Source organism: Callithrix jacchus, chromosome 3 (genome assembly GCF_049354715.1).
Source record: "Callithrix jacchus isolate 240 chromosome 3, calJac240_pri, whole genome shotgun sequence".
Classification (NCBI taxonomy): domain Eukaryota; kingdom Metazoa; phylum Chordata; class Mammalia; order Primates; family Cebidae; genus Callithrix; species Callithrix jacchus.
This window is the reverse complement of record NC_133504.1, coordinates 82,538,353-82,682,531: the sequence shown is the minus strand read 5'-3', so window position 1 is coordinate 82,682,531 and position 144,179 is coordinate 82,538,353. Positions and strand designations below refer to the sequence as shown.

General features: G+C 35.8%; 1 protein-coding gene and 1 long non-coding RNA gene across 5 annotated transcripts; one reads left to right on the top strand and one right to left on the bottom strand.

Annotated features, from left to right (window-relative positions):
* Positions 1-40,003: 40,003 nt before the first annotated feature.
* UGT8 (UDP glycosyltransferase 8) lies at positions 40,004-123,431 on the top strand. Of its 4 annotated transcripts, XM_008992778.5 has the most exons (8): positions 40,345-40,552; positions 66,287-66,408; positions 66,506-66,539; positions 68,382-69,205; positions 109,558-109,700; positions 111,212-111,288; positions 113,502-113,721; positions 121,162-123,431. In XM_008992778.5, exons 2-8 carry the CDS (start codon positions 66,388-66,390, stop codon positions 121,523-121,525), a joined length of 1,683 nt encoding a protein of 560 aa, XP_008991026.1. In that variant the 5' UTR covers positions 40,345-40,552; positions 66,287-66,387; the 3' UTR covers positions 121,526-123,431. The 4 variants fall into 4 exon arrangements, with proteins under 4 accessions (XP_002745500.1, XP_078224005.1, XP_008991026.1 ...); XM_035293061.3 differs by lacking the exon at positions 66,287-66,408; XM_002745454.6 differs by lacking the exons at positions 66,287-66,408; positions 66,506-66,539 and having other exon boundaries at positions 40,004-40,552.
* An 8,330-nt stretch (positions 123,432-131,761) lies between these two features.
* LOC118152218 (uncharacterized) lies at positions 131,762-139,432 on the bottom strand. The gene is made up of 3 exons (XR_004740718.3): positions 139,004-139,432; positions 136,531-136,620; positions 131,762-132,134 (listed from the first exon to the last, which is right to left on the bottom strand). It is a non-coding gene; the product is annotated as an uncharacterized LOC118152218 (long non-coding RNA).
* Positions 139,433-144,179: the final 4,747 nt, after the last annotated feature.

The following is a 144,179-nucleotide window of genomic DNA, read 5'->3' as shown; positions in this document are numbered from 1 at the left end:
CTACATAAATTCAGAATCCACCATACTACAGAAATATTGATGACTGAAATTCTGAACCACGATCTCTTACTCTTTCAAGTCTCCCAGTAAATACAACCCTCATCACTTTTAGGACCAAACAAACGACTTTCAACCTTTTTTCTTTGCCCAAGCCTGTTTTTCTTTTCTATTCCTATGAACCCTAAACCACATAGGTCAACATTTCAACTGTACATTCAGTGACACCTCAGATTCCTTTTTCCCCTAACCTAAGTCTAACCTTTCTGCCAATTCTTAGTTCAATGTACACTCAATCAAATGTACCAGTCCCTTGGTTCTAAATAATCTTTATAGGAAGCATACAACTAGACTGGTTGTCTTTATAATAAGGCCTCAGTTTATCTTTCAATCCTTTTATTCACCTATATTTATCTCCCCTTCTCTGTGTGTTCTAATTCTCTATCCCTGGAAATTATAAACATTTCCCAGGAGGTTGGTTAAAAGTTTTACAACCCAATCTGGAAGTAGATCGATAGAATCTCCAAGGTAAGAATCTCCATAAAAATGCATATTTTTAAATAATGTTATAGTAGATTTTCATAATCTGGTAAATTTAGGAAACAATGACTACATAATTCCCATAGGGCAACTCTTCTGAGTTTAAAGCCTTGAAACCCTGGCTCAACTCTTTTTCCTTATTTGCCTAGATCTAACACCAAAAGAGTAAAACTATTTCATTATTCCTCATTCTCTCGCAACTTTGCCTATTCCTTTCCCTTCCTGTCCCTCCTCCTCTCAAAGCCTAATCAATCTGTTATAGACCAAATGTTGGTAACCACTCCTCATTCATATGTCAAAGTCCTAACCATCCATGTGGCAATATTTGGAGATGTGTACTTTCTGGAAGTAATTAATGTTTAATGAGGTCACAATACTGGAGCCCTGATCCATAGGATTACTCTCCCTGCAAGAAGAGACATGAGAGTTCACTCTCTCTCCAAGCAATGGAAGGCTATGTGAGGACACAGTGAGGTGATGGCCACCTGCAAGCCAGAAAGTGTGCCCTCACACCAAACTGACCATGCTGGCACCCTGATCTCCGGCTTCCAAATCTCCAGAATTATAAGAAAGTAAAAACAACTTCTTTATCCATTTAATTCCTCATCTGTTTATAATTCATTTAAAACCATCTCTTTACAAAACATCCCTCATTATCCAAGTGAAAAATGATTCTTTGGTTGTCCCATATAACATTTCACTAGTGTGTTTAGCATTAAGTTCATTGTGTTTCTGTTCTTTTATTTGCAAACCCATCTCTAATAGGGTTCTCTTGCTAAAGAAAATGAGGATTGTTCATAAAAACAAGTATAACCATTGGTTTAGACTTAAACTTGTTTCTTAAACCAGATAAGTGAATATACTTAAGCATATTCTGCTTGTTTTAAATGGTTTTTCTTTTACTATCTGTTATATAAAAATATACTAAGATAAACCAAATATAAAAAGTTTACATGTTAATTATAAACATACAACCCAAAAAATAAATGATTAGAAGCATTTCTGATATGACAAATGATGCTGTTTTACTGAAACCAAATGACCAGTGCTGAGTTTAATGACAAAATAATATAAAATCAGATTTAAAATGTTCCTATTTTTACAAATTTATACTACTAACACTTTTTTTGAGCATTTACCCTGCATGAGGTACTTTTCTAAGTGTTTTTTATACATCACTAATTTAATATTCAAAACAATGCTATGAAATAGAAATTGTTATTATCACCATTTTACAAATCAGGAAATGAAACATGTTCAGTGACTTGTCTGGTAAAGTGATGTAGATCTAGAGAACTGTGATTCAGATCTAGGCATCCTGATGCCAGAGCTTGAGCTTTACATGGGGAAGCTACATTCCCTTACTATATTTGCTTAAATTTGTATAGTCAAATCTCAGACTTGCCCTCAGGCAATCTAGAAATGACGATTGAATGAGGTGTCACTTGATAACAGAACAAGACTGTTTTAGTCACTTAAAGAAAAGTATCCTGAGAATTATAAAATCCATTGGAATAGAGTATGTTATTAATGATTGCTGGAATGGAAAAAAAAGTTCTTTTCACATTCACTACTTCATTTATAAGTGAAGTAATTCTGTAAGATAATTGCAGAACACAATAGAGAAAAATTATAGGTGTTTCCTGGCATGAGCCACAGTGTTACCAATTACACTTACAGTATTTTGAGTTGTTTCGCACAATGAAGTGGATCCCAACCAGCAAAATAGCCAATTACAGTAAATATGTAGTCTGACTACTAAGGAGTCTATACTACTGGGTGTTCTTTGACTCAATTATCCTTTTATTTTTCTTATTTGCTGAAAAAATTTTCTACCTACTGAATTCTGTGGTATTTGGCCTTCACTGAATTAAACATACCTATGAATGAAACATAAGTAATGGTGCTAGAATAAATATTTGCCATCCAAAAATTATAGAATGTACTAAAATAAATTTTAATTTCTCATAAGAAACTCTAGAGTTCCAAAGAATATATAACATTTGAAGAATTTCTGGCCTAAATGAAAAAACAGGTCATTCTCAGAAAAATACCTCCTGTTCAAGAGGTCTTAATGTCACAGAGGGTATAGAAGCAAAATAAATTGAAATAAGGAAATGAGGGTCAAAGAAAATTAAATCTTTTTGAGTTTTAGAACACAGCTTAAACAATTGTTTTGTGTTTACCATCCTGACATAATCCCTGATCTTACTCCTAAAAGACTCAAGGAGTGAAAAGATAAGAAACCCATTCAAAAGGGCCAAACACAAAGACTTTTAAACCTTTCTGAATCACAATGAAAGCTCCATTCTCAGCACCTGGCTTTCACTTATCTTAGCACTTCTCTTCCTCAAAGTGAAGGAAGAGGAGTGTCAGATCCTCCCAAATTGCTAAAGTTTAGTGTTTAATAACAACTAGCCCAAAGGTGAATGAGACAAAAGAGAAGACAGACAGTGTGGACAAGGGAAATTTAAAAGTCTTGGGCTGGCCGGGCGCGGTGGCTCGCGCCTGTAATCCCAGCACTTTGGGAGGCTGAGGCGGGTGGATCACGAGGTCAAGAGATCGAGACCATCCTGGTCAACATGGTGAAACCCCGTCTCTACTAAAAGTACAAAAAAAATTAGCTGGGCATGGTGGCACGTGCCTGTAGTCCCAGCTACTCAGGAGGCTGAGGGAGGAGAATTGCCTGTACCTAGGAGGCGGAGGTTACAGTGAGCCAAGATCGTGCCATTGCACTCCAGCCTGGGTAACAAGAGTGAAACTCCGTCTCAAAAAAAAAAAAGTCTTGGGCTGACAGTCACGAGGCATAAACTAGGCATCATCTCACTATGTGACTTGAGGCAAATCAATTAGTTTCTCTGTTCACCAGTTTCCCTTTCTTTCAAATGTGGCATTTGGACTAGACTAAAAGCATTTGTCCACTTCTGATTTAAGGTGTTATGATTCTGCAAGATTATTGTGGAACATGATGGAGGAAATCATAGATAAGTTTTTTCTGGAATTGATAAGAAATAATAAGATTCCTGGTATCTGCGTTGTTGAATATAAATAATTGAGGTAGTTGTAAATAACTTTGCTCCTTTGGATAGGTTTGGAGAGGTAACATCTGTATTCTATCGTACTCAGAAGAACATATATGGTGTTTCAGTTTAAGTCATTTTAGAAGGTGGAGTAGTACATTTTCTTTTTAGGAACAAGTTGCTCCACTTTTGATCTTAAAGAATATGATGAAGATTAATAGTAAGTTTAAACCAGGAAAAGCAATATTAACATCACACCCTGAAAATCATCTTTTTGGGAAGTAATACTTCATCACAGTAGTAAAATAGTAGTAAATCATTATTAAGTTAATAACCTCTCAATTGTGTGTTTAGTGCTTATTTCACAAGGTAAGGGCCCAAATGCTTCTATCTATCATCTATCTATCTATCTATCTATCTCTATCTATGGCTAATTTTATGTGTCAACTTGACTAGGTTCAGAGATACTTGAATAGCTGGTAAAACATTATTTCTAGGCAAATCTGCTCTCAGAGTATTCTGGAAGAGATTAGAATTTGAATTGTTGAACTCAGTAAAGCAGATGGCACTCAGCAATGTGGGTGATTACCATTTAATCAGTTGCGGGCCCAAATTGAATACAAAAGCAGAGGAAGTGCAAATTTATACTTTCTGTTTGAGCTGAGACATCTGTCTTTTTCTTCCTTTAGCCATCAGCACTCCTGGTTCTTGGGTTTGTGAACTCACACCAGTACTTACACATTGATCTCTGGATTCTCAGGCCTTTGGACTCTGACTTAATTACACTACCAACTTTCCTAGTTCTACAGTTTGCAGAGAGCAGATCAAGGAACTTCTCAGCCTCTATAAACATGTGAGCCAATTCTGTAATATGGCTTCTCTTATATATAGCTATATTCCATTGGTTTTCTTTCTCTGAAGAACCTTAATACACATTTATCCATCTATCTATCTAAATACACATACATCTATATATACAAGTGTGTATGTGTACATATATTTAATACTGTTTTCAGTGATGATGAAGAATAGGCAATTTGAACTAAGAAATGTCATAATCATCAATTCCAAATAATAGAAGCACATCTCTTTATACTGCATATTATGAAGTTCGTCAAAGGTGGATAATTCCTTCTCTAACTATTTTGAAATACAAACTTGCATATCCATTTAATAACTTCCAAACTGTGTTTATAAGGACCACCTAAAAACAAAGATTCTTTGTCACCACCCCTGACTTTGGGAATCAGTCTCAAGCACAAAACTCTGGTTGCATTCCTAAATCAAAGTGGAGCTTTAAAAAATACTCGTGCCTGGGCTAAGCCCTAAGGATTTTGATTCAGTGTGGAATGCGGCTTATATATCAGGTTTTAAAATGTGCCCCAGGTAATTTTCTTGGGCAGATGAAGGTTTCCCATGAGATGAAACTGGGAATGATCTGTTTGAAAAAGTTCCCAGGTGATTATTATCATCAGACTAGTAAGGAGAACAATGATCTAGTCCCAAGATATCTTCAGAATCCACATAGATTTAATTTACATTATATTCTAGATCCTGATCTCATAAAACCCATTTCCTGGTTCACACACACTATGATGCATCTAGCTAATCTTCAAAACAATAATTCTGGTGTATCAGAACTTTCTTACCCTTACTTCATCTTAAAAATGAAGATTCTTGAAATGCACCCCAGGCTTAATGAGTGAAATCTGCAAAGGTGGGCATCAGAAATTTCTAATTCTAAGAAACGTCCTGTGTAATTCCTGGGTACATCAAATTTGCAAACTACAGCTTTAAAGACTGCATAGAATGAGAAGCAAGAGAAAACAACGAGATGTAGGAGCCCACAGGGCAAATGATATCCTGTTCTCATTTCCTTCCAGTCATAGTGTGAAACCAAGCCACTTTACAGCAAAACTAAAGAAAGTTTTTCAAAATGTGTGGACGTGAGAACTATATATAAGAATAATTAATGTGAGTTGTAACTCGATGTAATTGCATCCTGTTATCAACAAATATAGTTGATGATATAGATGCATAAGTTTAGGAACATAGCCTAAAACTAAGGAAAGTAGGCTAGTCACTGCTTACTGCTTGGTCTTCTTGAGATTTCTGTGTAAGTTAGGAACTTGATTGAAGTAATTAATCCATTTGCTAGAAAAAAAAATCTAAAATTTTGATTAGTATTATGAACCCCAAATATCTGAGACAGGTCCCAGCCAATTTAGAAAGTTTATTTTGCCATGGTTAAGGACTCACACTCATGACACAGTCTCCAGATGTCCTGATGACATATGGCCAAGGTAGTTGGGACACAGCTTGGTTTTATACGTTTTAGGAAGAGCCGAGTGATCAAATCTGAGTGATCAAACAATATATGTAAAACAAATATCAAACAATATATGTAAGATGAACATTGGTCCACCAGCCCAAAAAGGTGGAACAACTGGAAGCAAAGGTGGGACAACATATATACACACACACACACACACATATGTATATGTGTGTATATATTTTATGCATATACATGTGTATATATAATATACATATATACATATATGTAATATACATAATATACATATACATGTGTATATATAATATATACATATACATGTATACGTGTGTGTGTGTGTGTGTGTGTGTGTGTATTTAAAAGGCCTTTATGTTTTTTTTAAGACAGAGTCTCACTCGGTTGCCCAGACTGGAGTGCAGTGGCATGATCTTGGCTCACCACAACCTCTGCCTCCCAGACTCAAGCAATTCTCCTGTCTCAGCCTCCTGAATAGCTGGAATTACAGGCATATACCACTATTGCCCAGCTAATTTCTTGTATTTTTAGTAGAGATGAGGTTTCACCATATTGGCCGGGCTGGTCTTGAACTCCTGACTTCAAATGATCCACCCACCTCTGCCTCCCAAAATGCTGGGAGTATAGGTGTCAACCACTGTACCTGGCCAATTTATGGTGATCTTATAACTTCTATTTCAGATCTCATAACTTCTATTTCAGAAATCTAGCATGAGGCATGAATACAAATTTATCAGCTGGCAAGAAAAAAAAAAAACAACTGGATCCAAATAGTGATTTTTATCTCAGCAGCAAAGTAACAGCAGTTTAAAGAAGGCAGAAAAGAAAATAGAGAAAAAGGGAGCTTAGAACTCTACAGTGTGCAGGTTTCCCTCAGGGCTCTTTTTTCTTGAAGTAAACGTGCACAAAAACCATAATGTTTCCATTTTACACTGACTCTAGCGAGTAGAGGTGTCATAAAACTAATGGAATGCTGAATAGGGGATTATTCTCATTTTCATTCTTGTATTTTTCCCACTTTTTATTTTTTTTCTTAAGAGGAGGAACAGAGCTGTGGCCTAGGGCTTTTGTAAAGTGTACTGAAGTGTGCTGGTGTTACCAGTTGAAGGTGTCCATGTTCTTGCATCTTGAACAAAGAAATGGACAAAATGCACAAACAAAGCAAGAAAAGCATGAAGCAACAACAGCAAAGATTCATTGAAAACAAAAGTACACTCCACAGGGTGTGTGTGGGCCCAAGTATAGTGGTTCAAGAGCCCCATTACAGAATTTTCTGGGGTTTAAATACCCTCTAGACTTTTCCATTGGTTACTTGTTGTAGAACCTATGTAAATGAAGAGGATGAAGTAAAATTACAAAGTCATTTACTTGTATGCCCTACGTAAATGGAGAGGCTATTTCCTGTCATAGCTGAAGTGTTTCCATTTGATTTAGTTTTAGAAAGTCAGTGTAAATTGACCTTATGTTCTCTGCCTCCAGAACCTATTTTCCTGCCTCATTTTCCCCTTAAGAGATGTGATCCTCATAAATCTTACCATCAGTTTTTCCATCCATCAGTAATGGAAAAACTTATGGTCTTCCTTCTGTAACTGCTTCATGCTGGCTTGGGGTGTAGTACCTACCTGTGAGGAATCATGAAACTTTTGCCCTGCTCTGTCTAGTGGAGTCAGGGTAGTTTCTTGATGACCAGGGGTGGTGTCTTCACTTGAAAATGGCTGGAACCCTTGTCACATATTCATCTGAAGTTTGATGGTCTCTAGGCAAGAGGAAATGATTTTGGTTAAAAAATTTAATAAAGACTTGAGGGAGTAGTCAGGAATGTTTGTTATACAGATATGCAGGAGAAAAACAAAACCTGGTCTGTGGTCTGGTCTAGGATCTATGTGTTTTCTTAAAGTCTTAGCAAGAAGAACTCCATTTTGGTTTTGGTTTGGTGTGTTGGGGCCTAGCACATGAGCTCAGTCCAAAACAATGACTTCTCATAATTGTTTTTAAAAATTCCCCACTTTTAGTCAGGTTCTCACAGAGGTGAGAGGGTGACCAAAATTTTGGGCCTTAGCACCACCCTCAGTTACCATAATTTTGAGATTCTGGTCACAGCATGTTATTCACTAGTTATAGTGTCCTTATGGTCACACATTTCTTTTAGCTCTTGTCACTCTAAAGAGAGACCATTTGACACTCTAGCTGTCATTGTATGCAAATGTTTAAGATGTTTGAGAGAATGCAATGCACCAGGGAGACTATCATTATAATTATCCGGAGTAGAATGTCAAGAGTTTGTAGCATGCTTCTTACCCAGGGTCCCTATAAACCAAACCTCCTAAAATCAAATAGATCAAAGAATGAGCAAAATAAAGAGTCTACTCACTTAACTAAGCAGTCTCTTCATTAATCCATTTTCTGCGGTTTAAATATTTTCTAGAGTTTTCCATTCATTACTTGTTGTACAATCTATGTAAATGAAGAGAATGAAGTAAAGTTACAAAGGCATTTACTTTGTACACTACAACTGAATCTATGTAATACATAATGTTTTTTCTATAGGCCATGAGTGCCAACAGCTGCACAGATACTTCTCTGTTCAGCCAATTTTATCATAACCTTCACAAGATAAGTTAAAGTCTGTTGTGTTACTGTAGCCTTTACAACAGAATTTGCTATAGAGCCTGTCACAAGTGGTATATTTCTAATCATTGCTTCTTTTACTTTAAACTAAGAAAATCCTGTTTGTGCTTTTATTTTGAAATCCAATTTATGGAAAACCAGAAAATGATCCTTTAAAATTAGTCAATATATTCACACATGTGTTTTACAAGATTTTAGTTTTTTACAAACTTTCTACAACTTGTCCAAACTATGGAAAAAGGACCTAACAAATGATGCCCTTCTAGAAGAGTAAAGGCTTTTTGGCAATGTTCTCTTTAACCCATGATGTGAGTTTAGAGAAGTGAACAAATATTTTGTTTCTGATTGATTATAATGTATTATTAATGTTTCTTGCCTACATTGGGTCTTCATATTTTACCTATCGAACTAACCTTATACTTCGATAGGTAAAATATGAAGACCCAATACTTATGTATAAGCTGGCTGAAAACTTTTTCATAAATAAAACCATACCCCATAAGTTCACATAACAGACCTCTTTTTCATTTCTGTTGTTCATAGAAGCATAAGCAAGAAAAAAAATATTCAAAGATAAGTCTAATAATAGTAGAGAAGTCTTGATCCATGATTTTGGGAAAAGCTGTTCACATAAAGGATGCCATCTTCTGGGGAGAAACTATGCTGATTAGCTTTCCCTTAAGGGTTCCAATGGGTGTACAGTCCCAAGAGTATAGAGGGATGCTTCTCAGTTGTGAGATTATGAACCCAAGGTTTAAGGTCTTCAAGATTTGCTGTAGTGTGGATGGCAAGGACAGTCTTTCTCTGATGTTTTAGAAGATACAATCTTTGGGTTCTAGATTGTGAAGGGGTTGATCGTCCTCAGTCAGTGAACCAAAGGAGGTTTTTTTTACCTGACAAAAATGCACCATAGTATAATAATCTACTGTTATAACATCAGCCTTCTTGCATGTCAAAGCTTTTATACAACCAGAGAACATGTATTGAAAATGTCAATTGAATGAAATTCATATATATAATGTTTAAAATTTTTGTTTTTTACAAAGTTTCTACAACTTATTCAAACTTTAACTTTATCCTAACTTAAGTCAATCCTTTAACCCTTTAGGAAAAAACAACAACAACAAAAATTTACATTCCCATGCCTTCTTATAATCTTTTACCAAAACACATTTCACTTTCTTATACATCTTGCATGTAAAACTGTTTCTTCAGTAGTCTCAATTACATGTTACAATGTTAAATCTTAGCGACTTTAACTTTTGGCAAAAACCTTGGTAACTTCAGGACTCCAATTATGTATTAGGTGTAGAGCCTAGAACCCAGACAGAAGTGCAGATAAGTTGTGACCCTTTTCGGTGTGTATCTCCATGTGTCCCAGGCCTTACCTAGCTGTGAAGCAGACATGTTGTACAGTTCAAAGTCAGAGTGAAAATTTTGAAGCATTTAGTTTGCCAAATCACCTTTAAATAGTACATTTCTTGCATAAATTATTTCACAACTTGCATAGATCCTCTATGACATGCTTGAACTTTCTGATTTGTCCTAAACATTCCACTTTTAAACAACCAGTTATTTTACTTTTAGACAAAAATTTACCATGCAAGATCCTTTCTTATATAAAACCTCTTTTTCTGTAACCTTCTTTGCATAGCTAGGGGGCATAGCTAAATTCCAATATCCCCAGGCCTTATCTAGAATCGAATCCTCCAAAATACATTGAACAATTTAAAAGTCAAAAATGTAGTTTATGACCTTATATGCAGGTCAGTAACATCTGACCTGCATAATTTAAGCCAAATATTTACATTTTTGAAGATTTTAATTTTACCAATAATCCTTAAATTTTCTAAAGATTACTTAAGATACAGGATCTAAATAAAAATGATTAAACTTTTCTGACAATATATTTGATTTAAGCTCTTTTATTAAACCAATTAATTAAAGCTCTTTTATATTACACATATAACACATTTAAATACAGACAGATAGAAGATCAATGACTTGTTCTGTACGTGAGAAATTGAACCCTAAAGTCATTATAAAAAGAGAAAGCACAGCCATATGGTTACAAGGTCAAACTCCCAAGGACGTGGCTGGTCAGTTTGCTGGGCGATCTTGAACAGAGGGCCTATGAAGTTATAGGCATGCATTTTATCCTAAGATTTCCCTCTTTGTAACACAACAATATAGAAAGACATACAAAACACAACAGATTCACTACAGTTTAAGATTAGCCACAGAATTCTTTTTTCTATTAATCAAAATTTTACAGAGGAGATAAACAGTAACTTTTATTATTTATTTAACCAGTTTGCACAGAGAGAGGGAGGCCACAGCGTGACTGGTAATAAATGTTTACCCTTTTCCTGGCATGCCAGTTTTCTGGGTTTTCTCTCCCTGAGCGGTCTTAGCGACCCTGCTAAACTATATGCAAACAAATATATTGCCATGAATTAAGAATATTCACAAGTAGTTTATAAATTTTGAAGAAATTAGAGAAATGTGACTCAAATTTTGTTTACAAAAATATACTCTACACACTTAAAATATCAGGAAGCCCAAAACCCAAAACCTTAGTTTAAGGTTAAAAAGCTGGTATGTTCCATCCGTACCTATGGGGCCTGATAAAGGTAGCCTATGAATTCAAGATAAATGGAACAAATAATGACTTACTAGAAATGCACAGGAAACAAAAATAACTATTCACAGAACCAAATAAAAGCCTTCCACTAGAAACTAAAAAAAAAAAAAAAAAAAAACAACTATGGTTTTATATCTGCGAACACAGCCAAAGCCAAAGAATAAACAGCAAATGAATGAAAACTAGAAGCCAAAACAAACAGGAAACCAAACCTAAATGTTCCTACTCAGTCTTCCCAGGAGGCTACCGTGTTATCCAGCACGATGTTATCCGGGACCCTTAAAAATCCTCATAATTAATATTTTTTTCCTGATAAACAATTCAATATTGTCAAGTTTCCCAATATCATAAATCCTGCGTAATTAAGAAGTTCACTTTAGGCACATGACCAGTAAGTACTCCAGTGCTGGCACTATTCGTACAAAGCAGTATGAAGCAATGCAAGCATGCCTGTGAAATTTGGCTCTACACTAAATCCCGCTTCATGCTTAACTATATTTACAAAAAGAATTGCCCAACTGTTAATGGCTTTTTTTTTTTTACAATACTTCTTATTTTACTTTAATCAAGAATCAGATCTTTAACTATGAAAATGTTAATTAGCCAAATGCCTCTAATTCTCTATCAGGTTTTAAAAGATGTTTTATTATTCACACATTTCCCACATCTTTCTCCCCTACTTGCTGGTTCCTTACTACATCGTTTCATAAATAACATTTTCAAATCTGTAATTTGAACTGTTAGATAACTTTTTAATTAGACAAGATTATTATTTTCCTCACCTAATAACAAACTTTTCTTGCACATTTGGTATACAGAATTATGTATTAACTAGAATTCTTATCCTTAATATTCTAACACTTTAATGAAACCAAAAAAAACAAGAAATCCTGAACCATCAGATATGGGCATTTATAGATAAAAACAAATCCACAATTTTAGAAACATGTTTCCCCATATCATAACCCTTTTTTAATTGAAATGATGCAGATATTGAATGAGCATCAAAACTTTTAAGATCTTAGTTTACACAAAAAGTTTAAAGTGTTATCCCATTCACTGTATTCAATTATTTTATCAGTTTATCTAGATTACTTCTGTAAACTGAGATATTAGATACTATCATTTAAAGTTAGTTATTTCCTCATTAACCACTTTTTTTAATAGTCAAATGAACATCAAGTGCTTACCTAAACCTAAGTAAGAGCCTCAACCTTAAATATGCAGGTATTTTTGCCAATAACTCAGAAGATTTAGCTAACAGTAACTTTGTAAACCCTCAAAATTTGAGACAGGCCTCAGTTAATTTAGAATGTTTGTTTTTCCAAGGTTGAATACGCATACCCATGACACAGCCTCAGGAGGCTTAGTTTTATACATTTTAGGGAGACATGTGACATCAATCAATATATGTAAAATGGAACAACTTGAACTGGGACGGGGGCTTCCAGGATACAGGTACTTGAAACACAAATGCCTACATTCTTTTAAGCTTCTCATTAGCCTTAGGGGCTGCTGTGGGAAAAAGGTGATATTTCCCTGAGCCGTCTCTGGCCAGGCACCCCTCCAAAACCTCACCATCTGATGTTAGCAATATTTGTCCATAGTCTCCAATGCTCAGTTACTTCTCTGCTCACTGCTTAGTCACTTTTGTCACCGAGTCTCAGCTTCTTGCGTTGCTTTATTTTTCTTCTGCCAGCTGGGCTGGTTTTTAATGGGCATGGGATAGGTGGCAGGGTGGGAAAAAAAGCAATCATTTGGAAAAATGGGGTCAGCTGCTTTCACTTAAGGTCTGGGTCCCAGGCTTGAGTGAGGAGTATAGCTGGGAGCCCAGCCCTTTTATATCAGGGTCAGTTGTTTTCACTTAGGGCTGAGGTTCCAGGCTTGAGGGTGGAATTCGGCAAGGATCCCTGAGTAAAACTCAAAAAAAAAAAAAAAAAAGAGTTGCACAGCCCAATAAACATCAGATCTCACATAGATTTTGGGAGATCAGGGATTCTCTGGAGGGAGTGCTTCCAGGCCTCAGATAAGTGTCCTATTGGTTTGAGCCATAAAGTTAGCTCAAGCTGGTACCAAGCACCTACAGGAAATTTTTCAAGGGTCAGGGGCATCACTCAGAATCTCCTCCTGGCTACCAAAATGTGAACCCTGAATATCTCAGACAGGTCCCAGTTTATTTAGAAAGTTTATTTTGCCAAGGTTAAGGATGCATGCCTGTTTCACAGCTCAGGAGGTCCTGATTGTCAGACCTCCCTGTGCAAGCCTGGACCCAGAAAGTCTAAAGTCTAAAGTCCTGCCTGCTTGGCTGATCCACCCCTCCCACCTGCATTGTTCACCATTGTCTCTGGAGCTTCCTCCTGAACATCAGCTTCTCCTCACCCCACCCTGCCATCTTAACTATTATTATGATAATGTGAATACTCCTCACCCCACCCTACCATTTTAACTACTCTTATCCCACCCGCCACTGTAACTGAACTTATGGTAATGTACACTCCTTGTCCCTACCCTCACCAGTGTAACTGATCTTACTCTGTAACTTTCCACTGCCCACCCCAAACCCATAAAACCAACCCCCATCCCACTGCCCTTTCGGCCTTAGCCCACCTGCATCCAGGTGACTAAACAGCCATGTTGCTCACACAAAGCCTGTTTGGGGGATCTCTTCATTCAAAGCACGCATTTTTAACTCTGATGACATGTGCCCAAGGTGGTCAGTGCACAGCTTAGTTTTATACATTTTAAGGAAACATGAGACATCAATCAATATACGTAAGATGAACATTGGCTCAGTCCAAAAAGGAAAGGCAACTGAAAGCAAAGGCAGGACAACTCAAAGTGGGGAAGGGACTTCCAGATCATAGGTAGATAAGAGATGAAGGATTGCATTCTTCTGAGTTTCCAATGAGTCTTTCCAAGGGAGGCAATCAGATATGCATTTATCTCAGTGAGCCGAGGGATAACTTTGAACAGAATGTGAGGCAGGTTTGCTCTAAGTAATAGGCAGCTTAATTTTTCCCTTTTGCTCAGTGATTTTGGGGTCCCAAGGTTTATTTTGCTTTCACACTATCTTGCATATTAAGAGGTACTTTCTTATTTTCACTCTTCCTCCAAAAAAATAAAAATAAAAAACCCAAAGCTAATACATAAACATTAAATACTCTATAAAGTACTTACTTTTAATTTTTTTGTTTTGTTTTGTTTTTGTTTTTTTTGAGATGGAGTTTCTCTCTTTTTACCCAGGCTGGAGTGCAATGGCATGATCTCGGCTCACTGCAACCTCCGCTTCTTGGGTTCAAGCAATTCTCCTGCCTCAGCCTCCCGAGTAGCTGGGACTACAGGCGCGCGCCACCATGCCCAGCTACTTTTTGTATTTTTAGTAGAGATGGGGTTTCACCTTGTTGACCAGGATGGTCTCAATCTCTTGACCTCGTGATCCACCTGCCTCCCAAAGTGCTGGGATTATAGGCGTGAGCCACCACGCCCGGCAGCACTTACTTTTTAAACATGTCTACCCAGCTGGACCATAAGGGCAGGGCAGGAATTGCATATTTTGTCTTATTTGCATTATAAAACTAGCACTTGGCACAGTACCTGGCATATGAGTGATTAAAATATTTACTGATCAAATGAAAGTCATATATATCACTTGTTAAAATTCTTCAGATAAGACCTTGAAAAAAAAGTTCATGACCAGGCATGGTGGCTCACGCCTGTAATCCAAGCACTTTGGAGGCCAAGGCGGGCGGATCACCTGAGGTTGGGAGTTCAAGACTAGCCTGACCAACATGGTGAAACCTCATCTTAAAAAAAAAGAAAAAAAGAAAAGGAAAAAAAAATTCACTGACAATTGCAGTGGTGTGAAAAACAATAGCATCAGTAGCAGCAAAAACAACAATCTAGTAGTTTTAAACCTGAAAATAGAAAACTCACAAATTTCTTTATGGCACTTATTTGGATAGATAAAAGTATAGACATTCTAATTATCCATTGTAGATGTGAAAAGCTATGTTTCTGACCACCACTTTAGACCGGTAGATAAATCTGAAAGCCCAAATTAGTGGCTTGCTAGCTGGATATCTATATCTCTCCCTCTATATATGACAATATAGAGAGATACATTGGCTATATTTTGTATATTTTAACAATATAGCCACTGTATATCTAGCTAGATATCTATTTACATATGACTATGTATTGGCTATGTTATAGTCATATATGTAGCTCTATATCTATCTATATGGCTATATTAGAATTGAAAAGACTGTTTAAAGAAACCCACGTGATTGTATGAACAATAGTAGATTTAAATTTGAGAGTTTCTAAGCTTTAAACTTGTTTTTGTTATTTCTTTGCTGTTCTGCCTCCTCCTATTATTTATTTATTTATTTAGAAAATGATGAAAAACAAATGGAATTTCACCTATGTTAGCACAGTGATAAGAATATTTGACAATAGATAACAGCTGTGGTTGGGAGACTGGCCTAACGTTAGTTTCTGAATGTATCACTTAACAGCTGTATGTGTGATCTGGTGCTAGTCAAAGTCCACTCAGAAGACACTGCTCCTATGTATGAAGTTGTTAATTAGGTCAGAACAAAGAGAGTGATCATTAAAATTGAGGACCTTAGGGGAGGGTTCCTGTGGGAGTGGGACCTGGTTCTCTAAGGAGAGGAGCCTGATAAAGCTGGCTCTGCAAGTGTTGGATAACCCCAAATTAGAATCTTATACAAAATCTGCTGCTGCTTCAGTGGAGAACTATGCAGGGCTCATATATGCCCAGTGGGAGCACGACCATATGTGAAGGATACAGGAAACCCACAGGAAGCAGCCTTGAAAGTCCGTCTTCCTCCTCCAGCCTTGCAGTCACCCTCTTGTGCCCCCTCTTGGCAGATGCTAGCATAGATCCAGCTAGAAAAGCAGAAATGTGACTTACCAGCTTTAGAATTTCAAAGCCAGCCGAGGGGATAAAGATATTTTGAAGCTGAGATACAGATTAATAACTAGTGCAAGTAGCATAGTGACAAGAAGTATTGCATGGTAGATAGTAGGTGGGACTGGTAGATTGCTTAAATTTAGTTCCTGACCCCTTAACTTAATAGCTTTGTGACCTTTTGCTACTTATGCTTGATAAAATCAGTTGTCCCCAGGTATAACATGGGAACAGTGTTAACATCATGAAATTGTTGTGAGAAGTAAATTTGATAGTGAAGGAAATTGGTTAGTGTGCTGCCAAGCACAGCAGTATGTAACAAATATTAACAACTGTACATTTTATATGCCAGGAAATTAATATGCATATTTCAAACCACAGGAATCTCACAGTCTACTATTGTGCCATAGCTAACCCAGAGTTAGAACATAAGCAGCCAGGCAGCCCCCTAGCACCAAGCAGCCTGAAAGTGCCCCAACCCAGAAGCTATGCTAAGAACCTAAGCAACGCCATCTTAAACCTGTACCTTGCAAGCACCAAGAAAACCGTTGTTTTCCAAAAATAAGTTGTAACTGCAGCCCCATTTCCTGTGATAACTCTTTGCTGCCTCATTTTTCTTGCAATAACTGCTGACCTTGGCTTCTGTAAATAAAAACAGCTAGCTTGCTGTAAAGTTGCTTGTCCTGCATCCCCTCACCCTCTTGCTCCTAAAACCAGGTTGTGGTTTTTCAGTTTAAAAACTCTTGGGGCCATGGGTTGGAGAGACGTGAGTCCTCTGTGGCCACTGGCAATAACGACCCTGCAATTTGGCATACTTTTGTCTTGGTGTTAATTTTTTATGCTCGATCTGGTATAGCACTGTCATTCATTAATTCATAATTTTCCTATTATATACACATATTTGTCATTATATAATTTATAGTTTAGCTTGAGGATACAGACAACGAAGCAATTACGTTAAAGCAGCATAAGGGCCTGACTAGAGACGGATAACCAACCCTGAGAAGGGCTCAGAGGATATTTTCTGAAGAAAAGAGACCTAAAGTGAATCAGGAAAAGTTTACAGAGAAGAGAGACATATTACTTACCTTTTAAAATCAGAAATGAAGAATTTACAAGCAAAGTTCTGGCAGCATTAGTGACAATGGAGAAGCTGGTATTCAAGGAATGTATTTAAGATCTTCATATTGCAGTGAGAATGTTTAGTTCTATTTCTTGAAAGGGGTACGACAATGTCATATGCTTCTTTTCAATCCTAAAGAACTCAGTGGGGTGCTGAGTCAAGACTCAATATACACTTGTTGAGAAGTACAGTTCTATAATTTTGAATTGTTATGGCTCAGGTCTGTCTGGTGAATTAATATCTGTTTCACATTGAGCTGAACACCTTGACATATTGTAACAGAGATTACAAAGTGTGACAGGAACAGAATGGTATGCTGTTAATCCTGTGTGTGTGTGTGTGTGCGCGTGTGTGTATTATATACTTTCAAGATCCTTTCACATACATATATATATGCCATACATAATATATATCTCATATATATTCTATATAGCACTTTCACCAATATTTGTGTATTCCTACATACAAGAGTTAGGGAGTGATGCTTCAAAACTGTTGCAACATTTTTTGTCCCTCTTGATTTTTGGCTTTCTATATCCATTGTGTTACAGAGATGAAAGAACTATTGTTTTAAACCTCTCATCAGAGTTATTATTTCAGTGTGAAATGACTCTCGATGTTCCTGACTTCCTTTTGCAATTGAAATAACAACTTAATTATAAAAGGTAAATTAAGGTTTTGCATTTAATTTACATACATAATGTTGTTTGTTGGATAATGTCATTGGCCAGGAAACATAGCCTCTTAGTTCAATTCCAGACCTGCTTTTAATGATTTTGTATTCTCTGAGCCAATGAGACACACTTTGGCCTAGACTACTGATTCTTTATAAAATACATGGGAGATTTATCATCAGGCTACCTTCAAGGATTCTGCAAATGTCTCCCGCGACAAGGCTTTCAAAGCTATTTGGTCTTCACTGGGGGACCAGTACCTTGCATGACATCATCATTAAATAAGAGATCATCTACACACACATGAAAAACAATGATAATTATCTACATTTTGTGTGATCAAACTGTATTAAGAAGGAAAGAAAAATGAGCCAGGTGTGGTGGCTCACGCCTGTAATCCCAGCACTTTGGGAGGCCGAGGCGGGTGGATCACAAGGTCAAGAGATCGAGACCATCCTGGTCAACATGGTGAAACCCCGTCTCTACTAAAAATACAAAAAAAAAAAATTAGCTGGGCATGGTGGCACGTGCCTGTAATCCCAGGAGAATTGCCTGAGCCCAGGAGGCGGAGGTTGTGGTGAGCCGAGATTGTGCCATTGCACTCCAGCCTGGGTAACAAGAGCAAAACTCCATCTCAAAAAAAAAAAAAGAAAAATGATGAGACTAAAATGATTAAAATAATGTAATACAGGTACAAGATAGCCAAAGACACCAGGGCAACAGAAGAAGGTGTTCAGATTTAGATCCACATCCTAATCTAACTCAGATAAAAACTACTGTTGCAATAAAATAGAGCCTGCAAAATAAATACTTAATCAATTGGTTCTCTATTTCTTAAAGCAGTTATTATGTATTTCCTCCTTCTATTCTGCTTTGGTGTAAGAGTCTTGATATAGCTTAGGTATTTCAAGCCATCATGAATGACAGTAAATCTTCATATTTCTTCCTTGAATAGTTCTCACCACCTGAAATGGCCATTGAGAAGTAACTGGGCAAATATTTGCCTTTCTAAACATGGATATTACTTTATTATATACATATAAAGAAAAAGAGTAAAGTTATAAATCTGTGACTCTTCATTTCCTCTGGTTTATTGAATTTTTTAATAAAATGGGAGAGTGCTAAGAATAATAATCACAGCTTATTGAGTTTTATGTGCAAGGCAATGTGTTTGGACTTTATATGTGAAATCTCATTCAGTGGCAATTAACTGGTAAACTTAATAAAATAATTAAAGCAGTTGTAAAAAAGGGTGCAAGAGAGTATTTTTATAATATTTTCTACCATGAAGGGAAGGATGCCAAAATATAAATGTGTCTACATACATGTGTAAGTATGTGTTGAGCAGCAACTAGCTTTGGGGTGAATAATTGAAAAACACAGAGATTCTTGATGTCAGTTTCAGCAAAGGCAATATACAATTGCAAATAGGGCTACTAGTAGCAAAATCTGTAAATTTTTCATTAACTGAACAGAGAAAAAAGACTCAAAAAGAAGGAATGGTTTTCTCAAAGTTATACAAGAAGAGAGAACACAGAGAGAGGATGCTTATCTTCCAGGCCAGATCAGGTCAATAAATAAGCATATACTAAACATCTTCTTTGGTAAATGTCAGAGTAAGATGCTGTTTTTCAGAACTGTTCTGTTTAGTATAGTTTCCAACTCTTCATATATTTATACCATATTAAGAGAAGTACTGTGCATGCAAGGCACAAACTTAGGGTCCTTGTAATAAAAATACATCATTCTGAGATACCCAGAGTGAAGTGCTGTGATATATACACGTATAGATATATGTATGTATATTACCATAGCCACAGGCTAATGGTAATGCTTTAAGATTAGTTCTGGCTTTCTTTGACCAGTGGCTACTTTGAAAGTATTCAGTATAGATGCAAGTGTCTATATCATATATAAATATATGTACATATACATATATCTTTGTGTGCATGTGTGTATGCATGTGTTACATTACAATATGAATAGGAAAGTTAAAATAACTTTTTTTGAAAAACAAAGTAGGAAAATGCAACAGGTTAAAGGCAAACAATCTGTTATGGGAACATTTTACACTGGGGTACAATAAATATTAATCAAATTAATATAAACAAAATACACCAAGATCCTATGTCAGTTATACTTTCAAAATATCTGATCATCTTTCATTATTTTATATTTCCCTGTTATTGTCATATATTTAAGTTAAAAAGGAGAGTAGCTCCTCGTCTGGGAGGCATACTCACTGATACTTTCTTTGTGGACAAATTTCCCTTCTTTTATGTGTAATTAAAATCAAATGCCACCATTTTGTTAAGAAAACTACACTACTGCTCCTCCAGGGTAATTTTCTAAATAGAATACATAAGACTTCTAAGTAAATATCTAAAGTTCTAAATAACTTTATGGTTTTCTAATTACTTACTTAGGTAATTAATACATTTACAGGGCAGAGCAAACTACTTAACTTGTGAAGGGCTGTGCCAACTACAATGATTATATAATCTGCAATGTTTTTATTGTTGCTACCAATGTTGTGGGCCAAGTCTATGCTCAGATACACAATTTTAGATCTATATAATCTATACTGCTTCTTAAAACCTAGGCAATTGTTCTATATTATGAAAACTCTCATGAAGAAGTGTATCTTTGAATATGACAGTAATAAACTAAATGAAAAACACAGGTTCTATTATGATACACTTAAGTAGGCTACTCCTGCATAAGCTGGATTTCCCAATACTTTAAGTCAATAGGAAGATTATATTTATTCCAGGTAATAATCGTAAATCATAATTAACAAATTTATATTTTCTTCAATCTATTACTTAAGATTGACTACAACTCAATTATCTAACAGCATTTATCAAGTACCTATTAGGTTCTAAGCTCTTAGAAGAAATGTCTGTAATAATTATCTCACTCCAAAGATATAGTTTTAAATATATATATTTTATGCTAAGCTGATATGTTTGAGACTAGTATTATTAAAATTGGCTTGGTTTGAAGGTAACTATATGTACACAAACTAATTTTATACATAATTTCTAATATCACTGCCAAAAATAATATTGTCCAACTAGGTTTTGGGATGCCCTTCAACTCTGTTCTCAAAGTAGGTTTAGAATATTCCACTTGGAATTGTTTCTAGAGTATGTTAACAAGCCATAATAAGTATAAAAGATGTTTCTTAGTAGTCACTACTTTTTGACCAAAATAGTGCCATACCCAGCTTGACTACCTATCTAATTCTCAAGGCTTGGCTCAAAATGGCATTTCTGTATTTTCAATAAGCAAATTCATTCACAAAAGACAAAGATTTCTTATTACCAAAAGTAGCCCTTAATGCTGTGCCACAGGCTAATGGTAATGCTTTAAGATTAGTTCTGGCTTTCTTTGACCAGTGGCTACTTTGGAAGTATTCAGTTTCTCAAGGTAATCACTTTATAGGAAAACAATCATGTGTATGTCTAAATTCGGTTATTTTTGTTAAAATGATGTTTCATTAATTCATATTACTTGATATAGGCATTGAGAGTTAGAATGTAATGGTTATCTCTGCCATTTACAGTTATTTATAGATGCTACACATGAACACAGCTCTTATTCCACTTCATTCAAGCTTTAAAGAAATCATTTGAAGCTAATGATTAAGGCAATAATAAAGTTTCAGTTATTTCTACTAATTAATGAATTTGAGGCCAACAAATATCTACTGTCTATATCACAGTAATTATAGAGACTATCTTTTATGATGTTATAAGCACTAATGGTTTCCTTTCCAAGAGTTACTTTCTTTCCATCACTGTTAATAGAAACTCGATTTTGTTAAGGTGTGATGTACCAACACTAGTGAGTGAATTTCAGCTGTCTAAGCGCATCATAGCAGTACCCTTCCTTTATGTTAGTTATGGCACTCTATAACTTGGCCAGTGAGAAGGGAAATCTGCTAAGAAATGTCTTCTAAGAAAGACATTCTTTTCAGAGAGGTGCTCAAGAAAAAATGTCTCTGTTTCTGTGTTCACCTAGCCTTCTGGCTTGGGATACTAGATGTGCAGCTATGGCATTCATATTGCAACCATAAAAGTAGAAGATAGAAAAAGCCTAAATCCTGAAATCACCATTGAGTCACTGCACCAAACTTCGGATCTCTAACCTCCAGGCTTCTTACTTTATGAGATAAAGATCCTATCATTTGTTTAAGGGAATGTAGATGTGTAATGCAGTATTTGCAGATGAAAGCATCCTAACTGACACAAGGAATAAGAAGCATGCAGCAACTTCCCAGTGATGATCAAAAGACATTTGGATGATATGTAAAAATGATTGATTCTGTAGCTATCAGAAGCAGCGGTATAGTTTCCCTTAAATAATATGAATTTTAATAAAATATGTCCACCAAAATCATTAAGTATTCTTTTGTTAACTTTTTTTTGGAGACAAGGTCTTTCTCAGTCACCCAGGCTGGAATGCAGTGGTGCGATCTCAGCTCACTGAAGTCTCTACCTCCTGGGCTCCAGGCACATATCACGACGCCCTGCTAATTTTTGTATTTTTGGTAGAGATGGAGTTTTGTCATGTTGTCACAAAGGGCTGAGTACTTTTATCACAACATGTTTATATCACGCATTCTGATTACTTTTCTGTTTATTTTCCAAAGTATCTTTTGCATCTTGCATGGCCATCATAAGTCTTGTATCAGCATTTATATTTTCTTTATTATTTTAGAAAATGTCAAGTCTCTTTTCCTGTAAGTATATCAGGTTATACTTTTCTTTCAACATTCACTCAGCAAATGTTTATGTGTATGTGTATTTGAGGGGAAGTTAGAAGAAGTAAGGTCAAGTATTAGAATAAAAAGGTATTATTCATGTCTACAAAGGACTCACATTCTAAAAGGAATTTGAGGCGTACCTAAGTCAGTACAGATTCTATTAATTTTGAGAGAAAGACCTGAGCAAAGAGCTATGGGTGCATGATGGAATCAGGGGAGATCATTTCAGGAATGCCTCACCATGGAGCTGACATTTCAAAGACGGTTTGCATTTCTTTTTAATAGAAATGGGGAAGCATATGTTCTACAACTTTATCCATATTATTTTACCATATAGTACATGTCCATAGCTTGGAGAGTCTTTAGTTTTGCTGGAGTGAAGGTATTACAATAGGATGCAGTCAGTTCAGGTTGTATGTCAAAGAGTCTATTAATGATGTCTGCAATTAGTTTCTAATTTTTCTTCATTCAATTTCTGTTCATCTGATCAAAAAAAATTATTCTGTAAGCATTTTTAGTCATATAAATATTTTGTCCATCTGAGCAAGCCATGTAAATATATGTATTTGTGGGGAATTGTAGTGGAATAAGCAGTTGTGCTTGCCTTTTCCTCAACTTCAGATGTTCTTTTAGTTACTTATTCTTATTATCAGATCCTTTCTAGTTCCTAAAATTCTTGATGGCCCCCAATGGAAATTGGAAGGATCTAAGATGGAGTCATCTGGTTAACCAGCTTGACTTATGCTGCATTTCAAGTTATGTGAAAAAGATAATGATGTCAAGAGTTGCCATAAAAGACATGATTTAACTCTCTGAAAGTAAATCTTTTTATTCGGGTGCTCCTATCACCAAGTAGACTTTCATTTATTCATCCATTTAACATAGGACGTTTAGCATACCATGAATCAGGTAGTGTTTCCAACAGTAAAGATACAAAGTTGAAAATAAAAACCAAAGTACAGATTAAATTTTGTGCTAGCTTCTACTTGTTTGAAAATAAATTATCTTTCAAATTCTGTTCAAATGTCATTTTTCTTCAGAAGAGTTTCTCAAACACTTTTTATACTCTGTTCCCATATTGCTCTGTTGTTAGTACTACTAGAATTTTCTGTCTCTATAGCAATGATTTGCTATTCTCTCTCTCCTTCCCACTTCATTCCCTCTACTCCTCTGTTTTTTAATTGCATTTTACGTTTTGGGGTACATGTGCAGAACATGCAAGATAGTTGCATAGATACACATGTGGCAGTGTGTTTTGCTGCCTTCCTCCCCTTCACACACATTTGGCATTTCTCCCCAGGCTATCCCTCCCCAGCTCCCCTCCCCGCTGTCTCTCCCCTATTCCCCCCAATAGATCCCAGTGTGTAGTGCTCCCTTCCCTGTGTCCATGTGTTCTCATTGTTCATCACCTGCCTATGAGTGAGAATATGCGGTATTTCATTTTCTGTTCTTGTGTCAGTTTGCTGAGAATGATGTTCTCCAGATTCATCCATGTCCCTACAAATGACACGAACTCATTATTTTTGATTGCTGCATAATATTCCATGGTGTATGTGTGCCACATTTTCCCTGTCCAGTCTATCATCAGTGGGCATTTGGGTTGGTTCCAGGTCTTCTAAACAGTGCTGCAATGAACATTCGTGTGCATGTGTCCTTAGAGTAGACCGATTTATAGTCCTTTGGATATATACCAATATATCCAAAGTAATGAGATTGCTGGGTCAAATGGAATTTCTATTTCTAGGTCTTTGAGGAATTGCCACACTGTCTTCCACAATGGTTGAACTAATTTACACTCCCACCAGCAGTGTAGAAGTGTTCCTATTTCTCCACATCCTCTCCAGCATCTGTTGTCTCCAGATTTTTTAATGATCGCCATTCTAACTGGTGTGAGGTGGTATCTCAATGTGGTTTTGATTTGCATCTCTCTAATGACCAGTGATGATGAGCATTTTTTCATATGTCTGTTGGCTTCGTGTATGTCTTCTTTTGCAAAGTGTCTGTTCATATCCTTTGCCCATTTTTGAATGGGCTTGTTTGTTTTTTCTTGTAAATCTGTTTGAGTTCTTGGTAAATTCTGAATATCAGCCCTTTGTCAGATGGGAAACTGCAAAGATTTTTTCCCATTCTGTTGGTTGCCGATTCACTCCAGTGACTGTTTCTTTTGCCGTGCAGAAGCTGTGGAGTTTGATGAGGTCCCATTTGTCTATTTTGGCTTTTGTTGCCAATGCTTTTGGTGTTTTGGTCATGAAGTCCTTGCCTACTCCTATGTCCTGAATGGTTTTGCCTAGAGTTTTTTCTAGGGTTTTTACGGTGCTGGGTCTTATGTTTAAGTCTTTAATCCATCTGGAGTTAATTTTAGTGTAAGGTGTCAGGAAGGGGTCCAGTTTTTGCTTTCTGCACATGGCTAGCCAGTTTTCCCACCACCATTTATTAAATAGGGAGTCCTTTCCCCATTGCTTGTTTTTGTCAGGTTTATCAAAGATTGTATGGTTGTAGATATGTTGTGTTGACTCCAATGCTCCTGTTCTCTTCCATTGGTCTATATCTCTGTTTGGTAACAGTACCATGCTGTTTTGATTACTGTAGCCTCATAGTTTAGTTCAAAGTCTGGTAGTGTGATGCCTCCTGCTGTGTTCTTTTTGCTTAGAATTGACTTGGCTATGCAGCCTCTTTTTTGGTTCCATATGAAGTTCAAGGTGGTTTTTTCCAGTTCTGTGAAGAAAGTCAATGGTAGCTTGATGGGGATAGCATTGATTCTGTAAATTACTTAGGGCAGTATGGCCATTTTCACAATATTGATTCTTTCTAACCATGAACATGGAATGTTTCTCCCTCTGTTTGTGTCCTCTCTTATTTTGTTGAGCAGTGGTTTTTAGTTCTCCTTGAAGTTTCCCTTACGTTCCTTGTAAGTTGTATTCCTAGGTATTTTATTCTCTTTGTAGCAATTGTGAATGGCAGTTCATTCTTGATTTGGATCTCTTTCAGTCTGTTATTGGTGTAGAGGAATGCTTGTGATTTTTGCACATTGATTTTATATCCTGAGACTTTGCTGGATTTGCTTATCAGTTTCAGGAGTTTCTGGGCTGAGATGATGGGGTCTTCTAAATATACTATCATGTTGTCTGTAAATGAAGACAATTTGGCTTCCTCCATTCCTATTTGAATACCCTTTATTTCTTTTTCTTGCCTGATTGCTCTGGCTAGAACTTCCAGTACTATATTGAATAGGAGTGGTGAGAGAGGGCATCCTTGTCTAGTGCTAGATTTCAAAAGGAATGCTTCCAGTTTTTACCCATTCAGTATGATATTGGCTGTTGGTTTGTCGTAAATAGCTTTTATTATTTTGAGATACGTTCCATCAATACCAAGTTTATTGAGGGTTTTTAGCATAAAGGGCTGTTGAATTTTGTCAAAGGCCTTCTCTGCATCAATTGAGATAATCATGTGGTTTTGTTTTTGGTTTGTTTATGAGGTGAATTACGTTTATAGATTTGCGTATGTTGAACCAGCCTTGCATCCCCGGGATGAATCCTACTTGATCATGATGGATAAGGTTTTTGATGTGCTGTTGCAATTGGCTTGCCAGTATTTTATTTAAGATTTTTGCATCTATTTTCATCATGGATATTGGCCTGAAGTTTTCTTTTCTCGTTGGGTCTCTGCCGGGTTTTGGTATCAGGATGATGTTGGTCTCATAAAATGATTTGGGAAGGATTCCCTCTTTTTGGATTATTTGGAATAGTTTCAGAAGGAATGGTACCAGCTCCTCTTTGTGTATCTGGTAGAATTTGGCTGTGAACCCATCTGGACCTGGGCTTTTTTTGGGTGATAGGCTCTTAATTGCTGCCTCAACTTCAGACCTTGTTATTGGTCTGTTCATAGTTTCGGCTTCCTCCTGATTTAGGCTTGGGAGGACACAGAAGTCCAGGAATTTATCCATTTCTTCCAGGTTTACTAGTTTGTGTGCATAGAGTTGTTTGTAATATTCTCTGATGATGGTTTGAATTTCTGTGGAATCTGTGGTGATTTCCCCTATATCGTTTTTTATTGCATCTATTTGGTTATTCTCGCTTTTTTTTTTTATCAGTTCCTTTACCCCTCTTAATAGACTGTCAGCTACTTGAAGACAAAAACCAGTATCTTATAATCTTTGTATTAAAATAAAATATACTCAGTAAATATTTATAAGTGAATGAATTTAGCAAATATTCAGTATCCATTCTATTTGTGAAAACTTTGGGGATTTTTCATCAAAATCCTTTTCAATTTCATGGAAATCTATAAACTGTATGAAATAAAATGGGGCACTATATAGAATCTATTCTTTATGTGGAGTTCTAAGAATATGAACCAAACTTGAGATTCCATAATACATCATGAATCTTTGATGGTAGATGTTTTATTAGCAGTAAGCAGTAACGGTGTCTTAGCCTGTAACTCCAGGCTATAAAATACAAAACTCTTAAAATTCCATTGGAGGAAAATGTAGGAAATTGCTCCAATTGTTTCTGAAGGTCAGCTCATTAAGCTGGAATTTATATGATTTAATGTTAATACAGTTGGTAATGATGCTGTGTATTATCTAGTTGTGCCCATGTAACATCATACAACTATTCTACTTTGTATTGAGATTCTGTGTGGATACATACAAGGAAGTTTCCTAGAAATGAAATTAAAATTTAGTTGCAAAGAAAAGCATGGTTGAACAGTGTGCTTCATTTTCACCATGTGAAAATGGGGAAGAAAAACACTTAGAAGTTGAGTAGCAACAACCTGCAAGACCAGTTTATGTAGAGTCTACTACATCCAAATTCTCTGCAACAAGGCTTAATCAATTTAGAAAAAACCTGATTTGACTACTGAAGGTAGATTAAGAAGTGACTATATTTTTTCCTGTATAGTGTATGACAGGGGTCCCCAACCCCTGTGCTACAGACTGGTACTGGTCCGTGGCCTGCTGAGAACTGGAATACACAGCAGGAGGTGAGCAGGGGGCAAGCAGCATTACCTGCTGAGCTCTGCCTCCTGTCAGATTAGAAGCAGCATTAGATTCTCACAGGAGCAGGAACCCTATTGTGAACTGTACATGCGAGAGATCTAGGTTGAACACTCCTTTTGAGAATTTAACTAATGCCTGATGATCTGAGGTGAAACAGTTTCATCCCAGAACCATTCCCCACCTCCCAGCCCCTGTCCATGGACAAAGTATCTTCCAGGAAACTGATTCCAGGTGCCAAAAAAATTGGGGACAGCTCTTGTACAGGTTTCCTTAGAACCTGCACAGTATTCTCAGAAGTGAAATTTAATGACTTACATCCATAATATACCAGATATTTTAGAATATTCTCATATATGCTACTTCATTTAATCTTTACAAGACATCTATGAAGTGGGAGTCCTGTGGCCATTTTGCAAGTTAGAAAACTGAGGCAATGGTTGTGTGTGATATACTTAAATTCACACGTACTTAGTAAGGGACAGTACCACTGCAAAATTCCAAAGCTCTTTTCACTAGAGATAGTTGCTTCTGTGAGCTAGCCTGATATAAAGGGAGGCCTGTTAGAGGACAGAGATGATAAGAAAAATTAGTTGACAATAAACTATGTTGGTAAGTGTGCTGAGTAAGACAAGAACTTGTGTATGGAGGTGATTCCCTTCTAGGAAAATTACCAGAAAGTGGGTGTGAAGAAATGTAGAAAATAGATGAGATTTGGGTGGGGACATAGCCAAACCATATCACACTTTTACCATATTCTAGTGACTAGGAGTAGTCACAGGTTCCAGCTGCACACATAAGGTGGGAATCTTAGACGGCATGAATGCCAAGGGGTGAGATTCATCAAATCACCTTAGGGTCCATCTGCTACAAGCACCCTTAGTCCCCAAATCACCATCTATGTCCTGTCCCAGAAGCCACAGCACTTGGCCTCAGCTTGGTTCCCTGCTTTGCATTTGTGTTTTGTTTCTAGTTCATGAAAATGTTTACCTCATTTTAAAATTTATTTTATTTTTTCCTTTTTAAATTTGTATCATTTTTCATTTTTTTTGGAGTACAAGGTTACATGGAAACATCAACTTATGAAGCCATCTTGCTCCATCTGTGTTTTGTCACAAGTTTTACTTGATCTGTGTTAGGACAGAGTTCTGAAATCCTAGGTATGTTCAATGGCAGGCAATTTTTTAACCAAATGCTTTTGGGAAGATAATCTAAAAGAGAGGATTATTTTTGGTCTAAAAAATAGAGATTAAACATAAAGGGGCATCTTTTAATTAGTCATCACATTTTTTAAACCCTTATTTTAGGTTCAGGGTACATACACTGGTTTGTTATATAGGTGAACTCATGTCACAGGCATTTGTTGTACAGATTATTTCATCACCCAGGTGTTAAGCTTAGAACCCAATAGTTACTGTTTTCTATCCTCTCCCTCCTTCCACCCCTCCATCCTCAAGTTAACCCCTGTGTCTGTTGTTCCCTTGTTTGCGTTCATAAGTTCTCATCATTTATCTCGCACTTATATATGAGAACATGTGGTATTTAGTATCGTTTCTGTGTTAGTTTACTAAGAATAATAGCCAACAGACCCATCCATGTTCCCACAAAGGACATGATCTCATTCTTTTTTATTGTTAAATGGTGTATATGTACCACATCTTTCTTTATCCAATCTGTCTTCGATGGACATCTAGATTGATTCCATACCTTTGCTATTATGAATAGTGCTGCAGTCAACATTTGTGTGCATTTTTTTATGGTAGGATTATTTATGTTCCTCTGAGTATATGCCCAACAATGGAATTGCTAGGCTGAATGGTAGTTCTGCTTTTACCTCTTTGAGGAATCACCATATTGCTTTCCACAATGGTTAAACTAATTTACACTCCTACCAACAATGTAAAAGTGTTCCCCTTTTCTCTGCAACCTCACTGGCATCCATTATTTTTTTACTTTTTAATAATAACCATATTGATCGGCATGAGATGGAATCTCTTTGTGGTTTTAATTCTCATTTCTCTAATGATCAGTGATATTGAGCTTTTTAAAATATGCTTGTTGACTGCATGTATGTCTTATTTTCAAAGATTTCTCTCAATGCTTTGTCCAGTGTTTAATGGAACTGTTTTACTCTTGTAAATTTAAGTTCCTTATAGATGCTGGAATTAGACCTTTTCAGATGCATAGTTTGCAAATATTTTCTCCCATTCTGTAGGTGATCTTCTTACTCTGTTGATAGTTTCATTTGCTGTGCAGATTTCTTGTTTAACTAGATCCCATTTGTCAATTTTTTTGTTGCAATTGCTTTGGATGTCATTATCATGAAATCTTTGCCCATTCCTATGTCCAGGGTGCTATTGCCTAGGTTGTTTTCCAGAGTTTTACATTTAAGTCTTTAATCCATTTTGAGTTTTTTTTTTTTTTTTTTTTTTTTTACAATAGTGTAAAGAAACGGTTTAGTTTCAATCTTCTGCATACGGCCAGCCAGTTATCCCAGAACCATTTATTGAACAGGGAGTCTTTTCCTTATTGTTTTTGTCAGCTTTGTCAAAGATCATATAGGTGTAGGTGTGCAGCCTTGTTTCTGGGCTGTCTATTCTCTGTTCCATTGATCTATGTGCCTGCTTTTGTACTGGTACCATGCTGTTTTGGTTACTGTAGCCTTGTAGTAAAGTTTGAAGTCAGGTAATGTGATGCCTCCAGCTTTGTTCTTTTTCCTTAGAATTGTCTTGGCTATTTGAGCTCTTTTTTGGTTTCATGTAAATTTTAAGATAGTTTTCTCTAGTTCTGTAAAGAATAAAAATAGCACTGAATCTGTAAATTGCATTGAGCAGTTATGGCCATTTTAACAACATTGATTCCTGTCAATGAGCATGGAATGTTTTTCATTTATTTGTGTCATCACTGATTTCTTTGAGCAGTGTTTTGTAATTCTCATTGTGGAATTTTTCACTTCCCTGGTTTGCTATATTCCTAGGTATTTAATTCTTTTTGTGGCAACTGTGAATGGTAATACCTTTCTGATTTGGCTCTCAGTTTGGCTGTTGGTGGTGTATAGGAATGCTAGTAATTTTTGTACATTGATTTTGTATTCTGAAATTTTGTTGAGCTCGTTTATCAGTTGAAGGAGCTTTGGGGCCAGGACTATGGGATTTTCTAGATATAGAATTATGTCATTTACAAACAGGTATGGTTTGACTTCCTCCTTTCCTATTCAGATGCCCTTTATTTCTTTCTCTTGACTGATTGCTCTAGCCAAGACTTCCTAAACTATGTTGAATAGAAGTGGTGGGGGAGGGCATCTTTGTCTTGTGCCAGTTTTCAAGAGGAATGCTTCCAGGTTTTGCCCATTCAGTATAATATTGACTTTGAGTTTGTCATAGCTGGCTTTTATTAAGGTATGCTCCTTCAATATCTAGTTTACTGAAAGTTTTTAACATGAAGAAATTTTGAATTTTATCAAAGACTTTTTGCTTCTATAATCATGTGGTTTCTGTCTTTAGTTCTGTTTATGTGATGAATCACATTTATTGATTTGCATAGGTTGACCTAACCTTATATCCTGAGGAAGAAATCAATTTGATCATGTGAATGAGCTTTTTGATGTGCTGCTGGATTTGGTTTGAAAATATTTTGTTGAGAATTTTTGCATCAGTGTTCAGCAAAGATGCTGGCATAAAGTTTTCTTTTCTTTTCTTGCTGTGTCTCTGCCAGGTTTTGGTATCAGGATGAGGCTGGCTTTATAGAATGAGCCTACTCATGAGTCCCTCCTCCTCATTTTTTGGGGGAATAATTTCAGTAGAAATGGTACCAGCTCTTATTTATATGTCTGGAAGAATTTGGCAATAAATCCTTCTGGTCCTGGGCTTTGTTTTGTTGGTAGGCCATTTATTATTGATTCAATTATGGATCTCATTATTGTCCTGTTCAGGGAATCTGGTTTTTTCCTGGTTCAGTCTTGGGAGGTGTTATGTGTCCAGGAATTTGTCTACCTCTTCTAGGTTTTCTAGTTTGTGTGCATAGGGGTGTTAAAAAGCAGTTTCTAGTGGTTATTTTTATTTCTGTGGGGTCACTGTTAACATCCCCTTCATCACTTCTAATTCTGTTTCTTTGGATCTTCTCTCTTTTCTTCTTTATTAGTCTAGCTAGCAGCCTATCTTATTAATTTTTTCAAAAACCAAATCCTGGATTTGTTGATCTTTAGAATGGTTTTTCATGTCTTATTATCCTTCAGTTTAGCTCTGATTTTGGTTATGTCTTGTCTTCTACTAGATTTGAGATTGATATGTTCTTGCTTCTCTAATTCTTTCAGTTATGATGTCAGGTGGTTAATTTGAGATCTTTCTAACTATTTGATTGGGCATGTAGAGCTATGAATTTCCCTCTTAGCACTGCTTTAGCTGTGTCCTGGAGATTCTGGTATGTTGTATCTTTATTCTCATTAATTCCAAAAAACTACTTGATTTCTGTCTTAATTACATTACGTACCATAAAATTATTCAGGTGCATATTATTAAATTTCCATGTAGTTGCATGGTTTTGAGCAATTTTCTTAGTCTTGATTTCTATTTTTATTCTGCTGTGGTCTGAGAGTGTGTTTGTTGTGATTTCAGTTCCTTTGCATTTGCTGAAGATTGTTTTACATCCAATTTTGTGGTAGATTTTAGAATATGTTCCATGAGACAATGAGAAGAATGTATATTCTGTTGTTTTTTGATGGAAGGTTCTGTACAGGTATATCAGATCCATTTGGCTGAGTTCAGGTTATGAATATCTTTGTTAATTTTCTGCCTTGATGATCTGTCCAATAGTGTCAGTGGAGTGTTCAAGTCTCTCCTTATTATTATGTGGTACTATACATCTCTTTGTAGATCTCTAAGAACTTCCTTTATGAATCTAGGTGTTCCTGTGTTAGGTGCATTTGCATTTAGGATAGTTAGGTCTTCTTGTTGAATTAATCCCTTTACCATTATGTAATGCCTTTCTTGATCTTTGTTCATTTAAACTGTTTTGCTTGAAATTAGGATTGCAACTCCTGTTTTTTTCTGTTTTCAATTTGTTTGGTAGATTTTCCTCCATCATTTTACTTTAAGCCAACAGGTGTCTTTACATATGAGATGGGTCTCCCAAAGACAGCATACATTTGGGTCTTGCTTTTTGCCCAGCTTGCCACTCTATGCTTTTTAACTGGGCATTTAGCCCATTTATGTTCAAGCTTAGTGTAGATATGTGTGGATTTGATCCTATCATTATGTTGTTAGCTGGTTGTTCTGGCTTGTTTGTGTGGTTGCTGTATAGTGTCACTGGTCTGTGTATTTAAGTATGTTTTTGTATTAGCTGGTAGTGATCTCCTTTCAATATTTAGTGCTCCTTTCAAAATCTCTTGTAAGGCAGGTCTGGTGGTAATAAACTCCTTGAATGTGGCCGGGCGCAGTGGTTCACGCCTGTAATCCCAGCACTTTGGGAGGCTGAGGCAGGCGGGTCACAAGGTCAAGAGATGGAGACCATCCTGGCCAACATGGTGAAACCCCATCTCTACTAAAAATACAAAAATTAGCCTGTGGTGGCGGGCACCTGTGGTCCCAGCTACTCGGGAGGCTGAGGCAGAAGAATCATTTGAACCCAGGAGGCAGAGGCTGCAGTGAGCCAAGATTGCCCCACTGTACTCCAGCCTGGTGACAGAGCAAGATTGCATCTCAAAATAAATAAATGAATAAATAAATAAATAAACTCCTTGAATGTTTGCTTACCTGAAAATGATCTTATTTCTCCATCACTAAGAAAGCTTAGCTTGGCTGAATATGAAATTTCTGATTTTCTTTAAGAATGTTGAGTGTAGGTCCCCAATCTTTTCTGGCTTGTAGGGTTTCAGCTGAGAGGTCAACTATTAGCCTGATGGGTTTCCCTTTGTAAGTGACCTGTCCTTTTTCTATAGCTGCCTTTAGCATTCTTTCTTTCATTTCAACCTTGGAAAATCTGATGATTATATGTCTTGGAGATGGTCTTGTGTAGAATCTTGCAGGGGATCTCTGTATTTCTTGAATTTAACTGATGGCCTCTATAGCAAGGTTGGAAAATTTTTTATGGACAAATCCTGAAATACATATGCAAACCAATGTCCTTATATAACAGAAATAAGCTACAACTGGCCAGGTTTTTCTACCTAGCTTGCCCTTTTATGTGGACTATTCATTTAGACAGTTTGTTTACTATGCCATAGTTCTTTATTACAGAAACTAAGGGAGGCAATAAGTGAAAAACAAGGCAATGGAGATACTCACAATGAGATTCCAATCATAAAGTAAAATACACACAGATAACATAATAAGTCTGAACACTAGGGGCAAAGTCCTTAGGGCTTATTACTTCTCACTGATACAGAAACCTAGTTTCTTTACAGACCAGTGGAGGATCAGGCTTGGGACTGACACATACAAACAAACATATACTTAGTACTTTTATCTAGGAGCTAGAGCCTGACCTGAGAGAGTCACTATTTAAGCATGATGATTTTAAGATAACCAAGTGAAACCATGGCCACAAAATACTGCTTATGCAAATCTGCCAGGGCAAGACCCTTAATTATTTCTTAAACCTAATACAAGTAGTTTTTTATGTTAAAGAGCAGAGGATATTGCCCTAAAAATAAGAGTGGATTTTGAGGTCTTCCTTAACCTTCCTTAGTCCATTTTCTGTTGCTGTAACAGAATATCAAAGACTGGGTAATTTAGAAAGAAGAGAGATTTACTTAGCTCGAAGTTCTGGAGACTGCAAAGTCTAAGATTGGGCAGCTGCATCAGATGAAGGGCTCCTTGCTTCATTATATCATGGCAGGAGGGTAAAAGGGCAAGTAAGCACATGCAAAAGAGACACCAGGAGCCAAACTCACTTTATAACTCCCCCCACTCCTGATATAACAACATTAATCCATTTATGAAAACTCTGCTCAGATGACTCAATCCACCTCTTACTAGGACACACCTCTCAACACCGTTGCACTGGGGATTAGGTTTTGAACACATGAACTTTTGGGGGACACATTCAACCCACAGAACTTTCCAAATAGAGTCAGTTGACTTGATTGGGTGCAGTGGCTCACGTCTGTAATCCTGCCTTTGGGAGGACGAGGTGGGCAGATCACGAGGTCAGGAGTTTGTGACCAGCCTGTCCAACATGGTGAAACCCTGTCTCTGCTAAAAATACAAACATTAGCTAGGTGTAGTGGTGGGTGCCTATAATTCCAGCTACTTCGGAGACTGAGGCAAAAGAATTGCTTGAACCCGGGAGGCAGAGGTTGCAGTGAGCTGAGATTGCATCATTGCATTCCAGTCTGGGAGACAGAGTGAAATTCCATCTCAGAACAAACAAACAAAAAAAGGATAAGCTGACTATGTGAGAAACTGTTTGCTTTGGGAAGCACAGAAACCATGGTATCAGGGGGATATGACATAGGTCAGAAAGTTTTGATAGTTTTGAATTATGCTTAATGGAACTGAGAGCTGCCATAGAAGTTGACAATTAATAGAAGATCTGGATGAAGATTAGCATCTATAAAATAAAAAGAGGATACTGTGACCTCATTCACTCACCTAGTGCTGCAATATTAGAACTACTTGGTATTTCCTGGAGCTTGCAATTCATTTATATAAAATAAAACAAATTATGGTGATACTAAGGTAATATAAAGTTCTTTATTCTCAGGAGGTATTATGACCCAAACACAGAGAAACTATAATAATAAGTAACACCCACAAAATACGTGGGAAGAAAGCTGTGTTTTAACTTTGAGCTCATGCAGTATTCGCCTTTAAAATCTGGATTGGTCTTTAATTATCAAGGGTTCAATATAGGTTATTTAATAATCCAGTTTTACAAGTTTCCAATCCTTAACAGTTTAAGGGTTCTATAAGACAGATTTTCTATTTCCATAAATTTCCTACAGCTCACCAGAGTTCATCATGAAGTTTTTGAACTTATTTAAAAAGTTTCAACTACTAGGTACTAGATTAGAAAATAGAGTTTCATTGATGCTATTTTCTAATCATGAAAATATATATCGCTTTAGAAGGACATAGATATATGTCTACATGATGTCTACAATCATATAATTAAAATTATTAAAAATATAAGCTTTATTTGGTTTGTTCCTTTATGGGATATTCCTTTAGACAGCTTATAAAACATTTAATGAGAGTCTAGAAGTTGTCAGGCAATACAGCTATAACCATCATTTTCAAAGTTCTAGAACTTCCCTTTTGCTCCTCTGATCTTTCTTCTCTATTAAAATTTTATTCATGGATCAACATTTTCTAATGTAGTGCCCAATGCCTAACAAAATATAATAAATTATTTGAAACAAAATAAATTAATTCATACATATAAAAATGTGCTATGGTGTATGGTATATATATATATATATATATATAATGTAAATAGTTACAACTGAAAGCAAGAACCGATGGTTTGGAAAAAAATAAGAGATGATGGGAAAGAAAGAAGGAAAGAGCAAAAAGAGGAGGTGAAGAGGTAATGCTGTATTTTGTTATCATATGGATTTTGTGCATGATTTTCATTCTGTTTACTATCAGGTTTAGTGTTTCTATAAACATAGCAAGCCGGCATCTGCAGGAAATGGGAATTAAAACAAAAATGGTACAATATTAAAACTGGATGTATAGGAAATTCAGGCCTAATTATCGTGGACGTCTTTGTACTGTGACTCATTTATAAAGCAGTTGCTCTGGGGTAGGGGAGGAGAGACACACAAGGCAGACTGAGATTATGCGCTACTCGAATTTTTGGGGTTCCTCAAATGCCCAGGTTGCATTTATACTTTTCAACCTTTCCACCACCAAGATTTACACTGTGCTATGAGCTCCAGTCTTAATGGCCTCTGTAGTTCAGGGCATGATCATTGACTCATACAGACCTCAATTCAATTTTCAGTTTTGCACCTTTCCAGCAGTGACCTTAGATAAGTTTTATTCCTAAACTCTCTGCTACAGGGATAATAATAGTACCTACATCCAGGATTTCTATAATTAAAATTATACAGTAATTGCACCTGGAAAACACTACTTAGAATTAAATGCAGAAGCCATAATTTTTATCATTATTATTATTATGGAGAACAACATTAAATTAGACCTAATGAATCCTTGTGTATATTTGGATGCTCTGTTTTTCAGGTCTCCAAAGTAGACAATCACATTTAAAGAGCTCAAAGAGTGGAGCTAGTTTGTGAAATCAGTGATATTGTTAGAGGCATAAGGTGCCCGATCACAATATATTCAAATATTTGGATCTGTTAGCAAAAGGGTGATGTGTACAGCTACCCATATTTCTCCCTATGATTAAATTTAAATCCATTCTGCTGTATTCTACTTTACATGAGCTACATTACTGGGTCATTTGATGTAAAACTGTGTCATTAATAATTTATTTTAGAAAGTATCAGTTTTGAAAGTATTAAAGAAAAATTTGTATATTGCTTTTAAAGTATTTGTTAATTGTGACATTACAGGAGTATATTCTTGCAAGTAGTTTAATATCTGAACACATAAAAACGTTTTAAACCATGTCACATTTACTATAAAATGCCTAAAACTCATGTAGAGTTTTGAGCACACTCTTTTTTTCTCTAGTATTCTTTTTCAAGAGGTCTTCATTTTAAACCTATTCCTGACTTCAGTAGTTTCAGGATACAAAATTACTGTACAAAAATCAGTAGCATGTCTATACACTAATGACATTCAAGCTTAGAGCCAAATCAATAATGGAATCCTATGTGCAATAGACACATACACACAAGATATCTAGGAATACATCTAACCAAGGAGATGAAAAGAGAACTATACAACACTGCTAAAAAAATATGGATGTTACAAACAAATGGATGAATTATGTTCCATGCTCATGGATTGGAAGAACTGATATCATTAAAATGGCCATACTGCCTAAAGCAGGTTGAGATTCAATGCTATTCCTATCAAACTACCAACATCATCATGCCCTGAACCTCAGCATCACACAATATACCCAAGTAAGAAACCTGCACATTTACCTCCTGAATCTAAAATAAAAATGGGGGAAAAAAACACCAACCAAAACAAACCCTATTCCTATTATTCTTCCACAAGATGTTACATGTATCATAATATATATATCTATTAATAATTTTATGTTCTACTCATTCTTTCACATATTACTTTGTCAGCAGGTAATGTCTCTACTATTTCTACTAAGTACAATTTAACAAAGTAATATATTTCAAGTTTAATGTATAGAAGGTACTTTTAAAATTGTAATATTATATACTTTAAGGTAGGTTTATTCACTTGGTTTATAAAAGTGTGAAAGAAAAATTAATAATACATTATTTCATTCTCAGATAAAGTATCCTTTAGTTCTTGAAGAACTAAAAATCCTACCTGTTCTTCATGCCCTAGTCAAGTATAATCTTTCCTTTGTCTAACAAGTCTAGCTAATATTACTCACCTTCTCTTCTCTCACTACTTTTTCTATGTGTTCAACACTTGATTACTTTTAAATACAGTATTATTATATACTTATATATTTTTTCAAAATGTTTGTAAGTTACTCCTTTCCCCAGCTTGTTAAGGGTAGAATCAATGAAATAATTTTTGTTGGGGGTTAAGGGAGCAAATTCTCTACAGTGTTTATCAAAACTGAGCATAAATTTGGTTTTTAACAAACATTTGCTAGATGGGTGAATGCAGTACAGCTAATGAGATGAATAAAATGAATGCATGAACTGTTTTAAAAAACGTGGGTTATTTATTATAATAAAAGGTAAAGCATTAGAAGAACTTGGTCTTGTCAGAACACTGTATGAAAAAATCAGTCCTGCAGTCAAAAAAAAGGTAGCAAAGAAGCTAATAAAAGGACAGAAAAATCCCTAATTAAATCTGTTAATAAATATAATCACCCCAACAGAACTTAGAAAGCTGGTTAACTTTCTCCATTACTAGTAGAGTCGTAGATAGATAATACAGTTAACATGCATTGAGCCCTACTAGGTGACAGGGGCTATGTCCTACCTTATGAAGTCGATACTATTATTATATTCATTTCACAGGTAAAGAAATCAAAACACAGAGAAATTAGGTAACATACCAAAAAATCACACAGCTAACAAATGGTGAGGCAGAAGTTCAAGTCTAGGGAGTCTGCTTCTAGGGTTAATGATGAATGATTACAAACTTATATAGTATCTATCTCTCATACGGTTGTTTATATTTTCCAATAAAGTTATAGGGGGTGAATAATTATAACAAGTATTTCTGAGAAAAACAACGATTGAGAATACTGAATATGTGGTATGTAGAAATAAGGGAATTTTAATACCATACTCCATATTGGCTGAAACTTTCTCACACACGTGCACTCTTATACTTTCTGGGTTTCTATGAAACTCACAATCTACCTCAGGAGTTCAAAGTCACTCGGCCTCTCAGGTCTGAGGTGCCTCAGAGAGGCTGCTCCAGCAAGCCTTGGGCACAGTCGCTTGCTGGACAAGACGCCAACTTGGCAAGGTTATGCAGCTGGCAAAGGCAGATTCGTCAGAATAAAGTAGCCATAGGCTCAACCAGGCAAAACATGAATGGCCCTTTCAGCACGAGCCTGGTAGGATGGATGTTATTGAGCCCAGCAACCCAATTTACTTTATTTCGAGATCCCCAAACTCGCTTTTTTTACGGCTTTCCGTTTCAAGGGAGCCAGAATTGAAGCCTGGGTTGGCGGCAGTACAGGTACCTGCTCACCTAAGCATCCCCCTGTTTATTTTACAATCTCCTCCATCCACTTGCCCAAGTACAACTTTTGAATGGATTCAGCAGGAGTGAGGCAGGAAAGATAGGAAGGTGAGAAAACGGGAGCTATCAATACTGCGCTGCCTTGATGATAAGAGGCAGGCACAGGCCAGCGCGGTGGCTCAGGCCTGTAAGCCCAGCACTTTGGGAGGCCGAGGCCGGCGGATCACGAGGTCAAGAAATCGAAATCATCCTGGCCAACATGGTGAAATCCTGTCTCTACCAAAAGAATAGAAAAATTAGCGGAGCGTGGTGGCAAGCGCCAGTAATCCCAGCTATTCAGGAGGCTGAGGCAGGAGAATCGTTTGAACCCGGGAGGCGGAGGGTGTGCAGTGAGCCAAGATGACGCCACTGCACTCCCGCCAGGCGACAGAGTGAGACTCCCTCTAAAAAAAAAAAAAAAAAAAAAAAAAAAAAAAAAGGCGGGTATTAGGACTAGGTGGGTGGTGGCAGAAAGGGCGTGGAACACGCCTCACTGAGAGGAAACAGTGGGCGGGGCCCCGTGCGGGTGCTGGAGTTCGCAATTCAAGCGCTCAGAGGGCTAGCTAAAGTCTCAGCTGCAAGCCAAGCGCGCTCAGCGGGTGAGTTGCTGGGTCCCAGAGCCCTGCCCCTTGCGCAGCCTGCGAGCGCGTGGTAAGAAGGCGCATCCGCATCCATGCCCCAGCCGGGGGAGCTGGAGGCGCTTTCAGCTCAAGGCAAGTGATGCGAGGCTGAGCGCGTGGCGGCCCTAGTCGTGCCCCGCTGAGTCAAACGCCGAAGGACAGCAGCGCGCAACATCTCTCCTCGCCTCGCGCGGGGCGGGGCGGGGCGCGGCTGGGGGGCGGGGGGCCTGGCCGCCCGCGGGGAGCTGAGGACGAGCACGCGCGCTGCGGACCCGAGGGAGGACACGGTCAAAGCATTGCTATCAACTGTGAAACCAGAGAGCCCTCTAAGCCAACAAGCTAACTCTGAAGCCTCCCCTACACCCCCTAACCACCGAAGGCGGCGACACCTGATTCAGCGCACAAGCACGGGGCGTTCTGTCCCGGATACAATTACGCGGCAGAGACACTCTCAAACTCGCGCGGGGCAGCCAAGAGACAAGGTGAGCGGAGGGACCACGCAATTCCAGCGGGAGGACGGGGGCGGGCTGCGAGGAGGAGAGGGGGCGTTGTTTGCTTCCTGAGGTGAGTGCCGGGCGAATGGCTGCGATCCAGGGGGGTGGGTAGGAATCGGTGAGCGCAGGTGGGGTTGGGCTGAGGAAGTTAGAACTGGATAGTGGGGGGTTGGCGGGGTAGAGAGAAAGGCCAGAGGTTGAGGGAGTGTGAGGAAATCTTTTTAGGTTGGCCGCTGATAGCGCCCGCAATCCTGTTTCTCCCATATGGCATCCGTTCGAGGGTCCTCTCGAGTTTGTGCGCTCAAGGCAGAGGGAGGGTATAAGAGGGAGGCGATTCGGCCGAGGACCTGGTACTTGACCCCTGAGGGGATGGGCACCGTGGAGCCCCGAGGAGCCCCGAGGCCGGAGCCAGCTACCAGGGCAGGGATAGAGATGGGGGACCGGGAGGTACTTCGGGACCTCTCACCTCTCCAACTCCCCTTTACTCCGTCTTCCTCCTCTGGAGGAACAAGAGCGGGAGGTATTGGGGATGGGGAGTGTCTCGGGGCTGTACAAGCTTGCTGAGACCTTTCAGGGCCCGCCGTTTCTGCGTGCCAGCGCGACCCCCAACAATGGGCAGTGTACAGAGGTGGCAGGGTTTCACGGGTCCCCGCGCCCATCTGGGAATGGTACGAGGTGCCCTTGCATTAGAGAAGCTTTTGCAGGCCCCCTGGATTAGAAAAGAGGTGAGCGCCTGCAGGCGGAGAGAGAAGGACGAGCTGCTGGCAAAAAGAAGGGCGCCTTCCAAGGACTGGAGGAGCAGCGAGAGGGCCTGGGAGGTGTGTTTTGGATTTGAAGGAGGGAAACCGAATCAGAGAGTGCAAGTAGATGCAGTGCTTCAGGGCAAAAGGACAATCCGAGGAGGCGGGCTGGGTACCCATTCTGTATAAGCAAACTCGCTGGTTTAATTTAACTCACTGTTTAACTGAGGGTTTATAAAATTGAGTACCGCTAACGTGCCCTGGTGCAGCATTTCCTTAGGGAAGGAATAGCCTTTGTACCTGTACCGCGAGTTCCCATCACCTTTCAGCATCCAGGCGGGGAGGGGAGGAGAGAAGGTAAAGAACTTCTGAGAGAGTCCTGAAAACTAATGCCAAGGGCTGGATTGAGCTAACTAGGCGTTCTCAGCAGAGAATGTCGCCAAGGGAAGGGGTGGTGGCGGTATCAAACCTGGCATGCTCCGGAGAATCACCTTTATTATGAGCCAGTGTTAGCAATGACGATAGAGTCTTTTATTTCTGATGGGTCGCATTGGTAAAAATTAGAAAAAAAAACAAAAACAAAACAAAAAAAAACACTACTTTAAAAATCTTCAGTCCCCTCCGGCTGTCACCTTGTACTACCAGTTTTTCAGGATCAATGACGTGAATGTTAGGCAGTTTGGTTAGATGCCAAGTTGTTGTTGTTACTATTTCTGATAATTTCATGTTCAAAAACAACTATATTCCCTCGGAATTGGTGTGCTTCTGACGTATCCTTAGAAAAAAATGATCACAATTTGAAGGAAGGATAGAAAGTGCCTTTTGCTCTTTTCTTGTTTTTAAACTTTTATTTTAGGGTTTGGGCTACATGTGAAGGGTTGTTGCGGAGGTAAACACACGTGACGGGGGTTTGTTGCACATATTATTTCATCACCCAGTTATTAAACCCAGTACCCAATAGTTATCTTTAATGGATATTTTAATAGTGTTAAGAGTAACCACATTTTGTCCCCAGGAGATTTTAAAATTAAGGAGTCACCTCAGTATTACATGATAAAGGAGATCAGAACTTTGTGTTAATTGAATTAAGCTTTAGTCAGCTTAGTTTTCTCCTGTAAAAACTATCTCTTGGTGGTTTGAGGTTTTGCTTTAGGAACGTGTCTCTGTTCAGCAACTATTCTAGATAAGCCAAAGAAAAACACTCTAGTATTGTATGAATTTCCTGCCACCTACAAGGTTAAGTTGACATCTAGTGTTGTGTGACTTATTATTATATGAATCTTTAAAAACTACAATAAAGCACAGTTTCCGGATATTTAGTAAAAGCTTGATACTCTATTAAGAGGTTGGGCATACCTGAGCAGAAACTATATTTCTTTTTCCAGATAATACTACTATAGAAATTCAAACTTTTTAAATCTAAGATTTCCAGAGGATTATGCTTGTTGTATTTAAACTTGGTACGCATCTTAGAATAAATAAACCAATGCAGTAAATAAAGATGCTTATAACCATTTTTTGGGATAAAACCTACTTTTCGTTTAGAGATTTTGACAGTTTACATTTTCCAATAATTTAATTTAAATTAAAACATTTTATTGCACCTTATGAACAACTGTCAGCTTTATTACCTTTTAAATATTGATGAAAATCCCACTTTCGATTCTCAAATAGTTTTTAAAATCACGTTTCTGTTTATCAATTGATATTAATTTGTTGCTTTTTAATTCATATTATATTTTCCAACACACACCTGGGAATTTCTAAGATATAATTAGAGAGTGAGAACTTTTGATTGTTTATGCAGGATATAATGTCTCATTTATTTGACTTCATCTGCATTGGTACTTATTTACATAAGAACATTTTCTAGGTAGCTGACTCTTCACACCATTAATTACTGAAACTTAAAAAAAAAATGAGACATTATAACATACAAGCAATTTCTAAACCTTACTGTCTTCCTTGTTCCCTTGGAGCATATTGGATATAAGTTATTCTTTGTTGTTGGACTGTCTTTATGAATTCATAAAGAATTGAATAGTGCTATTCGCTGAGGTATATAGAGCTGTTTTTGTTTATAGTAAATGGTCTCAGCCTGCTAGGTTGAAATACTAGAATGGAGACAGAAGTACCATTCTTCTTTTTATATTTTTTTCTGGGTTCTCTTTCTGTTATCAGCTATCACTTTCTGCTGCTGTCAGACTGTGAGCGGATCCTGCTGCTATATTATCTGTTGTCTTTTTTTCAATTAAATGATGTGGTCTATTGCTTGAGTATAAAGCCTGTAGACTTTGTGACAGATAGTTTCTTTTCACATGCTTTATTTGCGGTCTGGACTGTTAGCTGAAATGTTTAGGTTTCCAGAACGGTGGCTTCTATATAAAAGGTTTTAATGTACTTTTTGTAGAAAAATTTGTGTATGAGATCTTTAGGAGGATGTCTTAATTTCAGACAGTTCAGTCTTCTGGAAAATCTTAGTGTTTCTGAGAAACTGAGGCAGCTCTTTAAAAAAGTTTACTTTTTTTTTTTGTTTGAGAAGGTGTTTTAGTCTTGTTGCCCAGGCTGAAGTGCAGTGGCACGATCTCAGCTTACTTACTCAAACCTCCACCTCCTGAGTTCAAGGGATTCTCCTGCCTCAGTCTCCCAAGTAACTGGGACTACAGGTGTGCGCCACCAAGCTCAGCTAATTTTTGTATTTTTTTTTTTTTTTAGTTGAGACAGGGTTTCACCATGTTGACCAGAATGGTCTCGAGCTGTTTACCTCGTTATCCGCCCACCTTGCCTCCCAAAGTGCTGGGTTTATGAGCGAGCCACTGTGCGTGGCCCAAAAGTTTACTTTTTAATGATAGGCTCAGATTGTCTTTATTTAGGAATATATATACCAGGATATTTTACATACTACTTTCTGCCACTGAAATTTACTAACCATAATGTAGTGTAGTTAACCTTTTTCTGGAAGTCTGGAATAAGAAGTATGATTTGAGAATCCTGCTAACCATACTTCAGAGTAGGTGAATTATTTAAATATTTTGCATACCTACTTATGGAGAAGGTACATAATCATAATAAATTTGATTAAAATGGCTTAATTTAATTTGCTCTTGAAAACAGTGGTAATCATATCTCTTTAATCTGAAGCATTTCATAAACATTCATTCTTTTATTCAACAAATATTTGTTAAAAGAATACCATATGCCAGGCACTGTGCTCTGGGGATGTGCATACAATTAAGGCCCTGGGAGGACTTCAGGCTTAAAATGGGGAGATAAGGAGGAAACAGGCCATTTTCTTTTATTATTATTATTATTATTTAAGTTCTGGGGTACATGTGCAGAACGTGCAGATTTGTTACATAGGCATACATGTGCCATGGTGGTTTTCTGCATCCATCACCCTGTTATTTACATTAGGTGTGTTTCTCCTAATGCTACCTCTCTCCTGTCCCCACATCCCTCTCCTATACCCCCACTGCCCTACAGAGCCGGGTGTGTGACGTTTCCCTCCCTGTGCCCATTGAAAACAGGCTATTTTCATTATTTACAATATAGTGCTGGCTGTTCTGTAAGTGCCATGATAGAGATATACACACCATACCCTTAACAGAGATTTGGAAGTGGTCAATTCTGTGTGAGGCAGGAGATTCAAGGGTTTCTTAGAGGGTGACATAAAAGATGAATCACTGGAGGCAGGAGCAAGATCATGGAGGGCTGTTTGCCATCCTCAGGAGTATGGACTCTTTTCAGGTCAAGGTTGTTTTAAGCCAAGGTGTGATGTGATCAGAAAACAGCTCTTATGGCAATCTAGAAGGATGGATCTGAGGAACATGAGATATGAATGGTAGTTTAGAAGGTATTGGGATGACCTTGGTGAGAGAGGTTGAGGTCCTTGTACCAAAGTGTTGGCAGTGGGATGAGAGAAAGGGTTTGGTAACAACGATATTTAGGTGGTAGAATCTCTAAGATTAGGTGACTGATTTGGTGGAGGATTGGGAATGGATGGTATAGGAAGATGGGGTAAAACTTAAAAAATCCAGATTTGAGAGCAAGAGTGATAGAGTTCAGTTTTAGACATGTAGAACATGAAGTGCTTATAGAAAATCCAATTGGAGATGTGTGTCCAATGAACCATTGCATATTAAGGTTTGGGCAGAGAGGTCCTGGGCTAGATAGGTAGGTAGATAAATGGATAGACACACAGAAACATTTAGCAGTTTTCAGTGTATAGGTCATGATAAACAGTGAAAGTTGATATGTTTTCCAGGGCAAGAACTAAAAGTTAATGGGGAAACAGAGGCCTGGGGAGATCCTAAAATCTGAGAGTTGAGTAGAGAAATAGGGAGCAATAAAGAAGAATGAGAAGGTACAGAACAAGAGAGGCAAGAGGAAAATTAGGGGAGTGTAACTTTTAAAAGTAGCTGAAAAATGAGAAAAGTTCAGAAAGTGAGAAAGTCAGGTATTAAAATGAGGGGTATTAGACTGTCTTTTGTTCCCCTCACTCCACCCCTGAAAAGCTCTGTGACCTTGAACTCACAATTTAGTTTTGTTTCCTCATTTACCAAATGGAGAGAGAAGCAACTACTTTATAGGGCTACTGTGAGGATCAGATGAGATAAAGTCTGCCATGCACAATGCCTGGAAGGTTACTGGTCTGTGTTTAACAAATGCTAGCTGTCTTATGGAAACCAGGACTTGGATTTGGGATTAGAAGGTGCCTTGTCATTTTTGCTTTCACAAGTACTCGCTCTCAGAATTCATGGAGAGTGATTGAAAATGTATTTTTAAGATGAAAACTTTATCATACTTTTAACTTTTTGGGTTAGAAGCCAGTAGAATAGCAGCCATTGAAAATTTGTAGGGAGCAGAGGGAGCTAACTGAACAAAGTCCTTGAAGAGAGACTGGAAGTTGCCTCAAGAGCATTGCAGAGATGTTGGGTTTCTCAGGACAAGCCGTTGTTCCACCAGTCTGGAGGGTCTTGTGGCATATACATTGTTTAAAAAGTACCTGGTACGGGCCGGGCGCAGTGGCTCACGCCTCTAATCCCAGCACTTTGGGAGGCCGAGGCGGGTGGATCACCAGGTCAAGTGATCGAGACCATCCTGATCAATGGTGAAACCCACGTCTCTACTAAAAATACAAAAAATTAGCTGGGCATGGTGCCGGGTGCCTGTAGTCCCAGCTACACAGGAGACTGAGGCAGGGGAATTGCCTGAACCCAGGAGGTGGAGGTTGCAGTGAGATGAGATCGCGCCATTGCACTCCAGCCTGGGTAACAAGAGCGAAACTCCGTCTCAAAAAAAAAGACCTGGTAATTAAACCTACACGTTTCAATGTCTTATTTAAAGTACTCTTAGTATTTTAAGTGTGTTCTATTTCCTTAGGTATTATATATAAGGATATTGATTATTCATTTTAGTAGTAGCTGAAAACAGAAAACAATACAGATTATTTCAAAATGTAACAAAGTATAATTTCATATTTGATGATTCCAAAGGTACTTCGATATTTCATAGGGTCTTAAAAATCAACATGTGAGAAATAATTATTGGCCTGTGTAATAACGAGAGGACTGATTTGTAGAAGTTGGTTTGATTTTTTTTTTTTTTTTCAAATTTAGAACACCATGGTAATATTTAAATATACCTACTTTTTCCCTAGGATTTTCTCTGTTTAAAGGAAGTGATGCTTTATATTAGAGATAAACATTTTAAATTAGATTTTTATTTTCATATGTATGTGAATCTTTTTTGTCTGTAATTAGTGCGTAATTTGAGAAAATGTTTACATCTGTGCACTGGTTTGGGAATCAACCAACAATTGAACATAGTACATATTGTTTACTAATTGGTTATAAGGCATATTGGTTATTAATTGGTTATAAATGATGTTTATTGGTTTTTTTTTTTTTTTTTGAGCCGGAGTTTCGCTGTTGTTACTGAGGCTGGAGTGCAATGGCGCTATCTCGGCTCACCGCAACCTCCGCCTCCTGGGTTCAGGCAATTCTCCTCCCTCGGCTTTCCAGTAGCTGGGATTACAGGCACGCACCACCATGCCCAGCTAATTTTTTATATTTTTAGTAGAGACAGGGTTTCACCATCTTAACCAAGATGGTCTCAATCTCTTGACCTCGTGATCCACCCGCCTCGGCCTCCCAAAGTGCTGGGATTACAGGCGTGAGCTACCGCGCCCAGCCCGGTTTTTTTTTTTTTTTTAGTTTAGATTAGTATATCTATTTTAGGATATTCTGTTATTCATCACTTGTCATTTGTTTCTATAGCATTTAGAGGAGCACATAGCTTTTAGGACTCCCAATAAATATTTGCTGAATAAAATGAAATTAGATGTTCCATATTTTTAAGATGAAATGAATTTTGTATGTGTAGTTTTATTATTTGATTATATTCTTTACCTGAAAATCACTAGCCGCATTCTTTGTTATCAGTACTTCTCTATTTCACAGTTGAGTTTCAGTGCTTTTTTTTTTTCCCACTGTGCCTACTCCTTCATGGTTTATGGTCCTGTTATTTGTAAAGCATAGTGTTCCGTGCAGGTGATTTTCAGTTTAGCCTTTCTTCTAGTTCCATGTTGTATATTCATCAACTCAGTATTAGACTGTGTATTGTCATGCTCAGCACTCCCTTACAGAGATAACAGATGCCAAGTTGAAATTGACTTATACAGAATAGCATTTAGGAGTGCATAGCTAAAATAAAATTGTACCTTTGGTTTATGAATGGCAGGGCCTCTGGGACAGTGTAGGTCAGTTCATATTCTCTGGCTGAATATTTATGTAAATATTAAAACATTTAGATTGGATGGAAAGATGTATAGTAGGAACATTTCAGAGATGCTCTTTGCTTGTAGTCTTGTACTATTTATCTAAATTGTTAATTTGGAATAATCACTATATTGATTTTATTTTGAAGGTACAATCTCTTTCCATTGACTTGATAAAATAAGAGAAATGCATCTGCAAGGATTCCAGTTCATTAAAGAAATTTACATTCATACCTGATTTGGTAAATATTTGCTTGATTTGGAAATATTAGGTAACAAAATATTTGCAAAATCATTTTGTACTTTTTAATTGTTTTGAAGAAATTTAATACTCGAAACGTTTCAAGACACCATGTCATGCCTTTTTAGTTATTACATTAACTATAACTTATTTTAGTAAGTAAAAACTATGGGGCTAATTTTCTTCCAAGTGAAACATTAAGTTTAAATAATGCGCACATGAATTTACAAAGTAGAATCAAGTATGCAAACATGTTATATATTCTGTAATAGATTCCTGAAAAACTGTATAAAAACTTTTATAAATTGAATCTTGTTTATAGAATTTAAGAAAATAGGGCAAACATTTAATACTTTTTAAATATTAAGTGATGGGCATACAGATGTTTGTCATCTTTATATTTTTCTATATGTTAGAAATAGTTTAGAGAAAAAACTTTGTGGATAGTGACATTAAGGCACATTATATTATAAATATACACAGGGACTTTGCTATTTAAAGCAATATCAACATCTAATTTATCGTAGAAAAAAATTCTATCCTGATTTATTAATATCTGTTTTGCAAATTCAGATTTTTCTAATGGGCTTAAGCAGACAGACACACACACACAATAACAACAACAAACTTGGGCACACTTCTGGAACATAGTTGAATATAGTCTTATCTGCTGAAAGTTTTTAAACTTCTACACTTAAGTCTTAATCTGATTCTACCTCATCCTCATAATATCCATTAATCAGAGGAGAGGCATCAACAAGAAGATTTAAATTTTAATTTATTATTATTTTTTTTAACCAGCAAAGGAATGAGTGATTTAGACGTGGTGTCTTCCTGCTTTGAGAGAGCTGCTCTAAGACTAGGGAGTTAGTGCTGGGCAGCAGGCCCTTCTTGTGGGTTCTCTTTATGAAGAAGGCCCTTGTGTTTTACATAGATTTTGCATTTGTGCTGCTGTCCCTATTGAGTTGTTCTCACCAAGCCAATCTGGGGAGCTTTGCTTAGGGGAAAACTAGTCAAACAGGTTTGCTAGTCTTTTCAAAAGCAGGGAAAAACAGTTAAATGTATTGATAAGAGTCCAGGATAAAACTGTTTTAAGGAATATTAATGCTAATCACTGACTTTGTTTTCTACTGGTTTTGAAAATACTTTAGAAATATTTGTGAGAATATGTCTTAATGGCGATAAACCTAAGAGTCAGAGAAACTGGAAGGGGAAGTAAGTTAGATATAGGGGATAAGGACAAGGTGGGGAGAAGGAAGGAGAAACAATGGAGGAAAAAAAAAACTCAAGAAGAAAGGAATCATGTTTCAAGAAGAAAGATATGTTTCAGTATCATATCTGGGCTTTATGTAAACTGGGTGTGTTATAGCAGGAAACCATGGTATTGATTTAAGAATGAATTTAATTAAAACAAACAAACAAAAAAGTCACATGCCTTTGGTCTTCAACATCCAAAATAGGGAACACCTTGCCAAGGCAGGGCTGAAGTTTACTAGGAATATTGGTGGGAAAGTGTTATAGTTAACCATCTCTGACATTTATTTTCACATGGGGATCCAAAATCTTTAACCTGGCTTTCAAGGCTCTTTATTGTCTAGCTGCTTTCTGATCAGTCTTGTTTATTTTCTCCTACTCCTCAACAGGATTCTATTCTGTTTACCCAATGGGGCATTCCTTTCAGGATATCCCCCCACTTGAGATGTCTTGCCTTTTTTTTCCTCTGCACTTCCAAATTCTCACCCAAGGTTTGGACACTCAAGTCCCACCTCAGACTGTGGCTTTCCAGTCTCTGTCACTTTTCTGTGACTTTGATTTGTAAATATATTGATGTTAACAACTAGGTTTCATTCTCCCTCTAAGGAGAGTGTAAACTCTTGGAGCGTGGAGTCTCGTCTCCTCATACTCCTTGGACAAACACTGCTGATTGGAGATAAGATATTTGAACATGATTGAATGGCATCTTTAGTTTGTTCACAAGGCCATAAGGGTAAGTTTCCTAATTTTTATACATATTTTGATTTTTTTATCTGTTGTTTTTTCCAGAACTTCATCATTCAAACTTGAAACATTCCCCTATTTTTTTTAACGTGGTATTCTGCATAGGAACAACATATCCTATAGGGATTGCTACATTACTTAGTCACAATAGCAAAAAAATTTTGATATTTAGAAAGATTATATTACAGTTCCATGGAACTCTACTATAAAATTATAATGGTTTAGTAAGTTTTTCTTTTAAATTTACCTGGGGCTTCTAATAGATGGATGTGCATTCACAACTAATACTAGGCAATGCTAATAAAATAATCAAGTGATAACTGCATTTAATTTTTATTTTGTATTTACATTTCAGTATAAGTATGCTTGATGTCATGAAACCATGAGAAAAGAATGACTATATCCATGAGGAAGATAACTTAGGAAGTGTTCTGATTGTCCAGTTCCCCACTGCCCCATAGACCTTTTATACCAATTAAATTAAAGCACCAGCCCAGACAGAATACTTTTTGTTCATTCTTTGTGCCTATTTCCTCCTTTGGTAATCACAGAATTCTTCTGGTCAAATTATTTCCCTTTCTATCTCCCTCTGAGCAGAGCAATAGGAATAAGAATACATTTTAAACCAGGTGACGTGGTGCAGGTTGGTGGTCCCAGATACTCTGGAGGCTGAGATGGAAGAATTGCTTGAGGCCAGGAGTTGAGTCTCAGGCTGTAGTGTGCTGTGGAGATCATGCCTGTGAATAGCTGCTGCACTCTAGCCTGGGCAACATAGGGAGACCTTGTCTTTAAAAAAAAAAAAAAAAAAAGAATATATTTTACGAAAATTCCTCAGCTAAAGGAAAAGAAGAGATAAGTTAGATAAGATTATTAATCAGAAGCAATGCTTGTCTGTTTAATTTGCCATTTTTAAATAATTCTTGAAGGCATTTGAGAGGTCATTATATTCTTTTAGTCAGTTAGATGCTATCTGAATACATGCTTTAGAATATACTTTGTCTTTAAACTTCTAAACTACATGCAATATACAGAAATAAGGCCCTCTGGCTATTCTCTCTCCTTAATTTTTTTCTGTCCCTTCAGCTTTTCTGAAGATAATTTTCCTGCTTCTTCTAGGGAATTCGAGGGATCCTAGTGAGTGGTTTACAACTTTGTGTGGGGAAGGAATGGATAGAGTGGAGATGGGATAGGCGTCTGCCCATCACTAGGATTTGGTTGTTTGTCCAGGAAGGAATGGATAGAGTGGAGATGGGATAGGCGTCTGCCCATCACTAGGATTTGGTTGTTTGTCCAGCCTCTATGTGCCTTATGCTTTCTGACCATTATTTTTGCCAGCAAAAATGAGGTAGCTTATTTTAATACTACCTAAGTGCAGTTCTGTTCCTATTCTACCCCTATTACTCCATCCAAAAGGAGATTGAAAGGAAGACATTTTGAACCAGACATGTTGATTTCCTGGTGGACTGTACAGTATCTAACATTTAGAATTAATTAATTCATTCATTCAATAAGCAACCTAGTATATGCTAGAACTCTTCTGCCTTAGAGCCAAGATGTATCATTTTTTTTATAGTCTAAATATTTAAGGGTTTTATAAAGTTTAATAAAGTCACGACCAAATCTTTACAAAGACTGCTATTTTGATTCATGTATCACAGAATTCAACAAAAAGTCAAATTATTATCTGACATATGGCAGTAACAACTTTGGAGAGTGTTTATATGGTACACACAAAGGATGCAGGATTAGGACCCAGGAAACCTGAATGCTAGCTCTGACTCTGTCAGTGAGTAACTGAACTAGCTGTGTGATTCCAGGCAACCACCCAGGTGGACTTGGCCACTTTCTCTACAAATGAGGGATTTGAAGTCACCTATCTTTAGTTTGTAAAGTGCGACTAATTTATTTTAATTTAATTTTATTTTGAGACAGAGTCTCATTTTGTCGCCAGGTGCCAGGCTGGAGTGCAGTGGCGCGATCTTGGCTCACTGCAACCTCTGCCTCCTGGGTTTAAGCGATTCTCCGGTCTCAGCCTCTCGAGTAGCTGGGACTACAGGTGCATGCCACCATGCCCAGCTAATATATATATATTTTGTATTTTTAGTAGAGACAGGGTTTCACCATGTTGGCTAGGATGGTCTCAATCTTTCGACCTCGTGATCCACCCACCTCCGTCTCCCAAAGACTAATTTATTTTTTAATGCAAATGTATGTTTTTACATTTTTTCGTATTATTTTGGCACAAATATATTAAGTGTCAACGTTTAAGTGTATTTATCTTATTTTCATAAGACAATGGCAGTGATATACGAAAGACTCTCTGGACATGCCTCATTGTGGTGAATATCTATTATAATCCTAGATACTTAGAACACATGAAACTGTACATTTTAACCTGTTAGTAAAGGAACATCAAAGAAATTTATTCTTTCTGCAAAAACTACCAAAATTTTTCCACTTCTGGGGACTAAGATAACTTCTATTTTTAATCTAATACTCAACCTATCTAATACAACCTTCTCCTAGTGATGATGGTGAAATTCTATAAAACAATAGGGAAGTTTGTTATTTGTTCACCTGTGAAGACTGTCACAGAATGGAATAGGAAAAATAACTAGAATTTTGTTTCTTGTTCTGATTTGCCTTTTGGTTATATTTGGCAGTTTTGTCCGGAAAACATGTTTGAGACATTACATGAAAACGTATTTTGGGACTCTTAATAATGTTAAAAATACATTTAAACTAGTGATAGTGAAGAAAGGATAGTGGGGATCCCATCATCTTTTGTGATTCTCCAACATTACTGTAGCCTTAAGAATCTCTAGTAATGTATTGAAAAGCTGTTTCTCCCACATGTGATTGTGTTTCATTGGAAGAGAAGATGAATATTTGAACTGGATATTCTCCAGATTGACTTGCAGTATTCTACTAATTAAAATCCTGATAAAAGATAATTATAAAGAATTCTAACAAAACATTTTAAAATATAAAGCATTGTTTTTGTATTTTTTTTAAGAATATGTACACTTGTCAGAATGTAAAGCCTCAGATAATCTCGATTGTATGATTTATGAAACTTTTCTCACTTGTGTAAGGATGGAATCGGAATCAAAACAAGGAATTTACATATTGTTTGCGGAATGTTCTTCACATGATGCAGATTCGTGGAGATAACTGTACGAGGCTGGTCTTGGGGAACTGCAGAAATAGAAACCCGCATCTTATTCTGTAGGATATATATATACATATATCTGTACATACATATATAAAAATATATACATATTTATTTTAAAACTATGTATGTGATCAAGACAAAAGTGTCTTAATACCACTGTTTTCTTTATTAAAATTTTTTTAAAATTACAAACTTGTACTTATATTGTCTAAATTTGGTTTCTGTAACAGAAGCATCAGTGTTACCTGGTAATTTGTTAGAAATGGAAATTTTGGGGCCCATCCTAGATCTGTAAAATCAGAAGCCATGAAGGCAGGCCCGTCAGTGTATGTTGTGACAAGCCCTACAGGTTATTGTGATGCATACTGTTGTTTGAGACCCACTTATCTATGATATCAAATATCTCGTCAATTCACCCTTTACTCGGATAATGAAAAAATTCTAATCATCTTAAGGAAAAAAGAAAAATTCAGTTTATATTTTAAAATACTTTCCTGGTCAGTTTTATACCTAAACTCATGATACCTGATTTTACTTACTAATTGTTTATTGAGGCATCAACAAATGCCTCTTAATTCAGATAAACCCACACATTTCTCAATTTCTTAAAGAAAACAGGGTTGAATTAGTTGTTTTTTTTATATTTTGCTATGACATTGTCTAAATGTAGCCTAGATTTTCTTGATTTTTTTTACAGGAAATGAGGGGGAGGAGAATTTAAAAAGCAAAAAACTGTTAATCGTAGGCCTTATCCTCAGAAATTCGGATTTGGTTGAACTACATTGTAGATGGCAGGTTTTCAGGCATCTCTGTTTTTCCAAAGCTTCCCAGGTGATTATTATTTGCAGCCAGAGTGGGACTATAGCCATGTGTTCAAAGATTGGCCCACCTACCACATATCGGTCCATTAAGAAAATTGCACATTAGATCTATTAGGTTATTTTATTTTTTTAAACAAATTGTCCTTTAGTGTATGTTTCATTAAAAAATAATTTCTTTTCCAATAGGTTTTGGTATTGTTGATTTGCTTAATCACGTTATTGATCATTTTATTACTCTTTATTCTGCCTCTTGGTTTTAGTGTAAATCCTTGCTTATTCAAAGTGTACTCCGAGCACTAGTGGCATCCCCTATTACTAGAGAGCTTGTTTCAGAAATAAGTAATATGAAACTCCATCCTAGATCTACCGAACCACATTTATATTTTAATAATATTCCTATAAAATATGTCTTCAGATTAATGATTCTCTAGAACTTAAAATTTAAAATCAAGGTAAATTCTGTTTCTTTTCATTTTGTTTCTTAGAATTTGTTGGTCTGGTCTTAACTACTTTTTATGAACCAAATATGTCAATCTCATTAAACCTGTTCTTAAACCCAGTTTTTTTCCAGTAAGGTTTAGAATAGTAAGGGATAGATATTCCAAGTTACATAATTTCATCACCCTACCTGACAGGTGAAGAAAATTAGGAACATAAATTAAATGACTTGGGCCTATGATGAAGGCTACTGATTTGAGGATCCATAGATTCATCCTGCAATCATTTTGTTACTCTTGTCGTTATATGTCACTTAAAATGATATTATCTTTATAATGTAAACCACTTAAAATGTGAGCTAACTGAAAAGATAGTCTTAAGGTACCAAGTACCATACATGTCCAAAAAAAACCAAACATTTTAAATATGCATTAACAATTATTTTAATTACCTATCTAAATCCATCTTGATAATACTTTACTAACACACTACTTCAAATTAGTTTAGAATTTGTTTATTAACTAATAATGGGGAAGTTGTCTATTAAACAGAATGTAAATGAAAGGAACTGCCATGTTTCCTTACTGCTTATTAAGTATTAAAACTATTCATGTGCTCTTGAGAGACTGCTGGTACTTTGTATACAGAAATTTAAAAAGTTGTTTGGAATTGTTTATTCTGAGTTCCTGGGAATCAGGCCATGTGCATTATGCTTTTCTAAATTCCCAGGATAATTGATGAGCTTCAATTCAGGTCTTGATAGTTGGGATACATATTACCTTCATTGTATTACCTGTATTTCTCTAATTGCATGTAAGTTGCCAGTGCTAGATCCTTATCTGTCAGTCCACTGGGAGAATTGCATAATTATCTCCAGCTGCTTAACAAAAATTCAGAGTCTTGCCAGTGCTAGATCCTTATCTGTCAGTCCACTGGGAGAACTGCCTAAGTATCTCCAGCTGCTTAATAAAAATTCAGAGTCTCGGGTTTCTCCCTACACTCCGTAACAGCTTATTTGCTGAGGTGACTTTGGAACCTGCATTTTTATTAAGTACCTGAAGTGATTCTTCTGGATGCCGGAATTTGAAAACAACTTCATTAGGTGATTATATGTATAGTTAAATTTAAAATTTAATCACTATCATCAAGCATTAATGGGACACATACTATGTGTAATTACTGAGTGCGGTCTGTTATTTGTATTATCTTATTTTTCTTTTTATCTTATTATCTTATTTTTCTTTTCTCTCTGTATTTTTGTTTTTATCTTACCTTCCTGTTTAATGTTTGCAGAGAAACTCCCCAGGTGGGCCTGAGCCAGCTATCACTGATAAGTGAATAAGGTTGAGTTTCTCATTACAGCTTCACCACCTGTACTGTAGATGTCTGAAAAGAGATAACTGCAGATACTTGTGTTGAAAAAGTGGTGAGTGCAGCTAGCGTGGAATCGTACAACAGCAACAACAACTTTCTTTATAACCTCTCTTTCAAGAAGAGGTTCTTTTGTATTTCTCTTGACATGTCCCGGGTGCAAAATTGAATTTTTTGAGTGGTATTGCTAATGGTTTCTTCCTTTCAGTATTTCATGTGTGTTAAGAAAGGTCTGCCTCTGTAATACCTGTAGAGACTTCTATTCATCTTATTTTTCATAAGATGACATAATAGTGTAAGGAATGTAATAGTCATAGAATATTTTTCATCATGCTCTTTTAAATGATTTTGTTATCAGGCAAACCAATATTTTAAAAGCAAAAGGGATTGCGTTAGAAATTTTTACCAAAAACTTGTGACAGGGAACTTTGGATTATTTCATTAAATATATGAAATGAAACCAAATTCCTTCTTCCTTTGCATTCAGCATTTTCGGTTTTATTTCTGCAGTTAAGCTGTATGCTTCTATACAAATACCTTTCTTTAATTTTTCTAATGGAATGAAAAACATTAATTTAGTAATGTGGCAGATTTTGAAAATCTAGAGTTACCTATATTTATTTACTGCTGACAGCCAAACTGAGTTCTCTCAGTGTAAGGTTTTCACCCAGAATGTACTCTTAATTAAAGGTGCCAGATTTTTTTTTTTCTTCTGCAGGTGGCAGTTTTAACCAACCACAGGTGGCTCAATTTTCTGAATTATTTCTTCTCCTACCTCAAATCAATATGTTCCCATTCTACCACGTGATTTTAGGGGATTCCTTGCTTTTAGTAGTTTTATTGCTAATAGCTACCATAAAAAACTTAAGAATACCAAGAATTGCCTACAGATGGAAGATACATGTTTAAAACCTGGGTTATTTAACAACTAAGTAGATATAAAGCTGGGTTTTCCTCCAGTTTTTCCACAGTTACACTATTTTTAAAGCTTTCTTTTCTTTCTCTCTTCACATGATGGGATACAAATACATTAATTTACTAGATACTAGATCTTTGTCAAGTTTTTAACCTCTCGGTCTTATTACCTGTAAACTGGGGGCTACTTTCTTGCCTTCATATGAATATAAAATGAGATAATGTTTATAAAGCAGGTAATATGAGGAAGGCATATAGCAATTAAAAACAGCTGCTGTTTATTGACACTTGTACGTTAAGTCAAAGAAATAGGGTGACCAGCTTGTCCCCGTGTGCCCAAGACTTTCCCCGTTTTAGCATTGTAAGTCCCACATCCTAGGGAACTTCCCCCCAGTTCTAGGCAAACCAGGATTCTGAGTCCCCCCTAGGGCTTCAGTGACTTAGAAAAGGTAGTTTATCTGCTTCATACACAATAATCTGGGCATAAGCAGGCAGGGCTGGTGTTATGGTTACACAATCTGAGGACCCAAGCGTCTTTGTTGTTACCCCTTTCTGGTTTATAATTTTGTCGGTATAGTCTAGGATGTTAATCATTACCATGTCTCATTCCAGCTGGCAGGAAGTTGAAAAGTGAACCTCCAAGGGCATACATTAGAAAGTGCACATAGCACTTCTGCTTCCGTCTCACTCTCATTGAGTAAACTCATTTATATGACTAAGACCAGCTATTAGAGAGGTAGAGAAAAACTGTCTTTCGTCTTTTTGGCTATAAGCCAAACTGAAATACAGGAGGGATTCCATTACTGGAAGAAAGAAAAAAGACCACAGCTGTCTCTCATGTCCCTATGCCTGGCATCTAAGTTCTAGTTTCCTTTCATAATTCTTGTTATTACTGAAGATAATGGCAATTCTCTTGGTCATTTGTAACACTAATGTGAATGTGTAAGATGAAAGGCCCCAGATTCAAGGAGAAGCTGTAATGAAATCAGTACTTTTACTTGCTACTTTCTTCCTCCACTTGTAGTATAGATTACCCAAGAAATTTTCTCTGTAGCTGAGGTGTGCCTCAGGAAAAGGCTTTTGATTCATGATTTTGTTCAAAAATAAGACAATTCATGTAATTAGAAGGTTCATTTATTTAAAATTAAAGAAAAAAGTGGGGCTGGTAGTGGAGATGCATGTGGTCCGTCTATATATCCTGGTTCAAAGTCACAATTGCAGTCGTTTACTCAGTAAGTAAATATTGAGTGCTTACTATGTAGTTAGGCAATGAGAATAAAGCAATTACCAAATTTAATCCTTACCTTTATGGAGCATAAGTCATACTAGGGAAAGGAAGAAAAATACATTTTTAAAATAAAATTTATATATTTAAAAGTATCAGTAATGATAATCAATATTTATTTTACTGAATTTATTATTTTGCTGGATGGCATTTTCCAAGGCATATTTGTAGAAGGTGCTTTGAAGAGAGACGAAGTTTCTCTTACAGTATTCTATGTAGTACAAAGTTTGACCTCTGGTGGCAACTGATTGGTGTATTTGCTCACATTATTGCAGTCCACATAACAGTAAATGCCAGGGAAACTTAAAAGTACAGAGAACCTCGGTTGTTCAGATTACATAATCTGCTTTGGACTAAATCATCCCCTTTGTTATTCTAAATATGATTCACCATATACAGACATGATTTTATATTTTCCATAAGTTCTTATTTTGTTTTTCATTTAATGCAAAGATATTTTGGTTAATTCTTGTTTAAAATAATGAATTGCTGGGTTGCTGGGATGATAGACTCTCAAAAACTAACTTCTTTCATGTAGTTTATGTGCTTGTTATTTTTTTCTTATGTGGTTCAGTGGTTCATCCACATGAATGCTTTTCCGTTCAGAGTTATTAACAATGAGCAGCTCTTAAATTAGTGAAACTAGAGAAATGATTCTTTCAAGTGGTAGTCAAAGGTGATTCCCCACTTTTTAAAAAAATAACAACGGTGGAGGGTGGGAGGAGGGAGAAGATCAGGAAAAATAATTCAGTACTAGGCTTAGTACCTGGGTTATGAAATAATCTGTACAACAAAACCCCATGACACAAGTTTATCTGTGTAACAAATTTGCAATTGTACCCCTGAACTTAAAAATAAAAATTAAAGAGAGTTAATATATTCAAAAAAAAAATTTAGGTAACTAGGAGTCATGAACAATATTAAACTCTGGTATTTTAGCTTTAGTATCTTTGGGAAAATGAGAACTACAAGGGATTTATAAAAGTCTATTTTCATCTTTAAAATATTTGAATAGTATATTGGGGTGCTCCTGTATCAAATTTCAGCATATATGAACCATTGATACCTAGGCACAGGAGCATTATAACTAATCCGATTTGTTTTCTGTAGTTCTAAGGGTTTAAAACCCTTCCTTTGACCTGGGCGTGATGGCTCATACCTGTAATCTCCCCACTTTGGGAGGCCAAGGTAGGTGGATCACAAGGTCAGGAGTTCGATATCAGCCTGGCCAACATGGTGAAACCCCGTCGCTACTAAAAAAAATTACAAAAATTATCCAGGCATTGTGGTGTGTGCCTGTAATCCCAGCTACTCAGGAGGCTGAGGCAGGAAAATTGCTTTAACTCAGGAGGCAGGGGTTACAGTGAGCCCAGATTGTGCCATTGCATTCCAGCCTGGGTGACAAAGCAAGACTGTCTCAAAAAAATAAAAAAGAAACCCTTCCTTTGGCCTTGGAGAAATCACTGTTACAGATGAATGTTATGATGTGCAACATTTAAGTAAAGTACCACTCCGCTATCCTGATATTCGTACTGTTTTCCCCAAATTAATTCACACTGAAATGTTAAAGGGTTTCCCTATGGCAAGTGGTAGACACACCTATTAAAATGCTTTTGGCTTTCTGTCTTAAAGGCAAGCATGGAAATAATTTTTAATAGGAAGAAGGATAGACTGATATGCAGTTGTTTGTGTAGAGCTTTCGAATTTTTGTACATTCTTCGAATTTTGAATTTTCTTCGATTCTGGCAGTGTATTATTCTACTGCCAAAATCTTGTAGTCAAGTAGTAGTAGTATCCCAGAAGCCAAGAGAGAATTTAGAGGAATATAGAATCACTAGTGGCTAGTGTTAAAGGGAAGTCCAAACAGATAAGTGGAAATTGGGAAGCGTTAGTTCCCCTAACAATGAGAATTTCGTTAGAATTGTGATAGATTCAAAGGCTGACTATAAACATCTGGGGAGTAAGTGAAGACCAACAAATAGAAATTGATGTTTTAAGATGCTTAACTCCAAAGGGAGGATAACAGTAAGTCTTCAGCTCCATGGATGTGCCAGCTGATAGCTGCTATAAGAATTATCTACTTTTGGTAGAAATCTTTGAAAATCCTGAAAAATACAAGAAAAGCAAAGAAAATTGCTCAAGACGACAACCTTATACTGTTATCAGTTTGATATTTACTTTATTGTCATAATTACTTTATATATACCTATATGTATATGTCATATATGTAATTTTATTTCTAATCTTAGTGTTATAAGTATTTTTTGAGATTAAAATTATCTTAAAACATAATTTTTGATGGTTCTATAATTTTCCATTGTTAAAAATATACTATAATTAAATTAAACTACTGCTGGATTCATAGTGGTTTCTGGCTGTTTGCTGTCAGCTATGAATACAGTGGACATTTTTGTACATACATATTGGTATTTCTGTAATGTTATAAAATAATATGTCAGTTGTATTTCAGAACATTTACACCAGTTTACATTTTCACTAACTTCTTAAAACTACACTGTGCCTTTGCAAAAGTCGACATTATCACTAAAAATAACCTCCTTGCTGGTTTTATAAGAGACAAGTCTAGTTTGTTCATTTGTTCAATCATTCCACTGTAGCTCTCTGTCAGTGCCTCATACTACTTCTCAGAACTATTGTGTATTTATTCCCTTTTATAGTCTTCACTCACATTTTCAATGGAGCTTCTGGAAGAAAGCGAATGGAAACCCTGTGTTTAATCTGCCATTTTAAACTGGAAACCTCTGCCTGCTCCAGATGTTCTAAATATTCCAAAAATATTAATGATTATGCAATCAAAAGTGTTTGCTTTATGCTTAAAGTTCTTTTTCTCTTTTCAGATAATCCTTTAAAGCTAAACATTTTAAATGGCTTTATCTAAAAAACTTTTAACATTATGCTATTCAATTTACTTTAAGGAAGGTTTAAGATAAAAAAAGTAATGATTTTATTTTTCAAATATAGAGTAAATATTTAACACAATTGAATAAGTTTTTCCATCCTCATCTATTTGTGGTACTTCCTTCATTGTATATTATGCTTATATTTATTCAGGGAATTCTAATAGGCTTCCTACACTGATACATTAATTTCATGTACAATTATTGGGCTAGTTACAGTTTTTAATTACGGGATTTAAAAATATGTTTTAATATTTATATAGATATCCCAAATCATTACGGTTTCTTTTTCAAAAATGTATTCTCTCTTCTTTTTATATTTTTTCAATGAACATAGGTATAATTTGATTAAATTACAAACAAAATATAACAAATCATCCATTGGGATTTGAAAGAATTTTATTCAATCTATGTGTAACATGGGAAGGATTAACTGTTTTATAATATTTCCTTTCATTAAAACAAAAGTGTTTCTATAAATTTAGAAAATATTCCTGTGTACATAACTTCAGAGGAAGTCTGGCCATGTTATAGCCAACAAATATCCTGTGTTGGTAATGTAAAAGGTATGTTGTACACTTTATTGTTTCTGTGAATGAAGTATTTTTTTTATTCTATACTACTTTAAAATAATATTTATTTTTCTTTCAGTAAGAGTAATACATGCCCAGTGTGAATTCCTTTGTGAATACACAACAGGAAAAAGTTAAAATCCCTTATAATTCACACTATCCGGAGAAAAATGCTACTATTTTGGCAAGTACCATTCCTATAATTGTACACATTTATGTATTTTGCAAAGTGGTACATGATCTGTATAATATTTAGTATCCTAATTTTTAGTCAACATTAAATCTTGAATGTCTTATGCCATATTCTTTTTATAAGTTTATTTTAATGGCTGCATTATATGAATGAATGACAATTTGTCTAACCAATCCCCAGTTGTTGAGAATTTAACATACCTTTAAGATTTGCAAATAGTAATAATCCTCTCCTGCACTAAATGAATTCAGGAGAATGCTTAGGGAAGTTAAATATCTATTATGTATGTTGCAGGTTGTATTTCTAGGATATCATTTGTCATTATATTTGTTTATGGTGCATTTGATATGTCTGCATATTTTATTTGTATTACTTAGTTTATTTTCTTTTTATTGAGTGTTTTTCAGGTTGGCTATTATAACAACATAATTATATTAAAATATAAGATAATTATATTACCTTTTTAAATTATAATGAATTATATAATGAAAATAAGATAATTATATAATAATATAAACTCTAAGATAAGTATTGTGGGCTGCTTGCATGAAAGCTTTTTAAAACAATTAATGAATTTTATTTTTTAGAGCAGTTTTTTGTTCACAGAAAAATTGAGCAAAAAATACAGAGATTTCCCATGTACTCCCTCTTCTCACATGCACAACCTCCTGCACTATGGACATTCTGCACGGGAGCAGTACATTTATTACAATCAATGAACCTACACTGACCCATCATTATCATCCAAAGTCCAAAGTTTATATTAGTATTCGTTCTTGGTGTTGTACATTTAATAGGTTTGGATGCATGTATAATGACATATATCCACTGTTATAGTGTCATACATAGTCGTTTCACTGCCCTAAAAATCCTCTGTGCTTTGCCTGTATATCTCTCACTTACCAGCTAACTTCTAGCAACCAATAATCTTGTTGTGAGCTTTGTATTTTTGCCTTTTCCAGAATGTCTTTATAGCTTGAATCATATATTAGGAACAAAATCATATATTAGGTTGGACAAAAACCATTAAAAGTAATGGTCAAGAAAACACAATTACTTTTGTGCCAACATAATAGTATGTAGCTATTTCAGATTGACTTATTTTACTTAGTAATATGCATTTAAGTTTTCTCCATGTCTTTTCATGGCTTAATAGCTCATTTAATTTTTTAGCACTGAATATAATCTATTGTCTGATATACCAGTTTATTAATTAATTCACCTACTTTGTTGTTTTCAAGTTTTGTCAATTTAGTAAAGCTGCTGTAAGCACCTGTGTGCAGGTTTTAATGGGGACATTTTTGTTTTAGCTTCTTTAGGTAAATACCAAGGAGCATGATTGCAGGATTGTGATAAGAATACATTTAGTTTTGTTTGACAGCCACACTGTCTTCCAAAGTGGCTGTACTGTTTTGCGTTCCCACTAACAATGACTGAGAGTTCCTGTTACTCCACACCCTCATCAGTATTATGTCAATTTCTGGATTTTGGCCATTTTAATGATGTGTAATGTTATCTCACAGTTGTAATTTGCATTTCCCTAATGATGTATATTATAGGGCATATGCTTATTTGCCATCTGTCTATGTTTTGTGGTGTGGTGTCAGTGAAGGTCTTTGGCCTATTTTTTTTAATTAAGTTTTTTAAAAATTGTTGAGTTTTAAGAGTTCTTTGGATGTTTGGATAACACTCCTTTATCAGACCTATCTTTTCCAAATAGCTTCTCCTAATCTGTGGCTTGTCTTCTTCTCTTGATGTCCACACATTTTTAATGTATTCAAGTCTGTCAGTGTCCATTTAGATTGTTGTTTGAGATTTTGATTTAGAAAGCTTGAGTACTACACATTTTCACCAACATTTCCATTATTTTATAGCTTTATTTATTTATTTTACTTAACTCTTGAACTGGTCTGAAATTTGTTTTGTTTCATGGTTTGAAGTAAGTTCCTAACTTCTTTTCAAATTTTTAAAAAGTGACAAATCCAGTTAGTAGAATGGTTTGCTCATTCACCACTGATTTGAAATGTCAGTATTTAGTGTAATATATATTCATGTACAATACATACTATACACTACATTACAAACATATGTACATGTTTGGGGCTTATTTTTTTGCATTGACCCAACTCTTTTCTTCTGCCATTCCTGGATTATTTTAATGTGACATTTTTTAAATGTAATATTGTAGTATATTTTAGTAACTGAAAATGCAAGCCTACTCATTATTCTCCCATTTCAATGTCTTCTTTCTTGTTTTACAATTTTATTTTTCAGATGGATTTGAGAATCATTTTGTTACCTTTGAAGGGATTTATTACTAGGAGTTTGCGGTAGTTTTAGGTCTCTACTTTATTTGAGAAAATTTTATCTTCATAAAGTTCTTAGTCATGTTTTCTTTTGCTTCTCTTTTATAATTCTTACATAATAAGTTATTGAACAAGTTTGAAATAATGAATGATTAAATAATGAGTATAATATTGATTCCCTTTAACATTCTTTGTACTTCCTTCTGAACAAAAGTATAAACTTTAGAAGCAGAAAACAGTTACACTGTTGATAAAATTCAATATTTATATCTGGGTTTTAAAAAGTCTCAAAAAAAGCCACATTAGAATATCAATATATATTTTCTGAAGTATTTTTTAATAGTCTCAAATTAGCTAGGACATTCAATACTCAGATTCTTAATTAAAATCAACAGCCAAAACTTTTATATTTATGAAATGGATATAAAAGGTCTTTTTATTTTGGTGATATTTTCCAAGTGGCTATACAGTATGTATTTTTGTTCATTTTTAAAAATTTTTTCTCTCCTTCCAATAGAATGCAAGCTTCATAAATATGGAGATTTCTGTCATTTTGGATATTTATTATTTTTGAATAACTCCCAGTGTCTTTCTGAATAGATTAACATATAAATACTTATTCCTGGTGATCAAAGCTATTGGGAGGTATGTATGGTAACTAGGGATCTTGACCTTTCTTACTAGTTTGCCTTGTTAATTCTTTAGAGTTTACTGTGAAGAAAATCTTCTAATACTCAGTAAGTCTTGTTTCCTGTTTTCTAATCTTTACACCTCATTTATTCTTATTACATTGAGAAGTATGTTAAATAATGCAAATAATAGGGGAATTTTTCAGTTGTCACAAGCCTTTAGGTTTGACAACCATTGGTAAGAGTGGATTTGGGCTTTTGTTAAGAGTGGATTCATTCCTTGGATGTTACTACACTTAAAGTCTCATTCAACCCTTTCCTGTGTTACTATGCAAGAAACTATAGACATAGTATTTTTTAACCATGTATTTAAAAAATCCATACTGTTGGCATTTTAAATTTCAAGTGCTACCTCAAGTCATATATTGAAAATGATGGGTCGTAATTAAAATTTTAACATTTTCATGTGGCATCTGGAATTTTCAGTACCAATGCATAACTCAATGAATGCTTATTTGGTTGGTTTGATGAACAGAAATTGTAAGTGCTTATATTTTGGTAAGTAATTATGGTACTGTATCCTATCTTATAAGTAAAACCCCTGACTGTAAAAGCTTTAAAAGCGAAATGTTAAAATTGGGATATGATACAATAATTATGTCAGAAAATCATGTTTTCAGTAGGCACACTCAATTAATTCTAGATGAGCAAGAATCTCAGTGTTTGTTGCTAGTTGTATTTGTCATTCTGTACAATGATGTTTTTGAGATTTAAGTGCTATTGTAATGTTTCATAAGTAATGTCTTATTTTGACAGTGGAATACCCTGCTTGTATAAATGATGCTTTTTTCTTGGTAATCAGTATTGTTTCATGAAGATGTATGAATTTTTAGTAGGCATGATTTTTAGATGGTATTTTGTCACCTGAATATTCATATTTCTGAACAGTGACTTTGAGAATCTACTGTCTTTTAAAATCTTATTCTAGTATGGTTGTCACTAGCAACATGTAGAAAAACTCAATAAAGTTTCTGTTTCAGTTCCTCAGTCATACCAGCCACATTTTCAACTGTTCAGTAGCCACACATGGATAGGGGATACCATATTGGACATTGAACATATTTGTTATTACAGAAAGTTCTCTTTGACAGTGCTATTCTAAAATATAAACAGTTGTTCATTAAAAAATTATGATTTATTTTTACTTTGTAGTAATTGCTGAAATAAAATACTAAAATTACAAAGGAAGAATTAAACAAAAACACTGTAAAAGGATTTGTTCTCTACTATTATTTTTGTTTTAAGTTATTTATGATCGGTAAAGTAGTTGTTTTAACTCTAGCTGAACAGAGTGTGCCTGTAGTCTGCTCAGCTACATCCAGAACCCAGTGAGGAGAGAGGTTTTCTACCGTTGTTCCACCATCAAGTACTATCCTCTCGAATATGCAAGCAGTGACAGCCGTGGTCAGTAGCTGTGGGAATATCTACCTATTTTGGCATTAATCTCATTCCTGGAGTTCATAATATTTCCTTATAAAACCTCTCATTTTTCCTTCCTCAGATTTGTGAGAAGGCAACACTGGAGAGACACATAGGTGAGGCAGTGCAGTAGAATCACGATTTGCAAGATTTTTCTAAGATAGGCTCCTAATTCTCTTCCTTCATTGATCTTGTAATTTGTAGAGTAAACTTTACTATAGAATCAGTTTCTTCTCCAAAGTTAATTATTTTTAAAGCCCTTTATAGTAATTTAAGTGACATTTATATGTTTGTAATGTGCATTATGTTTACTTATTCTTAATAGTATAATTTCAACTTTCAAATAGTTTGAAACTTTCCTTTGAGTAAGAGAGGAAAAAAGCATCTAGAACTATATGTATTTTAGAGTTCAGTCTTGTTGAAAGAATCCATTAGTTGCCTGCTATTGATTTCCTTAGATTGCTTACAGTGTTTGAATGTTGAGAAGGTGTAATTATTAAAACTGCATATATATGGTGGAAATTTGTACAAATAGGAGGGTTAATGTATTCTAAGGAGTAAAAATAGGTATCAGTTTGGTGATGTATGTGTAAATCTATTTTGAGTTTTTTGAAATGTGTCCAATTTGCATGAGCAGTTGGTTAGATATTTTCTCTATTGGAGGTCTAACTTAGAGTCTAATAATTATATTGACTAGATTAGTGGGTATATTTGCACACTATATGGTCCCATGTATAGTATGTTTATCTCTAAAACCAATAGAAGACATCTTTATTACACATGTCTGTTAACATGAAAAGGTAGGAGAAGTAGCAGCCTTCAAGTGTACAGCCAGCATCTCACTTGTCATTTGCATCCGAGTTAAAAGTACAAAATAGCAAGTGTGGTCTGAGATGTAATTATTCATCAGTCCTTTTTCAGTAAGTCTTTACTGAGATCCATTAACCCTCTTGAGCTTTTCTATTAAAAGTTTCTCTTTTACATAATGATCTGAAATGCATCAGCAAATTGACATAGATTACATAAATATAGATAGCTAGGACACATATGGTATTTAGGTAAAGGGAAAATATATATTAAAGATTATTTTTCCTCTGGGAAAAAAGTCTTTTTTACCAAATTACAAAACTATTCAAAAGAATTATTTTCTAAAACATAATCTTTCTTTGGTATGCTGTTGAAATAAAACAATTTAAATAAGAGACACATGCTGATCTCTCTGGAAATTAAAAAGTGTAGCTTGGCCAGGTGTAGTGGCTCTTGCCTCTAATCCTAGCTCTTTGGGAGGCCAAAGCTGATTACCTGAGGATTACGTGAGGTCGGGGGTACAAGATCAGCCTGACCAACATGGTGAAACCTCATCTCTACTAAAAATACAAAAAATTAGCCAGGTACAGTGGCACATGACTGTAATCCCAGCTACTCTGAAGTCTGAGGCAGAATTACTTGAACCCAGTAGGCAGACATTGCAGTGAGCCTAGATTACACCACTGCACTCCAGCCTGGGCTACAGAGTGAGACGGTCTCAAAAAAAAAAAAGCTCAGCTCTTCTTCCTGGGATTAATATTGACATTTAATTAGAAGATGAACAGATGTTCTATAGATATTTCATAGATATCATTCTGAAAAGATATATTATGTGTCATTCAACCTCATCAAAATGTTATTTCAAATGTTTAAAAATAGTTTACTAATGCAATTTTGTTCCCAAACAGATCCATTTTTAGTATATTTCTGTTTATGTCAACTTTACTTTCAATTCTATGTTTACATAATTGATCTTTCAAAAACAAAAAGGTAATTAGAACAAATATCAGGATAATATTTAATAGTGATTTTTTTTTTTTAGACAAAGTATTAGATCAAATATTTTTTTGGGAAACAAGCTCTGTGATTGCTTGTTTTGAATGGCAAGCATTGTATTTTTTTTTTAAGTTGTTTTCTGGTTGTTGTTACAGCTATGAAGTCTTATACTCCATACTTCATGCTCCTATGGAGTGCTGTTGGGATAGCGAAGGCTGCCAAAATCATCATCGTGCCGCCAATTATGTTTGAAAGCCATATGTACATTTTCAAGACGCTAGCCTCAGCCTTGCATGAGAGAGGCCACCATACAGTGTTCCTCCTCTCTGAAGGCAGAGACATCACCCCATCTAATCACTACAGCCTCCAGCGCTACCCAGGGATCTTTAACAGTACCACCTCAGATGCTTTCCTACAGTCCAAGATGCGGAATATTTTCTCTGGGAGATTGACAGCAATTGAACTGTTTGACATACTGGATCACTATACCAAGAACTGTGACATGATGGTTGGCAACCATGCCCTGATCCAGGATCTGAAGAAAGAAAAGTTTGATCTGCTGCTGGTGGACCCTAATGATATGTGTGGATTTGTGATAGCTCATCTTTTAGGGGTTAAATATGCTGTATTTTCAACTGGCCTTTGGTATCCTGCAGAAGTGGGCGCTCCTGCTCCATTAGCATACGTCCCAGAGTTTAACTCACTCCTCACAGACCGCATGAACTTGTTGCAAAGGATGAAAAATACCGGTGTTTACCTCATTTCCAGATTAGGAGTCAGCTTTCTGGTACTTCCCAAATACGAAAGGATAATGCAGAAGTACAACCTGCTGCCAGAGAAGTCCATGTATGATTTGGTTCATGGGTCCAGCCTGTGGATGTTGTGTACTGACGTAGCACTGGAATTCCCGAGACCTACTCTACCTAATGTTGTTTATGTAGGAGGAATCCTAACCAAACCAGCCAGCCCACTACCAGAAGTAAGGTTTGCTGAATTCCTTGGTAATTCTTTTTTAATGTAAAAGTCAATTCTGATTTTTAGAAGAGATAGGATTAGTTACTGTTTGATAGCTAACAGTGCTCTAAAACGTGATTAGGGTATGGGGCCTCAAAAGTCCCTCTATTTGGGTTCAACACTTCCCTGGGAAACATTTCTGCTTTGAATGAGCATTTCTGTAATTCTGAAAAGAACTCTGTGCCGTATGGTCAACAAACTGGCTGGGAAATAGGTTTCTGATTAAGGAATAGTTATAGTATGTGAGGAGAATATAATTAAATGGTTAGTTTTAATGAGTATAAGTGATTTTACCTTTAGTTACACACAGAATCCCCTCTGTTCTACCCTAAATGCACAGGTATCTATGTTTAGCTTTGGTTGAGTGAACTGAAATAAGTATAAAACAAGTGAATAGAGGTTCTTCTCTGGGAGGGTGTAACACTTGTTTATGTCCAATCGTGAAAGTGAGGTGGTAAATTCCATCAAAGTAGATGGAAGTAAATGTAATGGTTTTAAGGAAAGCATACTCTGTTGCTATTTCATTTTAATGATGGAATCAATGGTGCTTTAAGAAACTGTGTTCCTTATGTAAAACTTAAATTCCTTTTATTGGTTGAGCCATCAGTAAATCCCTTGGTATTCTGTTCACCATCCTAGTTTATTTTTTATTAGATATCCTACACTAGCAGAAGCCGTAGACATACCTGTTGTTGTAGTGAGTTGTGTTTTTTTTTTAGACGGAGTTTCGCTCTTGTTACCCAGGCTGGAGTGCAATGGTGTGATCTCGGCTCACTGCAACCTCCGCCTCCTGGGTTCAGGCAATTCTCTTGCCTCAGCCTCCTGAGTAGCTGGGATTACAGGCACTTGCCAACATGTCCAGCTAATTTTTTGTATTTTTAGTAGAGACGGGGTTTCACCATGTTGACCAGGATGGTCTCCATCTGTTGACCTCGTGATCCACCCACCTCGGCCTCCCAAAGTGCTGGGATTACAGGCTTGAGCCACCGCACCTGGCCCTGTAGTGAATTTTCTAATGTCAGACTGAATCTCTAAATTTAACCTCAACATCAGGTCCCATTTACTAGGAAGTGTAGGGCTTATTGCAGGATTTTTTCTATTCAAACTATTTGTACTCCTGCCTCTGGAAATAGCCACTCAAAACAATTCTGCTAAATTGTTGATTTCTAGCACTGGAGTAAATCCAGATTTTCTCATATAGATGAGAACAATCACAGGGCTGAATCATGAGGCAATAAAGTTTTTAGAAATATATGACCCGTAGACTTTTCTAATATGGTCATTAGACTTATATTTAATAAATAATATATTGATATATCTCATGTAACATGGAAACATAGAAATGGCCTGTACACCCATTGCATTTCAAATATATGCAGCCACTGGAAGCTATGAGGGCACACACTTGTTCTCTCTGACATCAACTGTAAAAGATAGGGACTAATCTCAGCTTATCTTAGCCTTTCATGAATTTATTCAAGCTCATTTTGAATCATCAAAACTTCTGTGGCAGAGTCACCTTACTAAAGGTAGCTAAAATCAGATTTTAGAAGCAGCTTCTAAAAGATTTGGTAATCAAGTTTGTCTTTACCCTGAGTTATTTATAATGTTACGCAAATCATTTTTGTTCTCTCTAGGTCTTCATCTTTTCCCAGCTAGAGTACTACCTTTCTGCCCGCTCCTTTTGGTTTTCATCTGGGTGCTCTCTCTCTTCTTCAATCACTTTATTGAAGAAGAAATATATCATGAAAAGGAGCTGGATGCTGTGGCTCATGCCTGTAATCCCAGCACTTTGGGAGGCCAAGGCAGGAGGATCACCTGAGTTCAGGAGTTCAAGACTATCCTGGACAACATAGTGACAACTTCTCTCTACAAAAAATAAACAAAAATTAGCTGGATATGGTGACACGTGTCTATAGTCTCAGCTACTCAGGAGGCTGAGATGGGAGGATCACTTGAGTTCAGGAGGTCGAGGCTGCAGTGAGCTGAGATCACACCACTACATTCCAGCCTAGGTGTCAGAGTAAGACCCTATCTCAAAAAAAAAAAAAAAAAAAAAAAAAAAGAATGTTCTGATTGCCTTTTCTTTTCTTCTAGTTCCTTTACATTTGTCTTGAGTTCAGCTACTTGAATGACACAGTATAAGTATAGGATAATACTTTATGTTTTGTTTTCAGTACTCTACTTTTCCAAAAGATGTACAGCATCTGACAATTTTTTTTTTTTTTGGTATAATCCATGCATTTTTTTCTCTCATGGATCCCTCTGCACACAGATGTCCTTACTAGTGTCACTATTTTGTTTTACATGAAAAACATCTTTTTAGTGGTCTTTGGAGCTTGACATAAGGAACTCAAAATCTCCTTTGATTTACCATAATATCTCATTTCCACTGGCTTGATTTACTTTGTGGACTTCTTTCTTCTTTTTCCTCTGAGCTTTCTGTAGTGGTTCTTTTGAAATTGTTTTTTATTTACAACATTTGCTTTGTGCCAATTAGTTTGGTTGCACACACAATTATGGCATGTGTGCCTGTTATATATAGTATGTATACATAGATAACTGTATTACAATTATTGAAAGTCTGTTAGATTATCATTGTGAAGGGCTGTTTTCATTTCAGAATGTTATTTATAGTTTTTGAGCAGGGAGTATTTTGAAGACTGATGATATGCAGTAGTCTTTCAGGCATTCCTTATTCTGGTGTGGTTTTATATGCTTATGAACACATGTTCCCAGTGAGATTTTTCTAGTAGATTTATTTGAAAAGGTATAATAAACTGTACCTTTTCATTCTAAAAGTTACTGAGTTTCTCAAATGCCTATATTATTTGTAGGGCATTAGTTGTGATGATAACACAAGAGGACCCAACAAGTAGCTGTGTGGAACATGTGATTCACATATGGCAGCCTAATTGTTCATTCCCTTGGTATCTTACACCGGGAATAGATTAGGTTTTGCAGATGTCTGTAAATGACTGGACAGTGGGACTGAATTTCACAACCTGGGATGAAAGGGTAGATAAAATTTATAAAGAACATTTTAAAGAAGGTTTCATAGTATATGAGCCTAAAGAAATCCTGTAGAGAGCATATAGTTCAGCTCCATTCATTTTATTTATTCCTTCCCGTAAAGTAGGTAGAATACACATAGAGAATAGTCCATCCATTTCTCATATAGTAGATACAAAGACTTCATCAAGGGCCACACAGAAAGTCTGTGGCAAAGTTAGGTGTAATGTGAGTTGTTTGCTACTTATTAGGTATTTTGTCAAGGTAATTGCATCTTTTGTCACTCATTTTAGCGATGTACTCATTTATAATTGTGTATAAAACCATGCAGAGACAGCACTTTTTTGAATCTTAATTATTTTACATCTCTCAAAGATTGTGAGGACTTAATACTCAAGTCAAATGAAGCCATGTTGACTCTTAACTTATGCTTCAGAGATTTGATAAACTAAATCAGCCTAAATTCAAATGCTTTTGATTACAAAATGTGTCAGTGTAAAGAAATTGGTGTGACTTCATACTAGAAATCATTTAAAAATGCATGTTAGAAATGTGCCTGGAAAAACAACTCATCATCTACTACCTGGCTACCTACGATAGGAGTCCTTAAATGATCGACATCATTTCCCCTTAATCTACCTAAGGGGAAGAAGTCTGGGTTGGATCACATCCATATAGTGATTTTATAGTCCATCACTGCAGGCCAGGAGAGAACATGAATACAGATTAAAACATAAAAATTTTTTGCTTTGATCAAGAAGGAGGTCTGTAGACAGGCCCCTATTTGAATAGATTCTTTAAATATTAAATGTGAATGAAATAATGACATCTAATTGGAGAGTGATTTTAAGTTTTATTAATTTTATTAGCAGATAATAATACCACCAAAGAAGAGTACATGTGTACTTAGGTAATCTAATAGTTATTAAACATTAAATGTTTCAGGTGATACTTTTTAGATGACTTCCCATTGGCTGAAATGGCCTAGGCTGCCAGGCAGTTGCTGTTTGCTACTTTTCAACTTCTACAGCCCCAAACTCTTACAGCACCTAATAGCACTTTAGATACTGTTTTGTTGTTGTTGTGTGTTTTTGTTTTACATGGCTCTCTTAACTAGAATGTGAGTACCTCAAAAGGTTGATACTCTATAGCCTGAGTGCCTGAAAAATGGTTGGCACTCAATAAAAGTTGAATATTTAATGAACTGTATCAAATAGAAGTAGTTGCCAAAAATAGTTGATTTGGTTAGTGCATCAATGTTAATATTATAACTATCATCTATTTATTACAAATTTATGTCTGTATACCATCCCAGCCATTAAGAAGAAAATCTGTGCTAGGTTGTTTTGGTTTTTTGTTTTGTTTTTTTTTTTTGAGATGGAGTCTTGTTCTGTCACTCAGGCTAATGTGCAGTGGCATGATTTCAGCTCACTGCAGCCTCTGCCTCCCTGGTTCAAGCAATTCTGCCTTACCTTCCCAAGTAGCTGGGATTACAGGTGTGTGTCACCATGCCTGGTCAATTTTTATATCTTCGGTACAGACAAGGTTTTGCTGTGTTGGCCAGGCTGGTCTTGAACTCCTGACCTCAAGTGATCCTCCCAACTTGGCTTCCAAAAGTGCTGGGATTATAGGTGTGAGCCACCGCCCCATTTCCTCCTAAGTTATTTTAATGAATTAGAATAGCTACTCTAATGTTACGGATAGTGAGAAAAGCAGATAACCATATATTACCCAACTGTGAACTAAAATAATTTTTTTCTCTCTTCCAAATATGCATATAAACAGGGACTGTAGTGAACAATAAGTCAACTGAGGCAGCATGGCACTCCTTTTTAGGTTCTTCAGAGATGCTATATTTCTACATTAGGAGTATTCAGGGCATCTTAATTTCACCAGTTGTGGAGACATTTTTATTTAAGGAAACACTCATGGGGAGAGATTTAGATTAGAGATAAACAGAGATAATAGTACATGGGACCAAGGAATGGGCCCAGAGATACTCACTGTTTGTCATTTTGTCGTTTGCTGGAACTCCCTCAGAGAGTAATCTTGGGAACAATGAGAGATTGAGCAACAGAGTCCTTACATTAGCCACTTGTGAGCAGGTGAGTCTATGAGAAGAAAAATGAAACGAAGAAACAAAATAGTGGCTTTCCATAGTTGATATTCCTTGATTAACACAGAAGCCATTACATATGCTTACTTATGGTGATTGAAATCTGATTTCATCATTAATGAATGAAATCCATAGGCTTGGACGTGAGACCAGGGCCCTTGGGGCTAAAAGACTTGATTCAGGGCTGCAGCAGATGTGGAAAATAAAGGCCATTTTATTAATAGTTTCATATCCTATTTATCTTATGAAACTTAAAGCTGAAGATGTAAAGCTTCATCTGTATGGTAGTACTATGCTATGTTGGTAGCTATGTGGGGTCAGAAAATTGAGGAGGACAATGTTTAAGAGAGACTAATAATTTCATTCCAGTTACTAATTCTGAGTTCAGAAATGATAGTACTTTAACCACTGTTTGTTTGTTTGTTTTACATGGCTCTCTTAACTAGAATGTGAGTACCTCAAAAGGTTGATATTCTATAGCCTGAGTGCCTGAAAAATGGTTGGCACTCAATAAAAGAGTAATATTTAATGAACTGTTAAATGATAGCTTGGCAGAAAAATATTAATTCCCTAAGGGAACTCGTTAAAATGTTTTTGCAGAAGTTTTATAGGCTAGTCATGTATTTTGTTTTTATTTTATAGTAAGAAACCAAATTACCTTGCTAAAGAAATCGATCCAGGAAGTAAATAAATCAGGCACTGTTGGAACTATCAGTGACTTACTGTTCAGTTCACTGATACAGAAATTTTCTAAGCAGCAATGTAGTTTTAAATAGCTTATCAGCTGCTCTGTAAGCATTATGGGCTTACAAGGATTTCCTGATATGATAGGATACACAATATACAAATGAATCAAACAAACTTGTGTTTAATTGATATTGCAAAATCTGACGTGATTTTAACTGCAGCAGCACACATTGTTAAGTTTTAAGCTTTAATAAGCCCCAGGGAATTTTTCATTTGGGTATTAAGTCAAACACTGGCAATATTTTTAAGGGAAATATTTTTAACTGATCATTTTTAGAAATGACAATTTTCTCAATTAGATTACTGTTGACACCAGTTTGGGGGAATGATGTTCTTCACAAATGCTCTTATCCTAAGCCAAACAGGTCTATTTGGGAAATTTAAATTGCTACTGCCCAAGAGTTTGTCAGATCTAATTCTGAGCCAGGTTTTGACAGGATGGTGTGAGCATGAGCTTATGAAAAAGCAGTGGCACTGAAGGCAAACTACCTATTTTCTGGCTTTGTTTATGAAAAATTTTGTATCATTTTCCAGGTATTGTACCTGGTATACATAATAGCAAAGTGGAAAAACTTTGCTGGCCCTCCCTGGCTTTTAGTCTTATCTTCTTATTACTCTTTTGGATAAAGGACTCAGCTTAATTAAAATGAGGATAGGATGTGAGTACTTACTTCAGAGGGTTTTTGGTATATCAGAGCCAGGACAATACCTGCTGATGATAGTTATTACTGTATTCCTTTTATTATTGCTGTAATAACTCATACCTTTCAGTGAGCAAAGAGTATGGAATCACTGATCACTTCTTATTTTCCACATGCTGAAGAGAAGAGTAGTTCTCAGGCGAGTGCATGGAGATGTAGGAGGGATATGAAGGAAGCATCTGTGGTTTCTCCTCATTCTGGCAGTTGATACTGGTACTTCTGTTTTCATTTTGGGGATTTTTTTTTCTTTTTTTCATCCTTTCTCTCACTGAAGTAGAAGGAAGATGACAATTGAGTGAGATATGTGGTTCTTAGATTATCTGGAGTGTGTTAAGAAATGAGCAGAAATTGATAGATATATCTTCGCTAGGGTAGAAAGAATAATTTAGGGAGTAACTGCATTAGAATGTTGGCTTCTTTAACCTCTGGGACACTGTCTAGTTTTTCAGGCCTTTCAGTGGAGGAACTGGGATTGCAGCCCCTCTTCTGCTGGAACCACACCTATGCATTCTCCTGACTCTGTGCTTCTCATTTTTTAGGAACCTAAGGTGGAAACTCTAGAGAAAGAAATGATTGCTTTCCTTCTAGCCCAGGATTATACTGAATCTCCTCCACACTCAGACCCTGCGGAACTAGACTCAGTTTCCTAGAAATGTCAAAAAAGGCTTAGTAGTTTCTTCGAAGATCTAAGGTGCACACTCAGCAACTGACTCCAATATTTGTCCCAACTTCTTCCTATATTTTCTATTAGGTTGGTGCAAAAGTAATTGCAGTTTTTGCCATTAAAAGTAATATCCCAGCAGGGCTCAGTGGTCCATGCCTGTACTCCCAGCACTTTGGGAGGCCAAGGCAGGTGGATCACCTGAGGTCAGGAGTTTGAGACCAGCCTGGCCAACATGATGAAACCCTGTCTCTACTAAAAATACAAAAAAATAAGCAGGGCATTGTGGCGCATGCCTATAGTGCCCCCTACTCGAGAGGCTGAGGAAGGAGAATGGCTTGAATTCGCGAGGGGGACGTTGTAGTGAGCTGAGATTGTGCCACTGCACTCCAGCCTGGGCGACAGAGTGAGAGTCCATCTCAAAATAAATAAATAAATAAATAAAAAGTAATGTCCCATTGTATCCTTTATATTCTCCTTTACTTTCCTCAGTATTGTTTAGATCAGAATTTCGTGAAATTCTTGTTAACACAATTGTAGGCCACTTAGTAGATCTGGGGTAGATCTAATAATTTGCACCATGTTACCTGGTAATGCTGATACTATTGGTCAGAGGAGCAGTCCCTATTTGAGAACCATTAATTTAAACTCACACAATCAATATCATTCATAAATTTTAATAGCACTATGTAATGTATTTTGTATCAGAATCATTTTTCTCATAATTAAAGATTGTCTCTGTTTTAGAAAGTTATTTTCAGTGTAAATTGCACCCAAATAAATGGATATATATCTAGATTTCAAGAACTAGAAAAGCCCTAAATTACATTCTACATCTGGATAGCTCATTACTTTACAGTTCCATTTTGTGAAACTGAGATGATGCTGTTGAGAGTTCAATTCTTGCTTTAAGATATAGATCTAAATAGAATGGCCATGTGCAGCCATGTTAATAATAGGTAAGGGCCTCTGAACTAATAACTTTATTTTATTTTATTTTCAGAACTAGTAACTTTCGACTCTTTTTCCTGTTTTCATTTATCTTTGCCATTTGCTTTTGGCTTTTTGTCAAGGTATATTTTTGTAAAGCAGCATTTACTGCTATTTGTAGGAATAAATTTTAGGAGGAGATTCAAGAATTCTGATTAATATAAACATAGAGAGTTAATTAGTTGGTTAACAGAGCATCCCTTCTAGAAAGAGCTATGAGAGATGAAAATACTATTAGGAGAGAGAAAAAGAGAGAGACAGACAAACATATCTTCCTTTTTTCTAAAACTTCAAAGAAATTTCTCTAAAAGTGGTCATTTACTTATAGTATTTTATATGGGTGGCCTTTGACGGGGTGGATTTTCAGAAAAAAATTATAGTGTTCAAATGCAGAAGGGGAAACTTAAGACCATGTGGTGGATACTGGTTTCCCTTGATTTTCTTCTGCTTTTTTTTTTTTTCTCTCTGGATACACGATAGAGTAAAATAAACATTACAAAGTAAGCTGACTTGGTTTCACACTTCATTAAATATAGTAACTAGTTAACAAATGTCTATTGAATTATTTTATACTGAATTAGATTTAGAGAAAAGGGCTTCTTACAGCATTTAAAAAGATTTGATTTGCACGGATCTTTAAGAAAAACATTAGGTTCTAAGAAATTTTAAATCTTTCAGAAAAACAATGGAGAAAGCAATATTCTTTGAGTGGGGGGATCTCAGGTCAGTCAACTTTAATGTCTCATTCACTTTCATATCTAGTACTACAGCACTTGCACAGTACACATTTTAATACACATGTTTTGAAGTAATATAATCTGAAATTGCAAAAGCCAACATTCTCGCCTAATTTATTTTGCAAAAATGTAATAAAAGTTTTACTCTATAAATTTCCAGACCTTTTATCAGTGAAAAGCAACTCAATTGGCTTGAAAAATATTATTAAAACCTTGAGACTAACTAAATCCCTTAACTACCATTTTTAGCCCATGATGAGGAACAGATAAACCTACTTGACTTTTTTTTTCACTGCAAAGTCTTCTTAGAACTTTTTCACATGTGTGACATTGAAAAGGTTTTACAAACCACAAAGAGATGGCTACAGTTAAAAAGGATAGATGGCCATTTAGTTATAAATTCAGTGCAGATTTATTGGGTACCTAATATGTGACAGGCACTGAGCTAGCACTGCTAATTGCAAGAGATAGTTTTTTTGTTTTGTTACTTCTAGTCTAATGGGGGAAATAATAACGATGTAAACAAATTAATACAATGCATAGTTCCAGTGCTGAAGTGCTGTAACAGAAGCCAACAGAATGCAGTGATAGAGAATAAGGAGTCTTCTCAGGCGATCAGCGTAATGGCTCCTGAGAAGGTAGAGACAGCCAATGGAGGGAGAGTGTTCCAGACAATCAATACCCACCCAAGTGGGAAGGACTTTACGTTTTGAAGAACTGAGAAAGATCAGTGGGGACTGAGAACCTGGTGGCACGGAGCTAGGGTAGAGTGACTGAGGTGACTTTGGAGAGATGAACTGAGATGGTATCATGCAAGACCTTGTGCACTGTCCAAGGTTTGGATTTCCTTCTGAGGCTTTAGATGGGCTTTAACATGATTGGATTTACTTTTAGAAAGGATCACTCTGGTTACTTTGTGGAAAAAGTACAATGAAAGGGGAAGAGGGGAGACAGGCAGGATTAATTGGGTGAATGTTACAGCTCAGAGGTGGGTTGATGGCTGCAGACAGTAAGAAGTGGGATGATTCCAAGTATATTTGGGAGGTAGAATTGAATAGGGTGAAGGTGAGTGATGGGCGGTTCTAAAAAAACCAGTTTTCTTGCTTGAGCAGCTGGTGGATGGCATTTCCTTGATGGGAAAGACTAGGGTATCAAGAAGTTATTTAGGAAAATACATTGTTTAGTTGGGGACATAATGAATTTGAGAAACCTGTGTGTATATGAGTGGATTCAAATGTCAAATATGAGCATGGAGTTGACAGGAAAGATCAATGCTCAGTATTCAGATGTGGGAGTCATATTTTAAGAGATTTTAGTAAAGCCATAGAAATAAATGCAGTAGCTTATAGACTCTCCAAGGGAGAGAAGGAAGGAAGAGGAGTCTCCAAGAATTCTGAGAAGTCATGACTAGGAATGAATAAAGGATAACTAGAAAAAGTGATGTTGTAGGTCCATTCATTATCAGCGTTGGTGAATCGGATGTTTCCATTAGTTAGGTGGGTATGTGTACCTTGTGGTCTTGAGTCACTGGACAATTTTAGTTGTTGCTAAGTAGATACATAGTAATAATGACTAAATGTTTACTCTCCTTTAGCAATGTGTTTACGTTTGCGGCATCAGACCATTGGTGGAAGTGACAGAGCACTCACTGTGAACCAGGTGAATATATAGTCCTTTGAAAGATCGCTTTAACTTCCCTTATCACTAAATTGTGAGTGGGTTAGTGATAGGGCTGGACGATCTTTAAAGTGTCTTCCACTTCAGTGATGGTGTATAAGACACTATTTTGAGCCTTAAACATACATTAAAATATAGACTTCTATATTTACAAAATTCTTATTTCTATTGCAGTTGGCAGATTTCTGATAATTCATAAAGATGGAGTCTTGCAAAGGATGGACAAGAGAGAGGCATAGAAAAGGATCAGTTTCACAATCTGTGTACTAGCGAAGCTGTGATTTGTTTTTTAGTAAACCATAAGCAATAATTAGAAATAGCATTAAGACAAGTAATTTTTTTTTTTAAAGAAAACCAGTGATTAAAAATTCAAGCCACCATCACTTGAGGTCAGGAGTTTGAGACCAGCCTGGCCATCGTGATGAAACCCCTCCTCTATTAAAAATACAAAAATTAGCCAAGCATGGCGGTATGTGTGTGTAATCCCAGCTACATGGGAGGCTGAGACAGGAGAATTGCTTGAAGCCAGGAGGCACAGGTTGCAGTGGGCCAAGATCACTCCACTGCACTCCAGCCTGGGCAACAGAGTGAGGCTCTGTCTCGAAATATATGTATATATATTCAAGCCAACATATTACTTGATTTTACACAATATAGAAAGTACATTGTTTCCCCAGGGAATATAATTGAATTACAATTTTTATTGAAGGATTTTTTTCTTCAACTATAATTTTAAAGAGAATTTTGAAAAGCATCAAGAATTATAAATTGCTCCATTATAAAGACACATGCACATGTATGTCTGTTGCGGTACTGTTTACAATAGCAAAGACCTGGAACCAACCCAAATGTCCATCAACAATAGACTGGGTAAAGAAAATGTGGCACATATAAACCATGTAGTACTATGCAGCCATAAAAAATGATGAGTTTGTGTCTTTCATAGGGACACTGATGAATCTAGAAACCATCATTCTGAGCAAAACGACACAAAAACAGAAAACCAAACACCTCATGTTATCACTCATAGGTGGGTGTTGAACAATTAGAACACGTGGACACAGGGAGGGGAGCATCACACACTGCGGTCAGTTGGGAGCAGCTAGGGGAGGGACAGCAGGGGGTGGGGAATATGGGGAGGGATAATGAAGGGAGAAATACCAGATATAGGTGATGTGAGGATGGATGCAGCAAACCAGCTTGCCACGTATGTACCTATGCAACAGTCCTGCATGATCTGCACATGTACCCCAAAACCTAAAGTACAATTTAAAATAAAGCATCAAGATACAAACATTTTCTTACCTTTTAAAAAGTATATCTTTCAGCTTTTTGTGATAGAGAATTTGTGGATAAGATTTTGTTAAATATTTTTTTGAAACATTTTAAGGAAAACATTGAAATTATAGGAAAATGCTTCAAGCCTTGCAAATTTATTTTGGTAAAGTTGAAATGCTTTTCCCGACTCCCATAAAAAAAGATACAGTTATTTCAGTTAAGTTTTAAGAAACTTGCTTTGTAAATAAAACTTCAAATGAGGCTTGTTTACCAGATCTTTACGGATTTAAAGAGCAGAAAGTTATTCTAATGTATAATTTGGGTCAGTTTCCTGTTGTGAAGACAGAAAAGTCTCAGTTGTTTCCGATTTTTAGAAGCATTAGATGTCACGAGAAAGAGATGTAAAAATGCAAAGAGAAGTTATTTATCTATTAGATTATGTACAACTTTTCATATGAATACAAAAAAGCTCATTTTTCAGAACACATAGGATTCTGATAATGTTTTGATATAGATGGTACAGTTTGTCTCTCTAGACTTGCCTAGTAATAACTTTAGTCTTTTTAAATTACAGTTTAATGGAGATTATATTTAATATGTTCTATATGTGATTCCAGATGAATACGCTATTTAAGCTAGGCTTATTTTCCATCTAATCCACATAACGTTTTAACAGACATGACAAATAATATATAGATATCAGCTTTATTCACATATTGTATATAATCAGTACTTATGTTGGTTACTTCTTACAGCTGAATAGGGAATAGGGCTTCAAAAGGTTTATATCCAGTATTTGACTACTTTTGTTATTCTCTTTAAAAAGTCAGTATTAGGCACTACTGGTTACTACCAGCTGAAGCCTAACACAGCTGTGTATTTAGCATTTAATCATGCTAAGAATTGCTAATTAGAAAATCAAACCGGACAAAGCGTACCCAGTGGAGCTGATACAATACCATTTCTGTTTGAGAACCATAAATAAATAATCTTTACGCATTAGTGTTTCATTAATAAGCATTTGTACTAAATGTGTAAAGCAGGCAATCTAACAAAATGTTTTAACTCACTAGAAATAATTTCTTGATATTATCCTTTCAGAGAAATCCGTAATCTCTTTAAAATATAGGCAGCTTATCAAAATTGTTTCTATTCAGCCTTTGACTTCTCTATTTTTCATTTTCTTCTATTCTGCTTTATTTCAGTATTCTGCTGCCCCCTTTCCCCTCCCCACAAACTTCCCGCTGCCCTCTCCACTCTGCTTTGTTTTACCCCACATTGGAACCCTGTGGCCATAAACCAACTGTAGCATCCTCAATTAACCTTATTGTGTCTCAGGCTCCAAAATTCCCTTCATTTACTCTCTTTCTCTCTCTCTGTCTTCTTTTTTTCTTAAATTTAAACCACCTTGTTTCTGAACCTTAGATACACTTAGCTGTAGCAAAGAATGAGGGCAAAGACATTCATTCAGCACTATGTGTTAATGGCTGATAGCAATTTAACATATTACCTTTCTAGGAGTAGTTAATATTTTATGCTGAAATTGGAGTCTAGTGACAGTGAGGCATAAGTTGGAAGAATCAATAACAGCAGCATAATCTGGTTAGTAAAAGTCAGAGAGGTGATGGTTCCAGATGATTAGGAGAACACAATATGAATGCCCCTAATACCAGTTTTATGGTCCACTCCTATGGGTGATTATGGCTCAAGCTTTGTCTGAGGAAGTAGGCAAGGCAGCATTTTCAGCTGCATCTCACATCTCACGGTCATTATGAGTTCCCAGGTAATAGTGAACGTTACAATGCTTGGTACGGTGCTTAACATCCTCCTGTAGATGTAGTTTTTTCTTTTCTGGTTTGAGAGTAAAATAGGCCGGACGCATGCCATGTTGCTGTTTAGACTGTACATAGTTTTTTGAGTTTGTGTTCTTGTTTAGAAATATACATTTTGGGAGATAAGGGAGTTGCAATTTCCTGAAATTCAATAAGTACACACTTAGTTTTAGCCTTTGTAGACTAGCTCTTTTCACTAATTATTATTTTTAAACCTGTCCATGTGGTAACAAAGAGTCCTGGGATTCAAGAGATTGTAGCTTGGATCTCATGTCAACCACGCACAGACTTTAACCTCATGGAACTTGTCACGTGAACTTTCCACATGCAGTTTTCTTATTTGTAAAAAAAAAAGTAAATAATATTTTTGTCCATATCAAAACATTGAAGGTCTATTGAAATAATATTTGTAAGTATCTATAAATTACAGAGTATTGTTATAAAGCCCAAGGGTTTATTGCAACATTACATAGGAAGTATACATGATGATTTTTAAAAATACAATGCATCGTTTTCTAAGATAAGCTGCATTTTTAAGAGAACACTTAATGGAAAACCAAACATCTAGAATGTTGCTGCCATTTCTTCTACTAAATCCAGCAATAAACAGGCTTTTTATGGAAGTGTTATTAACTCGAATGACACCAAGAGCCAGAAAAAAAGTCACAAAGACATTTGAGAGGCAAAAATAAATGCCAGAATGCCCAGGAACTAACATTTATTTACTTGACTCACTGCAGCTGCCCTTAGGCCTTCATCATGGAGCGTTAATTTATTCCAATTACATACCTGCTAAACAGCTTGGTTATTTTATTTCCAAGCCTATGAAGGTTAAAACAGCAAGTATATTTTTGAGGCAGACATGCCGAAAGCAATGAATACTGACGATGTAATGACCTAACAGAACAGAGATATCCAGAACCACTTCATCATGCATGATAGGCCCACTTGATTCACTTGCAAAATAAAGGGTTTGGGCTAAACCAACCTTCAGAATTACAGGCTAAAATATGTAACCTCATACATGTTTTCTACTAGATTAATATATTTTAAACCTTTGGCAGGTTTCTTGAAATTAACTTTACCATAGAGTACATACATGAGATAAATTTAAAATGGCACGTGGTACTTGTTTTGTTTACTTAAAACAGCTAGAAGTACCCTTTTTATCATTATGATCAGACCAGACAATGACACTTAAAACATTGTAAATCATGTATTCATTTAAATCCAGTGACTATGTTAGCTCCTGAGAAGACAGGATCTAGCAAAACACACTTGTTTTTTGCCCTCATTAAATGACTGATCCCATTACTCAACATTTAGAAGTGCTATGAAGGAAAGCATAGAGTGCTAGAGAGTATGACATTAGGGCCTGAGAATAAGAAACACGGTCGTTACGAGCTTTTTACATGAGGGTTCCAAGAGTGTTCCATTGTAGTTTTTCCATTCCTGACTTCTGGATCTGTGCTAAGAAAATGCTTACTAGGTAACTGACAACAAGACCCTCTGGAGAATCCAGTAACTAAAGCTTCTTGAAAGGAATAGGAAGAAAAACTCCAGATGAGGCAAATTTTAGGGGCATTCATCTGTCCTCCCTCCTTCTGTTTTCCTTGTTCATTTCATTCTTTCCATAGTAATTTATCAAAGGTCACCAAGTGTAAAACACTGTTCACTCGCTCACTTTTAAACTCCTCTCCTGTGACAGAGAGCAAGGACCTCCTTCCTCCTTCTCCTATCATGACTGACATTTTAAGTCATTCTGATCTTTGATTATGCCAAATGTTCTCTACTTTATTGGGAAGTTCATTCATCCCACTGGTCACTTGTTTGGGTGATGAATTCTTTATGTCATTTCGTGATTCTATTAAGTTTTGTAGGTCTGCTGTGTCCCATTATGCTCAGGCCTGACTGGTATTTTTACATATCTCTTACTGCAGAAGATTTTCTAGCTTTCATTCCAAACTCACTGAGGATTTCTCACAGACTTTCCCAAACTGGTGGGGATCTTAGCAGAGGATATTACTTTATTCTCGTAAAAGATAATGTCAGCCCTTTATACTTATATCGTTGGCTAATTCCATTACTTATTGGGAAATATTTATTGAGTGCCTATCAACTAGAAGGGGCTCCATTAGATGCTGGAGATACAAAATAAAATGCTGTAGCCCTTAAAGCCCTCATGGAGCTGGTAGGCAGTCTATAAGTCTTCTAGTTCACTGTGATTCCAATGCCCTTTCCATTTGTGAAAGAAAACTCAAATGGAAATAAAGAATAGGAATCTCTGGCTCTCTTCTACCCTCATTATCAGACTCCATTCACATTTCATTCTTCAATTCTCTCAGCAAATATATTCAGTATCAGGCGCTATTCCAGTCAGATACTCGAAGAACCTGCTACTCCAAGCCTCATCTTCTAGGTGTTCTTATGTCCCTGGCTCTATTGTTTAACATAAGGGCATTCATATTTCCATTAAACCTAGACATAGTTGAGGCCAAGAGTTGGAATGGGATTATGTATCCAGAAAGTGGTACCATGAAAGGCAGCCTTGCTGGCCTTTAGTTAATTTGGAATGAAGAATCTGTGTTTTGTAATCTTTCCCATTACTTTGCTTTGCCTTTTCTTCTTTTATTGTCCTTTGACTTTTCCTTAACAACTGAGCATGGTGCCTTTTGAAAACCATCTTTGAGATGACCTAAGGAGGTTGCTTGGTACTAGAATGAGCACAGGTTTTAACACAAGGCAAACCTGTGTTGTAATCCTGGGTTTACTATTACTAGATGTAAATCATTGGGAAAGTTACTTAATTTCTTAGAACCTCAACTCATCCACGAAATGAGAAAAATTCTTCTTTTGTAAAACAATGAACAAAATGAATTGTATTAAGTACCTGGCACACAGTAAACCTACTTCAACTTAGTTGCCTAGCGTTGTCTTCCCGAAACAGAGCTTGCCTGGAGAAGAAGGGGATCACATGAAAGCAATGAACTGGAATCAGGATAATGGATGCTTTATTGGGTGTATGAAACATCAATTGTTGGCTTCAGTTTCGTGTCATATTGAGTGCATTTTCCTTTTCATTCTTAAGATTTTATAAATTGATAGTTTTAATGTAAAAATATATTTTTTAGAAGAGAAAAGTTTCTCAGGTTTCTATTTCTATTATATTTTTCAGATGGAATATATTTAAGGTTACTGACTCAAGTAAGCCCTAACTGACATCCAAAATAAAATAAGAGATTGTTTTTAAGTGCTAAAGTTAAAAATATATATGTGATATACCTTAATGTAGCTGGTTTTATTTTATTCAAAGATATATCCTAGAAAATATCTCAAAGGACCTTGTATTAGTTTGTTTTCACGCTGCTGATAAAGACATACCTGAGAGTAGGCAGTTTACAGAGGAAAGAAATTTAATGGAGAGCTCACAGTTCCATGTGGCTGGGAAAACCTCACAACCATGACGGAAGGCAAGGAGGAACAAGTAACATCTTATGTGGCTGGTGGCAGGCAAAGAGAGAGCTTGTGCAGAAAACCTCCTGTTTTTAAAATCATCAGATCTTGTGAGACTTATTCAATATCATGAGAACAGCACAGGAAAGACTTACCCCCATGATTCAGTCACCTCCCACCAGGTCTCTCCCACAACACATGAGAATTCAAGATATTTGAGTGGGGATATAGCCAAACCATATCAAGACCTATCTTAGGAAATATCACCAAAAGGATAGGCTCGTCTTACCTTATGTATATCTCTGATCTTTGTGACATTTTATCATTGTTGTCAGTCATAGAGTATTTCTGTGGAGAAGTTCTACTAAACTTTTGAATGTTGCTGTGTTCAAAAAACCTGACCGGCAATATCTAAATTTAATAACTAAAATTAACAGCCTTTAGAAAGGCTAAAGCTTAAGTCTAAATTAATAATTCGAAATGAATCTTTGTCAAATAATAATCAATTGCTGCTAAAAGAGCCACAAAAGCTCTACTGTTGGTGGCATTACTGTCTGCATAGACAAAGTTACCTTAAAATAACAGCATCATTAGGTGTTTACTTCTTCTTTTTCATCTATGGGAGAAATCTGTCCCTCGTTCAGACTCACTTTGTTTCTATTCTCACAATCAAGGCAACACTTGGAATTTGATTATATTAAATTTGAGTCTTGTAACTTCCCTGAATGACCCAATCATAGATTCCAATACATGGAAGCTATCAGAGAGTTATTTCATAATTTAAAATGTTAGCTAGAAAGTTTTTATAATATGTTAGTTTTATAAAAAATGTGGTGTCTGCAAACCCTAATGGATGCTAGATACAGGTTTATTTATATACATTTGTCTGGCCAGGGTTATTGTGATATGAAGACCTCTAGTCTATTGATGATATTTACTGATTTATAAAGTGAGAGATTAACCATTGTAGTAGTAAAGTGACTGTCGGAACCAATGTAGTAAGCCACTGCAGTAAACTGGAGAAAAAGAAGAGAGAATAATGGAACAGAAAAAAATTTATTAGAGTTTTTGGAATCTGAAACAGAAACAAACTTGAAGAAATTATGAGATCAACATGTCTTCATTGCCTGAATTAATCTTCTCATTTTCTTTTACACTTTGATAGAAAAAGGAAAAATTGGTAGACATTATATTTTTCCATATACATGTGTACTGAAAATAAAATCAACATGACTGATAGTTTTAAAAGTGAATTTGAGTTGTTACAAGATGACATTCAATAGTTTTTAAGTTGGAAATTTATGTTAAAGGCAAATAAATATCAATAAAAAGAGGAAAGGGGGCTTCTTATCCTTGTAAAGTAGTTGAGATGGGAATTAATGCAAACTAGATGCTGAGTAACAGCTTTCTCTTGTTAAAATTGTTAACAGGACCCTCATATATGTAATAAAATTGCAAGATCAGATGCGGCAACGTGTGGCTGAAAGATCATGAGCTTTTTCAACATATATGAACCCTTCTTGACTTTTTTTTTGTGATTTATATCTTTGAGATCATAGGACTTCCTGAGTCTTCTGTTCTCATTTTTAAGGGAAATGATCTATTTTATAGTGATGTTTTGCAGTTTAAATGGGATAATAAAGTGAGTAAAGCACCTTTTTCTGCCATGCTCAACACATATTAGGCCCTCCGTGATCAGTAGCTATTTCTTTGCTTGTAGCAAGATTAACATATATTGGGGGTAGAGTTTTATTTATGTGTTCTTTACCATATGAGACTGCTCAGCTAAACTTGATATTTTTTACCAACTTCTCAGTCTGTGACTATTTTGCTTCCTGAATCCTCCTCCTATATTTTCACTTGAATGAGCAGCTATATATTGAATCACCCAGCATGGACAGCTGAATAAACTGTCACTCATCACTGTAGTAAATAAAAGCTCATTTTATTTATTTCATCTTTCTTTCTTGTAGCTGTTTTAGTTTGTAAGCAATAGGATTTGTTTGCTTGTCATTTAGCTTTCTTTTGGCATGTGAAAAAAATGTATTTGTTTTTAAAAAAAAATGTTGTTTTAAAGGCCTTTAATAGAACAGTGATAGAAAATAAATAGGGTGGAATTGTTTAATGACAATATTTTAGAAAAATTATTTTTAATGCAGAATAGGGTACTTTTATTTTGTGCATTATTATCTACAGGTCTCTGAGATCAGCTATGCGATCTCTGATTAGTATTGTAACTCAATCAGAACAAAATTAGAAACAACTACTCCTTTAAAGGATTGTTTTTGTCCACAATGGGAAGTAGCTTTTTGAGAGGTTTAAAAGAACAAAAGGCTTTTTTGGTTTTTATTATTTTAATGTCGTTTTAGTTTGTTTAATTGTAGGTGGAAGTCCAAGGTAAAATTATGAAACAGTAGTGCCCAGGACTTAAGATGCACAGTCACGATACTCTCTGACTTTTTTGTTTATAATTAGTTATAAAAACAGTGTCTGGATGCGGGTCAATGGCAGTGGCTTCTAGGTAATTAGGCACTCGTATTCAGGAGAACTGAAAGAAATACCAAAAATAAAGTTAAAATTTTAATAGGTCGACAGGTTTGGGGAATGATAAAGCACCTAAATAAGCCACTTGAATTACAGTTGGGATAATTAGGCAGGAATATCCTTGAAAAAAAATATTGCACTGAGCCACATAGTGACACAGAGAAGCTGTTCTTGTTTTGTGCTTTTCCATTTGGTACTGATAAAGAGGAACTTGAGGGGATTAGAAAAGATGTTATATTATCACATTTTTCTGAGTGAAGCCAGTACTAATTAGTCTTTAAATAGCTTCAAGGCATTATTTCAGATCCTATTTCAAAAACAAAAGATAAATCACTCCAACTATATTTCCTTCTGATAATGCTTCACACAGTATGTATTTGGCATTATACACAGTAGGTACTCAGTGAATCTGCTGGAGAAATAAGTGCATTTGTAATTTTTATATCAGTTTTTCAGATGGGCGAAAAACTAAGACTTTAAGCACATTACATAGGAGTTAGAGAAAGGGGATCACTTTGGCTAACACAGGCATTCTTTTTTATATTCTATTTAGATCTCTTAAAAGCCATGACACATCAAAAATGAAATACACATTTCTCAAATTCTCAATGCTTCTTTCTGGTTTCAGCAAATACTGTTGGTTCCTCCTTGGAAATGTCATCTATATTTTTCTGTTCAATTTTATTTCCACTCCCATTTTCTGCAAACTGCTGTGACCTTGCATGTGAACAATCACAGCACCTACGAACCTGTTTTCCAGGCTTTACCCTTCAGCCACGGTGCCTTTCTTCTCTAAATCTAATCTACGCTGAAAACAATGACCGATTAATCTTCAAACAACACGCACTTGTTATGTGATTTCTCCCTTGAGAAATAGTTTTTTCGGAGCCCCATATGTAGATGATGAAGTTAAAAAACCTGATAACTGGCAGTCAGACCTACCTGTTCATTGGTAGCCTTCTCATTTTATGCATAGCTATTCACTTCAGGTAAACTGATCTGTTTTCCATTTTTAACATCACCTCATCTGGAAGGCTTCTTGGATGCTTTGATGTTTTTGTCTGAATATTTAGCATATCACATTGAATTGCAATGATTCTTTTACTCATCTTTCTTTCCTTGGACTGTGATGAATTCATTGGCTCCTCATTTGGATCTCTTGAGGTAGGCACTCATTTTATCGTCTTTGTCTCCCTGAGGCTGGTATATTATAGTCCTTTCATAAACATATACTGAATGGATGAATTAATACTGTATATAATTCATGATCAATGCATCTTCAAGCCTTTTGCTGCCTAAAGTGTTCAATCCCTTGCTTTGTGCCTATTAAAACTCTGCCTATCCTTCATCTCTTTCAGTTAATGGTTATTGAGTGCCTCATATGCTGAGTATGAAGCATGGAGTGGTCAACATGCATCTCTGCATGGTCCCTCTACAGCTGAAAGTGGTCCACTTGCCTCTTAAGTTATCATTCTTAGTCACTACCTTGCTGGAACGCTTCACATACAGTTATACATTCATATCCTTATGTCTTAATATTCCTAATCTGGTTATTAGCACCTTAAAGCTACTTTCAGCTTCTTCTACTATAATTAATTCTGCTATATTCTTCTACTATAATTAATTATAATACTCTACACAGTCTGTCTTCACACACAGACAGACTTTCTAACCATCTTCAAGGTTTGAAAAATATAAGAAAACTTTGAAGGGGGAATTCAGGATGTGTTTATGGTGAAGAACATTCAATGAGCAAACAAATGAACAAATCCTAATATTGGTGAGAAGTTGTTACCAAGCCATGGGAAAATTTCTTCAATGAGGATAAGCATCAAGAGTTTCAATACCAAGGTCTCTTTAAAACAATCCCAGTGGTGATTGTTTGGTGAGTGCTTACCACGAGGAAGTGGAGTTGAGTGCTTTACATGCACCATTTCATTTTGTCCTCATAATATCCTGTGAGATGTAAGAAGTATTGGCAACCTCATTTTCCTTATCAGGTGAGAAAAGATGAGTAACTTCGTCCAAGTTACATACTGAGATATCAAGCCCAGGTCTTTTTGAATGCCTGTGTATTTAACCACTGTTTTTGAATGCTGTAGAGTTAATTTGGTATTGAAATAGGCTAAACCATTAAAAAAAATTATTGGAAGGTGAAAAGTATTTTCCCATTTTCTGGATTTCTCATAAACAGCGTGATTAAATTTTTATCATCAGGCCATAATATACTAATTTTTGTGCTTATATATCACATTGTTAGAAAAAGACCACAAATGGTAATTGTGTACTAAAATTTCAAATATTTTATACAAGATGAAAAAGAAATAGAGACAATAAGGAAAATTCTCTTATGGTCATCATAGAAAAACCTGCTTATACTAACGAAGCAGTCATCTAATATATACCAAAGACCTTAAGTTAACATGCCATGTGGGAAAAGACAGTTTCACAAAGGCTAGATTTGTTAGATTTGTGCTTTGATATGATACACGTATGTTTTCTATTTATCTGAGTTGTATAGGGAAAGATTAGTGAAATCAGTAGATTATACACATTTCAGGACACTGTGTATTAAGAAAATGTTTATTGAATGTATACTATGAGCTAGAGCTTGCCTAGGTTTGGGGGACAGAAGAAAGAATGAAACAAGAATGTACATTTTTAAGCAGGAGGTTCAATGTAAACAATTAAATAGATAACTGCACAGAGACACAATATCTTTTTGTCATATTATGTGGTATATGTAATAATAAATATTGCAGACTATCTATTGATCTTTCAAAGTGAATTAGCTCGGAGATAAACTGTTTTGCAAGATTTATGTGTGATATGGTACTTAAAGAAAAACTTCAATGGGGTTGATTAGTGACAAAACAAAAGTGCCTTTCAGGGAAAAAAATTGGACATTTATTTTCATTGCTAATTAAAAGAGACCCTGAATCAGATATCTTTAGTTGAACAAAAGAACTATTTATTTGTTTGAAATTCACTGTGAAATAAAGATAGCTGCTAATTTAAGATATATTAGATGATACGTATGTCTATATATAGACATGGATACAGATATATATATATATATATATATGCATAATAAAACACTTCAGCCTCAATCAGTGTCATAGAAACAATATGATAAACAGTGAAGTTGTCATTGTCATGATCATAATCATCAGGAGTTCAATGGGGCATAAGTTCTGTTTTAATGAAAAACGTTATTTTCTAGAAGTAGCATTTTACAACTGGGGTTTTACAGGAGAATAAAGTCCTGCAAAAAATGATTTGAATGACTATTTTCTCAGTTCTCCTAAAGATGACACAGAGATAGTACCATTTCCAGATGCATTCAAGAGAAGTTAATTCATTCCACACAATAGACACCTTGGATAAGGCATTAGGTCTAATTCTCTCACAAAACCAGAGATGAGAAAGGATCTTGGCTAGTCTCTTGAAATAGATTTCCATGCCATGTGATGCTAATAATTCATGATTATTATGTAGTGTTTTCTGATATGCCTAGAAATGACAATATTTTTTGTTTCAATTTGTTCAAATTGTTGGGGCCACTGCCACCTTCATGTTAGAGTCACAGTCCTGCAGAAATGCACTTCCACAATCACTGGGGACAGGATTTTGCAGAAGTTTCAGAGATTGAAACAGTACTAAATCTTTTGGAATTCAGAAACATGACTAATGATCTAGGGAAAGAAGCATGTTACCATCACTGGGATTTAGTCTAAACTCTTCGTTTGATTTTGTTTGTAAAAGTATGTACAACTAGAACCAGATTGGCAATTCCAGTAGTAAATAATTTATTCTTTTTTAGAAAGTCATATTGACATCTGTAAAGATTTTATAAAATATATATCAATTATAGCTTTAATTAGTAAGTAGTCTCCAGTGGTATTGCTTGAAATGTTATAAAAGACATCAACTGCTTCCTTCCTGAGGGGCTATAGTAATAACTTCTGATTTTGTTTTAGGTCATTACTTACAATGATAGTTAAATAATAATGGCCAGTGCTCATTGAATGCTTTTTTATATCAGTTACCATTCTAAGCAATTTACATAAATTAGCTTTTTTTTGGTTTGTTTTTAAGGGAGTCTCACTCTGTTATCCAGGCTGGCGTGCAGTGGCACTGTCTTAGCACTGCAGCCTCAGTCTCCCAGATTCAAGCGATTCTCCTGCCTCAGCCTCCTGAGTAGCTAGGACTACAGGCTTGTGCCATCATGTCCAACTAATTTTTTGTATTTTTAGTAGAGGCAGAATTTCACCATGTTGGTCAGACTGATCTCAAACTCTTGACATCATATAATCCATTCCCCTTGGCCTCTCAAAGTGCTGGGATTATAGGCATGAGCCATTCAGAATTAACTCTTTTAAGCCTCATAACATCCCTATAAGGTAAGGACTGCTTGTATCTCCATTTTGCAGATAAGAAACATGAGGTCCAAGGAGGCTAAGTGACCCTAGGGTACTGGAATTTGCCAAGATTACATAGTCAGTGAGGGGCAGAAGACAGAACTGGAACTCAGGCTCCTGGCTCTTAGGCATCACCATGCCTCTGTCCCTCATATCCTTCTATTACTTTGTCCTTGTTTTTGATTGTTAATTGACAGAACTCTGGAAGACATTTTATGAACATAGACATATTTCAGTTCATAGACAATGTAGCGTTCTTGCTTATTTTTATGGTTAATTGATGTCAATTCAATGTGCTATTTGCCAGAGAGATTTTTTTTATTTCCCGAAGACTCTAAAATCCACTTAATTCAGCCTGCCTTCTGAGATCCTTTGCCTAGTTGACTTTTTATATATAATAAAAGATTCCTTATTTTGATTCACTTTCTTTTCATTGTATAGGATAAAATGCCATTTCAACATATTTGAGCTTTCTGCAAGCAGATCAGTATGTGATAACATTTATGTACATTATTAATACTCAAAAGTATATGAGAAATGAAGAGTATGCACTTCTTGCCTGTGGTGCGGAAGGAAGGGTTATAAATGGTGTGAGCATGTATGTTCACTAGCATTATTCGTATGTGATCTCAGACACACAGAAAATCTTTTTTTTTAGTCAAATCAGATTCAGGATACTTAATGAATGGTATGTAGGCTCTATTGTAATAGTTTTGGAGAAAGGCATTATTTTTCAAAATCTTGCCATTATGGCACAAAAATGAGATTTCAGGCATATATAATTTATTTCAATTTTGTCATAGATTGTAATTAAATAAGAATATATTTATGAGGAACAAGCTGTTGACATATTTTTTAAAACGCCAGTTGCAGAGCTTAAGGTAGATTAATGCCTATGTGCTAAATAAAATTTTTTAAAGGAAAGAAAATAATTAAGAAATTAATAGAAACTACAAAATGTTTACCAGTTGCAAAATTGGTTAAGATTTCTTTATGTATAACATTGCTTGTCCCTTCCTTCAAATATATGGCATGGGGAAGAAAAAGAATGTTACTTTTGGGAATATAATACAACATAATTTCTTTCCATTGAGCAAATTTGTAAAAACTTATGAATTGCTTCAATTTATTAACTTTATCCTTTTGAGGAACTTTAAATAGCATGGATTATTTCATATAGTGTGTGGCCATGCTAATATTTTAGGATGGGGGGCACTGGACTAGAACTTAGAACTCGAGGTTAATAGTAACTGCTTCTGGTTACCGCCTAGCAGCTAATATCTTGCTTCAATTTCTTCAGCTGGAAAATAAATTACTAATACAATATAATATAATTTTAGCTTTTCTTTAAAATTAATGATCCTGGGATAATATTGGATTGCATATTGGTTATGCAATTTCTGATCTCTAGGGTGCTAGAGGTTGCCAATGTAGTGTGGGTAGAGTACTCTAGTTTTAAAGCAACCTGAATGACCCAGAAATTAGTATTATACTAATAATTTACTTTGCAGTGCTTATCAGATCTACACACCACAGAGGAATCAGTTTGCCTACCTCAGTGTTACTGAGCTAGCCAAATATAGTCAATCAGAAGTGTGGATATTTATTCATTTATTTAAATTCTCCCACTTTATATTCTTCTTTGTGATTGCATCACTTAGGATTAGGTTTTAACCCACGTAATTGAAATAAAATAAGTACCTATACACAGTAGAAATTTATTTTTCTGTCACATCAAGAAAGTTCTGAGATAGGCAGTTCAGGGTGTATGACTGCTGGGAATCAGTAGGGACCCAGGCTCCTACAATACCCTGCTCTACCACTCCTCTGTGCAACACTCAACCCCACGGTCAAGAAGACTGCTGCATTCTAGCCATCAGCTGGTACATTTTTAGTACATGTCATTGGCCAGAACATTGGCTAGTCACGTGTCCACACTTAGCTTCAGCTAAGACTAGAAAATGTAGTCTTTAGCTGGGCTGTGTGGGGTATGCCCAGCTAAAAGTTGGAAGTTGTTACTAAAGAAGTGGAAGCAGTTTCTTCCACAATGATCTACCTATGTTTGTTTTAATATTTAAAAAAAAAAAAAACCTTAAACTTTGTTTATAAATTAGTATTAAAATTTTGGAGTAATATATTCATCTTATATCTTTATAATATTAATTTCCTGAATTCCCTGGTATACTTTGGGTTTTTCCACTTTGAGAAGTACTGATTATACGTGATTATTTAAATTCAGTAAACACCAATTTAAAATTGGATGTGACCTGCTAATTAAAAGCAGCAATGTCCACCGGGCACGGTGGCTCAAGCCTGTAATCCCAGCACTTTGGGAGGCCGAGGTGGGTGGATCACGAGGTCAACAGATCGAGACCATCCTGGTCAACATGGTGAAACCCCGTCTCAACTAAAAATACAAAAAATTAGCTGGACATGGTAGCGCGTGCCTGTAATCCCAGCTACTCAGGAGGCTGAGGCAGGAGAATTGCCTGAACCCAGGAGGCGGAGGTTGCGGTGAGCCAAGATTGCGCTATTGCACTCCAGCCTGGGTAACAGGAGCGAAACTCCGTCTCAAAAAAAAAAAAAAAAAAAAAAAAAAAAAAAAAAATGCAGCAATGTTTTGGGTCAGTGGGTTTTTTAACCACTTTCATTGGTATGCAGAGATTTTTCCCAACCTGAGCTCACATGGCAATTCTGCAATTGCCCTGAGGACTTGAAGTGTATTAGGATCATTGATTCTCCTCTCCACAGGTGCTAAATCTTTTGCAGTGAGTCCAGCTGTGTGGTCACATTTGTTGCCTTTGGAGTTGCATTATTTCAGAATGCCTGGCAATTCACTGGCATTGGAGACCTTTTCCTACCATCTTACCTGCGTGTTATCTTCCTGGAATGTTTTGCAAATAGCACTTATTAAAGCATTTTTCCACATTTGTATCTATTTAACCCATTTATGCCAGAGGTTGCAATTTTTTGAGTTTTTGCATCAGTGGAAAATCAGACCTTGGTGATGACTTGAACAGTAGGATATAAATAACTCCCCCATACTTAGCATTCCAATAATGGAACACTAGGCATAAGTGGGTGTGAGCTATTTTTTAAAGCCTCACATCCTTCAAAGCAGTCTGTTACTACAACTTACAAATACATTAAAGTTGATTTGTCAATTTTTATTTAAAGTGATATATATGTATTCATATATATTATGAGATATTTAGTCTAATATTATGACTATGATTTCCTGTTCCATCGAAATAACTGTTTTCCTGGGGACATTTCTGACTTTTGGTCATTGGTGTTTAATCTATTTTGAGGTGTATTCAGTTTGTCAGAATCAGCCTTCAGGTTACAGGAATCTAGAACAAACTCATAAATTCAGGGCCTGGTTTACAAAAAAAAAAAAAAAAACCTTTGCACCTACTCTTTCACTGATATATTCATTTCTCGCTTTTTTTATACAAAGGTTTTGCTTCTGCAAATATGCAAGTTTTCCTTCTGCAACACTTTTTTTTTAGTAGAACTTGTCATTTCCTTTGCCCAAATGTCCTTTTTCATCCTGTCATTTCCTTTCTCTAATATGGACTTTCCTACCTGAAACTAACCTTTTCAAAAACTCCTTACTTGATTGATCCTGGAAAGATCTGATCTCTACTTTACTCGACATACCTTCTGTACTTGTGTTCTCAACATTACCTAATCTTAGACTCTGGTTTTTAGAACTTGACAAGATATTTGAGCTCTTTGCCAATATAGTTTTTCTTTCTAGCTCTTAATTTAGCAGGAAAAAATTGCTTCCCCATTTTTTCAATGTTCATTCTAGTGAGTAGTTTCTTTTACCAATATTTCTGTGAAGTTACATGGTAAAACAAAGTACACCAAGAAAATATGCAAACAGTTTGACTTGAAAAGACAAGTTACGATTGACTCTTTCCATTTTTCTACAATTGGGAATGCTTCAAGTGTTCTTTTCCAGGAAGAATTACTTAAGCTTTTTTCTTTAGACATGTTTCTCTTTTATAAATATAAAAGTCTTACATCTCATTTTAATTTTATGTGAAATTTAACACAATTTCACGATGAAAAACAAGAACAAGCTAGTTTTCCATAATATAAACCGCTTCTGCTCTCTTGCTGAAATAAACTGATACAGATTTTCCTCCTGCTGTCTTTGTTACAAACATATCTTAGAGTCAAAGGCTCTTTAGCATGCTCGCTGTTACGCATATGTAGAGCATCTGCCATTCTCTGGTTCCCAGGGTTAGAAGCAGAGAACATTACTTTCTTGTACCCAGGATCTTAAGGTATCTTCCAAATGTCTTTTGAAGTAATAATTAATCCAAAATATACCTGAAATACTGAAGTAGAACTTTATCCTAAATTACTATGTATAACAATAACATTTTGGGAAAATGTGCATAGATTTCTGAAAAGATTTACAAGTGAACTATTGGAAGAAACTCTTAAAAGTTGATAATTATTTTATGGATTTGATTTAAAGCTATCAGATCACTATTTATTGAATGTATACAAATTGTGGGCAATACAGTGTTTAGGAATGCTAAAGGAATTTATGGTCTGCAAAAAGATGACGTATATAAATAATTTTATCACATATACAAATATGAATAGAACCAAAGAAGCTATAAAGTATTATCAAAGAAGATATTCCTAAATTTGGCCTAATTAGACATGAATCGATATAGTAAGTGGAATTTCAGCTGACCTGGAAGGATCTGTTGAAGGTAGCATTTGAGCTGAGCTTGAAGGACCTGCTGAATTTCAACTGATGGAAGTACTTCTAACAAAGGAAATCATAGTGCATAAAGTCACCAGAGTGGTCAGGGAGGGGCTAAGCTAAAGGAATGTAGAACCCTGTAGTGTTGGTCAAAGTAGGAAGTAAGAAACAGAAAGGCCTTGGATGTCAACTGGTAGTTGGACCAATGAAAATTTCAAGATTTTTCTCATGGGTAATTTTCTTTTTTAAGTAAGTAATATAGAGAACTTGAGCATTAGCATTGAATACAGAGTATTTTAATAGGACTTTTAAAATATACTGGTTGGCATTGGGAAGTGAACTTTTAGGTGAGGGCCTAGGAGTTACAATAAAAAGAAATTGATGAGAAAGTACATTTTGGGCTGCTTATTCAGAGATGTACTTCTATTACAGACTTCTCTGTGAGCATAGTGATAAATTGTATTAATGGAAAGAAGTCATGAGGTAAATCCAAATTTTAGTTCTACGGAATTGACTCTGTAGAATATAATGAGATGAAAGAGTGCTCTTGGCAGGTCTGTTCCTGGAGGAAAGGCTGAAGGTCATAGTAACCCCACGTAGCCATGTTTGATAACTGACGTTTATTCTAATTTTGGGTCTTTGCTGGGTCCAATTAGGATTTTTATCTTATTCCGATCCTCTCATTGTTTATGCAAGCAAAGAATAAGACTTATTTTTAAATTGTCTTTATAGAAGGTGGTACATAGAAGAGTACATAGTCTAGCAGGCACTGTTATCATGGCTCTGCATATTTCTGCCCAAGTACAAAGCTTTCCCTGATCTGATCAAGTCACCCATCCCAGGATTAATGCACCATTGCCCATACCCTTCTGGATCATTGACTTTGTTGCAAATGAGTTTACTTCCTGAGTAACTGTAGGAATAGATTATGAAAAGTGGGGAGTGAGATGGAGGAGAAGGGGCAGATCAGTTCCTAGTTTTCTAGTCTATATAATCACTTACCCCATAAAAGTTAAAGACTTTTCTTCCCTGGAACATATATGCTATTCATGCTCATAGATAGAAACACTAGAGCTAATGGAAATATACATGAGATCATAGTCTTAGGATCTTATTGCATATTGTGGTCTTTGTTTAGCTTGGTACGTACTACATTAGGCATTTGAGAGAAGCTGACTCAAGTATACTTTGATATTGTTATTGACCCGGAAGGATCTATTTGAGTGATTTACCCTGGAAATGATGTGAACTAGACTGATTTTAGCTAAATCCTGTACTTACTGCTTTCCTCTATACTGATTTATAATCTAGAAATGCTAAATATTAGTATTACATCAGAAAAAAATTTTACTTAAGAAGAGATTCTTTAGTTGCCAATGAATGTGTGATATTTAATTTAACTGATTATAAATTTATTTCTAATTGGTTTGAAAATATTGGTGTGCAACCTTTAATTGCCTATCACCAAACTCTTCCTTCGTAAATTCAACTCTGAAATCAGAGAAAACTGGGCTATAATTTACAGAGATTTCATGTAAATGCATTTTTGGAAAATTTGTTATTTATTTTCAAGCTCTTTATTTCCCCAGTCTTCAGGGAGGAAATAGGGCAGAAGCAGTATTAATGTGCTGTTAATGAAGCTCATGAGTATGAAATGGACTATGAACTTCTGGGGAGGAAACCATATCTTACTCTCTTATATTCCTGGCACCTGGTGCCTGGCACATAGAAGCTGACCAGTAGAAGGTTGTTAACAGATACTGAATTATTGATGAAATGAATATGCATGCAGGTTAAACGAGATCTGCACTGCGCTTTGTCTTTGTTGGTAATATCACTGGACTTCAGATGGGAATATAGCTATCAGAATTATTTTGGAAATAACCCAGTAAGTATTATAGTTTCTCTATTGAAGTATTGATGAGGACCATAGGTTAATGGATTAGAACTAGGTTTTTTGGTATTATTGGGCCTCAACTTTATCTATTCTCTTATTTTCTTAGAAGAGATAACTAAATGGGTTTAAAGTCATAAAATATATATTCAGTGACTGTTGCTTATGTTCTATTCTTCCTGATCTTTATGAGAAGAAAAAAATGCTAGGGACCTATGTAGATCTCTTAATGCTGTTTTTTCAGATCCATTTATGACCCTTGAGAAAGAAGCCAAGTGAAGATGCATTGAGACATTTCAGTCCCTAGAGCTGTAAAATCCACCCTAGTGACATTTAAACAACCATCTATTATACCTATAGGTGAGGAATTCAGACAGAATAGCAGGAACAACTTTTCTGTGCTCTATACTGTCTGGGGCATCAGCTAGAGCACTTAAGAGCTAGAGGCTGGAATCATCCTCAGACTGAACCCCCAATCACTGTTCAGTCTTATGTTTGGCAGTTAAGATTAGCTGTTAGCTGAGACCTTAGTTGAGCTGTTACCTGCAACACCTACTCTTGTCTTCTTCATGTTTCCTTCTTTACTGAAGTGGTGTGAAAGGAAGGGTGAGTATTGCAAAAGAGACAGAAGCAGGTGTCAACTGTATCTTTTGTTATGATCTACTCTTAAAAGTCATGTAGGATGACTTCTGTGATCAATTGATGAGAGAAGTCATGAGTCAGCCAAGGCTAACGTGTCCAGGTTTATACAGTGTGGACGTAGCACCGCTTGATGGGGAGGTTCTGAAAGCACATTGGGACTGGAAATACTGCTTTAGCTGTTTATGGGAACATACAGTCTGCCATGCAATATAATTCCTATGTCTTTTGCTATGGCTTCATAATTTTCAAGTATGACTAATAATTTATATTTTCTACATTGTTTTTACCGAATAGACCACTTACCAATTCTTGGTCTCTAGTTCTGTTTAGTTTTTTTAAAAAGTAATTTGTATCTCATGTTAATCAGATGGTAAAATTGATGGCGGGAAGTTTAAATTTAAAAATAAAAATTGATAATCTATATTTTTCCACAATAAACTTTTATTTATTTAGTTTGCATCTGCAATCCTGGGGTATTTGTTTTTGCTTGTTTTGTGCGATTTTTCTCTAAAACGGTTTATTTGTTAATAGCAGGGGTCTGCAGTACTGGCTACACATGCTGTTGCAGACCATAGATGCATCTGAGGGCTTGGGAATAACGGGAAGCTTTTAAAGACAAAAGAAAGTCCATATAAGTTGTCTGGAAACAAAGATTATTGGTTACAGGGGTGTATTCTGGATGGTGGCATTTGTTACTTGGTGGTAATGGTTGTTGACAGTAAACCATATTTCTCTTGTGGAATTGTTAAATTGAAAGTTATATTCCTTTTATTTATTTTTATGTAGTGTAATTCCCAAAATTATATTTTTAAGCCATATTAAGTCTACAGGGAATTTGCAGACTCAGTTCAAAGTTGTTTTTAACCAGAACCATCCGATAATAACATTTCTATATGATACCCTGTCACCCTCCAAACTGTGATACACATTTTGTACACAAGGATATTTTTCTTTCTCTTTTTCTAGATGGAGTCTCACTCTGTCACCCAGGCTAGAGTGCAGTTGTGCAATCTCGACTCACTGCAACTTCCACCTCCCTGGTTTAATCAATTCTCTTGTCTCAGCCTGCCAAGTAGCTGGGACTACAGGTGCTATTAGCCACCACACCTGGCTAATTTTATTTTTAGTAGAGGCAGGATGTCACCATATTGGTCAGGCAGGTCTCCAACTCCTGACCTCAGGTGATCTGGCCACCTCAGCCTCCCAAAGTGCTGGGATTACAGGTGTGAGCCATCGCACATGGCCACAAGGACATTTTTCTACATAACCATAACACAAACCATCAAAATAAGAAAATTAAGAATGATTTATTACTCCCATCTAAGTCTTATACCTCATTGAAGTTTTGTGAGATCCACTAATACTATCCTTTATAAGGAAAGAATTCAGGTCAGAATTACATGTTGCCTTTATTTGCCATATGTCTTTAGGCTCGTTCTACTTGAATTTACTCAGTGTTTCTTTGATTCTCATGATTTTGATGCTGTTGTAGGCTATCAGCTTGTTGTGTAGAATGTCCCTCAGTTTGAGTTTATCATATGTTTCTCATAATTGGATTCAGGTTATGCATCCTTACAGGAATGTCACAGAAGGGATACTGTATTCTGCATATTGCATCTGATTAGTTGGTGCATGATTTTGACTTGCTTCATTATTGATGATGTCCACTTTGATCATTTGATTAAGGTGTTATGTGCAAGGCTTCTTTGCTGTCACATTACTAATTTTACCTTGGTAATCAGAATTGGGAGCTATTTAAATATACCTCATCCATCTCTGTATTTACGGCATAATACTAATCATCATGAAAAAAAGTTGGATGTTTTCTTTATTTTTTTTTTTTCTTTTTTTTCCTGGAAGGAAAGAAGGCAGGCAGACTAGCTAGAAAGACTACCATTGTTTTGTTTGTGTACCTCACGTAATTTAGTAGCTAAGCTTGATTTTTAAAAGAAGACTTTTTTTTTTAAGTGCTCAATAGTTTGTTTTAAATTCTAGGGAAAAGACAGTGTTATTTATCCAATAACTGAATGACAAAATAAAGCAGTGTACTTGTTTATGCTTTCAAAGATTTAGATGACTATTAGCTTTCTTGATTTATTAAAAGAAATAAGTATTGAGCACCTACTGCATCTCACACATAGGAGAACAAAAGTCTTGTACATAAATGCACATGCTACAAGAAGTATGGTAAGTGCCCTGTTGAAAGAACAGGTCTCACGGGAGAACAATAGAGGGGATTCTTTGTTGTGACTTTGGTAAAAACTGTGACAGGAGGGGGAAGTTTCAGGCACCCAATGGCAGGCTGTATTTGGAGGAATGAAGAGTAGATAAGGTACTGGTACCTGATGAATCTGAGGCCAGGTTTCAATACTTTATCTACTTTTCATTTCCCCAAACGTACTTACTGTAGGTATGGCCTCATTAAAAAATATAAACTCTTTGAAGACAGAACATTTTGTTTATTTATTCTTTGATATGGTGCCTAGAAGAATGTCAGGTATAATATATAGCAGCTGATCATGGCTATCAAATAATCACTTATCAAATAGTGACCTAGCAAATTAGTTGGGTTTCCAAGCCCATTCATCAATTTTCTTTTGTAACGTAAGAAAGATTTTGATGTCATTTCCATAGTGATTTTTTTTTTCTGGTGAGAGTTTCACCTCCATTTATTATTTCTGTCCTTCTTCCTATCTTGTGGTTAATTTCCATATCTCTTCGGTACCTTGCCATCATCATATCCTTGGGATGTCCCGGCTGCTTGTGTTCAGTTACTTGAAGGTCTTAAACCTTGAAAATTTAACTTTTCAAAGTCAAATCAGGGTTTCAAATTTTGCTTACTTATTTTAATTGTAACTGTACTGGCAAATTAAGCTCACAATGAAGAAAAACCGATACTGCAGAATCTCAGTGGAAATGAATACACCCTTCTGGGTGCTTATTTCATTCTCCTGAACTTTCACTGTGTTAATAAAGGTATCTTTTGAGATTTTTAAAATAGAACCATTGCCTTGACATTGATCTTTTTATTGCTTCTGTAGGGTAATTGTAGTTTCTACTCTTTTAGATAATCTGGAAAATCATTTGAGTTTTCTGAAAAGCTGAAAACTAGATTTGATGCCTCATGTAAACATTTTTTGTACTATTTATCATCTATGTATTTAAAATAACTTTATTCTGAAACATCTAAAACATAGTGAACAAATATAACTGAGAGAAAATATCTTGGTACAGAATGATCTCTTTTTTTTCCTTTTCTCAATGTGGATATCATTTCAGTCCATAATCTGTGTATTACTTATCAGATATTCCGCCCAGAAATGAACAGCATAATTTTTAGTTGACAAAGCACTTTTATATATTTAATATCATTTAATCTCTGCAATGTCCTTGTAACATATCATAAGCATTTTTAGAGATGTGGAAGCTGAGCCTCAGAGAGAATAGGTGGCATGATTAGGATCATACAAATTGTGTAACTGGGGTTTGAAGCAAACCTTTTGTTAAACAAATCAGTGAAAACTGATTGGTGCATTTTTACTCTGAATGGTGACCTTTATATTTTCAGTGCTTTTTTTTCTTGTTTGTTTAATGAGTCTTCGTTAACTATATTAGCAATAGTCAGAGATCACATTTGATATCCTAAGATGTTTTTTAAAACATTTATATCAAAATGTTCACGATCATTTTACCTACTAAATTTTGCAGAATAAAATTCTTTGAAACCCACCTGACCAAGGCAGAGCATTCTTTATATCAGAAACATGAAATGGGAAAAGAGACCTATTGATGTTGGCGTTGGGAATAAGAAAAGCAACTCCAACACTGCCCCCCTTCCCCTTATCCCATTATCATCTCTGTGTAGGATTCTCTCACAGTCCAGGCATTCTTTTCCTCAAAATGGATGGGGCCAACAAAGGATGCAGTGTTATAGGTTTCTCCACTGTGCTGGGCCCTTCTCAAGGCTCCCATTCTTGGGGGAGAGAAAGGAGTGGGTTTGGGTTGCAGGCTGGTATCAAGAGAGCTCTGGGGAACAAGCATGGAAACCTAGTGTGTCCCCAAGTCTCAGACATGTATAGAGGTCTAAAAGACTCTGACGTCCTCAGAATCTAGCATACCAAGGATGGAGGAGGGCTTGCACCATCCAACTTTTAATTATTCTTGCATTGGTTCTGAAACTCATTTTTTAAGAAGCTACTTATAATTTTCTGGCATTGGGGTGTAATTACATTGGCCACAATGAATAGAAAATTTCTGTTTATTTTTGGATAGGGGGATGAGTATATTTTTTAAAAGGAATTAGCCAATGATTTTCTTCTCTAAAAGTTTCAAGATCTTGCTTTCCACTTTTTTGAATTTTTTTTCCATCTTCTATTGTTTGACATCCATAATATCAAAACATTACCTGAAAATAATGCAAATTTTATGCTTTGGGCAAAGTTGCTCCCCGAGTCTGACTCTGGTCCTTAGCTTCTATTCTTCCCTGTCTCCACCTCACAGAGCTAGGCTGCTTTACTAGCTTATGCTAGACAGCACCACATGAAGGGATGTGGGAGGCTGGGGAGGACAACATACCCCTCACTCATTCATTCTTCCTGTGGCCAGTCAAGGCACTTGGTGTATAATTACTCTAGGACAAGAATTCTGGCAATACTAGAAACAAATCAGTGTCTATCCAGGTCATGATTATTAAAATAAATGCAAATACTTAATATATAGCATCTGATTGTGGTAAATAGAATGTATATTATCCATGTTTCCTTATTATGCTCCCTTTTCCCATAAAAGAAACTTCAGTCAGATGACTTAATCCTACAAGAAGATAAAATTATTACTTTTATTGTGAGGTTGTTTTTTCGAAAGACACAGCAAAATATAGATAGATATCTGTTACATAAGTTGTATAGGAATGGAATTACTACTCATTCTAATATAGTGAAGGGAGCGCCTATCAGTGTTGCTGACTTTCGGTTCAGTATTTGGTCCCTTATTGGGGTCATTTTCTTTTCAATTTGAAAATGTCAGCTTTTCCCCTTGGTTTAGGTTCCCCTGTACCCATAGAAGTAGTCTGGGTAGAGGCATGTAATGCAGGTTGAGCCCAGATGTCGCTCCATTCCTGTCCTGCCATCTAGTGGAGAAACGTGCATGCAGTGCTGGCCACTGTAAAACATAGTGCAATTTCTAAATTCCTATACTGAGTGAAACGGAAGGTTTAGTCTGTACCTTATGCCCAAATATTCATAACATGTTTAAGAAGTAGTAGTACTGGTAGTAAATGGCAGTTGATGAGTTACTAAAAAAGATAGGTCCTTTAAAAATGTACTAAGTATAAGAGTAACTAATGGAATCCCCAAAATGAAAAGTAATAAGAAAATCTAGCATTGCAAATATAAAAATGTAAAATAAAATTATTTGGCACTGGCACAGACATGTATAGATAATTGGAACAGAATAGAATTCAGAAACAGACTGTGAGGGTGGCATTTCAAATAATTGAGAAGATGAAATATTAAATAACGAATGTTGAGAAGACGGCTAACAATTTGGTTAAAAATAAAGATGGATGTTAGTGTTATTTTTCTCTTTAAAATAAATTCTCATTGGATAAAATGTTGAAACATTAAAGAAATGATACTGTAAAATTATGAAAAGAAAATATGGACCATTTAAAAGATAACTTTGAAGTGAGAAAGTCTTGCTAATAAGACAGTAAACCCAGAGGGAATTTCAGAAAAGACATTTATCCTTCCAGCAAACAACATGAAAACAATTTGAATTTGTGTCTCTGATTAGTCGTGTGGAACGAAGGTTTTATTTCTTTTTATGTTTATGCCATTTATCTTTGTTCTGTGAATGGGTGCTTTCTGGTGCTTGTGGTTTAATCCCCTGTTTGTTTTTTTTGGGGAGAGAGTCTTGGTCTGTCACCCAGGCTGGAGTGCAGTGGTGCGATCTCAGCTCACTGCAGCCTCTCCTCAGTGAGCTGGGACTACAAGCTCATGCCACCATGCCTGGCTAATTTTTGTATTTTTAGTAGAGACAGGGTTTCAACATGTTGGCCAGGATGGTCTTGATCTCCTGACCTCATGATCCACCTGCCTCGGCCTCCCAAAGTACTGGGATTACAGGTGTGAGTCACTGCACCTGGCCTTATTCCCCCTATTTTATTTTAGTATTAATCCTTTATTATGTGTGTTGTAAATATTTGTCAGTCTATTAATTATTTTGTTGATTTTTAAAATGTCTTTAAATTATAATTCAATTTAACTTTTAATTTCTCTTTGACTTATATTAGTAGAGGGATAGAATCTCATACTTTTTCTTAAATCAGTAGCTGATTGTCTCTGTCATCTTGTTCCATTATCCCCATTTATGCAGGTTTCCTTCCTTTTGTTCCTTAGTAAAGTTTTCGTCATGTATATTTGGTATATTTTTGTTAGATTTATTCTTAGGTCTTTGGATTTTGTTGCTACTATAAATAAATTTTTTAGTCCAGTTTTAAAATTTGGTATTTGACCAGGAGCAGGATTCTGAAGTACTTTTACTTCTAAAAATGTTACATTTGTGGAGTTAGGATGTGTGTGTGTGTGCTGAAAACATTTACCATGAAGTTTTTTAAGAGCTGTTATTAAGTAAATTTGCCTTTTATAACTGATGGATCTTAAATTCCAAAATATCCTGTATTTTTATATATAGGTGAGACATCCTGAAGGCCTCCCAACTCACAGGAAGATATCAGTATAATTTTTGTGAAGTTCCAATTTCAAAGTTTTGCCATGAGTTCAGCAAATTTAAGATCGTTTCCACCTTGTCAACTGAATCCAAAACCCAACTCCTTCAATGTTCTTTTAAAGTATCCATCACACCAAATGTTCTATGAATTTAGGCTGAAGACTAGAGATCATGGGGAGGGGTTACATCAAGGGACAGTGAGGCATCCACCTGCTTACTATATCTGCTGTGGCCTTTCACCTCTGACTCAGAAAATAGGAGTTTGCATGTCACCTTGGTTCCCACTCTTCCTTCTAAGCCAGGTGGAATATTATCTTCTAAAAGTACTGAGTATTTTTCCCAAAGGAAACCATGATGAATATATTTTTTTCTACTCCTTTACAGCATATGCATTCAAATGATTTTACTGTGTAGCATTTATATTTAAGTACCTCTAGCTTAGGATTGTACATAAAATTTAAATCATTCTGCTCTTGTTTATTACTTTCAATCCACGGATAACACTATTAAATTTTCAGCACCTTTGATATTCTTGGTAAATGTAGCAAAATATAAAAGTTTTAATTCAAAGTTGTTATAGCCTCTATTTGTTTTATATATAGATGTTCGTTGACTTACAATGGGGTTCTGTTCTGATAAGCCTAGTGTAAGTTGAAAATATTTAAAGTCAAAATGTGTTTAATACACATAACATCCCAATGTCATAGGCTAGTCTAGCCTACTCTAAACGTACTCAGAACATTTGCATTAGTCTACACTTGGACAAAATCATCTGCCAAGACAGCACACAGTTATGTGTGCATCCCTTGATTTCATTGCCGACTAGCAGCTACAGCTCACTGTCACTGTCCAAGCATGTTACCAGCCTTGGAAAAGATCAAAATTTAAAATTTGAAGTACAGTCTCTACTGAAGGAGTATAGCTCACATAGCATCATAAAGTTGAAAAATCGTAAGTCAGGGATTATCTGTATTTATAAATAGAGCTTCCTGGAAAATAAGATGTTTTGGTATGGTTTTCTTCGCTACCAAATAATCGTAGCCTGTTTTACTCATTCAGTAGCTAGAAGGATGCACCTCCTTTCTGTCATCACTCTTGGTCATGCAGTGACATTGTTAATTAATTTTTGGGGACACAAAATGTGGTCTCTCTGTCCTCTGCTAAGAACAAGTGCAATAAAGAAAGTTAATACAAATCACTTTAGGTGATAAAATGAATAGAAAAGGGGAAAAGGGAAAGGAAAGAAAACTTAGGCTTAATCTTCCATTAAATACTTAATTGAGCTGTGCAGTGATGCTGTTGTGATGATACTTCTTATTGTGCAGTACTCCTTAGCTACGAATCAGGTTATGCTACAAATTGCTGTGACTTGCAGAAGCGTGGCTGACACAGCCATGGCAACAGCTCATTCTTCCTGAGTGAGAGACCTGTAGGGTCTATGAGATATAACTGTGGCAATTCACTCCACACATTATGAACACAGAATGAGTCAGGCCCCTGCTTTCACGACTGCAATATGGCATAGGAGTCATTAATGGACAGCAAGTGTGTCATTCTTACAGTGGAATTAATGTGTTCCTCAACATGTCCTGGCTCTATTGGTTTTCCTATACTGAAGCTGGCTGTCTTTGGCAAAGATTTATTCAAAGGGATGACATCCTTAAAAACAATTTAGTGCCTATAGAATAAAATGAAGTAAGGGTGATATTTCTTAAAATGAACTGCTTTGATTTTCAATGCAAATCAATCATACTGGAAAAAATTTGTCAAAGGTGCATTAACAAATTTTTGCCAGTATGATTGATTTTTCATATGTTTAATTCATGTCTTTTGCTTGTGTCTGCATACAAATTTGTCTTTGACCATGTATCCGTTGTCATTTCCATTTTGTGACCTTTTTCTGAGATTTTAAGGCTTTAGCTAATGATTTTTAAGTTGTTTTTGTTACTTACTGATCTTACCAAATAAACCATATGTCCTTATTTCAGTTAGCATTATCAGATGAAATGTTGTAAACAACAGCAGTTATTTAGAAGAAAATATCATATTCTTTTCTTTACTAATTGTTTAAGAAAATTACTTGAAAGATTATGACACCAATTATAAATTAGATTGGTCTTTGTAAAACTTACTGCCCCGCTTTATTTACAGGATCTCCAAAGATGGGTAAATGGTGCTAATGAACATGGCTTTGTCTTGGTATCTTTTGGAGCTGGTGTCAAGTATCTGTCAGAAGACATTGCTAACAAACTGGCAGGAGCTCTGGGGAGATTGCCTCAAAAAGTGATATGGAGGTAAGGTAATAATGCAGATTGTTTCTTTGCTATTGACACTCAGTATCTCCCTGTTTAACCCACAAGACCCAGTAAAGTGTAGCACATTGTTTCCCTGGCAAGATTAGCAAGATGCCCTTGACTTTTCATTTTGTTACTTAGCGTATCCAAATCTAGGAATTAATTCATAAGGCTCTATGATGAATAAAGAAACCTCCAACTTATGGCATAGAAAGAAGGTATGATTCAGGATGACTTTTTCTTGTGTCCGATGCATATTTATGTTCCCCTCAGAGTTCTACCCTCGTTAACTCTTTTATTATTTATTATAATTTTTAAAATTACTTGTAATTGCATGCCTTTTTATATACTCCTTCAAATCAGTTTTTTCAGTTGGGGAAGAAAATGATGGATTTTGAATACTAAAATACCGTGGACTCTTTTGAAGAGTCCCACTTTGTCCCCTTTACATGTGTTTTTATTTTATTTAAGAAACCTGGCCTTTAAAAACACAATCACTTACCATTTAACACAGTTTAAGACAGAACCGTAGATTGACCCAGCTTTTTTTGGGAAGATTTTGCCAACACATGACTATCTTCAGAAATTGCAACCCAATGTTGAAAAAATCAGACGTGAACACTTTCTTTAGCACGTACTTATTGAGCATATACTACCACTGTTGAACTCTAGGGATACAACATTAGTCCCACAGTTACTACCATGAGCAGAATAAAGTGTCCCTCAAGCCATTGCAAGCAGTCTTTGAGAAACATATTTTCCTTTTATAACAAATGGGTAAGGATTAGCTTCTACTTCTCCTGGCTGAGCCCTGCGATGATACCTATTTTATTCTAACTGTTCAGGACTTTTCCTTTCAGATTCCACTCCCATTGGGTTTCCTCTATTAGGCTGAACTCCAGAAAGTACCTCTTCTGCTTCCTTTAGCACAGTTTATACCTACTCCATTTAGACTCTTTGTCACCCTCTCAGTTGTTAGGCATATTTATCTTTTGAAGATCAAACAGGAAACACCCTGCTTTGCCCCACACAACTTTTATCTCTGATGAAGCTAAAGAAGAGAACTTTCTAATTTCTTTCAATACTTGTGCCTTCCCTCAGGCTCAGGGTGTTAAGGATTAGGGATATTGACTGCTCTAGCAATATCCAAGAGGCGGCCCTCTCTGCCCCTTCTTGTTCTAGCTTCTGGGTGTTTGTGGGGAATGACCTTCTAGAGTAGGTTTATTTATTTTAGTTTATTTTTCCCGTCTCTGTATGTGTATAGGATGAGGCGCCAATGGAAAATAGACCTCTATATAAACACACTATTTGTTTTTCCCCTAACCAGTGAAAGTTTTTATTGAAAAGAAATTTAATCAAATATTTATTGTTACCAAAGCATGGTTTCATTTTTAAGAATACCAAAAAAAGATCATGTAAGATTTATTTTAAATCTCATACTTTAATCAGAGAGCCTATACTATGAGTATGGTTTGATTTTTGAAAGATTAATTGTCTGGTGTACATTTTAGGTTTTCTGGACCCAAACCAAAGAATCTAGGAAACAACACTAAACTCATAGAATGGCTACCACAGAATGACCTGCTTGGTAAGTCAATGATGTGTGGTTATTTACTTGACCGTTAGGTTTTAATACATAAATGTGATTTTTTTACTTGAGAGGTTCATACGGTATGTGTGTAGTATATGGTAGAATTACTATGTTTTTTATCCAGGGTCTCAAGTCTTAAATTTGAGACCAAAATTTTAAGTCTTTATTTATTGGAAAAGAATTTGTAAAATGTAAACATTTGAGTCTCTATATTAAAATTTTTAGACCAGTCACCAATTTTCATTATCTGAAAATTATTTACTTAATAAACTATATAAATTAGTAGTGAATAATATTATGCCTATTAGAGAAATCAGGTGAAAGTAGAACAGTTAAAACAATAAGAATGTAGATTTAGGTTATAGGTTTATTACAGATGGTCTGAGAACCAAGAGAAATTAGAAGTTATTCATTTGTCTGAAACCAAAGAGAAGCAGAAGACCAGGGGAACAGTCAATTTACTTTAACTTTAATTGGATTATCTGCTTCTATTTCTTCCTAAATCACTGGACGTTTTTGAAGCACTTGATATTATTTAATTTTGGGGATTCTGATTCTCAAAATTAAAATAGTAACCATTATATGCATATCTTTTAAGTGTGTCTGGGTCTAGATAATTTAACTCCATGTTCAAATAAGCACAGATAGTAAAAATGTAAATTTTTATTCATTAAATTTTTAGGAAGATTAAATGCCATAGTATCCTTTAATATATTATCAATTAAGGAAATTTGTAAAAGGTTATCGACTTTGACAATATTGACCACCATTTATTCCATATTACTAATGCCTAACATTATGTAAAAGTGGTTTTGATTTTAAATTATACTTTAAAAAAAAGAAATTGAAACTGTATTTTAATCCAGCTATAGTGATTCTCCTAAAAGTTAGCAAATTGAATTTTGTAACTAAAAGCCAGTAAAGAATTTTATGTATATAATTTCTTTCAGCTAGCTTATTATACTAGATTCTATAGATTCTAAAACTGAAGAAAAAAGAATACAAGGCAATTAATCTTTCTTGATACTTGTATTTTTTTTTTCTTTTTAAGTCTTTTATGGGTTTACTATTACGATTTAGATTCCTTGGAATCCAAGGAAAGAAGCAGGAAATTTAAGTAAGATAACTTGACTATCAGCTATCTCAGTGTAACACTGTTATGTATGAACATCTAAACTTTATTGTGTGAGGGGTTTTCCATTTGCTATTGTTTTCCTTTTTCTTTTCTTTCTTTCTTTTTTTGTTTTTTTGACTGTGAGGCTCTACTGTAATGCTCGTGCTTGATCATCCTCCTCAAGTCCATAGCTCCTCTATGCTTCTCAATCTCAGCTCTCTGACTCTTTCAAAACTAGTATCCTTTTTAACAATAAGCATGATCCTTGTGAGTCCTCTAATAGCTTCTAGGATCAAAAGATTCTTCCAGGATGAGAAGTAGGAACGAAATCAATGTCTTTCCCCTCATCTCATAGTCGCCCCCTCCTCTCTACATAACAGCTCTGCTTTATTTTTTTTTTTTATTTTTTTGAGACGGAGTTTCGCTCCTGTTACCCAGGCTGGAGTGCAATAGCGCAATCTTGGCTCACCGCAACCTCCGCCTCCTGAGCTCAGGCAATTCTCCTGCCTCAGCCTCCCGAGTAGCTGGGACTACAGGCACGCGCCACCATGCCCAGCTAATTTTTTGTATTTTTAGTAGAGACGGGGTGTCACCATGTTGACCAGGATGGTCTCGATCTCTTGACCTCGTGATCCACCCGCCTCGGCCTCCCAAAGTGCTGGGATTACAGGCTTGAGCCACCGCACCCGGCCTCTGCTTTATTTTTTACTGTTGGGCTTGGTGGTAGGTGTTGTTCAAAGAGAGGAGTTCTTGCTAAAAATAAAGTTTGAAATCCACTTTTAGGGAAAATCCTTTAGTTGGACCTAAGAGTCAGAGAAGCCACTTGTGTGTAAGGGCTAGAGACACTAACTAACCAATTCCACTAGACTTCAGGATGGAAGAGCTTCAGGAGCCCCATTGAGACCATGGTTCCCACAACAGTAATTTTGTACCTGGCACATGTATGTTTTCAAAGATCGAACTGGTGAAATTATACCTTTAGGAATCCTTTATCTGAAATGCATGTTTACTGTAGTGTCAATTTTTAATAAATTTATGGGAAAATCTCTTCTGTAGAGTAATAATGTAAGTTGTTTTCTTTTTCATCTTTCTTCAGGGCATTCAAAGATTAAAGCCTTCCTGAGCCACGGTGGTTTGAACAGTATTTTTGAAACTATGTATCATGGTGTGCCTGTAGTGGGAATTCCACTCTTTGGAGACCATTATGATACTATGACCAGGGTACAGGCAAAAGGCATGGGGATATTATTAGAATGGAAGACAGTTACTGAAAAAGAGCTCTATGAAGCACTGGTGAAAGTTATCAATAATCCCAGGTAAGGTTTCAATTAACATTAAAGCTCATGAATATATACACCACAGAATATTGTCAGTAGCCAATTATTTTTAATAGATTGTTAATAAATTATCAAATTATGGAAATATCCTTTAGATTCCTGTGATAATGCTTTATGCATGTTTTCTATAATTTAGAAAATAAAAACAGCAGTCATTTGACTATCATGTTATGATACCAAATAATATTCTACTGGGATTTTCCAAACTGAAGGAGAAAACACAGTGTGAACAATCTTTGCGCATTTACATTGTGTCAAATGTTGTGTGCTTTATTTCATTTTCATACTTATAACAGCTGTATATCATAGCATTTATTATTCACATTATACAGGCAGGGCACTTGAAATTCAGAGGGCTTAAGTAATTTGGCTTATACAGCAGTAGGAGTCCAAAGTAGAAGCCAGGACTGTCTGATTCCCAAGACAGTGCTCTTTGTACTGTGTGGTAAGCCCAGTGTTGCTGGGTTTCCCTAGCACTGAGTATTGCAGAAATACCAAGATTTATTTACACAGGTGAATGATGAAGCAGAATCTTTATTTTATTTTGCTTTTCAAATTCTTGATGGGTCCTGAGTTAAGCTAGTTTACAAATGAGTCTCAAAGGGTGAAGAGCTGGCCTGTGTAGTTATAAAACAAAGCAGCAGTTTTCTTCATTTTTAGACATGATATTTAATTTATCTTGCATCTCCAATAGCATTAAAGAGTAGAAGAGTATAACTTTTTCTGTTTATAGCCAGGGGATATGGCTTAACACTGGCTTGAGAAACACTGCCACATTCTAAGGAACAACAAATAATAAAAAAAAAATATTTTATATAAAAAGATGCAGCTTGCATATAAAATGCTGAATTCAACTGAGGTTCATTATGCTGCCTTTATGTGAGCTCAGGGGTGACCTTCATGCTTTAGTTTCTTAAAGGATCCCGTGTCGGATACAGCTCTGGCATTGGAGCAATGTGTTTCTTAACTAGGGTTGCCTGAGTATATTCTTTCTTCTGTTATCTGTAGTTTTTCTTTTAAGGTGTGCTTTTCAAAACATGATGTTATTTCATGTGTGTGTGTGTGTGTGTGTGTGTGTGTGTGTGTGTGTGTACAGTCTTTTAGGAAGATTTGTAAAATATAGTCCTAAGTAGAATTATGGGAAACAGTGGCAGAACTGCTGAGATTGAGTTGGTTAAAAAAGAGAGAGCAAAAGTCTAGGTTATTTACAGGAAGTTAGTCCAGCTGTGTTTTATGAGGCATGAGCCAGGCTGAATCAGAGCAAGAACAGGTTACAATCTTAAGTCACACTGCAATTTAATTTCAGCTATAGAATATTGAAGATATGTAAGTGCTTATTTAAGAATTATTCTGTGCAGTGAATACATTTATATCATTCCCAAAAGTATGCATATCAGATAATGAGTTAATTGCATGTAACTTGAAAACCTTAAATATTTAACTGAAAGGCTTTTGTACATAGAAAGATGTCATAGTCAATGTAAAAATGCCAATGATTTGTGTAGTGTGTCCTTTGCTAAAAGTCATTATGTAAACTAAAGTCATTTATCTTTCTTTGTTTCAAATGTGATACTATTCCACATTTAACAGGTGATAATTATTGAAAAGGTTAGTTTGCTTCACTAATATTGTGTCTGAGATATTCTACTTTAAACCAAGTAACTAATACTGTAAAAGAAGTATTCCTTTTATGAAGCCACCATCATCCTGATACCAGAACTGGGAAGAGACACAACAAAAAATGAAAACTTCAAGCCAATATCTCTAATGAACATCGATGCAAAAATTATCAATAAATAGTGGCAAACCAAATCTAATAGCACATCAAAAAACTTATCCACCATGATCAAGTCAGCTTAATTCCTGGGATGCAAGGCTGGTTCAACATATGTAAATCTATAAACATAATCCATCACATAAACAGAACCAATGACAAAAATCACATGATTATCTTAATAGATGCAGAGAAGCCTTTGATAAACTTCAGTACCCTTTCATGTAAAAACCTCTCGATAAACTAGGTATTGATGGAACATATCTCAAAATAATAAGAGCTATTTATGACAAACCCACAGCCAATATCATACTGAATGGGTAAAAGCTAGAAGCATTCCCTTTGAAAGCCAGCACAAGATAAGGATGCCCTTTCTCACCACTTCTATTCAACATAGTATTGGAAGTTCTGGCCAGGGCAATCAGGCAAGAGAAAGAAATAAAGGTATTCAAATCAGAAGAAAATAAGTCAAATTATCTCTGTTTGTAGATGACATGATTGTATATTTAGAAACCCCCATCATCTCAGCCCAAAAACTTATTGAACTGAAAGGAACTTCAGCAGTCTCAAGATACAAACTCAGTGTGCAAAAATCACAAGCATTCCTTTATACCAACAATAGGCAAGTAGAGGACCAAATCATGAATGATCTCCCATTCAACAATTACTACAAAGAGGATAAGATACCTGGGGAATACAGCTAACAAGGGATGTGAAGGACATCTTCAAGGAGAAACAAACCACTGCTCAGTGAAATAAGAGAGGACACAAACAAATGGAAAAACATTCCATCCTCATGGATGGGAAAAAATTAATATTGTGAAAATGGCCATACTGCCTAAAGTAATTTATGGATTCAATGCTATTCCCATCAAACTACCATTTATATACTTCACAGAGCTCAAAAAAACTATTTTAAGTTTTATTATAGAATCAAAGAAGACCCCATATACCCAAGACAATCCTAAGCACACACACAAACAAGGCTGGAGACACATTATACTACCTGACTTTGAACTATACTACAAGGTTACAGTAACCAAAATAGCATGGTACTGGTACCAAAACAGACATATAGACCTGTAGAGCAGAACAAAGACCTCATAAATTACAACAGACATCTACAACCATCTGATCTACAAACCTGCCAAAAACTAGCAATGGGGCATGGATATCCTATGCAGTAAATGGTGCTGGGAAAACTGGCTAGCCATATGCAGAAAACTAAAACTGGACCCCTTCCTTACACCTTATATGAAAATTAACTCAAGATGGATTAAAGACTTAAAGGTAAAGCCCCAAACCATAAAAACCCTAGAAGAAAACCATGTCCAATATCATTCAGGACATGAACATTCATGACTGAAGCATCAAAAGCAATTGCAGCCAAAGCCAGAATTAGCAAATGGGATCTAATTAAACTAAAGAGCTTCTGTACAGCAAAAGAAACTATGATCAAAGTGAACAGGCAACTTACAGAATGGGAGAAAATTTTTGCAGTCTATTCATCTGACAAAGGTCTACTATCCAGAATTTAAAAGGAATGTAAACATATTTATAAGAAAAAAATAACCCCATCAAAAAGTGGACAAAGGATATGAACAGACACTTATGTGGCCAACAAGCATGAAAAAAAAGCTCAACATCAATGATCATCAGAGAAATGCAGATCAAAACCACAATGAGATACCATCTCATACCAGTCAGAATGGCGATTATTAAAAAGTCAGGAAACAATAGATGCTGGTGAGGCTGTGGAGAAACAGGAATGCTTTATACTGTTGGTGGGAATGTAAATTAGGTCAACCATGTGGGAGATACTGTGATGATTCCTCAAGGATCTAGAACCAGAAATACCATTTGACACAGCAATTCCATTACTGGGTATAAACCCAAAGAAATATAAATCGTTCTACTGTGAAGACACATACACATATGTATGCTTATTGCAGCCCAATTATAATAGCAAAGACATGGAACCAACCCAAATGCCCATTGATGATAGACTGGATAAAGAAAATGTGGTACATCATGTTCTTTACAGAGACATGAATGAAGCATCATCCTCAGCATACAAACACAGGAACAGAAAACCAAATACCACATGTTCTCACTCATAAGTGGGAGTTGAACGATGAGAACACATGGGACACAGGGGGAACAATGCCTCAGGGCCTGTTGGGGGCTGGGAGGTCGGGGAAGGGAACTTAGCAGATGGGTCAATAGGTGCAGCAAACCACCATGGCACGTGTATACCTATGTAACAAACCTGCACATTCTGCACATGTATCTCATTTTCTCTTTTTAGAAGAAAAAAACACCCCAAGAAGTATTTCTTTTTTTTAACCTTCAATTTATGTGAAATTACACATCTTACATCTCTGCTTCCTAATGCTTTGGATTCATTTAATAAAAGCCTATTTTTGTTTGTTTGTTTGAGAGGTTTCTTTTGAGTCTGGAGCTTTTATTGTTACAAGATAAGTTAGAAAGATGGAGAGTTGATTATTAACAGCACATATCAAAACTTTGGTCAACTTTTCATAGAAGATATTTATACTTTTGTAAAATTTAATGTGCATATGAGACCCATAAAAAGTATTTTTTTTATTAAAAGGGGCTTTATTTAAGAGATCCCTTGAAATAACTTAGAGATGTTTCGAGTGGCTATTTTAATCACACTATTTTTTTTGCAACATTCATATTCTTGCTGGAAGGAACTTTGAATTGTGAAGTAAACTGGGCTCATACAACAATGCCACTACACTAAATTTGAGGTCAGTTTCAGCATGGAAAATACCTACCCCTCAAAAATTTATCTGAAGTCTCTAATATTCCTTTCCAGTTGATCCATAGATCTCCTCTGTATAGATTAGTCATACAAAATCAAATTAGTAAACAATCAGCTTTTTTTTTTTTTTTTGAGATAGCGTTTCGCTCTTGTTGCCCAGGCTGAAGTGCAATGGCATGATCTTGGCTCATTACAGCCCACCTTCAGGGTTTAAGTGATTCTCCTGTCTCAGCCTGTCGAGTTGCTGGGATTACAGCTGCATGCCATAATGCCCGGCTAATTTTTGTATTTTTAGTAGAGACGAGGTTTCATCATGTTGGTTAGGCTGGTCTCTAACTCCTGACATCAGACGATCCACCCACTTTGGCCTCCCAAAGTGCTGGGATTATAGGTGTGAGACACCGTGTACAGCTGCCATCCAGCTTTATGAGTCTGCTTCTAGGTGGGACTGAGAGTCTCACTGATGAAAGTCCTTGTTCAGATAAACTGAGGCAGATGCCAAGAGCTTTAGTGATCTATGACCTAGTGAACATACTGAAGTTCCATATGAGGTAATAATTAATTCAAGAGTGCAAGAAGTCAGTTTCCCACAGAAGCATCTCTTTAATCTGTTTAATCATCTCTATAAAAAGGGTTATATACACAGTGACATTAAGGAACCTGAAGACTTAAGATTGTTTTTATCCTCCTTTTCCATCTTTGTTAAAATAGAAGGTTGGATTTTATTTTCTAAGATGTCACGTTTCATTTTTTGTCTTTTAAAGAGACTCCTTTGCCTCATAAGCATTTTCTCATAAAATGGGTAATAGAAACTTTCTAGTTTCCCTTTTACCATCAGTTAGAAATTGTGATAAATTACAAAGCAAGGGAGGATGGCCTTTTAATATTGGCGAGGCTTTCATATTTTTAAAACTACTAGATTTATTATATGGTCGTAATTTTCTTATGAGGCATCAACCAGAGAGAAAACTTGCCTGTTAATTACATGCTCTTATGTAATAGCTTTAATTTGCTTTTTCCCTCTCTCCTAACAACCTTCTGTCCACTGCCTCTCAAATTTGTTTGCATAATTGTTAAACTTAATGTTTAGGTCTAGAGTCAAACCATAAAAATAAAGATAAAATCAACTCTTAAATATCTAAGTAGATTTTTCATTAGACTTTGTAATTGCATAGCTCCATCCTCACCTTTCAAGCTGCTTTCTCACCTTTCCTTTCATTACATCCCAAACTGTAGTCATTTCCAGCAGCATGTCCTATGTTCTGTGTTACTGTGTCTTGTTAATTAACTCTGCCACGTGAGTCATCCAAACTGGAAACATTGCAGTTACATATGATTTCTCCCTTTCCTTTCACATTTAATCCACACTCTTACCAATTCCTGTCAACAAGTGAGCCTCTCATTGGCCATTGTTGAGGTCTTTTTAATGGACTTTCCACCATGAGTATCTTCCTTCTGGTTTAACGGCCAGTCTCCCTCATCTAATGGCTCCTTGGTTCTAAGAAAGAAGCTATTTTATCTTGTCATTCAGAATACCCATGGGGAAGACATATCTTCTTCCAATCTAAGTTCTGACTAAACTTTATACTCTCCAAATGAATTTGTTCTGGGGATATTCTCACTCTCCCACTTTTATGACTTAGTTTACACTCTTCTCTTGGCTTATCAAGTCTTCACACATGTCCAGTCTTTTGTTCTTCTATAATGCAAAACTCAATAGTGCTATATCATCCATGATAGATTTTGTATCTCTTGAGGTGGAAATTATTTTTTATGTCTAAACAATACAAACTTCAGTCAGGGATTCATGCAATGGAACTTTAGCCATTTGGCAAAGATTGGCACAGGAATGTGCAGTCACATGTTTTTAGATTAAAATAAAATGCTTATATTTTATCACTTTGTGATTCTCCATTTTCCTTTTTTTTTTTTTTTTTTTGTTTGAGACGGAGTTTTGCTTTTGTTACCCAGGCTGGAGTGCAATGGCGTGATCTCGGCTCACCGCAACCTCCGCCTCCTGGGTTCAGGCAATTCTCCTGCCTCAGCCTCTTGAGTAGCTGGGGTTACAGGCATGCACCACCATGCCCAGCTATTTTTTTGTATTTTTAGTAGAGACGGGGTTTCACCATGTAGACAAGGATGGTCTCGATCTCTCGACCCTGTGATCCACCCGCCTCGGCCTCCCAAAGTGCTGGGATTACAGGCGTGAGCCACCGCGCCCGGCCTTCCTTTTTTTAATTAACCATTTAAGAGGATGTTTTCTTTATACATATATACATGTGTGTACTACCTGTGCATATATACTGTATATAATATCAAATCTGACTTCATGGTATTTCTCACCTCTTTTTTTAATTTCTTTAATAAGTGTATCTTCACCCCATATTTAATGTTATTTTAAATTAAAACAAAATTAAATATCATTGCTAAAAAAAAAGTGGTAGAATGAAGTTCTGTATCTTTTTCTCCATCTTTCTTTTAGAATCTAATAAATTTACTCTCCAACCTGGTTGAACTTGTTGATTTATACTATTTAAAAGTATGTGAAGAGAAAATCTATATGTAATGTAGTGTGGAAACAGCATAGGGTTTGGAGTCAGAAAATTCTGGGTCTCAACTTCGTAACACAATCAAATTACTTAGTCTCTCTGATTTTCATTTTTCTCACCAATTTAAAATATATTTTATTGAGTTAACATAAGATAATATTCTTAAAGCACTTAACATAGTGCTTGTGCATGCAAAGTACTTAATAAACAATAGTTGTTTTTATTACTTCCTTTTTAAATGGAGTTATCCATAAATATAGAAGTTTATTATAAATATCATCATTCTGTGTTTTGTCCCCTCTCCATAGCTACCGTCAGAGGGCCCGGAAGCTTTCAGAAATCCACAAGGATCAACCTGGTCACCCTGTCAATCGAACTATCTATTGGATAGATTATATTATTCGTCACAATGGAGCCCATCACCTACGTGCCGCTGTCCATCAAATCTCTTTTTGTCAGTATTTTTTACTGGATATTGCCTTTGTGCTTTTGCTTGGTGCTGCCTTGTTTTACTTTCTCTTGTCTTGGGTGACAAAATTTATCTACAGAAAAATCAAAAGTCTGTGGTCTAGAAGTAGACATAGCACAGTTAATGGACATTACCACAATGGAATCCTCAATGGCAAGTACAAAAGAAATGGCCATATTAAACATGAAAAGAAAGTGAAATGAGCCAACAGCCCGCGTGACAGAAATAAATTGGTCCACTCATTGAATTTTTATTGCTATTATTTAGTCTAACAGCTACTAAAAGTAAAACATCAGTAAACAATTCTAACACACCGTTATGAGATCTTACTAATGAAATTCTGTGGAATTAAGATGGCTGTAAAAAGCACAAACCTAAAATGCAAAAATGTATTTGATTCAAATACTGATGCAGAGAGTTTTGGCACTGAACCTTTTAGAAGCCTTAATTATTTAAATCAATTAAGTGACTATGTCAGACCTTAGTTTTAAATCTTGATACGTGTGTGTCCCAGATCAGAAATGGTTTCATTTTTCTTAATAAGTTTGTGTGTATGTGTGTGTGTATGTGTGTATGTATGTGTCCTACTTAAGAGAATTTTTACTGGCTGCTTGTTACATTTTTTGAGGGTACAACACATTCAAGATAAGGCAAAAAGATAGTCAGGATTCAGAGGTTTCTTTTCTAGCATTTAATATGTGTGAACTCAGAACACTACCACGAAAGAACACTTTCCCCCAAAACTGGATGCAGAGGAAGAAAAGAAAAAAAGAATGGCACACTTTTTTTTTTGTATTTTTTGTTTGAGTTTTTTGTTGTTGTTCTTGTTCTTGTTTTTCTTTTCTGATAGAGGATGCCCACTTCTGGGGGAAAAACATGTAATTAAGTAAATGTATACATTGGTTTTCACATTTTACTTTTGTTTTCCCAATACTAACAATTTTCTTCTGGAAGAATTTTACAGTTTTTTTCTATTTCACTTTAATGAGTAACATTATGTTAAATGCATAAGTAAGACAAAGCAATGAAATTCTGACTTTGTTCAAAGTACTGAAGATTATTGCTTCTAGGGAATTTTTAAACAGCACCATTGTATTGTTGAATGTTTATGTAACTGTTGGATGGCTTTTCTATGATGTAACTTTTGAATGTTCGGGTGTTATTTCCAAATTTTTACCTTTAAAAAAAACCATCTCCTGATCTCTCTTATTGCTTAGGCCATACAATCTATGTTATATTAGGTGCCAATATTTAATTCTTTTAAATGGAACATTTTCAGTTTTGCATATTGGTGCCTGCTTTGTCTGGAGAGATTTGAGATCTTGTTAACAAATCCTACTTTACACTATATACAGACATGACAGATAAATTGTACCCTTTGTTTGTAAAAATGAGTTCCAGTCATCCTCCTTATTCCCTTTTCTGGTCATTGTGGCAGACATGGAACAGTGACAGTATTCATTTAAGAACAGGGATGCAAGTCACAGACATCATAAAATCAGGGCCTCCCTGCTGAAGCACTCACTAGTTGGCAACTATGAATTTATTCCATGTCATTCTGTTTACTTAGCACTTGCACTACCCTTGTTGGTTGAGTGTATGCTTTATTTGTTTGTCGTTTGAAATCCCACATTTGATAGCTGAGAGTAGGCAAATACAACATTTACCTAATGTCATTCACTAACATGGAAGAGTTGTGAAAATTCTAGAATGCTGTAAATCCTTGGCATACACTATGACAAAACAACTTCATTACTCTCCCACCAGGAGCTGTTCTCCTATACTTAGAAATAATGTCACAAGTAGTTTTCTAAGGTACAATGCAGACAAATGTACTGCTCTCTGAATACTTGAAGAAATGGTAATATACATACATAGAAACTTATTAGTTATACCTTTTCACAATCTTATTACGATGTTGCCGTTAAAAGGGAAAAAAGATACAGGCAATGAATGGTGGGATAGTAAGAGGACTTAGAGTGTATGAATGAGTTGGTTTTACTCTTTTGGAATTTGATTAAGTTGACAGTAGGCACTGATTGGATGATTAAGCATCAGTTAATCTCCACTGTGATAAAAACTTAAATAATAAACATGATTTAAAATAGAGAAGTGTTGTTGGAATAAAATTTTTATTCAGATTTTATTTCATATTATATATATATATATATATATAACATGTTTCTAAGAAAGGTCTCCCAGCTTTTGTATGTATATATGAGTGTGGAAACAATGTATTAAATGTGAGACTGTTTTTTTTTTAATTGTTAAACAGAGGAATTTACCTTACAAGGGCATCAACATGGATCTTAAAATTCTGTTCCAGAATTAAGAATGTTAATAGTAGGCATTTACTGATTATTGTTGTTGTTGTTTGTTTTTTTTTTTTTTCCTAGTAAGATTATTGTTAGACAGTTTTGGTAAATAGGTTAATTTTTAAATTTTCCACACTTGAGCTAGAGTCTATAATAAAGTAAAGTTTTCAAGAAGGTATTTATTCATTTATTATTTAGAAAGATTTTCTGCAACTGTGAAAATATCCGTAGCTGGCTATCATCATGTCAAACACAAATGAGAAGACATTTTTCCTCTAGAGTGGCAACTTCTAATATCCCTCCACAGAGACATAAGGGCAGGATTGGGATGTCTGGGTTTGCTAAGAGCTAATGTTTGCGTTAAAATAATAAATAGTTCATGCTTGAAGCTAGAGATTCTCTTCAAAACTCCACTACTCACCCAGTCCCAAATGCTACTAAAACCGAACAACTCCACTTCAAAAATAAAAGGTTTGTAAATGAAAGAATTAAAATAAGTTAAAGAAAAATCTCAAGGGATAATTCAGCAATCTGTTTTATTGAAAGCATAATTCATATTTCATTCTAGCTTCTAAGTAATTCAAACAGCTTGTAAATATAAAATCACATTTAGAGAATGGTTATTTGCAATCGTTATAGTGAAAAACAGACTGAAATTGAAAACTTCTACATTTCATATGATGAAGTTTGAGAATTATAGGAGTTCTATTATTGAAACTTCTCTAAAATGTGCATCAAAGAGCTGTTTATCATGCTTCTGAGATGGTAACGTTTTAGCCAGCTTTTGAAGACATGTATTTCATGTGCAGATACTACTGATATTTTTGACAGCAAAAACATTTTTCCAACAAATTTAATTAGAGGGGTCTTAGATGTCAGTATAATTAAAATATTGATATTGTCATTTTTCTACAAGTCCTGCAAAGTGTTAAAAATCCCCGATCACTTAGGTGTTGGGTTGCTGAGTTAGGGTTAGCAGGACAGGTAAGTGTATTGGTACCAAGACTCCTAGCTTTTAAAATATGGAAACCAAAGGCACACAATCCTTACATGTCTCACACCTTCATACCTTCACTTTGGGTAAGGCAGACATGATGTAAGGGAGAATTCATTTATATTGTAGCCTGCAAGATTGGTGATCTTTCTTATTAGTATAATAAAATCAGCAGATTATTTTTAATAGAGTAATATATAATCCAAGTTCAGACTGTGAAAAATCAGAACTACAGGTAGAATTACGTTATTCAAATAAAACAATTATGTCAGTCTACTTAAAGAAGTCCAACATCAACATTAATCTCAGGTAATAATACTTTCTCAGGTTTTTCATTTATTAACCAATAAAACCTGAAGTTCTTGCTGAATTTTATAGAATTAAAAGTATTTTATTTATGTGTTAGTTTCTATCTACAATTAGTTTTCACTTTTCAGGAACCCTATTTTGTGCAGTGATTATTCCATATTCCTAAGAGCAGAGGTGACTTGAGTTCCACTGTGTAGTTTAATATTTACTTAATTTATTTGTTTGGAGACAGAGCCTCACTCTGTAGCTCAGACTGGATTGCAGTGGTGCAATCCCGGCTCACTGCAGCCTCTACCTCCCTGGTTCAAACAATTCTCCTGCTTCAGTCTCCCTAGTAGCTGGGATAACAGGCATGCACTACCACACACCTAGCTAATTTTCATAGTTTTAGTAGAGATGGGGTTTTGAGATGTGGGCTAAACTCTTCTAAAACTCTTGGCTTCAAGTAATCCAAAGTACAAGTATCGGCCGGGCGGGGTGGCTCACACCCAAAGCGCAGCGATTACGGTGTGAGCCACCCCGCCCGGCCGATACCTGTACTAATTAAGAAGATAATAACTACTAAACTATGAGGCTTAGCCTTAATATTAGGATCATATTTCCATTGAAGTAAAAAATAATGCCGAGGGAAAAGTTTTGTTGCTGAGATCCTTTATGCAAATAGATAATACTTTAATTGAGGGATCTATTACTTCTTTACTTAGCACAGTACTGCATTAGAGTATTGAAAGTGTTCAAAGGGTGATTTTCATATGTTCATGATAATTTTGCTTTAGTTACCCTCGTAGGACTTTGGCTGAAGGCCATGAATATTCTTTACTTTTAACAGAAAATGAAAACCTTTGAATGTAAATGCATTCAATAAATTGCATAACATTAAACTTCAAATTAGCAAGAATGTGTATCTCTAGGTAACTTATTTTGTCTACAAATCAAAGGAACTGGCAGAGATCAGACATCCAGAAAAGTCCAACACTATGATACATTAAAGATTCTCAATTCTGCTTCCAATATTGATTCTGCCCTCCAGGTAAAATGAGAGGTTCATCTTATGAGTAAGGCAAGGCAAGGGTACTTAAAAATAGCAAAGTGAACAAGTAAGTTTGGGTCATTAGAAAAAACAAATGCTAAAGACATATATTAAATTGAACAAAAATATATATTATTCATACCATTTATATATATATTTATGTGTGTAGTTAGCATTTAAACTATCCTCACAATTCTTTAGAAATTTGATTTTTGAAACATTTAAAATGCTTTCTCAACTTTTTTTTTAAAGGGAATATTATGAACTTGAAGTCTTTTAAGAAACTTCAAGTTTTAAAACTAAACTTCAAAAGGACTGGCAAGTTTTAAAAACTTGGTCAGATGTACCCTCTGTAACAATTCTTGCTTAAAATATTAGGAATAAATAGGGTGAAATTGTTACAAAATAAAGTCAAATCATCTTTCTTGTGCTTCTGTCTTCTTATTCTAAAATGAAAAATTTTGAGATTTAGAAATTTAAACTACATTTAGATTATAGTATAAATAACATTTTTCTTACAACTCATACATGACTTCTCATTTGCGATCTCAAAGAAGATGAAGGCAAGGAAGAAATTTACTTTGGGTACCTCTGAGTAAATTTTATGAATCCAAGAGAAGGGATACACCAGTTGCACTATTTGAGAAAGCACAGTTAATTCTGAGTTTTAATATGCCATAGCCTGGATCTAGATTTCATACTCCTGACATGACATAGCCTTCCTTACCTGTTCTCTCTCATCTTCTTGCTGCCAAGCTTTCAGTTTCCTCTCTTGGGTTTTCTGTTACTCTTAGGTATTTTCCAAGCTACCCTATCCTTTTCAAGTTTATGGTGCATAGATTGTGCCTATGTATCAAATGTACATCTAATGATGATGATTTTTTTTTTTTTTTGAGACAGAGTCTCACTGTGTTGCACACGCTGGAGGGCAGTGGCACAATCTTGGCTCACTGCAACCTCCTCCTCCCAGGTTCAAGCGATTTTCCTGCCTCAGCCTCCTGGAACTACAGATGTGCTCCCCCACACTCAGCTGATTTTTGTATTTTTAGTAGAGATGAGGTTTCCCCATGTTGGTCCGCCTCTTCTTGAATTCCTGACCTCCAGTGATCCACCCACTTTGGCCTCCCAAAGTGCTGGGATTACAGGTGTGAGCCACTATGTCCAGCCAGATGCTTTGTATTTATTATTTTTAACAATGTGGAAATACAGCCAACTCAAATATTCTAATTTACAAATGCAAACTAAGAAAATATCTAGCTTTTTTTAAAAAAAAAAAAAAAATCTTTTATCCGTACTGGATGAATGCCATTTAAGATATAAGATCAAAAACAATGGATGTGCATATGGTGCTTCTTATGGGTACTGGGAGGAGGGCTACCACTGAATGAGCATTGCACTCCCTCGGGGCACTGTGTGAAGCTCTGGATGTGGCACTGCATGAACCATGTGGGGCATAACTTAATGGTCTCTAAACTATCAAGCCACATATGTCCCTTCTTATCCCCAACTTGGTCAGTTAAAATTTTTAGACAACTACCTTGTACAAATAGAGATGTTGGCTTTCCACTGTGGACACCTGCCTCAAACATTCATTCTTGGTGCTCCTAACAGGATCCCTTTGCACCAGAAAATGAGCGTTGTCTCTGATTCTGTACATTTCACTTAACATCACTCATATCCCCAATGTTACAAATGCTAGAACTACAGCCAGATGTCTGCTAGAGCACAAGCAAAGCCCAAAACAAATAGATGGCAGGTATTCAAAAACGTATCTGAAGCTAGGATCGCAGCAGTAATCATCTTCCTTATAACAATGAACAAAGTTGTGGATAGCAAAGGCCAGGACAATCTGGGAAGGAAGCAGCAGTGAGTGGTTACAGATCAAAAACTACCTCAGAATTCCTCTCATACTTTTCAAAATGTATTTTTATTCCACTTGGTATATTTCAGTGATGTTCCGGAGATGCTTATCTAAATTGGCTAAGTGGGGCCTCCAACTATGCAATCTATATTTTGGAATGGTCATCCATCTTTTTATTATTATTATTTCATCAGAGAGAAGGTGGGAAAGATAAAAAATCAAGCAAAGACCTTGAAAGGTCTTAAATGTAAGACCCAAAAATGTCAATGAAATTTGGCAAGTGCAAGACTTTGGCAATATCTAGGCATCTATAGGCATATGGGCCGTATTATGTCATACATGTTTTAGTGATGTGGATTTCAACATAAATGGATTTCCTATCTGACAATGTGGGTATACCACTGAAAGTGTAGGTGGCACCATCTCACATGTTTGTGCATATCAAGACAAGGTGCAGAACATCTCTGGGCTGTCTATCATTTATTATATCAGGGGCAAATGACAGAAATGTAACTATTTTTTGTTTTCCATTCATAAATAAATTCAGCATTAGGTGACATGGAATTTTATTTTATAGTTGTGTGTTCTCTTCCTCTACCAGCTTTCAGATGCCAGGTCTAGTGTGTTTGCTCTTCCTCAATGGTTAAGAAACTGCTCCTAGATATGTACAGTAAATCTGTTCATATTACATAAGATATTCTATGAAAATGAAATAGAAAAGAACCAGATGAGGAAACAGTACAATTTTTATAGGTATTTTAGATTCACTAAAATTTCATGTAATTTATGTTGATTTAATTTCTTATTTCTTTAAATGAGTAGTAGCCTTATATCACCATTTTATAATACTCAATCTTTAAAGTTTAACAGTATTGAGTGCCATCCTAAAATCCTATTATGAAGTACAAAAGGAAACTAAATATATAGCTTGCAAATATATAACCCATCTAGTCATGCAATTAAACAATGATTATCAGTTTTTTTAACTCTATCCTTGTGTATGGCTTCGGATGCCAGGTTTATTGCTACTTTCCAGGTTTTTCTATAACTTTGCTTTTTGGATTTCAATTATAAACTAACAATTGAAAATATGGGTTGCCTGTTAATTTTCGACTGTAACACAGAACATTGTCCAAGACTACTTGTCACTTGACCATTAATGATATTCCAGCTCTTGAATCGTCTTACCAGGCAGTCCAAATGCTCTTATGAGTTCCAGGTAGGAATATATTTGTTGTTATCAGCATCAAATAGCTCCAGTTGTTCTTGTTCTGGTGTCTCTTCTCCTAGAAAGCTCTGTATTTCATTTTGAGTTAAATATCCATTTGCATTGTTGTCAGTGTTATAACTGAGCAAGTTGAATGGGAAGCACCACATTCTGAGTTCGAATCATGAGTTCTTTATTGCCAGTGTCTGAGAGTCAGCTCACGCTCAAATCTCTGGGCCCCGAGGAAGGGGTGTGATTTCCTTTTCTATTAAGGGGGCAAAGCAGAATTTTACAGAAGCAGAATAAGTGAGTTAGGGGAGGAAACTGGTAACCAGGGGAGGTGGAAGTTCTCATGATTGTTGATTACTAAGGGGGTTGATCACAATCAGCAAGGGACTTGGCCAAGCAGGATGCAATTACAACAGGTGCAAGATTCTGGGCACAGCGTGACCTGGAGATGCACAGTGTGACCTAGCTGTGCACCTGGGGGAGACATGGCGGGGGAGAAGCTAAGATGGAGTCAGTTAGGTCTACATCTAAGATGGAGTTAGTTTGGTTTATCTCAGTCAGCACCACAAAAAAAGACTTGAAGATCTATGAAATAAAAAATTTTGTATATTTCAACTCAAATTTTCAATGTTAACCCAAACATCTACACCTTTCAGAACAGCATTTTGTCTTCCTGGGGCTGGTCTTCTTTCTGGTCCTCAAATGTACCTAGGTTATTTTTAGCTCCCACCTTGGCTTTCATTGCACATCCTTTTACCATTTTAGTTGCTCCTTTTCTCTCTTCCAATATCCAGCTTACTGCTTTTCTTCATTCTATTGAAGAAGAATTATCTGATCATTTGCTTTAATAAGTTTTCTTCTGTGATCTGTATTCTCATGATGTTTTTATATCTAATCATAAACTAGTGTTTTCATCATTTTCTGCTTGTCTCATTCCTTAATATGGGCATGATAATAGGATATTCTTCCTCACTGGTTGTGAAGTTTTTGATATATTCATTGGATCTTCTTTCTCTCCTAAAACTGTTCTAAAATCTTCCATTTGGCTACATTTTAATGTTTTTTTCATCATTCTTTGCACTTACCTTGTTTACATTCATTTGCTACCTTCTATCTAATAATTCTTAATGTTATATCAAAAGATGCCTACTGACTTTGCTATCAATTCTAAACACATTGACCTTTTACACTCCTAAGTTAGTAAAATTTATTAGTTTGTAGAAAATCATGTTTCTTCATTTATAACACTACCAAATAACATTCCTTTGTCCATACTCTTATTATTCTCTTCATCTCACTGCTGTAAGTACTGCCTTTATTAAAACACAAACAAACACTGTTTTCTGTTTACAAAGTGCCAGACACTATATGTGATACTGGAAATGCAGGGATGAAGAAGCCATAGTTTCTGACTTCCAGGGGACAAAACCAGCAAGTAAGCTATTTCAATAAGCAATGGAATATATATTGTAATGCGGGTACAGACAATGTGCCATTGAAATAGAGGAGAGTGAGAGAACTTTCCACCTGGGGATTGTTTTAGCTGAGTCAAAAAGGATAAATAGAAGCTAATCAGGTAAAGAAGTAGACAGAGATAATTTTTGGAAGGCATGACTTATGGTAAAGGCATTGACTTATGGAAGAGTGTGGCGCATTAAGGAGCTGCAGGTAGTTTGCTCTGATAGGAGTCTACATGATGAACCGATGTGACCACCATGCTAGGCAAAAACAAACCAACAAAACACTTTTCTGACTGATGTCAGCCTTACTTTTGGCTCTTCAGTTTATTACTATAACACAATCTGCCTTCATTAGCTATTCAATAACTTTCCCCAAGATGCGTGTTTATGTTCCTGAGTGTTCAATACCTGGTCATGTGGTGCAACTTTCCAAACAGCTGGTGTCAAGCTTCTTGTGTTACAGATGATTTGGCATAACGTGGCTTTCTATTCAAGCTAAATTGTAGATAGACAAAAGGGTAGCACTCAAGTTTACTTATGCTTGACTTAGGAAATCTGCAAAACAGTTTTAGTGTGTACAGCTTCTTACTAGTTTACTAGTTTGCAGAAGAGAAATGAGCATTTTTTCATCTTAAAATATGCAAAGAAATAGGTTCTGGTGGTAAAAGAATCCAGCAAATCCAACAACTTATAAACCATTTTGTACTTAATATAGTAAAGAAAAATAAATGCCTAGGAGTATTGACTGACAGTTGTGTTCAACAATAACAGTGACAGGCCAGGTGCGGTGGCTTACACCTGTAATCTCAGCACTTTGGGAGGCCAAGGTGGGTGGATCACCTGAGGTCAGGAGTTTGAGACCAGCCTGGCCAACATGGTGAAACCCCCTACTAACAATACGAAATCAGACAGCATGGTAGTGTGCCCCTGTAATCCCAGCTACTTGGGAGGCTGAGGCAGGAGAATCACTTGACACTGGGAGGCAGAGGTTGCAATGAGCTGAGATCACGCCTCTGCACTCCTGCCTGGGCAACAAAGTGAGAATCCATCTCAAAAAAAAAAAAAAAAAAGAATAACAGTGACAGATTAAGTATATAAGTAATAATATTACAATTATATAAGCAATCGTGAATTAAATAGGTGTGCATAGGTTACTATATAATATCATTGGTATAAAAAAAGAAATGACTACATTAAGGAGTTATTATACAGGAAATATAATAACCGAATGTCATATATTATATGTTTCAGAGATTTTAACTGTAGCCATTCACTTTATTCAATCAGCACTTGCTTATTCCTGCAGCTCTTGGTTTTGCTTGAGTAGTCACTACTCTGTTTTTATTAATCTCCATTTCACAAAAGTATGAATTCTAAATACCAAACCCACATCCCAGAATCATATCAAATGTGGTTACTAAGGCTTCACAAATGTTTGAAAGGAAAAAGACAGGTAAACCAAACTTCTGTATGGCTGAAGGAACTGAGAGCAATAATGAAGTGTGGTAAAAGAAGTAATCCCAGCTAACCGGGAGGCTGAGACAGGGGTATTGCTTGAACCTGGGAGGCAGGGGGTTGTTGTGAGCCGAGAGATGGTGCCCTCAGATTATGCCACTGCATTCTAGCCCTGCAAAAGAGCGAGAGTCAGTCTCAAAAAAAATCAAGTAATCAAGACATTTTACTATTAATTTAATAGCTCTCTTCTCGGATTTAATATATTTTATCCACCAACAGGTAATGAACACAGACTATAAAGTAACAGAATTAGGGAAAGTTTCAAGTTTGAGTGTGGAGCCCTGCGGATACAGTACCTTTTAACCCCTTTTACAAAGATTTGATTAGATTGTTCTAGCTCATTGAGCCTATTATATCCTAGGAGTTGACAATAAGCAATACTCCTCCTCCTTAGGGATGAATGAAAATGATTTTTCTTCCTTGATCCTGATTCATTTTGGAGAGAAAGTGAGAAAATGAGGCCAGGAAAGCAAACAACTCTGAATTTCTTTCCACTAGTGGTGAATGACAGTATGATCTAATAAATTAAAAACCACAAACATAGAATTTTTTAAATCCATATTTGAAAAACATTGTTTTCATATTAAGCCCAGTGCTACATTTATATTAGGATTAAAAAATAGGATTTAATTGTCTGATACGCTGTCAGAACTGAGAGTTTAAGATAATAGAGCTGGCTGAGCAACATTAACATGAGGTGGGAGAATTTAGATTCGTTCCATGCCTCTACCATGAAAAGTCATTTAGATGTCAACTCCAAGAGGACATTTGTTACATTCCCTATTGCTCCTCCCTCTAGGATTTTGATAAAGTGATTTTGCCCAAGAGGGAATCAAAAGATCCTTCCCTTCAAATCATGTCAACCATTTTCTTCTTCTGAAAACAAAAGTAAAAAACACAAACTACTGTATGCAAATAATATTTAAATTTTAAAACCCAGGAAGTATCACTGACTTATTTTATACTTGCTTTAGAGAACCTAAGCTAAATCATTTGCATAGGATGTTCTATGATGGGTGACTAGTTCATGCTCAGGATGCCTGCTCCTTGGCCAATGTTTATTGAAGGTCACAACTTAATATACTTTTCCGTTTAAGAAGGTTGGACTAGTGGCCTCAAAGTCCTTCCAATACTGGTGGGCCATCTGAAAAATTAATATCAGATGCTCTTGGTTTTGTCAAGGCCCTTGACCTTTTCCTTCCTTCCTCTTTGGTCAGCAATTCCATTCCAAATCTGAGGCTTTGCATCCATCACCCAGGGTCTCCCCACTTCTGAGGTACTCCAATCTAAGATTTCCTCTCTGTTCTTAGCCTCTTAACATTCCAGTTCCCATTCCCACTACAGTCTATTGATGTTCAGCTCATAACTGCTCTTTTTGTTCGCATCAATCTAAGAGATTCCTTCTGGATACATTTTATTTGATAATCAATCTGGGCCTTTGATCTCTAACTTAAAGAGTTCTATTGCCTACACGCACAAAACTTGAATCTACTTTCCTGCTACACTCATGAAGAAAAAGGCCAATCCTGGATAAATCCAACCACTTGTGTTCTCTATTCCTGTACCTGGACTGGTAAGAAATATTACAGAAATCAAATAGCCACGTGGATTGGTGCTACAAAATTGAAATCCCAAAGGTCAAGGTCCTCATCTGAGTTGAATTGTCAATGATACACATCATTTTATGTGTTCCATTTTGATCCCCTCTCTTATTGTTTGTAGCTATTTCAATCCTTCACCATTTTCCCCTCAGTTTTTTTTTTTTTATTTGCCAATTTACCTCCATTGGTTTCAACAGACTTTCTTTTTTTACTTACTGAAATAAATAATTCCCAAAGCAAGTGTTTCTTCATCTTGCTGCCACTTATTCTAACTTATTTGTATCCATAGCTCTATTTTACTTACTTTCTATAGTTTCAGTTAAAAATTAATACAACAAAAAATTACCAATACATACATATTCTCTCCTCTTGCCTAAATAAAATCTTGTTTTCCAGATTTTACTCTGTAGTTCTTTATCAAGCTATACAAATGAAAATATCCCGGAGGCATTTTGATACACAAATCCGGAACTCAAGAAAGAAAGTGTGGTTGGAGATTCATGTTTGAAATTCAGCAGCAAATAAAGCTGAATTAAAACTGTGACAGAAGAACAGTGGCTGGCACATATAATACATTGAATAATATCAGTCTGTTCTTGTCTCTGTTTCTCTAATCTCATCCTCTTCCTCGTTTCCTCTTTTAGATAGTGACACCAGAATTAATACCACCACCTAAGTCAATAAATCCTTGGGTCATCTTAGATTTCTTCCTCACCCACCATCTTCAACCAGTAACAAAGTCTTGTTAGTTTACCACCCTGGTATCTTTGGAGTGTCTGCTGTTTTGCCGCTGTCTTCGTTCAACTGGTCAGCAACATTTACCTGGCTTATTGTCACTGTTTCTTAATTGTTCGCTCTGCTTCCAGGCTGTCTTTCCTGCAACCTATTTTCCTTCCACTTATTGAATTGTCTGTGTACACATGCAAACGCGATTATTCTATTTGTAATTACTCAAGGTCTTTAAGCAGTTCTCTATTCACAGTTAGATAAAACCTGGACTGGAATATAACACCCTTCATTATTTGGTGCTTAACTGCATCTCCATCTCCAAACTCATTTTTTCTTTTCTTTTTTTTTCTTTCTACACTCCCTACCTGCTCAATCAAGTTAAATGAAATTTATCACATGCATTATTATTATTATTTTGAGACAGTCTTGCTTTGTCACCAGGCTGGAGTGCAGTGGCAGAACCTCGGCTCACTGCAACCTCGGCCTCCTGCGTTCAAGCGATTCTCCTGCCTCAGCCTCTCGAGTAGCTGGATTAGAGGCACCTGCCACTACTCGCTACTAATTTTTGTATTTTTAGACAGGGTTTCACTGTGTTAGCCAGAATGGTCTCATGTCTTGACCTCGTGATCCAAACTCCTCAGTCTCTCAAAGTGATGGGATTACAGGCATGTGCCACCATGCCTGGCCACATGATGCTATTTTTTTATTGCTGTTGTTTTTGTTTTTTTGAGATGGAGTCTCTCTTTGTTGCCCAGGCTGGAGTGCAGTGGAGCGATTTTGGCTCACTGCAACCTCCACCTCCTGTTTCAAGCCATTTTCCTGCCTCAGCCTCCTGAATAACTGGATTACAAGCGCCTGCCACCACCGCCAGCTAGTTTTTCTATTTTTAGTACAGATGAGTTTTGCCGTGTTAGCCAGGATGGTCTTGATCTCCTGACGTCTTGATCCATCTGCCTTCAGAAGTACTGGGATTACAGGCATAACCACTGCACCCTGTGGCTTTATGCTATTTTTAATAAACATAAACTTTAGTATCTCTGTTTCTTTCTGGAGCTCCCACTACCTACCATCTTTTTCCTCACCTCTTCCCACTTCTGTCCTCACCCTTTCCTTGGCCAGATGTTTCCTCTTCAGATCATAACCCTAATATTGCCTTTTGGAGAAAGATCTTTTCAGTCTGAGTTACGCTCCCTGTTCTCAAGTTTTCTTCTGGTTTTCTGTGCTCGTGCCTTCTTATCATAATTACTTACATATCAGTTTCTCCACTAAAGAAACCATGTCAGTGACCTTTTAATTTTCATTCCCATCACTTAAGACAAGGGAAGCATACATAAAATGTTTGCTGAATGAACAAAAGAAGCATTCTAGTTCATTATTTATCCTAACGCTTCTATGTCAGTATATGTTAGGATTTAGGATGAGAATTTGTGTTGGGAATAAAGCTAAATTTATGTAAGACGAGACAAAATATATTTAACTGTTAACTCTTGGCCACTCTGACTCAAATAAGACCCCCTTGTTGGCTTTCTCTGAGTACTAAGCACATATATACATTTTGCCCCTTCCCTCTGGGCTTTAAATTGTTCCACATCAGGGACCATGCCTGTCTAGTTCATTGACCTATCCTCAGTGTCAGGCACAGGATGTTTTCAATAGAGGCTGTGAGGTTTACTAAGTAATTGATTCTCTGGAGAAAGTCTAGTGGAATAGTTGTTCTTGATCCTTCATAAACTTATTTCTGAATCTTTATTAAATAGTTGCCTTTCTTCCTTGTTGCCCTTACAAAGTAAAGCATAAATTCACTGATTTTATACAACATATATAACCTATGTGTTAAAATATATGGGATGAGAATTAGAACTCAACAAGGATGTTATTTTTAAAAACCAAACTAGAAATATATACAAACATGTTATTTTAACCTAGTGGAGAAAGCTCAAAATCATAGACCTGTATCCCTGTCAAATGCCTGCCTTTGACAGGGATACAGGTTATTATATAATTACAGACTGTACTGTTATATAGTACAGTCATTATATAATAATAGTGTTTAGCAATATTCAAGGATAAATATTTAGAATAAGGTGAGTCATGTGGAGATACTAATTTATACTTATTAAATCATTTTCAGATGATATGCTTGGACATTCCATTTTGTTATTAAATCATGAAACTTACCTGTAAAATTCTTTATGAATGAAATAATTATCTTGTATTTCTCTTTCAATGTTGCAAAATCTATGTCTTTAATATCTTTTGATGCTGATTCTGGAACAGTTTTATGAAGAAAATGAAACAATCAGTAACCCTGGCCTAAGAGATGTGAGAAAATGAATAGGCACATGCTTGATATCGTATGCTCAGACAAATAATTGTAGGTCTAAATTATCACTTTATAATCATCTCACCAAGTAATCTGCAACAAAATGTTTAATTCCATGCTCTTCTTGTTGTAAACACAATTAAAGGCCTACCTGTTCTCACACATTCATGTTTCATTTTCTTCTCCCTTCTTGCTTAGTGCTTGTCTGTGTATGTTATTTTAGATTCCTCAGCAGAATAATACACTTATCTGTTCATTCAGAGAAACATGTGCTGAGCATCCAGTCTGTGCTAGGCACAGGACTATGTGTTGTGGGATACCAAGTTGAAAAAGACGTGGCCTTTGGCACAAAGACCCTACTGTCTAGTGACAAGTTTGACAACAAGAGGTTTTTGAAGGTATGATGCATGGAAAATGCCCAGGCTGAGATTTTTAGTACAATTAATGTTCTCAAAGGTAATATCATCCAACTCTTTGATAAAAGAGCCATGGTAACAATGAAAAACATAACAGGAATTACTTTAAATACTCAAGAGATCAAGCAACAGCTAATCATTTGACATCTCTAAGATAAATTTTGACTAAATACACAATGCTATGTGACATGAATGGAAAGAGTCGTAATAGGCCAGAAGAATGGAAGACCCCTGGAGTTTTGAGAATGTTAGAGAATAAGAAAGAACCATTTGCTGTGGTTCAATTCAAGTAACATGAGTTAAAATTGAAATCTCAAACTTTGTTAAATACAACACTACTTTAACGCCAAACTTTGGGAGTATCGTGGCTCTATAAGCATCATCCATACAAAATGGAATTTTTCCTGCTCGGAATCATGTAGTGAAGACAGAAGAAAATCTCACTTTAGTTCAGCAAAGGCATACTTCTAGATGTTATGCATTGGGCTAATCACTGCACCAGCTCCCAGGTGTGGCCTGGTTTTCTCATCAGACCTACAACTCCAATCTTAAATAGCCTCTCAACACTCTTATCCATCTCTTTACCCTTTCTTAGTAGATGCGCTATTTTTAAATTCTCTTGCATAATTCATTAATCTTTTTGTTGTTGTCGTTGTTGTTGAGACAGCCTCTTACTCTGTCACCCAGGCTGGAGTACAGTGGTGCAATCATAACACACCGCAGCCTCAACCTCATAATCTCAAGTGATCCTTCTGCTTCAGCCTCCGGAATAGCTGTACTACCAGCATGTGCCACCACACCCAGCTTTATAAAAAAAAATTTTTTTTTAGAGCTGAGTGTCTCATTATGTTGCTTAGGCTGGTCTTGAACTGCTGGCCTCAAGCAGTTCTTCTGCCTCAGCCTTGCAAAGTGCTGAGACAACAGGTGTGAGTCACTGCACCCAACCTTTTCCATTAATCTTTCTACACTCTTCCCTATAATATTCAGGTGTGGACTGTACATCATATTTCTTTTAGACAACAGAAATAGTTATGAACATCCTTTTATACTCACCATCAAACCTACCCACCGTCCCTGCCTCAGTATCTATATTCTTTTTGCCCCAATTCCTGTTAAAATACACAATGTCCCAGCACCCACAAAAAGTTAGTTCCAGGCCCGGCGTGGTGACTCGTGTCTATAATCCCAGCACTCTGGGAGGCCGAGGCACTCTGGGACAGGGTCAAGAGATCGAGACCATCCTGGTCAACATGGTGAAACCCCGTCTCTACTAAAAATACAAAAATTAACTGGGCATGGTGGTGTGTGCCCGTAGTCCCAGCTACTCGGGAGGCTGAAGCAGGAGAATTGTTTGAACCAGGAGGCAGAGGTTGCGGTGAGCTGAGATCACGCCATTGCACTCCAGCAATGCAGCAAAACTCAGTCTCAAAAAAAAAAAAAAAAAAAGTTAGTTCCTCTCCACTTATGGTTTGGATCACATTCTGGTTTTTCAGTTTTGCTCCAGTAATTAATCACTATCTTTCCTATGCAATTTCTCTCCATATATAGGATAATAGGCAGCTGAATAAAAATATTTCTTGGTATCTTTCATATCTTGAAAAAAAATTCTTAATACAGTGTCTCCTTCCAACACATTTATATTTTCTCTTTCTCTTATAGAGAAACTTCTCAAAAAGGTACCATTATTTTTTATAAAACACACTTTTGTCGAACTCTCACATTCATCCTATTGAACCTGTTTTTTCTGAGATCACTAATGACCTCCCTCTTGCCAAATAAAATGTTCACTTTTACGTCTTCACCTTAGTCATGCACAACCTCTCAGCATATTTGACAGTTTCCTCTTTCTTAAAATGCTTTTCTTAATTTTTCTCTTTTTAGTCTATTCTTCTACAAAAGGAGATAATAGTACCTGTGTTTACCTACATCATGTGGCTGCTGTGGGGATTGAGGGGTTAATACTAACAGATAAATGGTATTAAATGTGCCTGGTACATGATATTTCCCCCAAGATGAAAGCTGTTACTGTTTTTTAAAGACGTACTCTCCTATTCCCCCTCCTTTTTCAACGACTGTTTCCGTTTGGATTTCTGGCTGTGCCTCTGTTGCCTGACCTGTGAACGAACCACGTCAGGGTTCAGCGCTGGGTCCTCTTCTCTCGCCTGCCTTACTTTCCGTCCTGTATAATCTCACAGAGCCGCATGTCTTTGATTAGCATATGTACATTACCATCCCAAATTTACGTCTCTACCTCTCATCTACATCTGGAGTTCTCAACTTAACTACTTGTCATCTCTATTTGAAGTCTAATAAGGATTCCAAATTTAAAATGTCAGAACAGAAACCACAATTTCCCCCAAGATATCGCCATGTTGTAAATGATATCAATATTTATCCAGTTACTTATGCACCTCTTATTTTGTCTAATAAGGATTTCAAATTTAAAGTGCCATAACCGAATTCATAATTTCCCCTCAAATTATTTTCATGTTGTAAATAATATGAATATATCCAGTTACTTAAACACCTTGACTGCTGTACTTTTCTCACTCTTCACATACAATCAAGTAATTGAGTCTTGCTGATTTTACCACTATAAGTTTTTCTAAAACACTTCATCTCTTGCCACCCCCAGCCATGCTCATCTCTTGCCTGGCCTGCTGCACAAAGCTCCTAGAGGATCTCCCACCTTTCATCCTTGGCTTTCTAATATTAAATTTCTAATCAACAACCAGAGCCCTTTTCAAAAACTACATAACCTGTCATTTCACTTCCCTCAAAAAGCTTGGGTTTTCTGAGCATCCCACCAAGTCCTACTGGTGTCTACCTGTTCTTGCCACTGCCTGCATTTTCAATCTGATATTCTACCACATTTCTCTATACTCACTTAACTTCAGCCTTCACTTGTTTTTCTTTCTCAAATATGCTAAGCCAGTTTCCCTTCAGGGTCTTTGCAGTGCTGTTCACTTTTCCTGGAATACCTTTTCTTCAGATTTTCCTGTGGATGCCCTTCTCCTTCACTGTCTAAATGCCTTTTGTTCAGAGAGGCCTTTCCTGATCAACCAATTTAAATCGGCCTTCTCCAGTGGTTTACAATAGATCACCCTCTCAATAACTCTATTATCTAAAACCATCTTGCTTATGTATTGCTTTCTTTACTTGTTTTATGTTTATTTTGTTCAATGAGAAGGCAATCTTCATGAAGGCAGAGATCTTTGAATACTGAGTCTTCACTGACCAGAGCAATGTCTGCACATGGAACTTGCTAAATAAATATTCTTGAATAAGTAAGTGTTTAAGAGGGGATATTCCCAATAAGGTGTGAGAACAACCCAGAGCAATTCATATGTTCTCTCTGTTGGTAAAACTGAGTTTTATAGATATCATTTCCTTAAACACAAGTTAACAATTTTTCCCTTAAAGCATGACAATTTCTGCCAACCCCTACATTTTGTCAATATGGACTTGGATACTATAAAATATTGGTTATAAGGAATATGGAATATCATATTAAGGTTTCAAAGAAGTTTGTTAAAAACAGTAACTTATTTTCTCAATTTATCTCAGGTTGCTGTGACTAGTTGGACAATTTTCTTATTTTCTTCACTCCTGAATTGTTTATAATAATCTCTGCTTATCTGCAAGTATAAGTTACAAAAATAAAATGTCCTTAATGTTACTATCATTAATATTACAAGTGGCATTGGTATTATCTACAGAATTAAAGATTCATATAGAAACAGCCAAAATCTCTCTTCTCATGATTACTGCCATGTAATATTCATGCATCTACTCATTTCTTCTACAGATACATATTGAATATCTAATGTGTGCCAGGAAATACACCTGAAGATATGCAATGAACTAAATGCTTACTCTGCCCACCCTTTTCTGAACATCATACTAATGCAAATTATCAGTATAACCAATGATCAGCTTATCAGAAATATCATAAATTTTGAGTTGGCATTATATATAACAGCCCTGGAATATATAATTTCTTTTCTTTTTCTTGGAAGTTGATGATTGAGTATAGAATTTAAATGTTCCATCATAGTCAGTATATTCTCCAAAATATGGAGATTATCTTTAAGTTGGGAAAGTTGCAAGAAAACATCATTCACCTCCTAGAAAGCAAAGTATAATTAATGAGTGTTCAAAAGAAGAAAGAAAATGCTTAATCAAAATGCTTTCAATTATTTTACATTTTATCTTGAAAAAAACATACTACAAAGCACAATCAGGGAAAATATTTAATATCCAAAGTGATATTTAATAGAATGTTATAAAGAAAAAGTCTCTATTGAAGAGAATGTATTTTTTATTTTATTATGAATTTTCCCTTCCTGATCTCTTTTAGTTTGGAAGTATGCCAATTCAAATGAACGCCAACTTACTTACTCTAAGCAACAAAAGCAGATTATTAGATTGGGGTTTCAAATAAAATTATATCTGTGGCATGAACATTTGCTCTGGAATTCTACCATAAAACTACATGAGGCAAATTATTTCATTATTATTTCTTGTGGGAATAAATACAATGAATGAAAAGTATATATTAAAATTATTTAGGCTAATTAAACATGTAAATTAATTATCCAATTCTCCATCTTGGGGCTGATAATAATAGTTATAATGATATGAACAGTTTCAATTCCAAATAGTGTTATAATCCTCCCCATTGGTGAGTTATCTTATAGTAAAAGAGGGCAACTTGTATGTATTTTCCAATAAAAATGACAGAGAAATTATATGCATATATATTTATGAATATATATGTATTAGTTATAAAATTACTCTCACATTGGTAAAGCCTATTAATTACATCTATTAGGAATTTAGAAATGATAAAGTAACTTCTCTATTAACATATATTTGGGTTATTTTTATGTGTTTTTAAGATATTGTTGCATACGGAAACTCATTATTTAAACATTGAGGAATTAGATAAAATATTTTACTAAAATTATTGTTTTCTGATTATGATGAGAAATAGAATAATTTTTCTGGCAGAGGTCAAATGGCCAAAAGTGGGATGCTGATATTTTGATAAACAGATCTTTGATGACATCTAGTGGTGAAATGTAGATTTATTTATTCACTGTTTTCGAAGTTTTAAGGTGTCAATATTGTATATATTTTGAGAGACATTGACATAAGTTGGAGATGAAATAAACTGGAGAAATATGGTAATTTTTGTCTTCAGCAAAAATAACTTAAAATAGTTAAGAACAAAGGGGTAGCAGAAAAGAGATAAACAACTTTTAGTAAAGATTTTTACATTTTAGTTCTGATAAATTTGTGTAGAGAATAGAATTTAGAAACATTTTTCAGTAGCTTATATTATAAATATATTTCTTTGTGCAATTATGTTTAGCTGATGTAAATATGCTCCACTTCTGTGTATAAGCACCACGCTTATTCTGATTAGGTGAATTTCAGTAATATATGGACTTTTAAGAATATTAAATGAAAGTCAAGAGAAAGCCTGTGTATATATTTTCCATTTATGATGATCTATCATTATTTATATTTTTAAATGGCTGAGTAGAGATGTCCTTATACTTAATAGCTGCAAATTGTGTTGACCTAGGCTTATTTTATGTATGTTTTAAGCAAAATTACATCATAAACAATGAAGTCTGATTTTTGCTAAGTTTTCAGAAGCAAAATTATCTATACTTTGAACAAATCAATTAGACCTTTAGTCAGCATGTTTCAGTGGCAAAAATGTGCTGGAGACTGTCGAAGCTTGTCTTAAGACATATATATACTAGCAGAAATTGGGGTAAATTATTTAGTATCATTAAGCCTGAAACTTATTTTCAGACTGAATATACTGGATTAGATAAACTCCAGGCTCTCTTTGAATTCAAATATTCTTTGATTTTTATATGACCAACTATATGCTTTATTTACTCTTTGGGACAAAATTTTACCAAGGAGTAGGGGAAAAATGTCACAATTATATTTCTAAGACTCCGTTTACATATTACAAGTGAAAGAATTTTGTTAATTATCCAGTTAATTTAATTACTTTAGGTGTTTACATCCAGACTCAACTTTTCATAACCTCATTTACCTACATTATTGTGTCTGTGTTGATTAAATTAAACCTTTAGGCTGCACTTTGCTATGTTGACTTAGCCTGTAAACTGACAGAGAACTAAGAGGGTACATAATAATGTGAACTAGTACAGTTTCTCAGGGGAACTATGTTTTCTTTATACTAGATAAGCTCTATTGTGTTAATCACATTGTAAATGAGCAATAAAATATTTGGCATATATCATCAAAATATTATAGGCAATTATTTTTACTAATTCAAAAAATATGTACTGAGTACCAACTATAGGCTCAGCTTGAAATTTTATATTGATTAAATTTGTTTTGTTTTATCTATTCCCCCATTGTTTACTGTTTTGAAAACATGCTTTCAGGAATATCTTTGTGTGAGTTGCTTCTGCCATATTCACATTGTTTTATTAGGACAGAATCCTAGAACTGAAATTGAATTGATTAATGAATAAAAATACTTTATAGCTTTTGGTAGGCATTGGCAAACTGCTTTTCAAAAAGACTTAATAGTTTACAGTACCACTAGTACTTTTTTTCCTACCATACATCGTCATTGGGAATTAAACTTGTTTTTTCTAGTTTTGCTTGTTTGCTAAGTGAGGTCTGTAACTCATTTTGATATGAATTTTCATTTCTTTAATAGAAAAAGATAACTGTATGTGTTTTCTGTTGCTATTTAAAATTTGTCTTCAGGATGTATATAAACTTTAACATTTTTTGGCAAATACATCTCCTACTATATTATTTGCCTTTCACTGTTTTTGCATAATAGTTTAATTTTTTTCTTATCTATCTTTTCTTTTATGAGTTCTCCCATTGTTTTCAAATGTACAAAGGCACCTCTGTCTCTTCCAGGATATTGTAAGTATTTCGGTCCAATTTCTTTTAGTTGGATGCTGTTTCATTTTTAAAACTTCATAATCCATGTACATTTACTTGTTTATTGTAAAATATTTGCCTGAATTAATCTGCTCCAAAATTTTAAATAATTATCCAGTGCTGTTTTTTAT

What these genes read in the sequence shown, in the direction of transcription:
- UGT8 (XM_008992778.5), top strand. Translation starts at nt 66,388, where the DNA reads ATGCAAGCAGTGACAGCCGTG. An exon ending in CAGCCAGCCCACTACCAGAA is followed by an intron (nt 69,206 to 109,557) that starts GTAAGGTTTGCT and finishes CTTTATTTACAG; the next exon opens with GATCTCCAAAGATGGGTAAA. An exon ending in CCTCAAAAAGTGATATGGAG is followed by an intron (nt 109,701 to 111,211) that starts GTAAGGTAATAA and finishes TGTACATTTTAG; the next exon opens with GTTTTCTGGACCCAAACCAA.